The sequence below is a fragment of the Diadema setosum genome, chromosome 5 (genome assembly GCF_964275005.1).
Source record: "Diadema setosum chromosome 5, eeDiaSeto1, whole genome shotgun sequence".
In the NCBI taxonomy this organism is placed as follows: domain Eukaryota; kingdom Metazoa; phylum Echinodermata; class Echinoidea; order Diadematoida; family Diadematidae; genus Diadema; species Diadema setosum.
In genome coordinates, this window is record NC_092689.1 from 20,401,713 (window position 1) to 20,545,891 (window position 144,179).

At 38.4% G+C, this 144,179-nt stretch overlaps 6 protein-coding genes and 1 long non-coding RNA gene across 10 annotated transcripts; 5 read left to right on the forward strand and 2 right to left on the reverse strand.

Annotated features, from left to right (window-relative positions):
- Positions 1 to 6,433: 6,433 nt before the first annotated feature.
- Positions 6,434 to 56,358, reverse strand: LOC140228627 (aldehyde dehydrogenase family 16 member A1-like). Its single transcript, XM_072308874.1, has 13 exons — positions 56,213 to 56,358; positions 37,826 to 38,055; positions 36,063 to 36,241; positions 34,781 to 35,043; positions 34,296 to 34,448; positions 33,582 to 33,779; positions 32,956 to 33,054; positions 30,727 to 30,969; positions 14,304 to 14,461; positions 13,529 to 13,696; positions 11,025 to 11,229; positions 8,160 to 8,345; positions 6,434 to 7,752 (listed from the first exon to the last, which is right to left on the reverse strand). Exons 1-13 carry the CDS (start codon positions 56,324 to 56,326, stop codon positions 7,453 to 7,455), a joined length of 2,496 nt encoding a protein of 831 aa, XP_072164975.1. The 5' UTR covers positions 56,327 to 56,358; the 3' UTR covers positions 6,434 to 7,452.
- LOC140228628 (uncharacterized) lies at positions 20,803 to 22,605 on the forward strand. Its single transcript, XM_072308875.1, has one exon. The coding sequence runs from the start codon at positions 20,803 to 20,805 to the stop codon at positions 22,603 to 22,605; it is 1,803 nt and encodes a 600-aa protein (XP_072164976.1).
- A 7,227-nt stretch (positions 56,359 to 63,585) lies between the features above and the next one.
- On the forward strand, positions 63,586 to 85,122 carry LOC140229193 (sialidase-3-like). Its single transcript, XM_072309461.1, has 10 exons — positions 63,586 to 63,790; positions 64,804 to 64,938; positions 65,471 to 65,525; positions 68,130 to 68,300; positions 70,313 to 70,451; positions 75,755 to 75,848; positions 78,149 to 78,226; positions 80,942 to 81,087; positions 81,462 to 81,656; positions 84,519 to 85,122. Exons 1-10 carry the CDS (start codon positions 63,586 to 63,588, stop codon positions 84,858 to 84,860), a joined length of 1,560 nt encoding a protein of 519 aa, XP_072165562.1. The 3' UTR covers positions 84,861 to 85,122.
- Positions 85,123 to 110,793: 25,671 nt separating this feature from the next.
- Positions 110,794 to 116,339, forward strand: LOC140229194 (uncharacterized). 2 transcript variants are annotated; one of them, XM_072309462.1, is made up of 4 exons: positions 110,794 to 110,841; positions 114,060 to 114,182; positions 115,365 to 115,515; positions 116,004 to 116,339. In XM_072309462.1, the coding sequence occupies exons 1-4, from the start codon at positions 110,824 to 110,826 to the stop codon at positions 116,192 to 116,194; spliced, it is 483 nt and encodes a 160-aa protein (XP_072165563.1). In that variant the 5' UTR covers positions 110,794 to 110,823; the 3' UTR covers positions 116,195 to 116,339. The 2 variants fall into 2 exon arrangements, 1 of the variants encoding a protein (XP_072165563.1); XR_011901273.1 differs by lacking the exon at positions 110,794 to 110,841 and adding an exon at positions 112,155 to 113,089.
- Positions 116,340 to 119,297: 2,958 nt separating this feature from the next.
- Positions 119,298 to 133,172, forward strand: LOC140228630 (uncharacterized). 3 transcript variants are annotated; one of them, XM_072308877.1, is made up of 5 exons: positions 119,298 to 119,345; positions 122,564 to 122,686; positions 123,869 to 124,019; positions 124,508 to 124,620; positions 130,989 to 133,172. In XM_072308877.1, the coding sequence occupies exons 1-5, from the start codon at positions 119,328 to 119,330 to the stop codon at positions 131,247 to 131,249; spliced, it is 666 nt and encodes a 221-aa protein (XP_072164978.1). In that variant the 5' UTR covers positions 119,298 to 119,327; the 3' UTR covers positions 131,250 to 133,172. The 3 variants fall into 3 exon arrangements, with proteins under 3 accessions (XP_072164978.1, XP_072164979.1, XP_072164980.1); XM_072308878.1 differs by lacking the exon at positions 119,298 to 119,345 and adding an exon at positions 120,659 to 121,593; XM_072308879.1 differs by lacking the exon at positions 119,298 to 119,345 and adding an exon at positions 120,659 to 121,582.
- On the forward strand, positions 124,641 to 129,348 carry LOC140228631 (uncharacterized). Its single transcript, XR_011901247.1, has 2 exons — positions 124,641 to 126,104; positions 127,409 to 129,348. It is a non-coding gene; the product is annotated as an uncharacterized lncRNA (long non-coding RNA).
- LOC140228629 (putative nuclease HARBI1) lies at positions 131,816 to 136,726 on the reverse strand. The gene is made up of 4 exons (XM_072308876.1): positions 136,379 to 136,726; positions 133,619 to 133,885; positions 133,079 to 133,215; positions 131,816 to 132,177 (listed from the first exon to the last, which is right to left on the reverse strand). Exons 1-4 carry the CDS (start codon positions 136,724 to 136,726, stop codon positions 131,898 to 131,900), a joined length of 1,032 nt encoding a protein of 343 aa, XP_072164977.1. The 3' UTR covers positions 131,816 to 131,897.
- Positions 136,727 to 144,179: the final 7,453 nt, after the last annotated feature.

Genomic DNA, 144,179 nt, shown 5'->3' on the forward strand with positions numbered 1-144,179 from the left:
AATATCGTCCTTTTTTTCTCGTTCACCATACTTTAAGGAAATGGCATCGGTATCAAGAGCCAGTATTTGTATTGACAGGAGTGCACTATGTATGTGTGTGTGTGTGTGTGTGTGTGTGCATACACGCATGTTCTAAAAAATGGCTACAATCAGGTATAATGGCGAGTTTCTCACTGGGTATATGCCATCTTGTTCAGAGTGTTTAGAACAAATGAAAAAAAAAAAAGGGCCCTATGGGTACCTTTAAGGGGTATACAGTGCACTCCTTAAAGGGCCCTATGGGTACCTTAAAGGGGTATACAGTGCACTCCTTAAAGGGCCCTATGGGTACCTTTAAGGGGTATACAGTGCACTCCTTAAAGGGCCCTATGGGTACCTTTAAGGGGTATACAGTGCACTCCCGTTATAACGAAAATGGTTATAATGAAATTCCGGCTACAACAAAGTAAAAATTCAGGTTGCAACATTATCTACTCATGTATTTTTATGCCTCCGCCACGAAGTGGTGCCGGAGGCATTATGTTTTCGGGTTGTCCGTCCGTCCGTACGTCCGTCCGCTTTCGTTTACGCGATAACTTGAGTAATATTTACTGGAATTTTACCAAACTTGGTCCAAGTATGAAGTATGATGGGGCAACGATTTGATAAGATTTTGGATGAAATCGGCTAAAGGTCAAAGGTCAAAGGTCAAGGTCAAATCATGAAATTGTATCCGTTTACGCGATAACTCAAGACTGTATGGAGCAAATTTCACCAAACTTTGTTGGAGGATGATGTATGATGGGACAATTACTTGATTAGTTTTTCAGTGAAATCGGACAGAGGTCAAAGGTCAAAGATCAAGGTCAAATCCTAAAATTTATCTGTTTATGTGATAACTCAAAACTGGATGAAGCAGCTTTCACCAAACTTGGTCCAAGGATGATGTATGATGGGACAATTAGTTGAGTAGATTCTAGTGACATTGACAAGAGGTCAAAGGTCAAAAGGTCAAGGTCAAATGCTAAAAATGTTGCTATTTCCCCCATATCTATGCAATGCCGGCAGTTATTTTCTTGAAACTTAGTGTAGACATGTACTACTGCGTAAGGATTCTCCAGAGAGAGTTTCATGTCATAAGGTCAAAGGTCAAAAGGTCAAAGGTTAGGTGAAAATGTTGCAATATCACTTTTCTCGCAAATGGTTCAATGTATCTTCATGGAGCATGGTACATATGCATGTACTGACTGGCAGGGATTATCTAGGGAATTTAGGGGTCATGGGTCAATAGTCAGGGGTTCAAAGGTCAAGGTCAACTCCTCAAAATGTTACTACTGTATTTCCCTCATACATGCATACTAGTATATGCAATGATTGCATTATTAGTTTTAAAAGTGTTTAATATATGTACATATGTATTACTTGATGGAGATTCTCTTGGAAATTTCCAGCCAGAAGGTCAAAGGTTAAGGGTCAAAGGTCAGGTTTTAAATGAAAAAAAAAAATTGTACTGTAATTACACTCTTTCTTCATACCTTGAAAATTATACTCAATGCATAAACTTATAATAAGGTCGGTCAGAAGTCAAGTAAAAATTTTCAATTCCCCAAATATGTGTACCTGCACTCTTTAATAGACAATTATAGCAAACCCAGTTTGTGGAAAGTGAACATTCAAGATATTTCTGACAAACCTGTTATTTCGATATTTTGCCAGTTATGTGAAACTGTCATCACACATTGTCAAGACATTGTACTATACACCTATTGGGAGAATCATGCATTATGGCGGAGGCATCAGTCGCCGTAGCGACATTTCTAGTTATTGACCTATAACAAAATCTCGATATAACGAAAGAAAACTGCCGGTCCGAGGACTGCGTTATAACGGGAGTTCACTGTATTGATGCACCTGCCTGTTCTGCATGGTCAGTGCCTGGTCAGTTCCCCCTCCCCCTAAAAAAACAAACAAGCAAACAAACAACAAACACACACACAAATGTAAAACGGGTCAGAAAAAAAGTCATTGGAAAAAAAAATAGTATTTATTATGAACCACATGTCCAATTCCACTGATGATGGGATCAAATCTGTATCGGGTTGTGACAACAATTTGCAAACTTCAATGCAAAAAACAAAACAGAACACCAGAATAGAAGAGAAAGTTGGCATAAATGTACAGTATGTGTTTGTTGCTGTATATGGTTGGAATAAATCATTCGGTGATAAAGCTGATGCCACAAACATTGTACATTGTAAATGTACACTGACAACTCCTGATTTTACTTGCGACTCCAAAGTACACTAGAAACTGTACACTACAGTAGTATAGTACATTTGTATTCAGTCTTCATAAAGCTACATTCTTATATCATAGTCATGTAATCATGTCATGGAAGACTTTATTAAACACACAAAATTAAAGCAAGCAAGATTATATTTGCACTGTACAAAGTTCTCATCAAGCAAAAATGTCACAATAAATGGAACATGTTAATCTCCATATTGACAATGCCTGTGGCTCTTAGTGCTGAATATTCAAATTTCTGCAAGTTTTCACCATACATGTATTAGCTGAAGTGCAGTGTACATGAGCACAATCTACTTGAAATACCCTGAACAGAGTGAATGATGTGTGCAAGATCTGGTTGTCTGTGTTCATTATAGGTAACAACTTAACATGAAGACTGATAATTGTATTCACACAGCTCATAGTACACAATGTATCTAGAATATCACACACTGCTGGCACTATCTTGGCCAGGAGTGTTTGCTTGGAGCAAAAACTGTGGTTTATCAAACATTTCTGGGGCTTTTACACAAAAAGCTCTTAACATGCCACATTATGCATGTCTAACCCCATAGAGCCAGGACTATCTAGAAATTGTATACCAGTAGTACAGTTGTAAACTAGAAATATCACTTAAGGTGATTAATACCCCCGCCCCGTGATGACAGTCTTACCCAAGGAATGATCTTTCCTTGATCTTCTGCCATTTAAATGCCGTTACCATGGCAACGCAGCTTCCGACACGTCCGAAAAATATGTCTTGCACATCTTCCCACCAAGACTATTGTGTGCGCCACATTTCATAAGCTTTTGTCAAAAACTGAGGAAGTAGTTCAATCCACAAGATCTTTCCTTGATCTTCCGCCATTAATATGCCATTACCATGGCAACGCAGCTTCCGACATGTCCAAAAAATATGTCTTGTACATCTTCCCACCAAGACCAATGTGTGGGCCACATTTCATGAGCTTCAGTCGAATACAGAGGAAGTAGTTCAATAAGCAAGATCTTTCCTTGATCTTCTGCCATTTATATGCCGTTACCATGGCAACGCAGCTTCCGACACGTCCGAAAAATATGTCTTCCACATCTTCCCACCAAGATCAAGGTGTGTGCCACATTTCATAAGCTTTGGTCAAAAAACTGAGGAAGTAGTTAAATCCGCAAGATCTTTCCTTGATCTTCTGCCATTAATATGCCGTTACCATGGCAACGTACTTTCGGGTACTGTCGAAAAATGTGTCTTGCACATCTACAACCAAAGGCACACATCTGTACCAAGTTTCATGGAAATTGGGCAAAAACTGAGGAAGTAGTTTGCAACACAAAATTTTCCATCATTTTGGCTCATAATATGTGAGCTGCTACCATGGCAACATACTTTTTGTCACTGTCAAGAAATGTGTCATGCTGACCTATATCCTAAGACAAACATTCAATATGAATTCCATGAGAATTGGAAGAACACTGATGAAGCAGTTTTGCCATGAAGCATTTTGCCCTATATTTTACCAATAACATGCCGTTACCATGGCAACGCACTTTTTGCCACTGCGGAAATATGTGTCTTGCACATTAACATATTTAGATGAACATCTGTACCTAATTTCATAAAAATTGATCAAAAACTGTTGGAGGAGTTCGCGACGCAAGATTTGTACCCATTTTTGCCCATAATATGCCGTTACCATGGCAACGTACTTTTGGGTACTGTCAAAAAATACGTCTTGCACATCTACAACCCAAGGCACACATCTGTGCCAAGTTTTATGGGAATCGGTTGAAAACCGAGGAAGTAGTTCGCGATGCAAGATTTGCAACGGACCGACCGCGCGACCGACCGCCCGACAGCCGAACGTCCGCTGATTCCTATATACCCCCTTCAAACTTCGTTTGGCGGGGGTATAATGAAGGGGGGGGGGGGGAAGGGGACACATTTAGCCCCCCTAAAATCTTGCCTGTTGATCTCACAATCGTGGTGAAAATTTGCATGTACTTTGCACACTATGTAATCTCCAAGAATGAATTCTTAATTTTCCCCCCAAAACGACCCTTTTCTTTAAATTATGCTAATCAAGTTAATCTATGTATATTTTTGTGCATCAGATTTTAAATCCCTATAAAGAGCTTCAAATGGGCTTTTTGTTTTATTGGAGGGGGTCTAAATATTCTTTGTAGTATTTAAAGAAATTTTTGTGAAAAAACTTGCAATATCAAAATTAATTTCTTATGTATTTCAGTGTCTTTTTTAATTCCTATGTATTTCTTTGTTTTTGATTTATTATCTAATTCTTTGTTTTTTATACTTGGTTTTCATTCTTTCTTTTTATTTAGAAAAGTTCATGATAACCAAAAGGGATTTTACCGAGATTTAAAAAAAAAAAAACTGAAAAAAAAAATTATCTGACAACACTTCTTATATTACCTATACATTGTGCACACAAAAATCATTAAAAACTGCCGTTTTCGATGACACTGGTCACTAAAATGTGCTATATCTCGGCAAGCGTGCTCCCATTATTCGCAGATTTCAAAATGTGCCCCAAATGTGAAAGAAAACGGTAACAAAATTTCAGAAAAAAAAATTGTGCTTTAGAATTATTGCAACAAATGTCGAGGCTACATGGGGTTAACTGTCAATTCATGAGAAAACTGGTATAAAATACATGTATGGAGTTCCATTACTGTGAGATGTTTCACATGGTAAGTACATTGGAATTTCCCACGTTATCTCAAATTGCAAGAAATTCCGTTATCTCAAACTGCAAGAAATTCCAGACAAAAGTACAATAATGGAGCTCTGTAAGATTACATGTATGCAACAAATGTTCAATTTCTGGAAAAGCGATGTTCATTGCATGTGGCACAACAATATTTTTGTTTTCTTCTGCAATAGTAAATTAACGTTATCAGCCCCTGAGATTAAAAGCAATACACATTCATGCAAACAAAATACTTAACATATCAAGATCTTCATTGTTTAAAGCAGGTTTTCATTAGTTAGCTCCATTGCAAATCTCACGCAAAAATTTAATACAATACAATTTCTCACAGTCATGTCAGATCAAAATCTCATACATGTATATGCTACATGTGTCATAGAGACACTCGGGTTATGTGTTGCCAAGACATGACCATTTACAGGATAGCAGTGCACAGATAGAGCCATGGTAAGACCTTTAGCTAATTCAAGTCTTGAAGTGTACCAATACCCTGAAAATTAACACTGTGACATGGAAGAACATTGTTCTAGTGTCTTCTGAAAATATAAGAGTGTGACAGTCTTTATGAGTAAGAACTATAAGAGGCATGTTGCAAACTGCACTAAAAAGTGTGTACATCTTGAATGTAGACTAGTCAACAGGCACTATTGATAGGCCTGGGTCTCACAGATTGGATATTTTTGCATGGGTCTTTGTGTGTAGTATAAATTATGTACATACACGATGGCTTGGCCAGGTGTAGCTATGTACAATGTACATGTACCATACACTCACCAGATAGGCCAAGGGCGGGTTCAGACACATGGTGCATTATGGGGCTTCCTAATATTTTCCTACATACCAGGGTACTCAATACACAACTTTGAAACTTTGTAACATGGTGCAAGTACAGTCACTATTCAAAGCTCAATCGAACACGTACACTACATTGCCCATACGCTATGCATGCTATTACTGTATATCGCAAGAGCATAGTTGTATGTACAGCATATGAAAGTGCAAAATCTTACGGACATTAAAAACCTCACCTGGACTTGTTACACATGTCATATACATGCAATCCTTACGTAGCATACATGCTGTATTCATGTTCGCTATTGCATGGCTTTGACAATTTTCTAACGGCTATAATGAGTGGATGCACACAAGGAAAACACATACATAAAAAGGGCATTTATGTAATTAATTTGAGACTGAACTGCATGAGTGGTGAGTTTAAAATTCATTTCTTTTAAGTTATGAAGGGAATTGACAAACAGAAGAATATTAGGGGTACCTCTCAGGTGCTCTTCCATGTCACAAGTTAATTTTCAGGATATTGATACACTGCAAAAATAAAACAACTCTATCCTGCATGTCACTATCAATGCTACCTTAACTCTTTGACACTGCAAAGCTTGATGATAATTCTGTCAAGAACACGATCACGCTTCATAAGGATATAGTCTTACTGGATGCATCAATAAATGACTCTGAAGTGTTTAAAGGCAGTTATCAGGACCATGTAGCACATCATACGTATAATAATGAACTGGATAAGAACCATAATGCTACACGTTATTCTTCGGCTTTTGCAAGCATACATGCTTACTGGTATATCATTCAAATTGTTCAGTTCTTGCAGGTTCTAGTGCTCACACATAGATTAAACAAAATACCTACATGTTTAAAGGAACAGATTCAGTATATGACATCCCCACACCATAAGTCATGGGGATGGACATTTTGTTAGTGAGACAAATGCTGCTTTGTGCTCACCACAAGCAGTGAATGATTATTGTCAGAACACAAAGACAAGGAAAATGTTGATGTAGATCATATCAACTTTGCCTGAAGAGCTCCTGAACAAGCATGAAAGAGTAGAATACTGCTACATGTAATATGTTTAGTTCTGGCAAATGTCTTCCATTCCCAGCAACCATTACTCTGATCCACTCTCATATGAAGAGTGGGAGTAATATCAATATGACACTTTTCACACTTCACTGATCAAAGACATTCGATACAAGCACTTAGTGTACTAATATTCAAATTTGTAAACAATGTATTGTAGGATACTAATATAAGTAATCTTACATAACTGCAGTCAAAAGTAATAAAAACTGCCATGTAAAAATTTGTCAAACATACTTTCATGTTGTAAATTTCTACCTGTCATGATCATGTTAACTTTGGTTACATTTTGAATGTACACCAAAAATACTATATGAACCTGTCCCTTTATTTAATTGGGTGAATCAATACAGTACCTGATTCATAATTTGATTGTATTGACGAATCTTGTCCAACCGTGTTAGCAAAAAGAGCAAGTTTTCCTGTTAGGTCTCTTCAGATGACATCATTTATGTTATAACAGAGGTTCACATGTCAAATCTTATTTGCCATGGCACACTGACATTTTGATACCACTGTAAAGGAGCACAGTGGAAACTTGCCACATTTGTAGATACCCTGTAATGACCTAATTAGCATAGATGTCCCCCATTGGGATCCAGATGTTCTTCACCTCCACAGCATGATAGAGGAATTCTTCACCCTGGCCCTGAACTCTGTTCGCCCAGTCACGACCAGCTCCATAGTTCACCCATGTTCTCTTCAGATTTTCTGCTGATGTGTATTCCACAAACTTTGACCCCTCTGGTGAACCAAAGTACCACATGGCTTGGATGTCCTGGTGCTCAGTCAGGTACTTAGTGATGTGACCACTGTCCCCAGTGAGAATGTTAACCACTCCCCCAGGGAGATCAGAGGTGTCAAAGACCTGATGGCAGAGAATGCAGGGAGTCAATTGTCAGTACCAATACATTTTACATACACCATCACGACAATTGATTGTTCAAACACTATACTCTTAAAACAAAATAGAATTTTAAGTACTAGTAATAGATGCTTTACACTACTGGTATGTCTCCTCAACACCACTCATTAATTAGCATGAGACAGAGGGCTCTGTGATGTATATGTCCATGCAGTAACATTGTGGAGGAAAAACCAACACAATTACAACAGAAGTGATGAAAAAAAAAAAAACCCAAACAAACAAACAAACAGCACTACAGTTACTATACCCTGGGTGGAATCAGTGACTGGCACTGCCATTTCTCTCCCCCTCATAGTTAAATATTACCAAAACTTCTTATTGTATATCGACTACAATTTTTCTCCTACCTGGTAGAAGCCAAGAGCTGGCAATGGATACTTCTCACTGGGCACTGCAACCACAACATTTCCTCTGATGACAGCAGGGGCAAAGAGTGAGACGAAGGCAAGCAAGGGAAACTCATCTGGACAGACGATACCGATGACCCCGACAGGTTCATGGATCTTGACCGTTGCACCATACAGGGTGGTTTCCTGATTGTGATTGGATCAAGAATGAGTCACCTTCTTTTTAAAATCACATTCATTTTGACAAAAATCTGCCACATAAAGAAGAAAAGCAATGCTGTGGATGAGAAGGAATTTTTTGACAGATAAAAGAGAAAGTAGTGTATCAACACATAGCTCTAAAAAGTTTAACTGTCACAATTTATAGGTGTTAGAAAACTGCGTAAGTGACCCACCACAACAAAAGGATTTTAAAGCTGAGTCGAGAAAATTGAGTTTGAAGTCAGATCATCAAAATCGATCAAAATGATCAGATTTCTGTTTTTGGCATAATTTTGTAATCTAATGTATCATCTATCATCTGTCAAAATTTCGAAGCTAAGTGATCACAGGAAAGGCAAGAAATCAGCGTTTTTCTAGACCATGATTTTCCGACTTTCAACAGAACAGAAAGGTGTCAGAAGATTACGATCTAGGGCCGCAGATAGACTCCGCCCCTTGCAACAAGGGAGTGATCTTATTGGTCAGTGCATGACATCCTGGTTACTGATTAGTTGTGCGTAGACCGCTGGCGCTAAGCTTGAATGAACATCGCGGAGGTTGCTAGGAACATACCTTCTATTGTCAAGAGGTGAAAACTGTCTTACCTCCCCTTGATCATGATAGCGTTGAAAGGAAAACTATGAAGGCGTTTTTCTCGTAATCCACTTTCCTAAACCACTCGACATGCGCTATAAAATCATCTATACCTCTGCAACCGAGTACAGTTCGACCTCGATTATCCAGCCATGTTGGGACCGGCGCTCATCCGGATAAGCAAATTGGCCGGATATGGGAGACACAATGTAAATGTATATAGCTGCTGTCCAAGCTGCCGTCCCAGTGCACTGGCAGCTAGGCAGGTAGCGTACCCCGCAACGGTGGTGTAATCTATGCTAGCCTGCGCAAAATTGTATTCCCTTCTTCACAAAAATAAAGAATATATTTATGTGAAAATCATACATATTTACCTCATTAGATATTGAGAAACCTATCATGCACATCTTATGAAATTAGTGAAATAGATCCATGATTAGAAATGTTGCTATTGCGACTGTTATGCCTCCGCCATAATGCATGTTTCTCCTAATATGTCTATACATGTAGTACATGTGGACAATGTGTGATTACATTTTCACAAAATTGGCAAAATATTAAAATGACGTTTGTCACAAATGTGTTGAACGTTCACCTTCCTTGACCTAGGTTTAATTGGATGAATAGGAGAGCATGTACTTGGGGATTTCAGGACTTTAACTTGACTTTGACCCTTTCATAAGTTTATGCATTGAGTAATTTTCAAGGTATGGAGAAAAAGTGCAATTTCAGTATTGTAAAGTAAATTGTTACCATTTTCATCTGGCCTTTGACCCTAAAATTCATAAGAGAATCACTGTCAGGCAGAACATGCATAAATATGTACTAAGTTTCAAGATAACTTGAGTCACTTCCGAGATATGGAGGAAGAAGTAAGTTCAGCACTTTTACTTGATCTTTCAACATTTTGACCTTTGACCTTTTCAGCAAAAAACAGACATCCCAGAGAATCTCTATTGGGTTATACATGCATACACCAAGTTTACAAAAAAAATTAATCCTGCTGGCATTGCATGAATATGAGGGAAATAGTAAAATTTTGAAGTGTTGTCCTTGACCTTTGACCCCTGACCTTTGACCCCATGAACCCCAAATTCCCTTGATAATCACTGCCAGTCAGTACATGCATATATACTATGTTCCATGAAGATACCTTGAACAATTTCCAAGATTTAGAGAAAAAAGTGAAATTTGAACATTGTACTTGACCTTTGACCTCATGACCCCAAACTTTCACCAGAGAATCTGAATTGGGCAATACATATGTATACACTAAGTTTCAAGAAAATATCTTCAGGCATTGCATACATATAGGGAAATCGTGAAATTCTAAGCATTTGACCTTAACCTTTTGACCTTTGACCTTGAGCGTGTGCACCCAAAAGTTGATAGGCACAACTTCACCCCCTAATACACTTACATGCTAAGTTTCATTTGGATACCTCAAAAGGTTTTTTAGTTACGCTGTCCACAAAATTCATTACGGACAGACGGAAGGACGGAAACCCGAAAACATCTAAAAAGATGTTAAAGTTACTGTTTTTTCTCAATTTTTGGATGAAAAAAAAAAGTCCTTCACTGTGTGAACGCGTCCGGATAATACAGATTTCCGGATAAAAGGAGGCCAGATAATCGAGGTCGAACTGTACTTTCATGAGTCGTGTTGTATATGAAATTAAAGTGGAAGAGTAAGGGAATAATGACATTTTCAAAAAATCGTCATCCCCCGACTTTCGGATCCTTTTGTTGTAGTGGGTCACATAAGTTCTAAAGACTAACACTGGCAAATAAAATTGTCTCTGCAATTACATTACTCAAAGTCTTTATAGTCTCCACAATGATACATGAAGACTTGCTATTTGTCACACATAGAATCTACAAACTATTGGCTAAAAAAACAAAAATAATCGAGCATACCCTTCCCATATATCAAAGGTAGAAACTTGCTCTTTCCTGTGTAGCTGTGATGTGCCTGTCACTAGATTTTTTTTTGTCCACATCCCACTCCCTATCCAGAATGTCAAGACCTAGAAAAAAAAAAAAAAAAGGGATGTGGGATTATAAACTTACCTGCACAGTACCTCCATATTTGTCTGCATAGGCTCCCCAGTAGAACAACCTCTGGATGGACAAGTCCACTTCGTTCAGGGCACTCTTGAGGTCCTGTCCAGTAAGTCTGGCGATGCCCTGAGCAACCTCATCACGTCTCTGCTCCAAGTTCTCTGCCATGTAGTACACAATCTGGGCCCTGTTGTGAGCTGCTCTCTTGCCCCAGCTGCATGCAAGTACAGTTTGAATGCCTTGTTGAGGTGCAATACCATAAGTTCCTGGCACTCCCATTTTTAACTTATTAAACTAACATAAATTAGAAACCCCACAAATTAAAATATAGTCAACTTCAGCTCCATTCTCTGAAATGCCTTACATCACACACATACACAGATAAATTGCAAAAGTTTTAGCTCTTGCATTTTCCCCAGAAAAATATGAAAATCAACACATTACAAGTCTACACACAACCAAATACAGTGACACACATGAATGGAATAGTATAATCCACATATAGGAAGGACCACCTCCTCTAAAAAAAACAAACAAACTAGAAATGTCTCTACGGTGACTGTATGCCTCTGCCATAATGCATGATTCTTCTAATAGGTCTATAGTACATGTGGACAATGTGTGATGACAGTTTCACATAACTGGCAAAATATCAAAATGACATGTTTGTCACAAATGTGTTGAATGTTCACCTTCCTTGACCTACAATGTAGGTTTAATTGGATGAATGGGAGAGGATGTATTTTGGGATTTGAGGACTTTTACTTGACTTTGACCATTTTATAAGTTTATGGATTGAGTATTTTTCAAGGTATGGAGAAAAAGTGCAATTTCTGTATTGAATAGTAAATTGCTACCATTTTTTCATGGCCTTTGACTCTTGACCTTTGACCCTATAACCCTAAAATCCATAAGAGAATCACTGTCAGGCAGAACATGCATAAATATGTACTAAGTTTCGAGACAACTTGAGCCACTTCCAAGATGGAGGAAGAAGCAATTTCACTTGACCTTTGACCTTTTGACCTTTGACATTTTGGCAAAAAAAAAAAAAAAAAAAATCCCAGAGAATCTCTATTGGGTAATACATGTATACACCAAGTTAGAAGAAAAAATCCAGCAGGCACTGCATAACTGTGAGGGAAATAGTCAAATTTTGAAGAGTTGATCTTGACCTTTGACCCCTGACCTTTGACCCAATGACCACAAATTCCCTTGATAATCACTGCCAGTCAGTACATGCATATATACTATGTTCCATGAAGATACCTTGAACCATTTCCAAGATATGGAGAAAAAAAGTGAAATTTTAACATTTTCACCTGACCTTTGACCTTAGACCTCATGACCTGAAACTCTGACCAGAGAATCTGAATTGGGTAGTACTTGTATACACTAAGTTTCAAGACAATATATTCAGGCATTGCATAGATATGGGGGAAATAGTGAAATCTAGAGCATTTGACCTAGACCTTTTGACCTTTGACCTTAAGCACCCAAAAGTTGATAGGCACAACTTCATCCCCTCATACACATACATGCCAAGTTTCATTAGGATACCTTAAAAGGTTTTTTAGTTACGCTGTCCACAAAATTTGATTATGGACAGATGGAAGGACGGATGGACGGAAGGACGGAAGGACGGACGGACAACCCGAAAACATAATGCCTCCGGCACCACTTTGTGGCGGAGGCATAAAAGAGAACCAGAATCTTGCGCTTATCTGAGTATTGCAAGTTCACCTTCCATGCATTCTTGCAGACTTCTACCGTACCTGTCCAAGATTGCAAACTTGGGGAAGGGGGCAGCTTTGAGGGCCTCCATGGGGGCATGGTGTCCATTTGCACATTCCATCACACTGGTAAAAATACCTGCCATTAACACTGTAGTAGAAAAGTTGACTATGCAGTTTAAAAAGAAAAAAAGACCAAAATGTAATCCCTGCCAAGCCCCCCGGATTTACCATAAATAACCTTAAAGTGCATTTAGTAATGTATTAACTCAGAGTCTTTCTGGTTTTACCTCTTTAACAGTCATCAATATACTTACCTTTAGTATTAACTTTGCTCTATCACTTCTGGTTCTAGAGAAGAAGATTTTTAAAGATTTTTAAAGATTCCTTAACGGGGGGAAGGCATGGTGCCAATTTGAACAAATTGAGATCCTATCGCCCTCAGGATGCTACCTGCTTAATTTGGTAAAAATCTGTCATAGGGTTTTTCAGAAGAAGATGAAAATGTAAAAAGTTTATGCACGACACATGCTGGACACTGGACAAAGAGGGATTGCAATAGCTCACTCAAGCCTTTGGCTAAGGAGAGCTAAACAACCCTCAAACAAACTTGATAAAAGAATCACTCAAAGATACCTTGAAATAAAAGAAAGATTTGAAATAAGTCTGTGGAATACAATCATTCCTAATTATTATCTTTGAAGTTACAATTGTACCTTAAAAACTATGAGGATACCTGTAGACAGTAATAATCACAGTGAGTGCAGTGAACTCACTCACCCTGGAGCAGCCTTATGTGCAGCTTCCACAGCGTTCCTCACATCTTTCCTGTTGCTATCAGAAACCAGGGCCACCACCTGATTCTCTGTGTCCATGACTGGTCTGGAGTACATACCATCTGGTCTCTTCTGGGCACCACCATAGTATAGCTTGTAGGTGCGGTCAATGCTGAACAGTGGGCAAATGAGGATACCAGGGTTAATGACATTCTGTACAGTTATTCAGTGGGTTTTATTCTGCAGTTTTTAGAATTATGTTATTTCCCCTCAAAAAAGAAGAAGAAGAAAGAATAAAACAGTATTCAGCTACATAGGTGTCTGAAGTACATCAGAATCACAGAAATACAGCACAGAAACATCTACTGCAGTTTGCTGTTGCGGTTGGTTACATTTTACTTGCTACCGTTGGCTGCTCTTTCTAACAAAATTAAAACCAGTGTTGGATTCTCTTGGCCAGTCATTGACACAATGTCATATGTCAGTTTTTATCACTGCCATACCTATCATGACACAACTGCAACTCCAGCACGCTAAAGTGGCAAATATGCTTTCTGGCACTCTTAGGTTGTGCATCAAGTGCTTTGGAAACAGCCAAACATCTAGAACAACAAAAAAGCATATTTAGGATTACTACAAACAACATTTTCTTGTGCCCTAATGCATAACTTGTAAAAGACTATAGACAATGATGGTTTTGCCTGTTCGGAAATGTGCCAAGCCAGTCTAATGCTGATAAATACATATTTAAAAAAAAAAAAAATATCAAGTAAGCTCACCTTGGTGCAGGGAAGCCATCTACTTGAACAGTGGACTGTGCTGGCAGGTTGTCGGTGGGAATGTTGGGAACATGGCTGCCAAATATTTTGATGTCAACGTCTACACTGCCTGGCTTTACCTTCTCCATCCAAGACGGAATGACATATTCATATAATCCCTGGTGATGTGGTAAAAGATGTACAAAATGATAAAACACACTGTGAATAGTCATGATATCCATTTTTGACTAACTACATATCCACTTGATGAAAATAAATGAAAATGAACGTATCACTTACTTCAAATGACACATACTGTAAATATGTCAGCTTTACCAGCTTAGAAGTTACACGCTATCTAAAACTGCATAAATGAAGATGAATGTTCATGGGAAACACTGTGTAAAAGCTGCCTTGTTGAACTGCCCACACAGAATCAATCACTATTCATGAATACTCATTCAAACAAAATTTGACTATCACTAGAATGAATTTACAGTGTATTTTTTACACGATTAGAGAGTCTGCGGCTTTTGAAATTCATTTTCTAGAACACTGAGCTAGAAAATGTCAGAGCTGTTGATTTCTGTTTAATGTATTTTGAATTTGACTTGAAAAGTTCGGACGCTTTGATCATTGTCTTTAGAACAAGGCAAGTGCCATAATGTGTCTCGCCCATTCGCGTACAAGAAATTATACACGAATGGGATATAACAGACAAAAAAAGAGATGTAATAGATAACAAGAGACCCGGGGGTCACGCGCTCACCTGAGTATCGCAATTTCACCTTCCATGCATTCTTGCACACTCATACCTGAGAACATTGGAAACTTATGTCTGCATATATGGATCCCCCTCCTCAACTCCAGGGTGGGGGGGGGGGGGCAGGCAGCCCTGGATCTGCAATGAACAAACTTGGAACTAAAGTCATCAATGTACAAACTCATGGTATTAACTTTGCTTTACCATTTCTGGTTCCAGAGTAGAAGATTTCAAATATTCCTTAATGTGGCGGGGGGGGGGGGGGGGGGGGGGGGGCCTAGGGGGCCCCAAGAGAAACATGGTGCCCATTTGAAGGAATTGAGATTCTATCCCCCTAGGGATGCTACCTGCTAAGTTTGGTCAAAATTCATCATGAGGTTTTCAAAAAGAAGATGAACATGTACAATTCAGGTCCCATTAGGACCCATCCCCATCCCCTCTCCTGGGTCCAAAAGGGGGGGGGGATACCCCTGATTCCACCAATCCCATGAACAAACTTGAAACTACAGTCATCAATGTACTAACTCATAGTATTATCTAAGCCCTGTCACTTCTAGTTCTAGAGAAGATTTTTAAAGATTCCTTAATTCTAGGGGGTTTAGGCCCCCTGGGGGCCCCCAGGTGGGCCATGGTGCCCATTTGAACAAATTGAGATCCTATCCTGCTAGGGATGCTACCTACCAAATTTGGTGAGAATCAGACATGGGGATCTCAAAGTGAAGATGAAAATGTACAATTTAGGCCCCAGAAGGACCCCTCACAAGCCCTCTCCCCTGGGTCCCAAGGGGGGCACCCCTGATTCCACTCTGAACAAACTTGAAACTACAGTCATCAATGTACTAACTCATAGTATTAACTAAGCCCTATCACTTTTGGTTCTAGAGAAGAAGATTTTTAAAGATTCCTTAATTCTAGGGGGTTTGGGCCCCCCTGCCCCCCCCCCCCCCAGGTGGGCCATGGTGCCCATTTGAACAAATTTAGAACCTATCCCCCTAGGGATGCTACCTGCCAAGTTTGGTGAAAATCGGTCATAGGGGTTCTCAAGAAGAAGATGAAAATGTAAAAAGTTTACGCACAACGGACGACGCACGACGGACGCTGGATGAAGGGCGATCGCAATAGCTCACTTGAGCCTTCGGCTCAGGTGAGCTAAAAAGAGATATAAAAGGGTAAAAAGTTATGACCCATAATAGAAACGCCCTATAAAAACTTAACATTGGGCTCTAAAAGTTCGTTGACCCATGCTTATGACCATTGACCTTGTGGTGACCATCCCTCCCCAAGGGACATCTACCATCCAAGTTTAGTCACAAACGGACCTTTGAATCAAAAGTTATGACCCATAATAGAAACGCGCCATAAAAACATAACATTGGGCTCTAAAAGTTCATTGACCACTGCTTGTGACCTTTGACCTTGTGGTGATCGACTCCCCAAGGGACATCTACCATCCAAGTTTAGTCACAAACGGACCTATGGATCAAAAGTTATGACCCATAATAGAAACGCGCCATAAAAACTTAACATTGGGCTCTAAAAATTTGTTGACCCATGCTTGTGACCATTGACTTTGTGGTGACCATCCACTCCCCAAGGGACATCTACCATCCAAGTTTAGTCACAAATGGACCTATGAATCAAAAGTTATGACCCGTGAAAAAGATGGCAGCGCACACTAACGCGTGAACACGTGTGGATTTTCGTGCCCTGAATTTATTTCAATTTTAGTCTTAATACTGCTATTTTTTACATCGTATGGACAGTTGTGAACGCAAGAATGGACCCAACCTCCAGCCCGGCGAAGAAAAAGGTAAAAACAGGCACTCTTTCTGATGTTTCTGTGATTCCAAACGAAAACTTGAGTGCACCTACAGCGATGCCGGACGATGAAGAACAAGCCCCGGCATGGGCCCGGGCGTTTGAAGCCCGTATGCACGCTAGATTTGAGCAGCTGGCTGCGGATTGCCGAAACAGCCACGGCCTTCTCGAGCATGAGATTGGCGAGGTATCTGACAAAGTAAGCAAACTGGAAATTGCATTAGCTAAGGCAGAAGAGAAAATCGACGACCTAGAAAACCGCTCGCGGAGATCTAACATTGTTATTTTCAATCTGCCAGAAACGGAAGGAGATGATGCCCATGAGGCTAGCGCGAGTTTGAAATCAGTGAAGCTCCTACTTGCTGAGGCCAAGATCAACATAAACATTGAAGACGAGACCTCCAGAATCCATCGCACACCTACATACCGTAGCAACCAGCAGAACTCTCGCCCTCGCCCTATTCATATCGGGTTCAACAGTTATCGAGTAAAAGAACGAGTCAAGAAGGAGCTGATAAAGTTTGTTTCAGGCCCAGACCAGAGATGCAGAAAGATTTTTGTCAACGATGATATGTCTAAGCGGGTGTTGGACCAAAGAAAGGCTCAGCTGACCAAGTTCAAAGCTCTCAAGGAAAAAGGCTTCAAGCCTTTTTTTATCTACCCAGCCATTCTGAAGGCGAGAGATTCTTCGGGCAGGATCGTAACACCAACGGCAAATACCGACGTTCCCAGAGGAAGTTAAACAAGGTGTCTTGTTTCATGCTTCAGATTTTTTTTTTTTTCGGATTTTTTTTTTTTTTCATATTCGCTGTTGTATGCTTTTTAAACTGTTTTTCGTGATTATAAAGGCATCTCAGGATGGAAGTCCAGTTAGAGACATGTGGAAGATCTGGTACACAAGAAGAATATCAACATTAACTACTGATAACTGATATACTGTTGCAGAATATACCGAACCAATGTTACTTCTTGAGAGAAAAAAAAGGAGAGGAAGCCGATTTGAAAACTCCAAGACTTTATTCCATTTTCTGGTAATGTTGTCTGCACTTGGCTGTATTATTGTTTGCAAGCTTTTTATTTCATTCTGATCGAGTTCTAATTGATATCGTTTGTTTCACTGTATACAAAGTAGAATTAGTGGTACAGTAGTTAGTAACTTGTATAATGGGTGTGTTTTGTTGTTATTTTAGTTTAGTACTGGTTAAAGAGAAGAAGTCAATACAATTGATTATACATTACACTCATAATAGATTCTTATTATTTTTTCAAATGTTATTATCATTTTTAATATTTTTTTTTTCAAATTTTTGATCTTTAAGAATAAGATCTTCATAATGCAAGTTTGTTGTAAAAGATTTTATTGGTGTATTTTAAAGTAAAATACCCCTTTTTTTCTTTCGTTGATATCTTTACTGTGGAAAACTAAATAAGGTAAACTTATTTTTATTTTATTTGGAATAGTAATTACATTTAATTAATATAACTTATGTGGATTCCATTACGTTGTTAGCAGAAAAAAAAAGGAAAGTTTTTTTTTTTCTTTTGAGGGGGGACCTGAATGGTTGTAGTATTGACTGTTCATATGATATATTTTGTATTTCATTTTTATTTTGTACCAATTCATATGTAATATGAAGGGCACGATTATGATATGTGTTTACGCCCCCATGCGCCGGTGGCCATTGAGGCCACTCCAAAAGTTGCACTTTTGGCCCGGGCCGTTTCACAATTTGAGGCCCGGTGCCATTCTATCTTGTGCACCCATCCTTTTGTTTGTTTTTTTCCAATTGTTTTTCTTTTTTTAATCATACCACTTTTTTCTAATCTCACAGCAGCCGCAAGTATTAGTATTCAGTATGTTTTTGTATCTCATAATTTTAATTTGTTGGCAGTTATTTTGTCTCAGGTGCTCTTGCTCTCAAACTTATTGAAAGTCCTGTATAAAGGTAATAAGAAATGGACTGTTTTCCCGACATTACAAATATGGATTTAAAACTTGCAACATTTAATTGCAGGGGAATTCAAGATCATGTAAAAAGACGCAAAATTTTTCATTATTTAAGATCCATTGAGAGTGATATAATTTTTCTTCAGGAAACCCACTCTTCAAAATCGGATGAACAATTTTGGATGCAACAATGGGGTGAAAAATCATGGTTTTCCAGCCATTCTTCAAACAGTAGAGGTGTAGCCATTCTAATTTGAAATAGGGTTTCATTGGTCCTTGACTCTTCTTACATTGACCCTAATGGAAGATACCTCATTATATCTGCTAGTATTAATGAAGTTCCTTTAGTTTTAGTAAATTTGTACGGTCCAAATAATGATGACCCCAATTTTTTTCTTGAAGTCTTTAACAAAGTAGACCAATTTAAATACGCTTCTATTATATGTGCTGGGGATTTTAATGCTGTTTTGGGCCATCTGGACTATCAAGGGGGTAGGGACACCCACTCTAATGTCAAATCAAGTGAAATGTTAACAACACTTATGGAAGAATTTAATCTTTGTGATATTTGGCGTACTTTTAATCCAAACCTTAAACAATACACCAGACATCAAAAAAATCCTAAAGTGTTATCCAGGATTGATTATATTCTTGTTTCTGATAACTTTGTTACTAATTGTTCGCAATCAAAAATAAGTCCAGGTATTCAATCTGACCATTCCCTCGTTACATTAAATTTTAAAGGTGCCCAACCACTAAGGGGTCCAGGATTTTGGAAATTGAACTGTCAGTATTTACACAAAGATTCAGATTTTTGTACAATCATTAGGGACAACATTGAAGAATTTAAACTTATTAATTTTAAAAGTAATTGTAATCCAAATATTTTATGGGATGCGCTTAAATGTACCATTACCGGCATATGTATAGAATACTGTGCACGTAAAAAGAAAGAAAAGAATTTCGTAAAAAGAGAACTTCTGCGGGAAATAGAGGAGATAGAAAAAAAATTGAGTGTTGACTTAAATGATGATGAGCTTCTTAATGAGAAGGATTTTTTAACCCAAGCCTTAAATGATATTTTGGATGAAGAAACCAAAGGTTTAATTATTCGCTCGCGCATTCGTTGGATTGAAGAAGGGGAAAAAAGTTCAAAATATTTTTGTAATTTAGAAAAGAGGTCTGGAGAGAAGAAAAATATTTTTAAATTAAAGAATGATGATGATGAGATTATTGTTAAGCAGGACACAATATTGGAAGAAATTTATTCATTTTATCAGCTCTTATACTCAAAACAATGTGATAACAATTTAGGTGATGAAAAAGATGTTTTTTTAAATTCTATTGATATTCCCCAATTAAATGAAGTTGATAAGGATTTTCTTGATAAACCACTTTCAAAGAAGGAATTGTATGATACAATTACCTCAATGAAACATAACAGGTCACCAGGTTTGGATGGGCTACCCATAGAATTTTATATCGTGTTTTGGAAAGACATTTCTGATTTACTTTTAGATTCGTTTAATTTTTCCCTGCAGAATGGACTAATGTCTAGTTCACAAAGAAATGGAGTCATTACTTTGATTCCCAAAAAAGATAAAGATCATTCCTTTTTGAAAAACTTCAGACCAATTTCTCTTTTAACAGTAGACTATAAAATTTTAGCCAAAACTTTAGCAAATCGTTTAAAAAAATGTCTCTCGGATTTGATCCATCCAGATCAATCTGGTTTTTTAAAAGGAAGGAATATTGGAAATAACATTCGCTTAATTATTGATATAATAGAATATACAGATTTAAAGCAAATTCCTGGAGCAATTCTTCTCCTTGATATTCAGAAAGCTTTTGACAGTGTTTCGCATGATTACTTGTATCGGGTAATGAGAAAGTTTAATTTTAGTGATAAATTTATTGATTGGATAAAGGTATTTTACTCAGGTAGGAAAAGCTATGTTTCAAATTATGGACATTTGACTACACCAATAAATATGGAACGAGGTATTTTCCAAGGGTGTCCTATATCCCCATACCTGTTTTTGTTGGTTATCGAGTCTATGGCTCTTGCTATTAGACAAAACCTAAATATTAAAGGTATCCCAGTGGGCGAAAATGATTTGAAAATTTCTTTGCTAGCAGATGACTCTACTTGTTTCATTGACGGTTCACAAAACTCGTTTAAATCACTTTTTGATACTATTGGTTCATTTTCTGAGAGTTCTGGCTGTAAGCTTAACATCTCTAAATCAGAAGCAATTTGGATCGGTTCTTTAAAGGGTTCTCAAAAATTTCCATTTTCGGAGAAAGGTCTTAAATGGAATAAGTCTACTTTTAAAACTCTGGGTATTCATTTTTCTTTGAACATAAGTAATCTGTATGATCTTAACCACAAGACAAAGCTTAAATCCATTGAAAATATTTTGAATTGTTGGCGTGTAAGAAATTTATCTCTGGTCGGGAAGATCTGTGTTATAAAGACCCTATTGCTGCCTCAACTTCTGTATTATTTTTCGGTATTATGTATAAAAATACCAAAGAAATTTTTTAGACAAATAAACACAATACTATATAAATTTATATGGAGTGGTGGAAGTGATAGGGTCAAAAGACACCTCTTGTGTAATGATTACTCTTTGGGTGGTTTAAAAATGATTGATCCATACATGTTTTCGATTGCACAAAAAATGACATGGGTCAAAATGCTTCTTGATGATAACTATCAAAGTATATGGAAATTTATTGAATTATGTGTTTTAGATGATTTTAGTGGTAGAAAAGATATATTGTGGAAAGCACATCCCCCTGCATGTATTTTGAACAAATTAGGCTCAAGTCAATTAGCCGAATCTCTTCAAACATGGTACATTTTTAGAGAAAAAATTGTTAAAGATGAATTTAATACAGCTTTTTCTGCAATTGGTTCTTGTCAATGCATTTGGTTTAACAGAAGTATTCGTTCAAAATCCAAACAATACTTCTTGTATGAAGATTGGTTAGACAAAGGTATTGTCTTTATAAGTGATCTACTCAACCCTCCCCATCCAGGTTATAAATTATTTGAAGAACTGATTTTGGATTACGATATTAGCAAAAAGGACAGGCGGAAATACAATTTTTTATTGAAAAATATTCCAAAAGATTGGTTTGTTTCCTCTGATTTAACTCCAGACAAAATATTTGAGGAAATTAAAGCAAAACTTTTAAAGACTCAAAAAAATCCAAAGTTCGCTTACAGTATAATACAAGAAACATGTTATCCAGAAAGACAGACTGTATTTTGGAGTGACCTCCAAGAGTCCGAAGAAATCAATTGGGAAAAGGTTCATGTGAACAACTTTTTATGTACCATAAATACACGTATTCGATCTTTTTATTTTAAGCTATTTCACAGAGCTATAGGTTTGAATAACTTTCTATATAAAATTAAAAGAAAAGATTCTCCCAATTGCTCATTTTGTAAGAATGCCCCTGAAACCTATATTCATATTTTTGTTCAATGTCCTTCAGTTCAACCCATTTGGGAGGATACTCTTAAAGCTATCTCTCAGAAAATCAATAAGCCACTAAATGTTTCATTATTTGAACAAATGTTTGGTTTTGATTCTGATAAATTTTTGACATATCTTTTTCTTTTACTTAAATATTATGTTTATATTTGTAAATTTCAAAATAAACCACCAAGCTTTAAAGGTTATAAATCGTATGTCATAGCCAACAAGGAGCTTGAGTATAATATTGCTAAAAGAAATAACAAACTTTCGATTCATTTCAGGAAATGGAGATTTGATCTGTAAATAGTATTTTTAGTTTTGCAGACGACATCTCACATGGGTCTGTATGAGTAGTTTTAACATTGGCATGTTTTGATGGTATACAATGTGTATGTATTTTACATGTTTCTGCAGAATCAGCCATAATTTTGTATTATGTATAATTCAAGAAGTTGGTTATTTTATCTGTTCTGTGGAATTGGGTGATTCAAAAGCTTTTTTGGTTTTTAAGGCTACATTGCCCATACAGGTCTGTGGATGATGTCTTATGGGACATTGTATTAATTTGTTAAACAGGAAAGCTTAATTGCTATTGTCAAATACATGTAGCCATGTATTCGTATCTTTATCTATAAATTGAAAAACCCCTCATCTTCAATAAGTTATATATATATATTTTTAATGTAACACAATTTTTCATATTCTTAGTACAAATTGTACATATTCTGTATGTGTCATGTTAGTGACACTTAATGTGGATGGGGTACAAATTTTCATGAGACAGAAGGACTGCCTTGATTTTCCCTTACTAGTAAGTTAGATTACTACTAGTATACTGTACTAGGATTGTAGGTACATGGATGTTGAGATATTTTATCATTTGTTAAACCTGAAAGAATGTTATGTACAATAGTACATACATGTACTTATTTGGGTTTTGTATGAGTATTATGCAAAATTTGTTTACATGGTTTATGCTGTTTTAGGTTGTCTTCCATTCCAGCGAGTCACATACAGTTTATACTGCCAGCAGGTTTCGGGAATGACTCCGGCTTTCCGTTGGCGGCCTTGTGTGCCTGCTGGGTGGGTTTGCTGCTCTCTCTATTCCGGCCTAACCCGATCGGCTCTGTGAGCAGATTCCATTTTGTATATTGATTATTGTGTGTGGGTATGCATCTTTGCGTAAGTGTATGAAGAAAGAAGGGTCGAGTAAAGAGTATCGTAACAGTGGGTGGATGATTTGTCATGTTTAACTAAAAATGTAACACTCGAATAAAGAATGGAGTCTGCCAGGGGCCCGAATTGGTGCTGGTGGATTGAGCGGCGGTCCGGCTGGCATGTTCGCGGGCTTGTCGGCGGTTTGCTTGGGACATCTCTCGTAATCCTACATTATTTTGCTTTAAGATGATTTGTGAAAATGGGTGACAACTGCTATTTGTGAAATACTTGGTATGGCTGCTTTTTTTTGTTTTGTTTTGTTTTGTTTTGTTTTATTTTCATTTTTATTTTTTGCTTTGATTGTTTTAATGTTATGTATGATTTGTTTTTGAAAATCAATAAAAAAAAAAAACAAAAAAAAAAAACAGTTCATTTGTGCCGAAATAAACTGTTGGTGAATACAGCAAAAAAAAAAAAAAAAAAAAAAAAAAAAAAAAAGTTATGACCCGTAATAGAAACGCGCCATAAAAACTTAACATTGGGCTCTAAAAGTTTATTGACCCCTGCTTGTGACCTTTGACCTTGTGGTGATCATCCACTCTCCAAGGGACATCTACCATCCAAGTTTAGTCACAAATGGAGTCATGGATCAAAAGTTATGACCCATAATAGAAACGCGCCATAAAAACTTAACATTGGGCTCTAAAAGTTCATTGACCCGTGCTTGTGACCATTGACTTTGTGGTGACCATCCACTCCCCAAGGGACATCTACCATCCAAGTTTAGTCACAAATGGACCTATGAATCAAAAGTTATGACCCATAATAGAAACGCACCATAAAAACTTAACATTGGGCTCTAAAAGTTCGTTGACCCCTGCTTGTGACCTTTGACCTTGTGGTGATCATCCACTCCCCAAGGGACATCTACCATCCAAGTTTAGTCACAAATGGAGTCATGGATCAAAAGTTATGACCCATAATAGAAACGCGCCATAAAATCTTAACATTGGGCTCTAAAAGTTCATTGACCCGTGCTTGTGACCATTGACTTTGTGGTGACCATCCACTCCCCAAGGGACATCTACCATCCAAGTTTAGTCACAAATGGACCTATGAATCAAAAGTTATGACCCATAATAGAAATGCGCCATAAAAACTTAACATTGGGCTCTAAAAGTTTATTGACCCCTGCTTGTGACCTTTGACCATGTGGTGATCATCCACTCTCCAAGGGACATCTACCATCCAAGTTTAGTCACAAATGGAGTCATGGATCAAAAGTTATGACCCATAATAGAAACGCGCCATAAAAACTTAACATTGGGCTCTAAAAGTTCATTGACCCGTGCTTGTGACCATTGACTTTGTGGTGACCATCCACTCCCCAAGGGACATCTACCATCCAAGTTTAGTCACAAATGGACCTATGAATCAAAAGTTATGACCCATAATAGAAACGCGCCATAAAAACTTAACATTGGGCTCTAAAAGTTCATTGACCCGTGCTTGTGACCATTGACTTTGTGGTGACCATCCACTCCCCAAGGGACATCTACCATCCAAGTTTAGTCACAAATGGACCTATGAATCAAAAGTTATGACCCATAATAGAAACGCGCCATAAAAACTTAACATTGGGCTCTAAAAGTTTATTGACCCCTGCTTGTGACCTTTGACCATGTGGTGATCATCCACTCTCCAAGGGACATCTACCATCCAAGTTTAGTCACAAATGGAGTCATGGATCAAAAGTTATGACCCATAATAGAAACGCGCCATAAAATCTTAACATTGGGCTCTAAAAGTTCATTGACCCGTGCTTGTGACCATTGACTTTGTGGTGACCATCCACTCCCCAAGGGACATCTACCATCCAAGTTTAGTCACAAATGGACCTATGAATCAAAAGTTATGACCCATAATAGAAATGCGCCATAAAAACTTAACATTGGGCTCTAAAAGTTTATTGACCCCTGCTTGTGACCTTTGACCATGTGGTGATCATCCACTCTCCAAGGGACATCTACCATCAAAGTTTAGTCACAAATGGAGTCATGGATCAAAAGTTATGACCCATAATAGAAACGCGCCATAAAAACTTAACATTGGGCTCTAAAAGTTCATTGACCCGTGCTTGTGACCATTGACTTTGTGGTGACCATCCACTCCCCAAGGGACATCTACCATCCAAGTTTAGTCACAAATGGACCTATGAATCAAAAGTTATGACCCATAATAGAAACGTGCCATAAAAACTTAACATTGGGCTCTAAAAGTTCATTGACCCGTGCTTGTGACCATTGACTTTGTGGTGACCATCCACTCCCCAAGGGACATCTACCATCCAAGTTTAGTCTCAAATGGACCTATGAATCAAAAGTTATGACCCATAATAGAAACGCGCCATAAAAACTTAACATTGGGCTCTAAAAGTTTATTGACCCCTGCTTGTGACCTTTGACCTTGTGGTGATCATCCACTCCCCAAGGGACATCTACCATCCAAGTTTAGTCACAAATGGAGTCATGGATCAAAAGTTATGACCCATAATAGAAACGCGCCATAAAAACTTAACATTGGGCTCTAAAAGTTCATTGACCCGTGCTTGTGACCATTGACTTTGTGGTGACCATCCACTCCCCAAGGGACATCTACCATCCAAGTTTAGTCACAAATGGACCTATGAATCAAAAGTTATGACCCATAATAGAAATGCGCCATAAAAACTTAACATTGGGCTCTAAAAGTTTATTGACCCCTGCTTGTGACCTTAGACCTTGTGGTGATCATCCACTCCCTAAGGGACATCTACCATCCAAGTTAAGTCACAAATCGAGTCATGGATCAAAAGTTATGACCCATAATAGAAACGCGCCATAAAAACTTAACATTGGGCTCTAAAAGTTCATTGACCCGTGCTTGTGACCATTGACTTTGTGGTGACCATCCACTCCCCAAGGGACATCTACCATCCAAGTTTAGTCACAAATGGACCTATGAATCAAAAGTTATGACCCATAATAGAAACGCGCCATAAAAACTTAACATTGGGCTCTAAAAGTTCGTTGACCCCTGCTTGTGACCTTTGACCTTGTGGTGATCATCCACTCCCCAAGGGACATCTACCATCCAAGTTTAGTCACAAACGGACCTATGGATCACATGTTATGACCAATAATAGAAACGCGCCATAAAAACTTAAAGGACAAGTTCACCTTCATACGTAGACATGTGGATTGAGTGAAGGCAACAATATTAGTAGAATACATGAGTGAAAGTTTGGGGAAAATCCGACAATCCGTTCAAAAGTTATGAATTTTTAAGATATCTGTGCAATCACTGCTGGAAGAGAAGACTACTACAGTGTATGATGTCACATGCGTACAACCATGGAGCTCCTTGGTACAACGATATAAGGAAAATAAAAAGAGAATTTCACAAAACTTGACTTTTTGAATAAAGTGCACATTTCTTTGACTTGTTACTGACTTATGTTAGGGGTAATATTATTCCCCCTGACTTCTGAAAGAGAGAAGTCGAGTGTTCTTTTATTATGTGAGAAAAGTCGGAATATCTTGAATTTTCTTTATACTTTCTTTATATAGTTGTACTCATACGACATCACAAGCTACAGTAGTCTTCTCATCCAGCCGTGACTGAGCAGAAACTTCAAAAATTCATAACTTTTGAACGGATTGTCCGATTTTCCTCAAACTATCATTGATGTGTTCTACTAATATTGCTGCATTCACTCAACACACATGTCTATGAAGGTGAACTTGTCCTTAAACATTGGGCTCTAAAAGTTCATTGACCCCTGCCTGTGAGCTTTGACCTTGAGGTGACCTTCAAATATGGTAAAATGTGAAACTTTGTATGACCCCTCTTCCCTCGAAGTTTGATTGCAATTGAAGCCCAGAGTAAAGAGTTATTGAAGTTTTTGTAGCGTTACAGACAGACGACGGACGGACGACGGACGGACGGACGACGGACGGACAGACGCCGCAGGCGATCCCTTAGTCTCCCCTCACCTCTGGTGGGCTTGACAAAAATTATACTACTTTGCAATAATTTTTGAATTAAAGAGAAAACTAGAAATGTCGCTTTGGCGACTGGTATGCCTCCGCCATAATGCATGATTTTCCCAATAGGTCTAGATAGTACATGTGGACACTGTGTGATTACATTTTCACAAAATTGGCAAAATATTGGAATGACAAGTTTGTCACAAATGTGAATGTTCACCTTCCTTGACGTAGGTTTAATTGGATGAATAGGAGAGCATGTATCTAGGGATTTAAGGACTTTAACTTGACTTTGAACCATTCATACATTTAGGCATTGAGTAATTTTCAAGGTACAGGTGTGGAGAAAAAGTGCAATTTCTGAATTGAATAGTAAATTGTTACCATTTTCATCTGGCCCTTGACCCTAAAATTCATGAGATAATTACTTTCAGGTAGAACATGCATAATATGTACTAAGTTTCAAGGTAACTTGAGCCACTTCCGAGATATGGAGGAAAAAGTTAGTTTAGCACTTTCAATTGATCTTTGACCTTTTGACCTTTGAGGCAAAAAGAGAAAAAAAAAACTTCCCAGAGAATTTCTATTAGGTTACACACGCATACACCAAGTGTAAAAAAATAACCCTGCTGGCATTGCATAAATATGAGGGTATTTAGTAAAATTTTGAAGTCTTGCACGTGACCTTTGACCCCATGAACCCTACATTCTCTAGATAATCACTTCCAGTCAGTACATGTATATACTATGTTCCATGAAGATACCTTGAACAATTTTCCAAGGTACAGAGAAAAAAAAGAAGTTTTAATATTTCTACTTGACCTTTTGACCTTTGACCTCATGACCCAAACTTTCACCAGAGAATCTTAATTGGGTAATACATGTATACACTAAGTTCCAAGAAAATATCTTCAGGCATTCAATAGATATGGCGGAAATAGTGAAATTTTATGTATTTGACCCTGACCTTTTGACCTTTGACCTCATGACCCAAACTTTCACCAGAGAATTTTAATTGGGTAATACATGTATACACTAAGTTTCAAGAAAATATCTTCAGGCATTCAATAGATATGGTAGAAATAGTGAAATTTTATGTATTTGACCCTGACCTTTTGACCTTTGACCTCATGACCCAAACTTTCACCAGAGAATCTTAATTGGGTAATACATGTATACACTAAGTTTCAAGAAAATATCTTAAGGCATTCAATAGATATGGTGGAAATAGTGAAATTTTATGTATTTGACCTTGACCTTTTGACCTTTGACCTTGAGCATGTGCACCCAAAAGTTGATAGGCACAACTTCACCCCCTAATACACATACATGCCAAGTTTCATTAGAATACCTCAACAGGTTTCGATAGTTACCTTGTCCACAAAATTCATTACGGACGGACGGACAACCCGAAAACATAATGCCTCTGGCACCACTTCGTGGCGGAGGCATAAAAATGTAGAGCCAAATTTTCATGATAAAGCATAGCTTTTAGAAATAGTGATCATAAATTTATCACATAAACACTGCAGTAGCAACAAACAGACTTGGCACTTAAAGAGAAAGCACACAGCGAACTTACATTCCCTTGTTGGAATTAGTAATAAAACTGGGGCAGCTTGTTGGTGGTGTTAGGCATAATAAACACTGAATAATTTGCAATGTGAAATTTTTCGTGCATTGCACCTGTTATTGGCACAAAAGTACTAATGTGCACAATTAGTCAAACTTGTCTGTAGAGGCCACCTAAGGCAAACAAAATGAGTGACCTTTATAGACAGGTGGCAACCATAGAGAGGTTCCCAACATTTCGTGTATATCGCATGCACATACCATTTACATGCATTATCATTGTACATGTATAATTACTCACATGTACATGTACATACTGTATGTGTGAAAGTGTTCATGTGTTTCATACACTGAACAATGCCATTTTCAATCACATTACTGCACATTTGTCTGCATACATCAAGCAAATTTTTACAAGTGCATTACTACGAGAATGTCAGAATGGCAGGTGAATGCAACACAACCGGCACACAGATGCAAAGCACAACTAGAAATGTCACTATGGCGACTGGTATGCCTTTGCCATCATCAAATGGTTCTCCTAAGGGTATGCCTTGACAATGTGAGACAACAGTTTCACGTGACTGGCTTAAAAATTTAAATGGTACATTTGAAAGTTTGGCACAACTACAAATGTGTTGAGTGTTTACATTTGAAGCTTCATTCAAATGGATGGCTAAATTGTTTCAAGAGAAAGTATTCAGGAATTTGAGCATTTTCACTTGACCTTTACTGTTACTTTCTTCAAATAATCACTACATGGTAACATCCAATTTTCATGACAATACTTTCAGCTATTTTCAAAATATGGAAAAGTTAATACATTCTATGCTTTTCACGCGACCTGACGCTATGGCCCGAATCTTTCCCTAGAGAATCACTGTGCATGATTGCATGCATATATCTAGTTAAAATGCATGCATTGAATAATCTCCAAGGTATGGAAAAAAAGCAATTTCAGCATTAAAGGACATGTTCACCTTCATTAACGTAAGGATTGAGAGAATGTAGCAATATTAGTAGAGCACATCATTGAAAGTTTGAGGAAAATCGGACAATCCGTTCAAAAGCTTTGAATTTTTTTGAAGTTTTTGTGCAGTCACAGCTGGATGAGAAGACTACTGCAGTGTATGATGTCACATGCGTACAACAATATAAGGAAAATATAAAGAGAATTTCACAAAATTTCATCTTTTGAAAAAAGTACACATTCCCTTGACTTGTTACTGAATATGTTATGGGTAATATTATTCCCATTGCCTTTAGAAAGAGGCAAGTCAAGTGCTCTTTTATTATGCGAAAAAAGTGAAAATATGTTGAATTTTCTTTACATTTTCTTTATACTGTTGTACTCATATGACATCACGAGCCTTAGTAGTCTCCTCATCCAGTGGTTCCAACACAAAAATTTTAAAAATTCATAACTTTTGCATCGATTGTCCAATTTTCCTCAAACTTTCACTGATGTGTTCTACTAATATTGCTGCATTCTCTCAATCCTTATGTTAATGAAGGTGAACTTGTCCTTTAAATAGCATAATTTTAGCATCTTTGATCTGACCCCATAACCCCAAAATTCCCAAGAGAATCAATGTCAGAGAGTACATGCATACGTTCCATCGCAATACACCCATTAAGAGTCACACCATGAGCTACAAGGTCTCACCTCCTTGCCTCCATCACGCCCATAGCCACTGTGCCTGTATCCACCAAAGCCTGCTGCAGCATCAAACATGTTGTGTGCATTTACCCAGATGGCACCAGCTTTGATGCTCAGAGCCACCTCCAGCCCTAGGCTAACATTCTCTGTCCAGACACTTCCCGCTAGACCATAGTTGGTGTTGTTGGCCAGGGCTATGGCCTCTTTTGCTGTACGGAACGGGAGAACCACCAGAACGGGACCAAAAATCTAAAGATGAACACATGAAAAGAGAACCTATGTGTAGATAAAGCCACAATAATAAAGACAAGTATGGAGTTAGAAGTAATGTGCAAGTTAAATGATATAATAGGGTGGCTTTTCTGTGTGATTCTAATACCCTCAAAGCTAAAGGTTGAAGTGCCTCTTGGCCCTTGATGTTAGTATTTCTAGTTTGTTTGTTTTTTCTAGTTTTTCTTTCCATTTTTGTTCAGCTCTGACCTTGCTCTCCTCCTGAATGAATGTGCTGCATACAAGAAACCGCTGGGAAAGTGTCACAGCAAATTGCTATAACTCCACTATTAACTCATAATTTGTAATGATTTCTCTCTTTTTTTTTTTTGAATAGGAAAAACCTAATTTTGACTTATCATTAATGTTGAATAATGACCCCCCCCCCCCAAAAAAAAAAATAAAAAATAAAAAATGGAGCAAAACTTTACTTTCAAATTACGAAACACTTTTATCAGAAATAGTTGCTAAAATTTCACATTTTCACTGCATGAACATCAAAAATCTTACAAGTGTATCATTTAAGTATGTATTTCTTTACAAAATCCTAAAAAATCACTGGCCACCTGACCTCAGAGTCATTCCTATGTACCCCCATACACACTATAACACACTATGTGTGGGTGGGGGTATAATAAGTGGAGGGTATATTTCTGAGACAGTGATTCATGGGAAAATTTGAGCCATTTTAGTCACCAAATAGTGGAGATCTGAGAAGGTGAAATTTCGGTGAAAATGTGAAGTCCAGATTTGGCATGCCTCGATGACGGTTGAAAACTCAAAACGAATGGGGCCTTTTAAGGAAGTTAACTGTACCCGTCTGCTGCAACTGTTTCATGACTGGAATTTCGATTTCAAACGATGGCATATTGCTCAAACTAATTTGAAGTATCTTTCCTCTATTATCATCTAAATTTTGGATAAAGATAGAGGCAAAGATAGGTGATTAAAAACTTTTAACTAATGCTTCAATCAGTGCCAATGAAGAGGTAACTTGGTTGAGATATATGTTGAAAAAATAGCTCCATATAATTGTAATTATGATGTTATAGATGTAAAATCAGGAGGGATGTTTGTGGAGAAAACAAAAAAATAATAATGTAAGAGAATGTTAAGAACATAGCTTGCTATTTTGTGACAACACCATACAATGTCACACAAAGGCCCAAAATTGCCTGATAACCTGTTAGCTGAGTTTCCATTCTTGGTGTTTGATGGGGTATTAATCACATTGAGTGATAGTTTTAGTTTTGATTTGTACACATGTGCTTCATTTTTATTTTTATGTTGACGACAATGATGATTATGTTTTAAGAGGTTAGAGGCTTAGGGTTGGGGGTCGGGTGGAAATCCAGGAATCTCCTACATTTATGTTGACGTATTTTTTTCAGTTTTTGAAATTAATATATGAATATAAATGAAGTCAAGGGTTGGATGATTATATTGGAATTGTATAGTGTTTTTTATGTTTTGAAGTTTGATAAGGATTATGGAGTTAAGGGGTGGGGATCAGGGGTTGAGTGATAATTTTTTTATGATTGTTAAATGTTTCTTAGGGGCAACATGTGTGGGTTCACATGCCTACGGGCAATAGTAAATGTATTTAGTTTTGTGTGCCCTGACCCTTATGTAGTCTCCATTCATTTCATTTTCATTTTGTGTAACGTGTACAGTACAGTGTATCCTTTGTAATGTTCATTCTGGTTTTTGTTTCATGTTTGTGATGTTAATGATATGTATCCTATATTCTTTACCTGGTCGAATAAATAATAATGATAATAATAATAATAACCCATGGGTCTCCCAGCAAGTACAGATTATGCCAGTAGTTACATACACATGAATGCATAGAAAGTGTCTGTGCCTATTTCAATTCTAATATGCAATACTCAGGGTGCAATTTCTCACCTTATGAAAAGATATAAAAGTAAAATGAACAACATACAAGATTTTTGTGAGTCTTACCTCCTCCATAACGACCTTTGACGATGTCTGAACATTAGTGATGACTGTGGGAGGGTAGAAGCAACCCTTCTTAGGAACACACGCTGGATTCTGGATGATCTGTAGGGAGAAACAGTGGGAGTATTTCATAGATATAGGGTATTACAATCAGCCACATTCATGAATCAAATATTGTTCATGGGCATGTTCACTGTGTATCCGGGCAATTACCCCCAGAGGGCAATTACCCCCAGCTAAAAACTGGTTAGTGGCAAGGTTAGAGTAAAGATGAGGTTTAGGGTTAGGTTTAGGGTTAGGAGTTTGGGTTAGGGTTAAGATTAGGTTCAGGATTAGGATAAGGATTAGAGCCAGGGGGAGGGTCCGGGGTAATTGCCCAGGGGTAATTGCCCTAGACCCGTTCACAGATGTTCACAGTACAGTAAGACATGTGAGCATAAACATGAAGGGAAAAATGAAGTCTTTACATGAGGTAAGGTAAGCACCGTCTTTGTGTAATGCTTTGACATTTCCCAAAGTGATGAGTAGAGGTCACTTCTCTGATTCAATATGACAGCTTGCAAAGAGGAGGAGAAGGAAGAAGAAGAGATGGTTAGAGGAGGAGAATGGACTTGGAAAGTCTGACTCACCTCAGCCCCTTCTGCCCTGGCCTCCTCGACATATTCCTCCACTGTCTTGCGCTGTGAGGGATCCACCACCGCCCCCATGTCCACTGATTTGTCCAGGGAGTCACCTAGCCGCAAGTGCATGATGCGTTCCCGGAGCTTGTCCACCATCTTGGCCATAACTGTCTCCTGCACAATGAGCCTTGACCCAGCACTGCAGACCTGGAGGAGGGAATTTCATAGAACACTGTAGGCCAAGACAGGGACTCAAGAAACCATCAATATAGACACTGTATGATCCATAAAATCACAAAATTGTGGTGCTTATGGGACTTAAACAAGTTTCTCTCATGAGATACACAAGTCTCCCAAGTTCTAAATATCTGGAAACATGGGAAAAGACAACTATATGGTCAGTTTTGTGAGACTATGTGATCACACAAAATGAAACAGCATCTCTAACATTTAGTTGTGTGTGCTACTAAGTGTTACCTTCTCAGACAAATGCTATGATATAATTCTGCAATACTTAATTACTCCATTCTATTTCTAGGTAGACTGAAATATCAAAACAAAATATATGTCAAGTAAAGACAAAATAGGATGAAACAATGTTCATGGTTTGAATGACAGCAAAACAAGAAGAGTTTATTTTTGTACCCACTTTTGATTCAGAGGAATCATACTATTATGAAATGAAAACATCATTCCAGCATCGAGAGGAAATAATCATTGTACCTGTCCCTGATTGAACCAAATAGCATCCACAATGCCCTCAACAGCAGAGTCTAGATCAGCTGACTCAAACACGACAAAGGGGGATTTCCCTCCAAGCTCTAGTGACAGCTTCTTGCCTGAGCCAGCTGTAGCACGACGCAAGATCTGTCCAACCTGGAGTGAAAAAGATCATGAAGCGTTCACACAAAATCACTGATGCCACACTATGTTCATTGCAGAACTTCATTGCAGATGTTTTCTCCCAAAGCCACCAACAAATGGTAGCATACAAATTAACATTGCCATGACTAAGATCTACTTACATTTTACAACTAAATGGCACAAAAAAGACTACAGTAATTACACTTTCTAATATTTCACCCCAGTGGTACACTCGTGATACAAAACTACACTTTGTTTGTGATGGTAACAAATTAGATCTTTTCTTAAATCACGCCTAACTTAATTTTCAGAAAGAAAGTGATAAGGCAGTGTTTCAGACATACCTCTGTGGAGCCAGTAAATGCAACTTTATCAATGCGAGGGTGAAGAGCCATCTTGCTGCCAAAGGCTCCATTTCCTGTGACGATATTGAGAACACCTGGAGGAAGGCCAGCCTCAGCACAGATCTGGGCAAAGAGCAGGGCGCTCAGCCTGGTGTAGGTGGCTGGTTTCAAGATAACAACGTTCCCCATGGCAAGGGCAGGGCACACCTTCCACATGAGCAGCATCAGAGGGAAGTTCCAGGGTACGATGGCACCGACAATCCCTGTGGCATGTACACAGATGTTATATAACTGTGTCCTTCTCCGCAGTTGGTCAGCACCTGACAGTACCTAGCGCGTATCTCGCCTGTACTTGCCCGGAGGTGCTCAAGCAAGTCCGATTTAACCACAGCCAAGTTTTGAGCATGACCAAAACTTTTTCCAGGTAAGTCGCGGGGATGTCCGGAGAGGTCCACGCAGAACGCCAGTAGGAGGCCCTTAGTGGCAGCACTTCGCAGGCAACTCCCACGCAGGTACCTCGCAGTCCCCGTATGCAGCCAAGATAATGACATTCCGCGGAACTTTAGTCATTCCTTCAGAGGAATTCCTTCACTGAGTTGTCAGCCCCCACGCGACTGGTACAAAGGTCACACAGTATACCCGCAAGTAGAATTTAAGTAGAACGCGTCCAGCAAGTAAGACACATGCACTGACTCGCCCAAATCCTTGTTCGCCCTAAAAAATTCCCGGTATGCTGGAAAATCCCTACACGCAACAGAATGCATAGCTTGCCTGGAAAGGTGTGACAGGGCCTAAACATGGTTGCGGGCAAAAAGATTTGCGTGCACACTTCTGGGTGACTACGGGTGAGATACGTGCTAGGTACTGTCATGTGCGGCTCATTCCGGGGACCTCCGGGTAGTAAAAATTGTTCTTTGCAAGTCGCACGCAAGGTTTGCCCGGAAAGGTGTGACACGGCCTTTACAATAACACAGGTAATGCTGTAAATCTCTTTGCTCTTGACATTTAAAGCACATACAAATTTGTAGGAGCTTGTGGGACTCTTAGGACATTGACAAAAATGTTGTCAACATTTCCCATTGTTGTTGTATGCATTTTTTACTCTCAACAGCAAAGAGGAAGTAATACCGGTGAGTGAGGATATTGCTGGGAGATACAAGTGTACTAGCATGTTAGGTAGGTAGTATTTGCCTTACCACCATGAGGAAACATGGATATACATCTGGCTTATCTAGTGAAGAAGCTTGCGCTGCTTTGATACCAAATGCTAAGAAGATCTCACCGATTGATTTCCAGTTCTGCATCTCAGTGTCCATGAGCTCCGCCCACCCAGCATGGTGATAGAGATGGCGGATTGCGATGGGCACATCAGCGTCACGGGTCTCGCGGATTGGTTTGCCATTATCAAGGCTTTCCACCACAGCTATGAGGCGATGGTGCTTCTGAACATGCCTTGCAATACTGAAATTAATCAGAAAATAAATCATGTCAATATGTAAAGACCAAGATACTATAGAAGCCTGTCATTAGTGAAAAATGTGGTAGCATTTGCATGAAAACTAACTTAATATTTTGTTTTCAAAGTGGTTGTCGTAATACCAAGATACATGTCTCTTTCAGGTGCTTTCTGGATGTTGCCATTTTGTAAGTGCTCATAATTTGACTGAAAGTTGTTACCAGGTACGTTTGTTTGTTTCAATCATCACTGTGTGCATCAGGCATCAAAAGGTTAGTGATGATTAAAGGGATGGTACAGTATTGGTGGCGATGAGAATTGGGCTTTTAACTTTTTGCGAGATACCAAGAAAACACTTATGATATAGTACAGAGCATACCATTTTAAAAGGAATCCAAAGTTTATTTGATGAAAATCGGGTTTGGAATGACTGAAACATCCAAAAACAAAGTAAAACAAAGCGATCGTTATAAAGTGTGGGTCCCACACTTTCTTAGAATCGCTCTTTTTTGGATATCTCAGCCATTTCAAAACCAATTTTCATCAAATAAATGTTGAATTCCTAATAGAATTACATGCTCTTTCATATTTCATAAGAGGTTTCTCATTATCTCATCAAAAAATGTTAGAAACCTGAAATTAGGTCTCTACCAAAACTATACAACCCCTTTGTTTGTTTGTTTGTTCATTTCCATCTGAGAAGATGGCTGGATAGCCCATATTCAGCTACGTTTAGCTGGTCTTCCATGGGGTCTAGTTGGATGTGAGTTGCGGGACCACTTCACCGGGTTAAACACCCTGCTCTTTGCGATGAATGAATAAGGCGGGATCTTTTATGTGCATGAGTTGTTACTCTCTCACACACGGGACCTCCATTTTATGTCCTATCAGAGGGACAGAGTGTTTTGCCTCTTGCTAGAGGGGACGGTATGCTTACACACAACATTGCTCAGTCCAAACTCGGGTTCGAACCCGGGCCGCGTGATCATGAGGCAGACGCGCTACCGACTGAGCCAACTCATCGCCCCTTTAAGCCATTCCACCCCAAGGCAATTTCACTTTTTATCTACAAAATTCCTCCTTCACATTGTGGGTTGGGAATGACAGGGGCACTAAGTTGCCACTAAACCCATACGTGCGTAGGCCCGAATTCACGAAGGTGGTACAATTGAAATCATGGTTTACACCAAGGACAATTTGTATTGAGCGCCAAGTGTCGCATGGCCTATTTTGTTGACGAAATGACCATTTCGTTGAGGAAATGTTCATCTCGTAGACAAAATGTTGTCATTTTGTCATGAAATGATCATTTCCTCAACGAAATGACTGATTTCGTAACGAAACAGGCCATGCGACACTTGGCGCTCCATACAAATTGTCCATGGTTTAAACCATGGTTTCAATTGTACCACCTTTGTGAATTCGGGCTATAGTGTTTGAGGCAACTTAACACCCTTCTCATTTTCAATCGACGACATGATAAATTGAGATCTTGGTTGCCATCGTTATACATTGCAAAACATAAACTGCAATTATTTCTGTAATTCTCTATCAGTCGTGCACTTTCCTTGCAGCAAAAGAAACTTTACCTGTACATGTGCCTTGCCCGCACATGGCAGGGCAGCTTGCTCCATGACTGGTAGGCCTTTCCTGCCGCATTCACTGCCAGCTCTATGTCCTCTTCTTCCCCCTGTATGGTGGTGGCAAGTGGCTCACCTGAAGCAGGTCCCTTGGTTGTGTACGTTTTGCGATTTTCCGGACGCACCCACTTGTTGTTGATGAAATGGCCAAGTTTCCTATCATGACTATCAAGCCATGCCTGTGTATTGATACATTAAAGACAATCAAGTACATGCTAAAAAAAAAAAACAAAGTTCTCATGTGGCCTAGTTGCATTGTATTTTAGATTGGATTATACTTCTTGTTTTGTTTACGGTTGATCTTGGCATCAATCAAACAGATAAGCTGATCCCCATGAAAATGCAAAGCAATCGCCAAAGACCCTAACCATACAGTGTGTAGTAACATAATACTACATACTATACCACCGCTGACTTGATTTTCACTGTTCATTTTTGGTTTCTCGTTTTCTCACCTGTGCTGTCATTGTGCTTCTCCTCATTTAAAGGGGAATACTGAAGATATTATATTATACATGAAGTCAAAGAGTGTGACACATAGAACAATTTGTCATTTACATTGTTTAAAATGAGTGATACAACTGACACTAGTGATGATAGCGATGATGAAACTAGTGATGATGACCCTGGTGAAGTTGGAGAAATAGATAGGTTGATGACAAGCCGCACGGCGGGCGCTGGAGGGAGACGCTGCGGGCGAGCTAGGGGAAGGCTCAGGGCGGGCTGGTTGAAGCGGACAGACTTCCTGGAGATTGGCAGTATGAGCCCTTGCCACACGGCAGGCCAGGGGACAATGCTGGTGAGGCAGGACCAATGCCAGATAGACTTCAAAATTTAGATTGGTGAGATTTGTTTTTATTCTGAACTGAAAATGAACTGAGCTTAATAGTGCTGACTTGAACTCGTACTTCAGAGCGGCAGTAGGCCTAACAATGTTAAATGAGTAGGGTCCAATACTCTAACTTGTTAATAGGTCTATAACTTCAGGGTGAGACACATTAACTTCATAATATCGCTCATGACTCAGTGTCATCTCAGTACAGTACGCCTAGGTCTTTCTATCATTAATTAATATCCTTAACTTACTAGGGCCTAGCCCGACCAGACGCAGCTGTGCAGCGACTGGGCTGTGTATAGTTACTGTAAAAGTGGAAATTTTCGCGGTGTTGAAATTTTCGCGCATTTCGCGAAACCAGAAACAAGCGCGAAAATAAAAGCATGCGAATATTTTTGCATGCTGTATGTTCCAGTGGTTGATGTCTTGATTCCACGGAATTAAAAACACGCAAAACTCTTTTCGTCTGGCCAAGCGCGAAAAATAAGTCGCGCGAAAATATCCACTTTTACAGTATCCTTCATGCAGTCGAGTCTCAACTTCGCAGCCCGGCCGTATGTAACGTTAAGAAGAGTGGATTGTATAGTAACAAAGGTCAGTGTACGAACTTTGATAGTAAGTCTACTACAGTAGACTTACTATCAAAGATCGTACACTGACCTTTGTTACTATATATAATAGGCCCTACTCATCGAAGATCGACCACCTTCCTCCCTCAATGGCTTTCTCGCGTATAAAATCAAAAATATGTGTGGGCCGGGGCGCAAGACGCTGGAACATTCGCACATGAATACAACCTTGAACCTTAAAATGATAATCCCTGTAGCAGCTCGTCTAAGCTAAACTGGGATGGGCTGTGCGATGATGACATTGGCCGACAAATCAAGAAAAAATAGGGGGATACATGTAAATAACTTTAGGAAAAAGGAGGAAAAGGAATTGAAGAAAATCCTCATTAGTAATACACGTAATTATTGTTAACACCGGCCTATTTGCCCATTCACTGGATTTACGTTCTTTTCATTGGGAAAACGGGCGGACGGTTTAAAAAAATACATACCTAGGCCTATAGACCACGGGCGCACGAAAAAAATATTGATGACTTAATGTGACTCGGTCGAGAGGAACCTTGGAGAGCTACACTGAATTATTGACGGCCAGCACAGGCGCACACACAAAGAGACAACTCTGTGCGCACACATCTCCGGCTATGCGCTGGCCGTCAATTCAGTGTAGCTCTCCCAGGTTCCTCTCGACCAATCGAGTCACATTAAGTCATTAATTCGAACAGAAAGGGACTATTGGCAGAACCAAGCGTTGCCCGAAGCCTGTTGTCAATACTTCGACTTCACTGGTAAGTCTTAAAATTGAAGAAATTTTTCGATTTTAAGTTGATATTTATCCGCGATACTACCTTATCATGATCCTGAATGCTACAGTGCGCAGCCCCATTACGTTATGCGTATGGGGCTGCTGGTTGCAGTTACGCCGCCGATGGGGAGTATGACGAGGCTGCATCGAGTAGTATTTGTAAGTTTTGACGACAAACTTGTCAATTAAAATATTGGAGAGCCATCTTGCACACCTTTCCCGCTCATTTTCTGGGTTCGGAATGGCAAAAAACTCTTCTTCTGGCCATCGCCTGGTTTATGAGAACACCCAAACGCATTTTCGATCATGCCGCGTGCATCCGCTGCGTGGCCGGAACCACGCGGAACGCTACCGCTTGCTTGGCCCGTGTCACCGTTGCTCAAGCAGGGCTCCCCGAGCCAGCTGACGCTCCAAACAAAAAGCAATGTGATTCTAATACGTCACGCCGTCACGTGATCTTTCTCGCCGGCGTACAGAAATTGAACAGTTACAATTCAAAATTAGTGATGCTAAAAAATTGATTGTGACGAGTTGGGAGGGTATTTTTCAATGAAACTTAGTCATTATGGTCCTTGATTTATGTAGCTTATGGTGAAATTTATTCAAAATCGTCCGGACTTCTCCTTTAACGTGCTCAAGGTGCAGTAGAAGAAGTAAGTTATGAAATACAAAAATCCTTACACATACCATGCACATGAAAATGAATGACACAATAATGATAATGAAAAAATATACATCATAATACACAATTCTACTGGAAAATGGTCATGAACAAATGAGTCTTGAGGGCAACTTTAAAGGAGTCAACATTCGAAATGTGACGGATAGCTTGAGGCAACTGATTTCAAAGGTAAGGTCCAGCATGTGCAAACGATCTTTGTAACCGAATCTTTGTAATCAAACAAATCAAACAAATCAAACAAATCTTTGTAACCGTGAAAGTTGAGATTGTGGTAGCTGAAATAGGAGTGCATTACCAAAGTCAAGTCGGGATGATATAAGAGCATGAACTATTTTTTCTGTGGCTGAACGAGTTAAATACTTGCGAATAATGCCCAAATTGCGTAACTGATATCTCACGGATTTACAGACAGCAGAGATCTGAACAGACATGGACATTGTAGAATCAAATAATACTCCAAGATTTCTACATGACTTAGATGGAGCAATAACCACATCATTGTCAACCGTTAAAGAAGGAAGACTAACCTTGTCAAGTAGAACCTTGGAACCAATAAATAACAACTTTTCCTGATTTAACTTCAATGAATGCGAGCTCATCCACTTTTTGATATCATGGATGCAAGCCTCAAGTTTCTGAATGATGTCAACGACATTGGTTTGGGTAGGTAGAAATGATGCATATATCTGGATATCATCAGCATAACAATGATAGTTAAAAGAGTGACAATGTAAAATCTCTTTCAAACCAGTCAGATAAATCGAGAAAAGCGTTGGGCCCCCGACAGATCCTTCTGGGACACCACAGTCTAATGGAGCAGGATCAGATTTTGCATTATTAACTTGAAGTAGAAAACAATTTAATTTTATTTTTTTGTGACATTCTGATAAAAAATGTCTTGGGATTTCGGGGCATCAGCCTCGACATCTCGCTCTCATTGGGAGCATACATAGGTAAGCTCAGGCTGTTGTATAATACTTCCGGGTTTGCCCTTCACCCCATGACGTCATGAACACGCCCCCAAAATAACCACGGATCTTCCAATTGAGCATGATTCAGAATACAATTTTTCTAAGCAGCCGTTTTCCAAAACGCAATTTTCTAAATGGATGAATTAAAGGACGCTGTGTTTATCATGCTCTGAGCTTGAAATAGGTATAATCCAACAATATTAGCTTTTCTTTCAGTATTCTGCTTTAAACACACTGTGTTCAATACCAGTTGCTGCGATCTACAGTATTTGGCAGATTTTGATGCAGACCTCTACAGCCCCTAACTATACAAAGGGACTCTTGCAAACCCTGTCAAATCATCTTCAACTGGAGGAAGACGGACTATAAAAGCAAGGACATCAAGAAAAAGCCTTGGAAAAATCAGCACGTCTTTGTTTATAACAATGTATTGCTGCAAAAGAACAGGGAGTTGAGGAGACTCTTCGAGGTACACAGTATATTTCTTCGGTTCTGCATGCTAATAAGTTGACTGACTGCAGATCGACAGTTGAATCGGGGTACATCGGGGCACATCGGGCACTTTTCAGTTCTCTGAACGGGGTGACAGCGTGATAAGATCGTATAGATCGTTCAGAGCGTAGATACAACGTGCATCGATCGGATAACATCGGCAACATCGCACTGACAGCGTAGCTACATCGTTCTAAAGCATAGCTGCAGCGGCAGAGATCGTAATGCCTCATTCCCGATCATCGTAGTAAGAGCGTAGCAAGCACGTGTTAGTCGTAACTGCAGCGTACTTAGAGCGTTCTAACATCGTACTGTGTCCAGATCGGCTCAGATTATACCCGATCCTTCCCGATCTGAGAAAATTGTCAAATCGTAGCGAGAACGGCATAGTGGACCAGGGGCTTTACTGTCAAGATCTTACTTCCTACCCCAAGGTTCCGGGGTTTGGTCTGTTCTGATTTCACAATCGATGGCCAGCCCAGCAGCCTCCGCACAGGTGCAGCGGCGGTTAGACAGCACTTCAGTGTACAGTGTACCGATGTGTACAATTGTACCCTGTACACTGCTGTGATACACAGTACAAGCAAGCATGACTGAGCATACATGGTCCAGTTATTTTTCAGAAAATATTAAAGGGACTGTACAGTACTGGTTGAGGTAGGGATTCATGTTTGGAACATTCCTAAGTGAGATAATGAAAATACTTCTATGAAATATGAAAGAGCATGTAATTTTAAGAAGGATTCAACGTTTATTTGATGAAAATTGGTTTTCAAATGGCTGAGATATCCAAAAAAGTGCTAATAATAAAAGGCGACATGCCCCAACTTTATTAGTATCTCTTTGTTTCACCTTGTTTTTGGATATCTCAGCCATTTCAAAACCGATTTTCATCGAATAAACTTTTGATACCCCTTAGAACTGCATGCTCTTTGACATCTCATAGAGCGGTTTCTGAATATCTCACAAAATGTTAAAAGCTAAATCTTCACCTCGACCAGAACTGTACACACCCTTTAATAAATATATATGCATGCAAGCATAGAGTGCGAATGCACATGTTCGCCTATGTTGTATGCAGCTGTAAGTCCTGATACAGATTTGTATGTGTCAGTATCACCATACCACTCAAATTCCATCATCAATCACAACTCTCCCGAACATTACTTTGCTTGATCTAAAATCCATCTTATATATATACCGGTACCCTTTTATACTGCCCACGACTTTAGCTCGCTCCTGAAGTGAGGTACTCTTGTATTATAACTCATATGATGACCAGGGATGACATCTCAGAGCACTTTGTATCCAGTGGAAAAGGCGCTCTAAAAATATCAACTATCATCAATATTATTGTTAAGTCTTAATGTCTTATAAACTCTACATATTTGTTTGTTTGTTTGTTTTTATTTCTGCATTCAATCAGATGCAATTTGAACACAAACTTCAACAAGAGACCCGCGGGTCTAGCGCTCACCTGAGTATCGCATGTTCACCTTTCACGCAGTCACTAATCTAAATTATTCACAGCTCTACCAAAATTTGACCAGGCATTCTCAAGTAGAAGATGAAAATGTACAATAAGGGCCCAAATTTTTTAAGATTCCTTAATTATTGGGGATTGGGGCCCTCTGGGTGGGGCATGGTGCCCATTTTGATAAATTTAGATCCTGACCCCCTAGGGATGCTACCTGCCAAGTTTGACGAAAATCCATCATGAGGTTTTCAGGAAGAAGATGAAAATGTACAATTCAGGCCCCCATTTTGGACCTTCCCAACCACCCCCCCCCCCTGCCCCCGAGGGGCACCCCTGGATCTCCTATGAACAAACTCAAAACTACAGTCATCAATGTACTGACTCATAGTATTATCTTAGCTCTATAACTTCTGATTCTAGAGAAGATTTTTAAAGATTCCTTCATTTTGGGGGTTTGGGCCCCCTGGGGCCCCCTGGGTGGGGCACGGTGCCCATTTTAACAAATTGAGATCCTAACCCCCTAGGGATGTTACCTGCCAAGTTTGGTGAAAATGGGTCATGGGGTTCTCAAGAAGAAGATAAAAATGTACAATTTAGGCCCCATTAGGACCCCTCCTCACCCCCCTCCCCTGGGTCCCAAGGGGGGCACCCCTGATTCTGCCATGAACAAACTTGAAACTACAGTCATCAATGTACTAACTCATAGTATTAACTTAGCTCCATCACTTCTGGTTCTAGAGAAGAACATTTCTAAAGATTCCTTAATTTTTTTTTTTTTTTTTTTTTTGGGGGGGGGGGTTTGCCCCCCTGGGGGCCCCCTGGGTGGGGCATGGTGCCCATTTTAATAAATTGAGTTCCTAACCCCCTAGGGATGCTACCTGCCAAGTTTGGTGAAAATGGGTCATGGGGTTCTCAAGAAGAAGATGAAAATGTACAATTTAGGCCCCATTAGAACACCTCCTCACCCCCCTCCCCTGGGTCCCAAGGGGGGCACCCCTGATCCTGCCATGAACAAACTTGAAACTACAGTCATCAATGTACTAACTCATAGTATTAACTTAGCTCTATCACTTCTGGTTCTAGAGAAGAAGATTTTTACAGATTCCTTAATTTTGGGGGGTTGGGCCCCCCCCCCCCCCCCCCGGGGGCCCCCTGGGTGGGGCATGGTGCCCATTTTAACAAATTGAGTTCCTAACCCCCTAGGGATGCTACCTGCCAAGTTTGATGAAAATCGGTCCTGGGGTTTTCAAGAAGAAGATGAAAATGTAAAAAGTTTATGCACGACGGACGACGGACGACGTACGACGGACGACGGACGACGCACGACGGACGCCGGACGTAGGGCGATCGCAATAGCTCACTTGAGCCTTTGGCTCAGGTGAGCTAAAAAGTACAAAGAATAACAGGTGCAGTGAAATAAATCTATAACAGTAAATAGATACACATAGGTGATTGCATTGAGCAATGTAGATACACAGAAACATAAAATAAGATATACAGTATTTTTTTCAGTAAACAACAGAGATCAATGAATGCAGGAGACCACCATCATAAGCGATTAAGCTTGAAACGGATGGAGGCCTCATAAAATGACTATCCAACGACATACAGTTGTAACTCTCTTGGAGGAAGGTGATCAGGTGAGTGCAGTGCAGTTGCAGGTGAGAGTGCAAGATGCAGTTGAAGGAAGAAAATTGAGATTGACAATACGATAACAATCATTTACTATAAATATTTGTTAGCTTAATTGGTTTGGAGAATATAATTGTATCAAATATCGTTTTAGTGAGGCTTTCAAAGAATAAATACTTGAACAGGACTTTATATTATCCGGGAGATTATTGTCCGGACCCGAATGTGTCACTAATAATTTGGGATTCAAAAGGTGGAAATTTCTACCTACACGAGTAGGGTACGAATGGACAGAAGTATTAAACCTAAACATGTTATTAAACGATGATGGAAGTTGATCATGTATATATTTAAACATAATTACTGCTACTTGAATAATATTCAAATCAAAAACCTTCAATGTTTTAAGCTCATGAAATAAAGAATCAGTATGAGCCAGAAAATGCGATCCTGTACAAATACTTATAACTTTTTTTTTTTGTAATTTGAATATAGAATCTATTTTGGTAGAGCCGCAAGTACCCCATACAACATTGCAATAACTTATATATGGGAGAATTAAGGAATTATATAATAGAAATAAAGTTGAACGAGGAAGAAAGAACTTCAGCTTGAAAATTATCCCTATATTTCTAGAAATACACGTTGTAACATAATGCAAATGCTCATTCCAAGTCAAACTTTCATCTATATATACTCCCAGAAATTCTGAATTCGTTTTCTTTTCTAATGGGATATCATGAATGTTAATATGTATCAGCGTATCTTCATTATGAGAATGAAGTTTGAAATAAATGAAATGAGTCTTTTTTATATTCAAAGAAAGTTTATTAGACTTAAACCAATTTGATACTTTACTAATTTCAATATGTAAAGTATCATTTAAAATCTTAAGATCTGTACGAGAATAAAATATATTGGTATCATCAGCAAATAGAACAAAAGAGAGAAGAGAGGATGTATTAATGATATTATTGACATAAAGAAGGAATAATAGTGGGCTCAGAATTGAGCCTTGAGGAACACCACATTTCATTAAAAGGGGGTCAGATTCACAACCATTAAAAGTAACATATTGTCTTTTATTAGTTAGATAATCTTTAAGCCATAAAAGTGCTTGTCCTCGAATATCATAATGACTAAGTTTAGAGAGTAAAATAGAATGGTCAAGAGTATCGAATGCCTTACTCAAATCACAAAATATACCTGCAACATGTTCTTTGTTTGCCAAGGCACTCGTAATTTTATCATAAATTTGCATTAAATTAAATGTGTATTAATGCTAAATCAGTTGAATATATAGGAATATACAGGGATGATATTGAGGTTTGTTGAAAAAAATAAAAAATCAATATTTTCAGGTGATTTTGATACATGGAAAAGCAAAATAAGTAGACTTGAGAAAAAAAATCTGAAATCAGATTTAAATCTACAGAATATCATGCCTGCATACAAATTGTATGTGACAATGACAAACTTAAATTTTACATCTTCAAGTTATTTTAATCAAAGATTGCTTAATCATGAAATTACAAATACAAGCTGATAACTCGCTTGCTAGTGCCTATCTAGTTTTATGTTGAGTTTGGGGTTGCTAACTCCCTGCCTTTGGGATCTCATTTATAGGAGTGAGAAATCGAATACGCTGCAGTAGTGAAGATCTAACTGTTAGTGTTACAGTATGTGTATATACAGGTTTGTATGGTATTGGTTATCGTACAGCATGGTACATGTAATTCTGGACGTGCACTTCTCTGTGTAATAATGACATTCAATACGTGTGGGACTTCACAGACTAGCATTACAGAGCGTACGGACCGAAATTGCAAAAATGCAACACAAAAATGTATAATCGCTCAAAAATTCACATTTCATCTTAGATTAAGATGAAGAAGTTGATTTATCACAAGATTTTATCGCTTAAATTGTTCGAAATGAAGATAAAGATAAAAAAGAGGGGTTAACTTTTATTGGCATAAAAAGTCCATTTTCCAAGAATCAGAGTGAATGATTTACATAATTTGGAAAATCTGTATAATTTTTAGGACTTTGTGAATAACTAGCGTTATTTTTGGCCGAAATTCCATCTTCCGAGTATGGAATTTAGAGCTACAAAAAATAAGCGTCTGGTGATAGATAAGATCCACTCTCAAGCTCTCCTACTCCTACGACCTACGTCATTCATCACTGGGAGCTTGGGCTGTCTGTATAGATTCTCTAGCTTGTTGTTAGTGGTGCTTAAAGGTGCTTCATTCAGTTTTGAATATTTATGCCTTTATCTTAATGTTAGAGATTCACACTCAAACAAGGAAAAGTAGAAATTACGCGGTGCGTAATATATGTCCCCGCCGGAAGTAGCATTTTGTAGCAAATGTACAATACAGGTCAAAAATCAAGGTCAAAGGTCAAAGAAGTCAAGGGTCAAAATTCTGTGTAGAAGTTTTGAAGCCCTCACCTAGTGCCATCACATAAAGCAAACGGAAGTGAAATTGGGTTAGAAATGGCAAAGGAGTAGCATTTTGTAGCAAAATGTACAATGCAGGTCAAAAATCAAGGTCAAAGGTCAAAGAAGTCAAAGGTCAAAATTCTGTGTAGAAGTTTTGAAGCCCTCACCTAGTGCCATCACATAAAGCAAATGGAATCGAAATCGGGTTAGAAATGGCGAAGGAGTAGCATTTTGTAGCCAATGTACAATATAGGTCAAAAATCAAGGTCAAAGGTCAAAGAAGTCAAAGGTCAAAATTCTGTGTATAACTTTTGAAGCCCTCACCTAGTGCCATCACATAAAGTAAACGGAATCGAAATCGTGTTAGAAATGGCGAAGAAGTAGCATTTTGAAGCAAAATGTACAATATAGGTCAAAGGTCAAGGTCAAAGGTCACAACTGAAATTCTGTGTAGAAGTTTCAAAGTTCCCATGTAGTGCTATCATATAAAGCAAACAGAATCAAAATTGGCTCATAAATGACAGAGAAGTACCAAATTGAACATTTTGATCACACACGGACGGACAGACGGACGGACAGACGGACGGACACACGGACACACACATGAACGGAGCCTGTTTCATAGTCCCCTGCTCGAACTCGTTCGGCGGGGACAATTAAGGTATTGTATATAATTCTAAGGAGAGGCATAAAAAAATAAGAAAAAAATAAAGTTAGGAAGGGAGAATAAGAATAACTAAAGAAAAAGAAGAAAAAAGTGTTTTAAAAAAAAGCAAAAACCAGGGGTGAGGCTCGAACCCGGGACCTTTAGATTAAAAGTCCAATGCGCTATGCACTGACCTATTTCATCCCCCAGGCTCTGTGTATTTTAAAAGCAAAATTTTGTAATGCGCAGTAGAGTATATCATTATAGTAGCTGCGCAATATGTCCTTTATTATTTAATATTATTATCATTATAAAATGACGCTACATCGAGCCAAGTGCCAATTTCAACCAAGTTTTTCGACGTGATGTTGACGTCGTATGAAAAAACGGAGGGTACACTAACAATAGCCCAAAGTCTCAGCTACAACATATTAAAATCTGGGAGAAAATCACCAAAGGATAAGTGAGCTAGTGCTCGAAAAAGATAGTCATGTCAATTTTCATTTCAAGAAAAACTGCACTTCCATAGAGATAACACGTAAACTGGTCAAATTTGACAAGGTTACTTTCAATCCATTTTTATGAGGTGATGCTGTCATCCAATCAAAATGTTGAAGATATACTTATGAAAGAACATTTAATGAGCTAGAACATACTGAAATCTGGGTGAAAATCGGCAAAGGAAAGGTGAGATACGCTGGAGTAAACTTGAAATTTGATGATGTCATTTTGAAAATTTACTTTTTTTATTTTATTAAGAAATTTGATATCTTTTGATCATTTTTCCAGCATCGCCAACCCATGAAATGACATGTACAACTCATCAGCTCTCAGAATATATGTAAAGAAAATGGGGGGTCACCATCCATCCTGACGAGTAAAATTGGATTTAAAATTGGCGGTTTTTTGGCATAGTTGCACTGTATATATATCGCCATTGACGCACGCGCGGAATTTCAACTTTGACGGGCCCGTATGACGTCATATTGAGTCGGATTGACTTGAAACTTGGTAGAATTATTCCTTGACATTTTAGACATTCGATCCATGTGAAAAAAATGGGAAATTTCTATTGCATATGAGCTCTGCGTGCGTACTTTTTATGCGTGTGCACGTACGCATCCGTCCATTTTTTTTCAATTTTTTTGAAAAATGCTCCAAATAATCTGAAACGTGTGCAAAAAAATTTTGAGCTCGATTGGAGCATGTAAATATTTCAACGCGCGCGTACGCGCACATTTTAAGTGTAGAGATGAATTTCGAGAATATGAGAATGACCTTGACTTGAACTATATATGTGATGTAAATTTCATTGAAAAATTCCATTCCATTAATGAGATACATAGTTTTATGAATGAAAATGTGTTTTCATATAATGACGTCATAGTGACGTCACGGTCGACTGATCACAGTGATTTTACTAGATCTGTCATCTTTGGGACATGATACATATGGTATAAGTTTGAAATTGATAGGCAGAGGACTTTCTGCACAACTTTTGAGGAGAAATAAAGAAAGAAGAAGAAGAAGAACAAAGAATCCATACAGAAACAGAAGGTGATCACCTAAAAAAAATAACAGATGTTTTGATACACCCATGCATGCAAAACCCCACCTCGCATCAATCTTCAATGCAGTCGAGTTCCATTTTCCTCCGTATTGATATTGTATACTGTACTTCAGTTTTAGGCTGGTTTACCACGCAATCAAAGACCTTTAAACAATTTGGCGGTCATAATTATGGTCGTATACTGAGAACGTTCGTGTGCTCTATCTCGCTCCAAGTCTGACCATCATCCCAACCAGTGAATGTTGTGCTGTGTACATACAGTTAAACTCGCATAAGTCGATCTTCTCGGGACTGAGCAAAACACATCGACTTAGGCGAGTTTCGACTTGTGCGTAAGTCGAAAAAATCGACTTACAGTTACACCACGCGTACATATATGTATAATGTACATGTATGTTGTCTACTCTGGAGCCGAGAGCTGGAGCGGTGTGCGCGATATTTGCCCTTCAAATGTTACCGTAAATCATTTTCAAATGTAAAAACAAGCAACCGACATTCATTCTAGGATCTTACGGAGCTGAATATCATCCTTATTCATTTCCGAACGTGAAAGCAAACATTCGCTTTTCATTTTATCATCTGAGCCGATTGATACCGTTAATCATTTCCAAATGTAAAAGACACAATCTGTTACTTATTTTAGCATCGTACGGAGCAGAACATTACCGTTATTCGATCTCCAAATTCAAAAGAAAACACCCGACATTTATTTCATGATCGTAAGGACCCGAATGTTACTGCTGTCCACTTCCGAAAGTGAAATGAATCATCTGACAATAAGGAATTATGTCAGCATCGTAAGGAGCCGAATGTTATACTGTTTTTCATATTCGAACGTCAAGGCAGACATCCGACATTTACTTTACCATCAAACGCAGCTGAATTTTATCGTTATTCATTTCGAAATATTAAATAGCAAATGTCTGATATTTATTTTAGCATCTTAATTATGGAGCAGAATGTTACTGCTATTCACTTCCGAACGTAAAAGCAATCATCTGACATTTATTTTGGCATCTTCCGGAGCCGAATGTTACATGCTATTTACTATCGAACGTAAAAAAAAAAGCGAACATTCGGCATTTATTTCATCATCGTATGGAGTTGAATATTATTGTTATTAATTTCAGAACGTCAAAGGGATCATTCGACATATATTTTAGCATCTTCCGGAGCTGAATGTTATTATCATTTACTTTCGGACGTAAAAGCAAACATCCGGCATTTATTTCATCATCGTACTGAGTTGAATACTATTGTTATTCATTTCCGAATGCCAAAGCAAACATTCAACATTTATTTTAGCATCTTCCGGAGCTGAATGTTATTACTATTTACTTTCGAACATAAAAGAAAACATCAGACATTTATTTTATCATCGGACGGAGCTGAATACTATTGTTATTCATTTCCGAATGTCAAAGCAAATATATCAAACATTAACTTTACCATCAAACGCAGCTAAATGTTACTGTTATTCATTTCAAAATTTAAAAGCAAACATCCGACAGTTATTTAGCATCGTATGGAGAAGAATATTGCTGCTACATGTATTCACTTCCGAACGTAAAAACAATCATCTGACATTTCTTTTAGCATCTTCTGGAGCCGAATGTTATTGCTATTTACTTTTGAAAGTAAAAGCAAACATCCGACATTTATCTCATCGTCGTACAAAGTTGTAATATTATTGCTATTCATTTCCAAACATGAAAGGGATAATTCGACATTTACTTTAGCATCTTCCGGAGATGAATGTTATTGTTATTTACTTTCGAACGTAAAAGTAAACATCCGGCATTCATTTTATCATCGTATGGAGTTGAATATCATTATTATTCATATCTGGACGTCAAAGCAAACATTCGACATTTATTTCAGCATCTTCCGGAGCCGTATTTTATCCTTATTCATTTCCGAACGCAAAATCAAATATCTGACATTAATTTCAGCACCGTACGGAACTGAATCTTACCATTATTCATTTCCAAAATTATAAGCAAACATCCGACATTTATTTTAGTATTATACGGAGTCGAATATTACCGTTATTCATTTCCAAAATTAAGAACATCCGGCTTTTGTGGTGGCCCGGCGTGCGTTTTTGGTGACCCCGGTCGCAAATCAACCATTCGCGAAATCGTGATTTGATTCGCGAAAAGAAAGCTAAATATAAGGCATAGATCGCTACACTCGGCAGGGGCTACGTCGTCCTTTCACCAGGTCTTGGTAACGGAAACCAAAATCTTGCGTGAGTTCTTGCGTTACCTATCCTTAATGTCAACGAAGCATCGTTAATTTGCGCTTGGGATCATTACTCATCGTTACTAAATGAAACGTTAATTTTCCCGATCGTTTCAGTTACTAACGATTCAGGTGAAACCGCTTGGTTAATGAAACGTTAATGTTAATTAACGCAAAGATTCTTTTGGTATATACAGTATGTAAACAAAAACTGGCGTCTCGTGATTTTGACAGTGATTTATTACACAATAAAATCTTATTCGACTTAAGCACAGTGAATTCAATGGTTTTTCCGTGAAAGTGTTCTTGGAATTTCATCGACTTAGGCGAGTATTCGACTTAAAAAATTTGACTTGTGAGTGAATTAATACACGTAAGTCAATGGGGAAAAATCGGGACTTTTTAAAATCATCGACTTGCGCGATTATTCGACATATGCGATGTCGACTTAGGCGAGTTTAACTGTACTTTACATAATACAGACATGCTATGCATGGCCAGCCAGCAAAGGCCAAAAACTGAGAAGTGCTGTGACATGAAAGCGTTACACCATGCATACGATCTGGCCTATACATATCGCATGCGCGCACATTTGGCTTTGCATATTTGCATTTCAGAGAGACAACCGGTACCGGTACTCTGGAAAGGTGTAGCTAGTCAGCAACATTTTTTTTTTTTCCTGTGCAATTTCAACTTACCAATTAACCATGGAGAACATGTAAGTGGCCAACAAAGGTTTTATCACCAATTTAACATAACTGTTCATTCTAAGTATACTTTAAAAATTCACTTTTAGTATGCACCAAATAGACTAATTCAAGATATAAAATGCAAAAGCTCCCTACCATGGGATTAGGGACACCCCCCTCCCACACCCTCCACCCGCTCGGTCGCTCCGCTCCCTCGGGCTTGGTTGACGTTGCTTCGCTCCCAAATCCCGGTGGCCCAGTTTAATCGACAAACAAGCAAAAAAAAAAAAAGAAAGAAAAGGCGGTAATCATGTAGAAATGCACACCATGCACACCTACCATTTCCTTCCTTAATTTGTCAATGAAAACTTCTTGTATGTTACGACCAAAATCACTCTGAGAATGATCGCACAAAAGAAACAATCAACTAATGTTCAGGCGGTTTATTAACAGTGATATTGTGGGTACAGACTCGTAATCGGCTTTCACATCAGTACAATAATGATCAATAGAAACAATTACGGATGAATGATCCTTGACGCACCGATGAATGATTCCTCCGACGTAACTCCAAAGGCACAGGTTGCATTAATCCACAGTATAAATCCGGGGTAAAATCCACGATAGATGTCCACAGCAAAACGTGTAGAATCCAAACGTTGTGACGACCACGTCCAGTTGATGCGTTGAATGATGATTCACTTTATAATGTCCAGCAAGGAATCCAGCCCGTCACAGCTTTGCCGTAATAATGTCCGTTGACACTAAAATATGGAGTCTATCTCCAATGTAGGCAAATTAATTCTCTGCAGGCAAAATGTCTCCCAGGCCTTATCTCCACAAACACAGGTTGTATAGCAGGTCAGCAGGTAACACAGGACTGACTATAACAAGTCGCTTCAGAACCAGAAGTGACGTAACTCTCAGAGCAGAGGTGTTGGGTACTCTGCCTACCTCAGAATTTCTCCTGCTTATATACTATCCATTCACCCCTTTCTAGTACATTCTGTAATTTTCTCCAACCTGGGGCCACATACCTGAACATACTAGCAAGTCCAAATTCCAGGAATCCTGGATGACTCACTGTCTAACTATGTGCATAACATCATTGCCAAAATTAACTACCAATCACATTGGGTTACAAGGGCAGTGCCTCACTCAACCAGCACTTCCTAGAATTTTCTGGAATGGGTGAAATCATTCTAGATTGAGTGAGCTATAATGTATTTCCTGTCACATGCATACATGTACTGTAGCTACATTGTATACCATGTAGAAAATTCTCCACTGATCTGGTCAGCCTGTATGTACATGTACTATATCTATATCATATAGAATGTTCTCCATTATTCTGGTCCACCTGTGTACATACACATTAAAACAACCATGCATACAGCCTTGATACATGTACATAACTACTTGTGTGTACATTTTGTGACATGTAGCTATCAGAAATGTCAAGATGGACCATATCTGACGGTTTCATGAAATTTCATAGCCAATTACAGAAGAAAAGTAGCTAATTTTGACTCAAAAGTACGCCGATTGACGGCTGTGTCAGCATTGCATGATGAATGATCGATTATGTGGAAGAGCGATAAAACGATGATAATCGATCGTTGTAGTCTGTGATACAGCCGCTTGTTTGGTGTTTAACCACAAAAATTACAGTACGTCGGCTTGACAGTAAAAAGTGGAAGAAAGAAAGTGATCTTGATGCGTCTGTTTTTTATCAGTTTTAGTTAATTTTCTCCTGTGTGTGCATATGACTGTATATCTATCACCATTTTTTGCTGACTAAATGATGGAAGGATAATATGTGTACAAAACAGTAAAAGATATATAAAAAAAGAGAAAATGATATCCATCATTAATATTGCACAATAAAATGGACCTTTACTACAAAACAAAAGCAAATATTGGGGTTGCAGTTCTTGTATACATAATTGAAAAAATGAAATGGAAAAATTAATACTATCATAAAAACAATTATTTATACAATGTACTATAATTCGAACTTATACATTAAAAACATATCGCCATGTCAATTTCAATATTCTGTTTCCACAGCGCCATGAGTATCTTTTTAGGTGAAATGAGCACTTTATAACTAAGAAGTCCACTATATTACTACACGATTGTACACTTTTTCTAACACTATTCTCATTAATTTATTATTATTAGGCCTATATGTAGACTACTAGAAACAAATCCCCTTTGAATTCAACTTCCTTCTCATCTTCTTTTCTCTCTCTTTCTCTCTCTCTCCCTCCTTCTAATAGCCTTACCTTTTTCTTCCACTTTTCCTTCAACTTCATTCTATTCCCTTCAACACTATTCAAATTATAAAATTATCAACTTTTGCCAAGATGAAATCAATACTTGCCACAATCTTTAAAGAAAGGACGTCCAAATCCTGATATAAATAATCTGTATCAATAATTTGAAAAGTATTAGTAATAGTGATAAGATCGTGAAGATTGTGGCAATGGAAACAATGAGAAAAAAAAATACTAAAAATAAAGTAGGCCCTACACATATTGCACGAATCGCGTTCGATATTGTGAATAGAATCTAGTAGACCCTAAACGGCTAATTAGAGATTACCAGAATCGATTATAATCGTTGACATCGTTCTCTGTGAAATCGATGCATTACTTACTACGTCGGAGATAATGTTCGCGACAACCGTACTTTTCAGCTCCGATTTCTCATTTTTCTTCCCTTTTGGCTTTCTAATTCCATGAAAATCTCAGATATGGTTCAATTTAGCATCTCCAATAGCTGCACAAAATTTGATTGACAAACGGCGAAGCGAACGGTAACGTTAACGTTAGGTGTGCATTTCTACATGATTACCGAAACTTGCGAAAAGGCTTCTCTTCTGCGCAAGTTTCTGGTGCAAAAATTAATGGGGAGAGGGCCCCCCCCCCCCCCTTATCCGCCACTGGCTCCCTCGCAATATCTCACTCTCACCTGTCGGTCACACTCAACTTCACACTCGACTTCACAGGTTACCATGGCAGCCCTGAGAACAAAACTATAATTTAACTATAATAGATACTTTGTACAAACAGATAAACCCAATAGTCAATACAATAGCGGGTAAGCGCCGTGCAGTGCAGTGCATCAATTGTTATATAAATTTATAAAAATTCTCCTGACTTCATCAAGTTAATAATGACAAATACCTCTTCTCACTACCAAGGCAAGGCAAGCGCACTGGAAAAAAAATAGTGAATAATAGCCTACAAGTGTAGTCTATATATGGGACTACTCACCTGTGCAGCATTAGGAGCTTCTGGATTTGGACCATATTCCATACTGTCAAAGATGGCTTGAACGGAATTAGGGGGCATAGAAGATGGACCACTAGATGGAGTAGCCGCCGCCATGATTGAAAATGTATTTACAGATTTTATCTGGCTATCTGTCTCCACGCTGCTGTGCTTGCCGTTTGCTAGCCGTGTGTGACTCTAGCGTACCCTGGTTGCACGCGCCGTACCCACCGAACTAAAAGTTCAGTGGCCCTACCACATACATGAGTACATGTACCGTGTACCCGCACGCGGCGGGCCCGCCCGCTACTTTACAGGCTCGGCTAGCTAGACTATCGTGACTGGCGATACGATCTAACGTTACAAGCATCTCGCATGTGATGCGTAGGCCTATAAGCGTGAGACGATGATGATTAGGTGCTAACTTAAACTTGTTAGGTGGACGGTGAAGACATCCGGTCGGCGCCAGTTATCACATCAAAACGGCCTCTGTTACTGCTTATAATCGTTAAATTCGATAACCATAAAACTGTAACTGTACAAATAGGAGACGAAGGAGCTTATTGTGACTCTGGGATGGAGTAGTCAGTAGACCCTCTTGAGACTTTTTCTACAGATGCTAGCTGGTGCTAGATTCCATGATCATCTGAGCGATGTAACCGGTACCAAGTATAAGTTACCGGCAAAACCGGTGCAGCAGCAGTGCAGTGCAGTGGCAGTTTGCCCATCCTCTAACGTTTAACACTCTAACAGTTACGACGTTTAACAGTTAGAAGTCAAGAGAACTTGTTGTATACAACTAGAACTGCTAGTAATAAGGTGGTCTACGCAGTGTGGTTGCAAAGGGTGAGTAAAATTAACCGCAGCACTTTCTAAATCCCAATTGCCACTTTTCCAACTGGCTGGCATAGACCACTAGGCTATATACTAAATTTTACTCCAAAATGGATTCATGACATGTGTAAATTAATCATGGAAACCATTTGACCGAAAGATCGGTCTGTATCTGTCTGTCGGGGAATGTTCCGCGGAGACTACGTCTGGCTTCACGGATCCCCTCCGTATACGGAGGACAGCGTTAATGGCAAAATAAAAAAGAGTCCTCCGGACAGACGGATCTTTCTGTCTAGGAAACCATTTGAGACATTGAAACTAGGAGACCCCATTTTAGTAGATCCAGCCAGTGTAACTGTTACTGAGTGTTAGACTCTAGTCTAGATATAGGCCTAATGTTAGACTATTTTGCTCTGGTTTGCAGTGTATGGGTTAGGTTCTAACGTTTGACAGAAAAATTGGAAAAATCCCTCTGCTCTGGAGGCATGGGAGGAGGAGTCTGTTTTTTGACGTAGGGCCTACTCAGTGGTACTCTTCTCCATAGACATTACCATTTACAGAGACAGAGTGTGATTGAATGTACCAGGATCACCTATCTCCACCCTACCTATCTATGCAGCTTGTTTATTTCAAAAGTATAAAACAAATTTGCTTAAGTTTTGCTTTAAATATGCCGTAAATACTGCAGTTTCGAATCTCTTGACCGTCCTGTTGATTCTGAATCTCTGTAATGTTAGTGAAATAACTGAACACCATTTTAGTGCCTTTGATGCATTTTCTTTGCTTTGCGCGGCTTGAAAGGGTACCTCGGGCTCAAATGACTGAAACATGTTTAGTTAGAGTCGAGGCTCCAGTTTGCTGCAGGGGTCCAGTTTGCGGCACCCCTAGGAATATCTAACCATCATAGGTCCATATCTTCAAAAGTAGAAGGGTATTTTTTTTCTAAATTGTTTTATTTGAAGAGCAACTGAAGAGCTTTCTTTTAATACCAGAATCATGAAATATAACTCGGATTATGGCCTTCAAAATTCTAATTTAAACCGTCTGTGTCACACTGTTTTTAAAAAAGTATGACTTTCTTAACAAAACATTAAGATTTTGTTCTGTTGCTAGGCAACCACCATCATCCCTTGTTTGTATCTTTATACAAAATCTTACTATGAAAAGAGGCCTGGCATGGTAAGGTCAGGATTCTTCGTCTTCTTCCATAGAAAGTACATCCCTCTTAGTAGAGTATAGTCGTACCGAGTGCAGTGAGGTGCGTGGTCACGAGAACACGTGTAGTGCAGAATACAGTGTGAACACACACAAATTAAAGGAGGAGGGCAAAAAAAGTGCAAGTAAAAACCAAATATCTTGCTGTTTTATCGGAGGGTGATTCCTCGTGTAACTGTGTTAAATATTCTAACATTCATTTCCTTTGTCAGCTTTGAGGATTGCAACAGTGACCAAAATGTCGGGGATGGATCCGGTTTGCGGCACCATGGGATTTACACACATAGTGCTATTTTACATGTCAAAATGGGTGGGAAATTGATGAAATACATGCTATCTTGAAAAACTATGAAATCGTGAAGGATCGAGATAATGAATCCAAATAAAGTGTTCTAACAAGCTGAAAACTAGTTGGACCATCTAAAAATATTTGTTTTTTGCACAATTTTAATGTTTGAAGAAATCAGGGGACATTTTTGTGTAGGGTGCTGCAAACTGGACCCCCCTGCCGCAAACTGGGTCCTCTTGGTGGTTGCAAATTTTCTGCATAAAATTGATTATTATGACTAGGGTAATTGTCCACCATACAAAATTGTGATGCAGTGTCAAGAGGCCTTTGGTACCTCTTCCAATTAAAAAAAAAAAAAAAAAAAAAAAAATTAATTTCTGTTGCCTGTTTTACCAGAATACTACTAAATACCCTTGAAAAGGCCTTAACCTGCTGCAAACTGGGTCCGCTACAGTTTAGTTAGTTTGCTCAAGGAGGTACTACAGTGTAGGCTTGCCTAGTACCTCCTTGGTTTGTTTATGAGTTTGTTTTTTGTCTGAACATTAGTTTTTAGTATTTTCATAGCTTATGGCGCTTCATCCCACGCGTACCTTTTCGTTCTGTGATGCAAACAGCCATGATACGCAGGGTGCTGATGTTAAGTTACCCTGCCGATATATGGTAGGAGAGTTGATCGTATCGCCAGACGCTTTTTTTTTTCGTGGCTCTGAATTCCTGAATTCCGTACTCAGAGGACAAATCCCGTACACATTCTCACCGAACGGATGACAAAGAAAAAAATCAGCAAATGAGGCTCAAATTACGTGTATGTATTTTACGGTAAAATGTCTATCTTGAACATTTCGAACAGTTCACGCGATAAAACCGTACGAAAAATCGACAATCAAATTTTACGTGCTTTGTCTATGGGAGCGCGGGTGATGAGTTGCGGGCCTTGCAGGCCCTTCATTTGTGCACAACTTTCCGCATCGTTTGCGTTTGAGGACGAAAGCTGCAAATTTCTGGTTTTGATCAGTGAACTTGTGGTTCAGTTGGAATCTTCAGCATTTTTCCTGTGTGTGAGTGGGATTTCATAGAATTTCAGTTACCATACGAAATGGGATTCAAACATGCATAAATATTAACTATGATGAGGTGCGGGTCACTCAACTACTGTATAAATCTGAGGTAAAATGTGAATTTCTTCGTGTTTTTACATTTTTATGTGGCGTTTTTTGCGATTTCGGTCCATGCAACGTTCTGTGAGGTCAATCTACGAAGTCTCGCGCGTACTGAATGTCATCAGTACGCAAAAATGTGCGTGTCCGGAATTACCATGCTGTCCGGTAATACCATATCTGTGATACCCATACCCTTACCACCTTATCATACAAAGGAGGGGATCGGGACTCCGTGAAGCCAGACGTAGTCTCCGCGGAAAATATTTCCCTGACGACAAGATACTCATTGTTAAACCGATCTTTCAGTCAATGTATGGATATGACTGATGTGTGTCTTTACTGTCATTACATCAGTGTCAATCACACTCACGTCACAGTGTCACTAAATACGGCTGTAACTATAAACTAGGAAATCAAAATGAAACATTCCGTCAGATTGGCTTCACATTACTTTCACAATTTCACACAATAACTTAATTAGCGATAAACTGTAAAAAATAAAGTCAAATCAGGTAATAATCTACGAGTAAAACTTGGCCTAACGGGTAAACTTTGCCCCTATTTGACCCCACTACAAGGGGCTGAGTTTACCCATAAATACAGTGGAGTATGTAGAAATATCACCATGGCATTCCTGGTGGACTTTCGGAAGACATGATATGTTTGAGTGGGCTGGCTAACTTACAGTACGGTTAGTTACATTCAGGTGGTGATCCTTAACCTCAAGGATAAGCTAACGTGGAGGATAAGCTTGATGTTACATGTAAGTATGAGGCGCCAAGTGGTGCATAGTGTCCTTTGTTATGAAATGACAATTTCGTGTTGAAATTGTTTTTTCACAAGTGACATCAATGGATATTGTCAACTTGATGTATCAGGAATCCAAATCAATCAAAAAATGTGCATTTTCATGTGGCTGTGCGCAAAATGCGCAGAGATTTTTGAAACACAATATTGTCTGAAACATATAGAAAATCGGTCAGTGTTAAAATTTTGACGCGCATGTAGGCGTGCATCCTGACTGACAAGCACTGTGCAAAGAGATCAAGTGACATTTGAACTTTATGTCCACTGAAAAGAATGAAGTCAGGACATTTACAGTAGTTATAAATTATATGATCGATCACTCAACATCATGTCAAAATCACAAAATGGCGTCTAGATGATGTCACAGATTAGTTAACAGTACCAAAAAAATTTCTTTTTCTAAATGTTGACATGAGATAAGATGACTGAAAATTTTATGTTAATTGGTCAAATCATTGTTGAGATACTGCATTCACAAAATTCATCAGAAAGAACTGGGAAAAATAATTGAATGTTGCGTTCAGATACAATAGGTGATATGCACATAGGCCTGAATTCTCAAAGCTGGAATAACTATTCCCCGGAATAGTTATTCCGGGGAATAAGTTATTCCACCTTTGATAATAGATTCCGGGGAATAAATCGCATCATTTTACGTCATGAGGGCCTGATTTGCATAAGAGGCGTAATAACTCGGTGGAATAAGCGGTGTAATAAAGTTATTCCACCTTTGAGAATTTGGGCCATAGTGTATCACCTAATAAATTTTAAGGAAGGAAGATTCCTCACAAACATAGGTGACAGGCTTTTAGCATACCTTTAGAATATTAAAGAAGGATATTTTGAATAGGAATCACTTTGAATTCATAATGAGTACTGTACGAGCTGAAATTTTCGCGTACAGATATTTTCGCGAATTGCTACTTGGAGGACATTTTCGCGTGTTGTTAATTTCGCGGTTGCAAGTGTCTAACTGAACGTACTTATTTGCGCGTTGTTATTTTCGCGTGTTGTTATTTTCGCGGTTCAAAGGCGATTCGCGAAATTCGCGAAAATAAAACCACCGCGAAAATTTCAGCTCGTACAGTACTCAACATCTATGGCACTGGTTGACGCGCAATGAAATTGTGGATACATTTGAAGAGAATAAATTCGTGATTGACATTTTTATAGATTTATTAAAGGCTTTTGATACAGTTAATCACAGCATTATGTTATCAAACTTGAGACACTAATATTTGTGGAATTGCTAATGATTGGTTCAACAGTTATGTCTGAAATGGCTTTCAATGTACGAAGTTTTAATCATCTGTATCAAGTCTAAAACAAATTTCCTGTGGTGTTCCTCAGGGCTCCTTGCTAGGACCTTTACTCTTCATTTTATACATTAATGACATTGAGAATTCATCCCCTATGCTTTCTTTTCTTCTCTGTGCAGGAGATACTAATATCATTCATAAACATAAAAATTTAAATAAGCTTAAATTTAAGCAGAAAGTGAGTGTATTGTTTTGTGCCAATAAGCTGTCAGTTAATCTGAAAAATGTAAATGTCTTTCGTAATCACAGTAGATTCCATGATTTAAGTGCACTTGAATTTATTTGGATTGTGTAAGAATAGCTATGGTTGAGTACACCAAGTTCCTTGGGGTTTATTTAGACTCAATGTTAAGTTAGAAGTATCACATAAGAGAAGTTGAGAAGAAGATATCAAAAAGCATTCAATTGGTTTGTAGATTCCAGCACATTTTGTGTAAAAAAGTTGGGAATGTTGTATTGTACACTCACCCTCCCCTATTTCTCTTATCGCAATTTGGCATGGGCGACTACATGCCAGTCTCATGTTCAAAAACAATTTGTCTTCAAAATAAAATTATTTGAATAATATGTGTATCCCCTAGAAGTAATGCTGAACAATACTATCGTTGATAAAAATTCATGATATAGATACTGCTTTTTCAACAAGGCGTCTTTGTTTACAAAACTATGAATGAAACCATATGTACCATCCTGTTTTAGAGACCTTTCCCCCATCAACAAGAGCGTATCCGGGCAGTTACCCCCAGAGAGCAATTATCCCCGGGCTAAATGCTGGTTAGTGGTAAGGTTAGATTAAAGATTAAGGTTAGGGTTAGGCTGTAGGGTTAGGATTAGGTTCAGGATTAGGATTAGAGCCAAGGGAAGGGTCCGGGAAAATTGCCCAGATGCTAATTGCCCTATATCTGAACAAGAGTTTTCATGTTAACAGCACATGATCATTGACTTGTCTGCATCTTAGAATCTTAGTCATAGAACAGCGTTATTCGTTTTACTGGACCAACACTGGAACTCACTACCCCTGCATGTTACTAGGTGTTTCATCTACAATGTATGAATGTATTTAAGAGTACCTGTTATCAATGCGTTTTAAAAAGTAAAATTTGCCAGAAGTGTTGATCCAGGTTAGATAAACAAGCATACATTCATGCTATTTTTAATTATTTATTTATTTATTTATTTATTTATTTATTTATTTATTTATTTATTATTATCTTTTTTTTTGGGGGGGGGTCTGTAAACTTGTGCCTTTTTTTTTTCTTTTTCTTTTCAGTCCTTCCTTTTGTGTATTTGTATGTCTAGGTGTATGCAATTCTCATCAATTTATTCACTCTGTTATATTACGTGTATATCATGGCATTCCAACACAAGTTACCAGTTTGTGTAACTTCTTGGGACATGTCCTCATTAGATCACTATTTAGCTATTGTGTTCTGTGTGAATGTATCTTTGTGATTGATCTGAATGGAAGTACAGTCGGGTTTAAATGTAATGTCTAATGCAGTCCATGACATCAGACATAATGGCAAACATTGGCTCCATAAGTAACACAAAGTTACATTTAAATCTTCTTGAATTACAAATGAGTGCAGGTTTCTAGATATATGCTTTGCTTATGTACAACATTTCAGATAGCACAGAATAGCCTCCAAAAGTATTGCAAACCAAGAACGTAATGACGCTCAACCTTACATACTCTTTACATATTCTGTATGTATATTAATCCTCAGTTTGTAGTCGTCACCATCAATAGCCATGAGGATATGGCACCTGAAGCGCCTCATCCTTGTGTCAGGGGCAGTGTGCATCCTCGGCTTCATCCTGCTATTTCTCTCTGGCTCCAAGAGCGGTCTAGCAACCCTCAACCTCCTGGAGAGTGCACAGATTGATCGCATTGAACGGTTCAAACAGAAGATCCAACTTCCCATCATACATGGCAGGAGTGATGTTGGCAAGAACAGTGAGTTATGTTTGCTGAAATTGTGTAGACTGCTAGAACAGTGTAGTAACAAAGAGAATGGTAAAGGGATAAGTAAAGGGATAAGTTATCACATTGGTAGCTCTCAATTGCAGAATGTGGTGAGCTATTACTTAGAAATTTGGCCTGATGTGTGCAGCCCTGTGCTGTGAGTCACATCCTATCACAACTTTTTGTTGTAGACAGGCCTTCAGTACAAATGTATGACTGCAGTTTGCTACAGATGTCTGTGCAGTTTGTAACTTGCGTATTGCAGTTATAACAGTCTGTTATCTTGAATTTTCCACTTGGAAAGGATGAGACTTGTAATTCGATTGCTCTATTTCGTGATTTCAAATTCAACTACTCATGCTAATATCTTACAAGTGCAGAGTGTCAAGTCAGTTGCAATACAATCCAAATTCCTGGCATTTTACATTAAATCATTTTTTACAATTACAGTCAAACCTGTCTATAGCGGCCACCCAAGGGATAAAAAAAAATGGCTGTTATAGACGGGTGGCCGCTATAGACAGGTTATCCAACTTTGTGTGCATTCCCTATCATCGTTGTACAGTGTATAAGTACCGGGTACTTACATGTACATGTATGTGTGTACGTATGCACACATGTGTTTCATTCATTGAACAATGCCAGTGTTCTTGAAATAATTATTGTTGCACAGTAGCATGTGTACAGTCGTGAAGAAAGCTTGGTACTGAATGAGCGATGAATGCAGTGGTGGTGATCACTGAACGTTGCCCATGAATGACTGGCATGGCTACTAAAAGCAGAAAAACGCGCTGAATTATCAGCTCTGTGGCCGCTATAGACAGGTTAAAATCTACCGCGGGAAACAAAATTTGTGGCCACTGGCTGCGTTAGACAGGTGGCCGCTAAACACAGGGTCTTTAACAGGGTTTTTCTCTTGGGGGGATTTTTCAGTGGCCGCTATAGACAGGTGGGCGCTAAGGCAGGTTTGACTGTAAATATATTTACTTCTAAATCACAAATAGAAAGCTGCTCCTTTCCGAATGGTAATGTCAACTCTTCTCTGGGACCCAAAGTCTTCCTGGACAAAGCAACAATGCAGAAAATCATACAAGAATCCCAGCCTCATTCTACCCATCTCTGGCCTGCTGATACAGAATGTGAGTGCAATTTCACATTACCTCATTTCTTCTTGTATTCTGTGTATCATAGGTATTCAGGCTGTTAATGCACTGTTAGATATCAGAAATTAAATTCAAATGTAGAGTGAGTTTGTGTACATGTGTTAAGATGGTAAAATGATTGTGAAAACATTGTTCTTTGATACCTGTATCAAGGACTGCACTGTCTTGCCTGAAACCTATTGAGTATTTTATTACTTGTACAAGTATGTACATGTAAAGTTTTGTTATTCTGGCAAAGTGTTACATCAAGGGCTCGGGTCTTTTATTTAGTTTACAATAGTTGTTACAATGTATAATTATAATGTTGATATCAAAGCATGTACAAGAATCCTGTGGCTAGAGTTGCTCTGTGATTTTTAGAATTTCTGCAGATACTACATTGTTGAAGGGGATTCCCCACTCAGTCATGCAGAAGGAGTATCAAACAAACTTCTATTCTTGGAAAACATGATCAAATACATCAAATGAATGGTTAACTGATTGTTTGTCCATTTCTTTCTCCTGGCAGCACTGTTTGACGAGAATGCCATCAGAGAATCAGGACTGCCTCTGTTTAAATCGAGGTAAAAATGAGACTATTTTTAGTACAGTGAACATTTTTTTCTTTTTTAAATTTATAATTACTTTGCAGCTAATACCACAAAGTAATTGCTGTTTATCTACTCATGTGTTCTTCTAATTCTTCTGGCATGTACTATGGTCTCATCATTTCTTGTGCCTGAAGGTGGTATCCATGAGCCATAGCTGGACCTGTCTTGTTTCATTGCCTTAGGCATTCTACCTGCCATTAAAGGACAAGTTCACCTTCATAAACATGTGGGTTGAGTGAGTGCAACAATATTAGTAGAACACATCAGTGAGAGTTTGAGGAAAATAGGACAATCCGTTCAAAAGTTATGAATTTTTAAAGTTTCTGCTCAGTCATGGCTGGATGAAAAGACTACTATAGCTTGTGATGTCACATGTGTTCAACGATATGAAAGAATAAAGAAAATCTAACATATTTCCAGTTTTCTCGCATAACAATAGAACACTCGACTTCTCTCTTTAGAAGGCAGGGGGAATAATATTACCCTTAACATACGTGAGTAACAAGTCAAAAAAATGTGTACTTTATTAAAAAAGTAAAGTTTTGTGAAATTCTCTTTTTATTTTCGTTATATCGTTGTACGCATGTGACATCATACACAGTGGTAGTCTTCTCATCCAGCAGTGACTGGGCAGATACTTAAAAATTCATAACTTTTGAACGGATTGTCTGATTTTCCTCAAACTTTCACTGATGTGTTCTACTAATATTGCTGCATTCTCTCAATCCATATGTATATGAAGGTGGACTTGTCCTTTAAGTACTGTAATATACATGTAAGTACTATTGAAGCTGTAGTCTACAAAAATCAAATTAATGTTACCGTACCAGGTATTTGTATCTGAAACTCGAAATGTGCTTACAATTGGTGCACACATAATCACACTTCAGCATCCGCTGTTAGACTTACAAGGGATGAGAGGAACCCATTCTAAGTATAAGGTAGGGAGCAGCCAATGGGGTGTGTGGATGCTCAAAGAGCTAATTTTTCCAGATGGTTGCCCTGTCTTCATCAGTCAGAAATCCGAGGGTATCTACGGTTATCTGCTGCCAGGATGTGCTCATCTGGCATGACCATGTGACCAGGCTCTGCTTGTGCATGGGCTGACCCTCAATATTGGCCATCATAGTACCAGTACTTCCCAATCCTGTAACCCTTCATCCATTAACATTTTGTGGTAAGGGTCAGTTGGGTGGTGGGTGGGTAGTCGTTTAGTCTATTTACAAAATCTTGTGAATTGAACTTCTCCCTAATTTTTTGAGCAATGGACCCAAATTTGGCATGTGGTCCCCCCCCCCCAGCTTAATACTGGTTAGTGATAAGGTTAGAGTAAAGTTTAGGGTTTGGGTTAGGTTTAGGGTTAGAGTTTGGGTTAGGGTTAGGATGAGGTTCAAGATTAGGATTAGGGTTAGGGTCAGGGGAAGGGTCTGGGGTAATTGCCGTGGGGATGATTGCCCTAGAACCGTGCAAGACACCCTTTTCGTCAGTATCGAGTAATGCGTTGCCAAGTTTACAACAAATTTTCATAAAAATCATACAAAATATTGTGGATCAGTTTTAAAGCAATTCAGTTGAAATTGGGCACATGTCATCAATGCAAGATCATCGTAGATATCATGCAAGACATCTTTTTCATTAGTGTCAAGAAATCTGTTGCCATAGCAGCATCAGTTTTTAAACAAATCATACAAAATTTTGTACATCGAATCACTCTGTTTTTGAGCATATGCGTTGATTCTTTGGACATGATCGCTGTGATATGTTATCGTTTAAGACACTTTTTGATAAGTGTCAATATATCTGTTGCCATGGCAACATTTCTATACAGATCATGCAAAAATATGTGGATTGACGTAACTCCCTCAGTTTTTGCACATCTGACTTGAAATTTGTCACATGTAACCACTGTAGTGTATAGATGTGCAAACTTCATTTTTCGTCAGAACATTTTTTTTTTTTTTGGGGGGGGGGGTAAAAATCATTGAAATTACCACTGGATCTAGCTAACACCCCCAGTTTTGGAGCATTTGACTTGAAATTTGGCACACGTGACCAATACTAATTTTAATTGTTTAAAAGGCATACGTTAATATTGAACAATGCATTGCCATCCTAACAGCGTTTTTAAAATAAAAAGCATACAAAAATATTGTGGATCAAGCGAACTCCCACAGGTTTTGAGTATTTGACTTGAAATTTGGCACATGTGAACACTATGATATCTAGTTGTAGAAACTCCATGTTGTGGAAACTCCATCTTTACTCAATGTCAAAAAGTGTGTTTGCTGTTTTGTTTTTTTCGTATTTGTTACTGGACCATTGCAAACTGAAAACAAAGAATTAATTCCTTCCTGCCATTGTTCTGAGTTGTCTTGAAGTTTCATATTAATATGACTGATGATACATTCAAGGTTTTGATATCATTGGAGGTGCATGCATGTGTGTGTGTGTGTGTGTGTGTGTGTGTGCATTTTGTAAACATAGTCAAGTGTGGAGTACTGTATTATATGAATATTCATACATGCAGTTACGCAGCAATCACTTTTCAGTTTCTCCTTCTTTCTTCCTTACCCCCAGGATTCCAGCAGTGGTCTATCACAAGAACACTTTCCTGGCATTCAGTGAAGCAAGGTTTGATGGCTTGAAGGATTTTGGCCACATTCTGCTGGTGATGAGAAGAGGAGATATCAAAGGTCATGACATCATCTGGGGGAGGATCAAGTTGCTCATCAACCTTTCTGGTTTTAGGTCAGATAGCAGGCCTTAGTGATAACATTGTGATGTTCTAGATAGAGGAGGGCATGATGGAAAAACTTGGAAAATAAAGAGGCGAATGAAGTATGAAGTTACCACAAAGGGATGAAATGGGATGGGGGAATTAAGGAATGAGGGTTCGGAATGCGATAAATGTAACAAGCTTTGACGGTGAGGACCTGTGTGTATAGCGTTAAAGATGGATGTCATCATATGCCATGTATTGTGCGTAGTGTTAGACATGTTAACCTAAGACTTACCTTCTTGAGTGAAAATCTGGTATCTGGTATCATCATTTTGCTTTGCTTTCTATCCTTTTTCCCCTTTGGATGTCTCATTTACATGTATTCATGTGTAAGCCCCCCCAGTGTTCAAGGAAATAAAGATGTAAAATTATTATTCTTACTTTATACTTCTGCAATTCTACGTGAGAACTGTGACATAATTTCTTTCATTAAAAAAAAAAATGTCAGACAAGACTTTACTGTTATCACTTATGAAGACATGATGTATAATGGGTTGCAGTAAAGGAACAAAATGAAATCAAGGAGTCATTGTTTGCATAAAGTGGTTTGAGTTCAAGTTTGTCTTATCTACATTGAGTGGGAAGTGTCTTGTAATTACGAAGTAGTCTGATGTCCTTTGACTTTGAGGACAGGATGTGATGCAATAGTAAAGTAATGGTGGGAAAGGATGTAACCAAAAAAGTAGGAGGAGGATGGGATGGAAACTGTTTTATTATTTTGTGTTGAAGTATCTCTTTCCGGAACCGCCACCTAGTCAATTCATGCATGCTACCACCCTGACGATATTCAGAGAGGCTGCTCTCCCCTCCATTACAACCTTGCAGCCTTCTTCTGGATCTCTCATCCATCTGAAGGATGCATTCAGATTTTACTTGCACATCGCACACTTTTATTGTAGAGATCATCGCTGTGGCACCTCCCAATGACACACATGTGTAGTTTATCCCAGTATAGCTTCTGGGAGCTGCAAGAGGGGTGACGGTATCAAATATGTAGAGAAAAAAAAAAAAAGCTGCTGAAAACTGCTTATCCAATAGTAGCGAGCCAGAGTAAAATGGAGGGGGGGGGGGGGGGTTGAGCTTTCGATCCTAGCAGAATCTTCGTCAGAGGCAAAATGACAAACAGGCAGGGGAAGCAATCACATATAATGACTACGCGCAACAAGAACAGTCCAGGAGGGCTAGGAACACAGAACAAAGAAAACAAAAGGGAAGGGTTGGAAATCAAGGCGAGGAGCCCAACGAGTAAAGGGAGGGGGATTAAAGCAGGAGGGTGGACAGTCAAAAGGCAGAGGAGGGTCAGTAATGAACCCAAGGATCATGGAGGGCAACATGTAAAGGATAAGGATAAATAGGGAGGCAACACCAGGTTAGGGTTCGCTGCTTGTTCAGCTCCCCCCCCCCCCCATGCTGTTGCTATTTCACTCTTTTCCTTTCTTTATCCCTCTGTTGTTCCTTATCTTGTTTGATGTTGCCTCCCTATTCATCCTTATCCTTTATAGGTTCCCCCCCCCCATGATCCTTGGGATCATCACTGATCCACCTCTGCCTTTTGCCTGTCCACCCTCCTGCTTTAATCCCCCTCCCTTTACTTGTTGCACTCCTTGCCCTTGACTTCCAACCCGTCCCTTTTGTTTTCTTTGTTCTGTGTCCCTAGCCCTCCTAGACTGTTCTTCTTGTGTGTAGTCCTTATGTGTGATTGCTTTCCCTGCCTGTTTCCCTTTGTTTTCTTTGTTCTGTTTCCCAAGCCCTCCTGGACTGTTCTAGTTGTGTGTAGTCCTTTGTGATTGCTTCCCCTGCCCGTTTGTCATTTTGCCTGTGATGAAGATTCTGCTAGAATCGAAAGCTCAGGGCCCTTTTGACTCCAAGTATCACGTATCAAAGAACTGGAAAGTGTGAGGAAGACATTCATGATGTGTGAAAAATATGTGAAGTACTTCCTTTTTCATTCTTTTGTTGATGTTTAATTCTTTGCACACAGGACCAACAATCCTAGTCCCATTGTTGATAAAGTCCGTGATTCCATAGTGTTAGTCTTCGCTGCCTTCCCGACGGAGCTATCCTTCCATGACATGATGTCCTTTCCCAGGTTTCCAATGTCTAAGCTGTTTGTCATGAAGGTATGTCTGTTTTACTGTCTACTTCACCCTTATTTAAATTGAAATGCACGCGAACATTCCTCATTTTACAGTAACTCAGTTCAAAGAAACTTTCCTATAAGCTATCTAATAGAAAGAAATAGAAAGTACACACTCTGGAGAAGAGTTTCCTGAGAATAGAGGCTGTGCAGTTCAAGGCCTATTCAAGGGCTAATCTTAGACCATGCTGTACTCTGTGCAGTGAATGGGACAAAAAACAGGAAGTAAACTCTGTAACAACCACAATGAAGGGATTATCTGATTAAGCTGAAATTGAGCACACTCTATAGGCACATTTTATTCGGGACGAATGCTAACTTTCAATGCAGTATCAACATCCATTGAAAAGTTACTAGAGTTTATAGTGAAGAGTGTTCAAAGGTTTTTTTTTTTTTTTTTTTTTGGGGGGGGTATTTTTTTTAAGTAAGAAATGAAAAGGGGCCTGTAACTATACTTTTTAAACAATATTCTACCCCCCCCCCAAAAAAAAAGGGGGTTCTAGAAAAACTGCAAACACTTAAGGAGAATTGCTCTTTCAGGAAATATAAAAAACTAGACTGACTAGGTTCATCCATTCTACCTGTTTTGAGTCCTCATTTAAAATCAGGGTGTGCGATTTTTTGTTGGTTTTGTGATGCACAGTCACGTATGTTCATCATTGGTGGTCGTCACGTATGTTCATCATTGGTGGTCATTTTTGTATTTTTATGCCTTTGCCATGAAGTGGTGCCAGAGGCATTATGTTTTTGGGTTGTCCGTCTGTCCTGTCCGTCCGTCCTTCTGACGTCCATCCTTCGGTCCATAATCAAATTTGTGGACATTGTAACTAAAGACCAGTTTGAGATAATGAAACTTGGCATGTATGTGAATGAGTGGGCAATTTTTGTCTATCAACTTTTAGGTGCACATGCTCAAGGTTGAAGGTCAAAAGGTCAAGGTCAAATGCTCAAAATTTCACTATTTCCCCCATATTCATGCAATGCCTGAAGATATTTTATTTAAACTTAGTGTATACTGTACGAGCTGAAATTTTCGCGGTGGTTTTATTTTCGCGAATTTCGCGAATCGCCTTCGAACCGCGAAAATAACAACGCGCAATTACAGTAAGTTCAGTTAGACCCTCGTAACCGCGAAATTAACAACACGCGAAAATGTCCTCCAAGTAGCAATTCGCGAAAATATCTGTACGCAAAAATTTCAGCTCGTACAGTACATGTACTACGAAATAAAGATTCTTCAGAGAGAGTTTTGGGTAATGAGGTCAAAGGTCAAGTCAAGTGATGAAATTTCATGTTTTTCTCCATATCTCGCAAATTGTTCAAGGTATCTTCATGGAACTGTAATCCATGCATGTACTGACTGGCAGTGGTTATCTAGGGAACTTGGGGTCATGGGTCAAAGGTCAGGGCTCAAAGGTCAAGGTCATCTCGGCCGTAATTTGGCAGAACTGCGTATCTCCTTTAACACATTACGCCAGAAATCGGCTTTAACGATTCAATGTTACACCTTTCTAAACTGGGATACGATGAGTTGCATTTTTCTTCTTTTCTTGTTCATAATCGCTCTAAAGAATTGATTTCCAGCAAAAAAAATTGACAATTTGACCTTTTTAAGTAGTTATAATTAACGATTTAAAAAACTTACGCAGTTCTGCCAGATAAATCGTCGCCAAATTTTTGCGATCGTAATCTGGCAGAACTGCGTATCTCTGCTCACGTGCCCGGGTTGATCAGCCAGAACTGTGTAAGTCTTTGGCCATCTCTTTTCGTCGTTAACCACGTGATCAGCCAGAACTATGTATCTCAGTCTATTTTCTGCGGATTGTCTATCGGATTTTACCATCCATCAACCTTACTATTCAGCGGATGCAGTGTCAAAACAATTGATATTTTAGATCGAGTACAATTGTTTTAAATATTTGTTCTCATTGTATGAAGTCATTATTATTGATTCACATTCAATTTCATTTTATCCATTCATTCGTAATGTGTAAACTGTTTTCCCCAAATATTGTCCGTCTGTATTCATGTTTCAGTATTATTTAGCGGCACGAGAAGTACTGCTACATTAAAAGCCTTGCTGCTACAATGTGTAGGCCTACTTGGGTTATTGTCGATCTCATGAAGCATATTTGGATTAAGAATAATATTAGACTAGATGTTAAGCTATATGTTCATCAAGACTACAGGTACTACATTGTAGACAGTCTAGACCGTAGTCTATCCAGGCCTAACGATACACTAGACATCTAGAGACTAGTAGGGCGGTATAGGGATCTGCATACGATACTGATCTCATCATTCCTACTCTATGCCCAAAGAAAGAGTATGCCTAACAGGTTAGACCCTTTTGGCTGAAGGCCTAAACTGTATTTAAACTAAAGAATATTAGGAGCTAGGCCTGACTAAAAGTTTATTTACAGCTTTATTAGAAATAGAAAATAGACCCTAGGTCTCGTTTGTACCGACTGTACTAGCCATTCCTACAGTACTACAGTACTAGGGTAGTAGTGTTCTACTACTGTATCTACGCAGGCCTAAAACGTTCTAACGTTAGAACTCTCGAACTCTTTCTACTAAATCGTCTAGGTCTAGGTCTATGTAACATCCAGATGTCTATTTTGGGGTGTCATTAACAGACTGATATCAATGAGTATTAGTTTCTAGTCTAGACTAGATCTATATCCAGGTAGGGGCTAAATCTAGAGCTAGACTGTCTTTTGGGGATCTAGTACTAATGTTATAGTAGCTCTAAGAACAACGTAAGGCCTAACCTGCCTATCTAATGAGTAACGTTAAGTCTATAAAAACTATAGCCTATAATCTCTAGGTGTCTAGTAATACTAGTAGTAGTATAGATCACAGATCTAGATCTTAGTTTCAGATCTATTTCTAGGGCTAAATGGTTATAATTTAGCTTTTAACCTGTAGATTCTAGATTCTTCATATTACAAACTTAAAGAATGTCTATGCCGAATTAAATCTAAAAAAATAGAAAACTGAGTAAAGACAGAATAACCGGCGATTCGGCCTAAGTTAAGTAACGGTAGTGCTGTAGAACTCTACCGGGAGTACCGGTACAGTACCGGTATTAAAAAGTAAACTTGTAAAAGTGTTAGTGTTTAGTCTTTAGGATTGGATCGAAAATGCCATCGTTATGGACGGTATCCTAGATATTTATTAAACTTCTCGAGATCAATCCCATAGACCCAAGACAACTAACCGCTTATTACAATGAAAAACAAAATGAGAAGCTGTGGATTACAGATATTGCTGTTCGCGTGACCTACTGCACAGTACATTGATTTCACGTACGTTTGTACACTAACAATGGACAAGTGCTGCAGTACTACGGAGACCCTAGGCCTAAAGTTGACTGGAGCGTGATGTCAGATAAGATGCAAACTATAATGTTTGTTAGATCTAGAAATGCTCTAGGCTTAAAAAACCCTAGATTGCATACTTGCCAACATTTGCATTTGAGAAAGGGGTAGAATGCAGGATGCCTATGTGAGCAGCGCTAGCTTGAATGCTAATGAAATCTTTCAAAAGCGGTAGTCTACCGCCAAATGCGGTAGAGTTGGCAAGTATAAGATTGTAACAAAACTTAATAGTAAGGCATACCACATATTGACCTGTTTTGAAACCTGCCAGTCTATGAAGGGAAAGAAAATGGCAATTTCCCCCAAGGGTTGAGGGTCATTGCTTTTGGATCCATTGCTTTAGCGTGACTGTCATCGTGTACTCGTTACTCCCGTGTAGCTTGTAGTAGCTAGGCACTCTAGCTTGCGCTGCATGGTGAACATCAAAACAACGCGCCGAGCGTTCGTCACTACCAAGGCCGCACACGCGCGTGTTAAGATATACCATGTCCATGTGGAATGCAGAAACGCCTTGGTCCAAGCGTTTTCGTAAGTCGACTTACGCAGTTCTGCCTGATTAACATTGGAAAATTCATTTCGTATCTTGCCTTACGCAGTTCTGCCAGATTAATCGCCCTCTCTCCTCAGGAATTTTGCCAAAATTACTTTCTAAAAATAACTTTCTGTACCAAATCACAAGTTATTTTTTAGCCCACTTGAAAAAGCATGAGAAAAAACACACAAAATACTCAAAACCTGAAAATTGACCAAAATCGACTTAGGGAGTTCTGCCAGATTACGGCCGATCTCAAAATGTCACTACTTCCCTCATATTTATGCAATGCCAGCAAGTTTTTTCTTGAAACTTGATTTATACTTGTATTACCCAATAGTGATTCTCTGGGAAGTTTCTTGCCAAAAGGTCAAAGGTCATTTCACTTCTTCCTCCATATCTCGAAAGTGATTCAAGGTATCATCATGAAACTTCATACATATTCATGCATGTTCTACCTGACAGTGATTCTCTTGGGAAGTGAAAGTGCTAAATTTCACTTCTTCCTCCATATCTCGAAAGTGAGTCAAGGTATCATCATGAAACTTCGTCCATATCTATGCATGTTCTACCTGACATTGAATTCTCTTGGGAACTTTAGGATCATACATGTAAGATCAAAGGTCAAGGGTCAAAGTCCAGGTTTAAATGCCAATATTTTTCCATTTAATATTGAACTTACACTTTTTATCCATACCTTGGAAATTACTCAATGCATAAACTTTAATATAAAAGGGTCAAAAGTCAAGTAAAAATCCTCAAATTCCCTAATACCTGCACTCTCAGACAAGTTATCCATTCATCCAATTAAACTTAGTTCAATGAAAGTGAACATTCAGCACATCTGTGACAAATCTGTCATTTTTATATTTCGCCAATTATGCAAAACTGTCATCACACATTGTCAAGACATTGTACTATTCACAGTCCTATTTGGAGAACCATGAATTATGGCAGAGGCATACTAGTTGCTATAGCGACATTTGTAGTTCATTGTTCAGTTGAGCAATGCAATTACCTGTACACCTGCATTTGTGGATTGATGACATCATGCAGTCATCGTGTAATGTCTGTATCTGTGACTTTCTGATATAGGATGTTTTCTTTCCTTTATGGTCATCCAGACTGCCCTGTTTGTGACAAAAACCTGGGCTAGACTAGATATTTCAATGTCCTTTGCAAGTGTCTCTTCCCAGGTGCTCGTAGAATTCACCCTTTGGTTCTGAACCAGACATTGAGAGGTTGGTAGCCTTCTGTAACTAATGGCTATTTGCTTTCCTTGCCACGTGTCCATTTCACCACAGTCTATTGGCCCTTATCACCTCTGCTGTATGTATGTAATATTGCCTTTTGTTGTCCATGCACCTGCAGACGTATGACCTTGGGGACACGTGGACAACCCCGGATGACATCACTTCCCAGACTGTCCTCAAAGTGTTTCCTGTGCCTGTCCTCTTCGTTCCAGGTAATCTGTCTCACATGGAATGCTGGGGGGAGTGGAGGTTTTCGACAGGGAAAAAGCAAGAAGGCAACAATTTCCACACAAGATGCAGGCGGTTACAGTCTTTAACTCATATCTGTCGATCTACGGGATATCCCGAAGTTCGCACAAACGCTGCAAATGCTGCAAACGCCAATCTACAGGATAGTCTGTAGCTGAAATGGAAGATGGCATGATTTATAGAGCTTTTTATAGCCCGTGAACTCTAACCTAACACAGTCCCTGCCTCTCTTCCTGTTACTATTGTTTGGATTGGCATTCACTTTTGAAGTTTAGAGCTAACGGAATAGGTCTTCCTCTACGTGAGATTGAACAAAGCCATGCGTACGTGCTTTACTGTCGCCCCATCCATACGCTTGTGAGCTAGACAACACCAGTCCACAGCAATCCATCAGTTTCCATTCAATATTTCTTCATATTTGTAACAGTATACCCTATGAGTTACATACCATTGGAAAGCTTATATCATAAAGAATTAAAAAATGATGATTATCTTTCCGTACAGAGACTATTTATATTTTTCATAAGTGGTTTCTTTTGAATAAGCGATGTCATTAGTCGTAAATTTGTATTTCATATGCAAATGTTTATAATGTCTGATGTGACATTATTCATCAGGGGACTCTGATGTAAATGAAATATTTAAACAAATTAATTTCTCTTTCAAATGATAAATAGTTTTCCATAGATTTCTTCTTATAAGTGTCAGTTATATCAATCTAGACATTTCATAATTCTACTTTGCACATGAGTAGAAAAAGGTCATTAATTTTGTACCAGCAGCCATGATAGGTTGTAACTTCACTTAGATAAGCATCTGTGGTGTGATGATTATTCATATAATCTTAGTAAATGGTGCTAGCCAGCACATCCACTTGACAGTAAGCCTGGTATTTGGGCAATATTAACAGAAAAAGGTTTCTTTATACATTCAATGCAAAACAATGAAATGTATACTTCCCTATTAGTGGTAGTTGACAGACCATTCTTGTCACCTGCTCAGTGCAAGTTCATTCTTTGTCTAATATGAATTCCTTAAATTGTTACAGTATTTATATGTCAGGCAAGCCTATGCATGATGTTTCTTTGAATCAAGTGAATTGCATTACAAACTGAGAAAAAAGAGATGTCATTTTTTGAAATGTATACATGAGCTAATTACAAAATGACATATTTGAAGTTTAGAAAGCACATTTGTGTAAACTTGCATGAAATAGCCTCCGGCACCAACAGCTTCAAATTGATAGTCAGTTTTATGCGTTGCTTTCTGGGAGATGGGTGGACAACCCCTATGCGCACTATATGGTCACAGTAAGTGCTAGAGCCAGTGCAGGCCTGTACAGTGTATTTGCATTTAATCTCTACTTGATTGTGGAACTGTAACTGATCTCTTCATTGTTATCTCTGTCAGAGGAAGTAGTCCTTTCCCTTTCTTTCACAAGGTCATTGAAATCATGCTGTCTAGGATGGTTGCATTCTTTCTGACCATGTGCTTCTATTTGCTAAGCTTATAGAGAATGAGGTAATCATTTGCCAGATGAATCGAGGCTGCTATCAAAGTTTAGTACCCTAGACAACATTTTGACAATTATTTCATGATGGCAAATCTTGCCTGAGGTGCTTCTCTCTCTCTCTTTTCTGAGTATCCCGTCAAAGAAATTGACTTTGCTTTTACTTGATAGCTTCAAAATCATATCTGCCATGAAGTGGTATTTGTAATTCTTTGTCATGCTGCAATATTACTGCAAAGATTGCATTATAATTACTGCTGAAAAAGATGACATGTTTTATTCTTCCATTTCTTAGAAATCTTTCTGTCCTTCATTTGCTGATCCTTACATGTATGCATCTTGATTGTAATTACAGGGTAATGTGTGAATTCAAAATCAATGAATGAAATTTCAGAAGTTTTATGAATTGTCACATTCAGGAGACATAATTTTCTAAAATTATGTGATTTAGATTTTTTGCAGATGTTTAGAAATTATTTTAGGTAATTTTATGGTAACATATGTAACTGAGTGTTGTAATATGATTTTGGACTTTCTGTTTTTACAGCACCTCTGTGAAAGACAACAAAGAGTGCTGTAAGCAAGATAGCTACCTTTTCATTATCTTCATTAAAGTTTCCGTTATTGTTATTTTTAGATTGAATTTTCTTTATCATTATCCTTATTACAATTATCATCATCATGGTGACCACCATCATGGCAAGTATGATTCCTTATATTGATATTACCACTAGTTTCATATTATCATGGCAGGTCCGGGTCACAACATACAGCTGAAGTGTGGACGAATTATTGTTCCCTGCAACTACTTCACACAAGAGAAGAGACGTAGTAAGTCATGTTTACTTTAAGTACTTTGGCAGATTTTTCACAGAAGGGGAAAAGATGCCATCTTTGTTACAAGCTTCTGTCTTTCCACCTCATGTGGTAGGTAGCAGTGTCTGAAGAAAGACAGCGAAGACTTCTCATGCACCTCTATATACATGTATTTTAAGGTTAATTTGGGGGTTACTAAATGTAACCGTGCATCACAAAAACAAAAAGTCGCACCCCTTGGTAATCCACCTGTGCGAAACCAGTCAAGCAGTATGGGTATTCCCTTTCCATGGTCAAATGCATGTGCCATCGAACAATGCAAAATATCGATCGGACATAAGATATGAATAGAATGAATAAAGCCTGTGCCGGGCCCGCAGATTCTTTTCTTAAACAGTGGAACCCCGTTATAACGAGGTCCGTGGGACCGGCGATATTACCTCGTTAAAACCGGTACCTCGTTATAACCGTACTCGTCAAAAACAAAGAAAAACATAAGCACGACGTCATATACCCATAAATGAAACTTAAGAACATCCTTTGCGTTGTTATTACACAATTATGGATCATTATTATTGAGAGAATAAAGGGAAATTATTTGTGAATTAGACGAAAAAGCAGGGATTGAAATGAGTTAATTCTTTATATTTTATTTTCCGAAAATCTCTTCACATAATACTTGCACATTATGTTCTTGAGAAGTATAGGCCTATATTATTTTCGTGATTCTTTCTACACCTATCTCCTCCTTCTGTGTTGAACCATTTTGAAATAATGATATTTTTTCGTTTGTGAAGTTTTTGTAAACACCAGCGCAAATAGAGTAACATACATGCATTGTTTACCATAACTTGCGAGGTATTTTTACACTGTTGGTGCCCAGTGGGAATTCGATGATTTCATGAATCATTTCGGGTGTAATCTTATACAAAGTATGATCGTTGCGCCTGAAGGGATTGAAAATGCGTTCTTTATTTTCTTCCAAAAATCTCTGCGTTTTGTACATCCGTTCTTGAAAAATATGCGACAGGATTGAATTTGGAAGGTTGTGATCCTTTTTACGCAAATCCGTACCTGGTAGACCATTCTGAAAGAAAGAAAAATCTTCATTGTGAAATGCAGTGTTAAAATTGTGATAATGAACAAACCCAGATCTATTCAAACTAATAAATGCGTTTGTTTCTTTTTCTGATTTAGGTTAACATGCGTTATTTAACTATTTTTATGCTACTGTCACCTGGCGAGATCGCGATGATTTCAGAGAAGCATACATGCATTGTTTACCATTAACTTGCGAGGTATTTTACCCTGTGGTGCCCAGCTGGAATTCAATGATTTCATGAATCATTTCGGCTGTAATTTTATACAATGTCTGATCGTTGCGCCCGAAGGGACTAAAAATGTGTTATTTTCTTCCGAAAATCTCTTCGCGTTTTGTACATCCGTTCTAGAACTGTTAAATGCGTTTGTTTCTTTTTCTGAACACAGATTAAGTCGGTTAACATGCTTTATTCAACTATTTTTACGCTACTGTCAACCGGCAAGATCGCGATGATTTCATTAATTATTTTGGCTTTAATCATCCACACTCAAATTTGCTAACCAGCAAAAGAACTGGAAGTCTGAACTAAAAATGGAAAGGATATAATGATGAGTTGCACACACGCATTCCAATTGTCCATTTTTGGCCACAAGTGTCGCTACATGAAAAGTTTTTGAATGCGTTATCTTTTTTTTTTTTTTTGTTGCGCTGTGGTCTGACCTAATATCACGCACGCGTATTTCACGAAAAAGAAAATCGAATGATTATGTTCAGTAATTTAGTAGGAACATCGGAAGGCATTCCTGTGTCTTATTGCGTGGTTTAGAAGAAAACATGGAAGGAACGGTTCTCTGCAAAACGGGAAAATACGTGGATAGCATGAATTTGGTTTTCAATGTTTCGTTTGTCGCGTGTTTAAAAGCGGCAATTTAGTCAAGAAATGGAACCTCGTTATATCCGATCAAATTGCTTATATTTTTCTTTATCATGATGCACCGAAATTGTCCTCGTTATAACCGAACTCGTTATAACCAATTCGTTCTGCCATAGGTTCACATGCAAAGGAAAACGGGACCGACGCGATCACCTCGTTATAAGCGGTCCTCGTTATAACCGAACTCGTTATAACGGGATTTTACTGTACACTATAAAGGGCATCTAATTGTGGTCAGCAAAAGACAGAATCAAGTGAGCGCAACCTTGTTTGCTACGTACATCTTCGTACAAGTTTTGCAGCAAAACAAGCACACTATTACCTTGGAACAGGGAGGTGGAAGGTAAATTATGCCAAAAGTACACACAATTCTGAGACAGAAAATGAACACATGTTGATAGCAGAACCCCTGGTCTTTTGATGAAAGTAATTTTGCAACTGAGTATGATACTGACAATCATTAATTTGGACTATAAATGCCGACACTCCGATTGTGTACATTTGGGAACCTGGGTATACCAGGATCCCATTAGGAATAAGTTAATGACTCTCCTTCTTTCAGTATCTTATTGTCTTATTGTCATTTAACAGGCTTTCTTGTGGTCTCAGCAGCTGTGCTTTGTATCCAGTGGAAAAGTGTTATATATTATGTCAACTATTATCAATCATGATACCATAGTTTGTCATGATCATGATCTATCTCTTTCTCCTGCTCAGGGTAAATAATCGCCAAATCAATATGTTTTCTTGTCAGATGATTTGGCAGGGCTATGCCAAAACTGCAGCAACTATAATCGCATCATCTACAGCGATGACGGGGGAAACACATGGATTGTTGGGGGCAGGTCAAGATTCAAGAGGGACCCATTCCATATCCCGATCTACCCTAATGAGGTCATGGTGAGTCCCAGAGTCATATAGTGAACATCAAAATGACACTTACAAAGATTCTAGGAATTCTTGAACCAGTTTGAAGATGTCTTAAGAAGATACATGTAAGGGGCCCATTTCCTTCAGATTCTTGCAATTGCCTATGATGGTAAGAATTGTTAGGTAAGAACAGCAACAACATGTTTCTCAACTGAATATATTGTCTCCTGGTTGCCTCCATAGCAACTGCATTCATTGCAACTTAAAAAGCTTGCATTCCTCTATACTAAACGAGTCCTTACCTCCCAGATTTCCACTTATGCAGGTTTTGTAATCTTTCAGATATAGGAGGAAGAAGGTTTGATTTTCAGTGCAAGTCGTTACTGGTTTCTGTTTGTTGACAGGCAGTGGAACTGGACCAAAGCATCGTCAGTTTGAACAGCAGAACGCTCAACTTCCAGCAGACCCGGGCAGTCTTGTACAGCTTTGATGGAGGCATGACTCTGTCAGACCCCATCCTGAAGGAGGAGCTGGTTGAGCCGGGATGGAAGGTCAGCAAACATGGCAAGGCCACTCCCAGAGCAGCTGCAGGATGCCAGGTAGGAACCACCTTAAACCTATCAGGCCCCAGAGAGTCATTTTACAATGCTTTTTTACCATTCATTTTAAGTGCTTCTTAAAGTACAAACTGTAGAGTAGAAACTTCTCTTTTATTTGAACCCTTAGTTTTTCAAATAAAAAGAAATGTTTTGGTCACAGAACTTCATTCACCTGCTCCTTCCAAGTGTAGGTGTATGAAATATCATCACCTTTTATTCTTTTGGAAGCCTGTCAGATGTTTCCCATATAAATGATCAATTTGATAATTTAGACTGTCTAGATGTGTAATATTTTATTTGCTGTTTGTTTTTAACACTAATTTATGGGTTTGTTTGTGTTTCTGTTTCAATGCCTCTGTCATGAAGTGGCACTGGGGGCATTATGTTTTCCCATTTTTGGTTGTCAGTCTGTCATCCACCTGTCTGCAGTCATTTTGGGGACAAAGTACACCGTTTGAGGTATCCAAACGAAACTTGGCATATGTATGAATGAATCGATGAAGCTGAACCTATCAATTTTTAGGTGCACATGCTAAGGTCAAAGGCCAAGGTTAAATGCTAATATTCAACTATATCCCTTCATATCTCTGCAATGCCTGAATATAGTTTCTTTATAGTTTTTTAAACTTAGTGTTTTTATGCCTCCACCATGAAGCGTCGCCAGAGGCATTATGTTTTCGGGTTGTCTGTCCTTCCGTCTGTCCTTCCGTCTGTCCGTCTGTAATGAATTTTGTGGACAGCGTATAGAAAACTAAAAGTATGAGGTATCCTAATGAGACTTGGTATGTATGTGCGTGAGTGGACGAAGTTGTGCCTATCAATTTTTTGGGGCACATGCTCAAGGTCAAAGGTCAAAAGGTCAAGGTCAAATGCTCAAACTTTCACTATTTCCCCCATATCTATGCAATGCCTGGAGGTTTTTTTCTTAAAACTTGGTGTATACATGTAATACCAAATGAAGATTCTCCAGAGAGAGTTTTGAATCATGAGGTCAAAGGTCAAAGGTTAGAGGTCAAATTTCACTTTTTTCTCCATATCTTGGCAATGGTTCAAGCTTTCATGGAACTTAGTACATATGCATGTACTGACTAGCGATGATTATCTAGGGAATGTAGGGTCATGGGACAAAGGTCACGGGTCGAAGGTCAAGGTCAACTCCTCATAATTTCGCCTTTTCCCTCATATTCAAATACAATACCTGCCCGTTTTTTCTTGAAACTTGATATATACATGTAGTTTCTTGCCCAAAGGTCAAAGGTCAAGGGAAAGTGCTAAATTTCATTTCTTGGTCCATATCTCGAGGTGACTCAAGGTATCATCATGAAACTTAGTACATATCTACAGTTCTTCATCCATGTTCTACCTGACAGTGATTCTCTTGGGAATTTTAGGGTCATAGGGTCAAAGGTCAAGTAAAGTGCAAAAAATTTACTACTTGATAGTGACATTACACTTTTTCTCCGTACCTTGAAAGTTTAATCAATACGTAGACTTGTAAATAGTCAAAAGGGTCAAAAGGGTCAAAAGTGAAGTAAAAATTCTCAAATCCCCTAATACCTGCGGTCTTAGCCAGTATAGCCATCCATCCAATTAAACCTAGTTCAAGGAAAGTGAACATTCAACACATTTGTGACAAACCTGTCATTTTAATATTTTGCCAATTATGTGAAACTCATCACACATTGTCAAGACATTGTACTATAGACCTATTAGGAGAACCATGCATTAAGGCGGAGGCATACCAGTCGCCATAGCGGCATTTCTAGTTTTAGATAAAGGTTGTTTGGGTCATAAAGTCAAATGTGAATGTCAAGTTAGAATGCTATTTTTTTTTACCCATCACATCTCAGAAATGGCTCAAGAAATCTTTGTGAAACTTAGTATTTATACATGTACATTGTATGATATAATGTTTATTCTATTTGAAAGCATTGAGTCAAAGGTCACGATAGAATGGTTAAATTACACTATTTGATGCTGAAATAACAATTTTTTCTTCATACACTTGAAATGACTGGATATATACACTTAGCAGTGTAATTGAATTTAGTATATACTATTTGGTATGCATTACCACACAGTCATTGTGTAGGGAAAGTTTGGGGCCATGGGGTCAAAGGTCAAGGAAAAATGCTAAATTTACCTGTTTTTCATGTTTTGAAAGTGGCTCAAAGTATTGACATGAAAATTGGTAAAAGGGGCTGTACAGTACTGGTTGAGGTGGGGATTCATGTGTTTTTTACATTTCTAAGTGAGATAATGAGAAACCTCTTATGAAATATGAAAGAGCATGTAATTTCAAGAAGGATTCAATGTTTATTTGATGGAAATTGGTTTTCAAATGGCTGAGATGTCCAAAAAAGTGATAATAATAAAAGACTACAGGCCACAACTTTATTAGGATCTCTCTGTTTCACCTTGTTTTTAGATATCTCGGCCACTTCAAAACCGATTTTCATCAAATAAACTTTTGATACCCCTTAGAATTGCATGCTCTTTGACATCTCATAGAGTGGTTTCTGAATATCTCGCAAAATGTTAAAAGCTAAATCCTCACCTCAACCAGAACTGTACGCACCCTTTAATGATTATTGGATAATGATTATTTGCCAATCATGTGACATTGTTGTCTCACATTGGCAAAATGTGCTGTAGATCTTTTGGATGAAAAATGCAATATGGCAGAGGCATACCAGTTGGCATAACAACCTTTCTATTTTTCTCGAAGTCAATAGCTGCAAAGGTGAAACCATGACAGATGCTAGTGTGTTTGAAATGTGATATTTGCAACACACTCATGGAATGCTGTTACCATTTCTTAACATTTCTGAGATTTTTCTGATTCGGTCATGTCACTTGCAGGGTAGTCTGATTGGGTTTCCAGCACCCAAGGGAGTCACTGTGGGCCAGAAGACGTGGGTCATTCTCTCTAACCCAGCTGACCGTGTGGAACGACAAAATTTGGCCCTGCGCCTCAGCATAGATGGCTGCCAGACATGGTCGACCCCGTTGGTCATTCACAAGGTGTTTGCCGCCTACTCCGATCTAGCCTACTTTGAGGTCAGAAACTCCAATGGGATGGTCATTCCATACCTGGCAATGATGTTTGAAGGAGGACTCCGGATGCCACATGAGTATGTGAAGTTCCAAGTTTTCAGCCTATCAAATATTTTGAACGGTTTGCTTAATGCCACTGAGAGGTGACAAGAATTTTGACACCTGGAGTGTGTTCAGCACCTGATATTCTTTGGCTAGCATGTCTGTGATATGCCTACTCCTCATCTTTAAAATGAAATTCACAAATTATTGTCAAATGTTATATGAACAAGCAAATTGCTCACTGTTGAACCACACAGTGTTTTAAGAATGAAAGTAATCTATTTTACATCTTGAATTTTGTACAAGCCTCTAAGAAGTGTGTGTGAAGTGGGAGTAGACTGACTGTGACTGCCACTTTTAAAGATGAAGTCAGAAAGCAGTTATTTGCATTCTGTGGTGGGAAGTGATGGATATTTTAGGGTTTTGGTGGGGTGTTTTGTTTTTTCTCTACTGTGCCAATCTAAATATTTCCTTTGCCTGCAAGGAACAGCAAAGGTAATGTCATAAGATGAAGGATTGTTGCCATGTTGAAGAAAAGATATAGCAGAAGACTTGAGATAGAAACTATTTTTATTGTAATTTTATAATACAGTAAACCTCGCATAAGTTGCCAACTCGCTTAAGTCGACACGATAAAAAAGTCCCAATTTTTGCCTTTGTTATTCCTTAAAAATTTCCTCGTCTTAGTCGACATTCATAAGTCGACCTGATTTTTCAGTGCCAACTGAGCTGAAATACGTGTTGATTCCCTCGTCTAAGTTGACATAATTTTTCGCTCGAAATCTTATCGCCATTCTCTGAAAAAGAATTGTTTTCCCACTCCAATTCGCTGCATTTCTACTCGGTAATTCGCTAGCGTACGGCGCGGTAGCGTTCGCGCCATGCGTCCATTGTCTTGTATGCCAGAATAGAAAGGGCATATACACTCATTTACACTAGAGTATTACATGTAGTACCCAAGGCAGTTCACTTTACCCCTTTTCTACCTCTCGTTATTCTCAAAAGCACAAATTTGTACCTATATGTCCCAGTAGGTATTCATTATTCGAACATGAAATAAGTGTTTTTGTTAATCCGAATATTCTAACGTCAATTATTCCGAAGCGGTATGAGAAACCTGGGCCCTTTCTAGAAAATTTATTAAAATGCAACTAATAATGCAACTCAAAAAATCAAATGCAGGTGTATCAAATCACACGCAACTTTTGCATTTAAACGCAAGTGCGTTGCTGAAAAGACTTTTGTTTGATAATCATATGAAACTAGAAAATAATTGTACGAACCTGAAACTCAAATGCGTTTAAACGCAACTCTAAAACTTAAATGCAAGTCCATCAAATCACACGCAACGATGTATTAATGCAAGAGTGTTGCAGAGAAGACTTGCGGTTTTCGTACGAAACTAGAAACTGCGTTTAAAAGCATCTATATACATTTATGGAAGTGCGTTATTGTTGAAAAGACTTGCATTACTTTTTTTTATTTTGTAAGCAAAATCAAAAATTAAACTCAACTCTGAAAATCAAATGGAAGTCCATCAGATCACACAGAACGCTGAAAAGACTTGCGTTTGATAATCATGCGAAACTAGAAAATTGTAGGAAACTTAAACTCAATTGCATTTAAACGCAACTATAAAAATCAAATGCAAGTCCATCAAATCACACGGAACGCTGAAAAGACTTGCGTTTGATAATCATACGAAACCAGAAAATTGTAGGGAACTTTTTTAAACCCATTTGCGTTTAAACGCAACTCTAAAAATCAAATGAAAGTCCATCAAATCACACGTAACGCTGTATTTAAACGCAAGAGCGTTGTAGAGAAGACTTGCGGTTTTTGTACGAAACTATAAGAAACTGCGTTTAAACGCATCTCTAAACATCTACGGAAGTGTGTTATTGTTGAAAAGACCTGCAGTATTTTTTATTTCGTAACCAAAATTAAGATTAAACGCAACTCTGAAAATCAAATGCAAGTCCATCAAATCACACGGAACGCTGAAAAGACTTGCGTTTGATAATCGTAAGAAACTAGAAAATTGTAGGAAATTTATACTCGATTGCATTTAAACGCAACTCTAAAAATCAAATGCAAGTCCATGAAATCACAAGCAATGCTGTATTTAAAACGCAAGAGCGTTGCAGAAAAGACCTGTGGTTTTTGTCCGAAACTAGAAACTGTGTTTAAACGCATAAAAATTCACATAAGTGCGTTATTTTTGAAAACACTCGCATTATTTTTTATTTCGTAATGGAACTTTCGCCGTGACCGAACTTAGTCTGCACTAAGGAAAAGACATCTCAACATTTACACGTTTCAAACTACCTAAACGCATGCTGCTTCACAAAATGTCAATGAAAAAATGATAACAAATTATTGTTAAAATTCGCCATGCCGAAGGTTTAAATCTCAGTCCAAAGTTAAATAAGTCTGACAATGGAAAGAGGTTTGTTTTTACGAAGATTAGTAGTCCGAAAGATGTCGTTTTCGGATGAACAAACTTTTCTTCTTCTTTTTATTTCAGACGGTCCCGCGCCGTACAGTTGCGAATTGGAGCGCGAGAACAATTCATTTACAGAGTATGGCAATAGAAATTTATGCAAAACAAATATGGAGACTTAGGAAACGAAAATCACACATATTTCAACTCAGTCGGCACTAAAAAATTATCTCGACAGAATCATACGAAATCACACGCATATCTTCGCAGCAACGCACTTCAATTTAAATCGCAAAGTTTAAGGCAATTTGGGGAATTTCCGCTTGGTATTTCAAATTTAGTTTAAAACATTAAGTGTCTAGAAACGGGCATAGGTTTCCGATCTCGCTCTCTCAAAATCTCTCTAGAGATTTGGGATTTGTGCGTTGTCGTTACTAACCCGCGCGAGATTTATGCATGAACTAAAACATTATTGTTGCTGATGTCAGTAGGCATGTTTTCGCGGCAAAAGGAGTAAGATTTGGGTCGCGATCCGCATCGTGATCCAAATCTTACTCTGTACAGGGGAAATAAGTTTTCATTTATAAGTAGACAAAATGTCGACTTACGCGAGGTTGACTGTAATGTCATTATTATGTACTTATATCCTTGTTGTGCTGATGCATGGCATGGGTTGAATGGATTGACCATCGGTCTTGGGATTGCTGCAAGTTTATCTTCTTTCTTTTTTTTTTTCCATGGCCATCTTCATGTGTGGCAAATGTGTCCTCATCACCTGTATCATTAATTTGACCTCCTGTAGAAACTGCAGAAAGCAAAATGATGGCAAGTTTTCATCCTTTGTAATAGCCAGAGGCAGTTCATTAATTTAATTGTCCTCTTCTACCTACTTAACAGGTATCTCCCTTAACCCTTCATATGTCCATGTGTCAGGCTGCAGCCTACAAAGACATTTTGTCTTATTTTAATGCAGTTATGAGGTCATTTCAATGTAATTTCAACAAACCCACTCTTGGGAATCAGAACAACATTCCCATGCCAAGGCAATTGATACAGTGCAGACTTATGGGATTATGTGATCCACATTTATTTACCATTGTTTCGGAATAACCACACATTAAGGGTCAAACCGTGTACTAAACATGAAAACCCCCCCCAAAAAAACAAAAACAAAAAAAAACAAAAACAAAACAAAACAAAACAAAAACAAAACAAAAAAAACAAAGACAAAACCATCAGTGATAATGCCAATGACATATTACTTTGCAATATAACGTAATGAAGATTTTGAATGAAACAGAATAACATTGTAATTATTTGTCGAGTTACTTTGACCATAGGGTATTTATGCATGTTGAAAAGTTAACCCTTTGCTTAATCAAGAAATAAAGATACCTTACTCGAAGTTTGTACTCATTAAAGACAGACTTTCTTTCATGAAAACTGAGGAAAGTTACTAGTACAAAGGTTTAATGTATTTGAGATAACTGATAGTATTCACTTGTTTCAACTTTAAATACGCGACTGCACATCCGTGTACACTGTCTTTTATTTGACTAAGTAAAGATGCACTATGTACGTCATATTTTTACCAATGAAAGAGCAAAGCTTGTTAATTGTTGGTGAAGAGGTACAAAAGAGACATCCCAAGTAGGCAGAGATTCACCTTTGCAGTGAAATATACTCAGGGCTTTTTCATTCCATGCTGTCAGTATAATTATTTCTTTAGTGCCCTTTTACATTTTGTTCATTTGGCTGAAAATTGTTATTTAGGTTAGCTGTTTCTTTTGGATACAATATCTGTCTGTTGTTATAATATTTCATATTTTTAAGCATGTGTCAAGTGTATCTGTGTGTGTTTGCTTGTGTGTGTGTGTGTGTGTGTGTGTGTGTGTGTGTGTGTAAACATATATTTGTGCACCCACATTTGGCAAATCCATGAGAACCATAGATTTTACAGCTAAAATTGTCACCCTCTACCTGTACAGTATGTTCCAAAAAAATACAACGGGGCCCTCCCAATGATATCTTTAAAAATAGTGAATCAATCTAAATACAAATTCGGGGTATGAAGCTATAACTCATTGCCCACATCTTTAATACAGAAAACCCCATTTGATTTGCTTCAGTGGTCAAAGAGAAATGAGGAATTTTGTTGAGGATGTCGGGAATCTCTTTTGTCCAAATTCTGTCTATTATTCACACACAAGAGCATTGAATTGCTAAAATTGGAAGAATCGGACTCATGACATGCTTTACAACACTCCACATTTCGCTGTGGCCGCTTAACCAAATTGAATGGGGTTTTCTGCAAAATAGAGCTAAGATGTTATATTCTAAGACCCTGAAGTAGCACTTAGACAGGTTGATCATATTTGGTGTTATCAATTCGAAAATCTGATTGTAATTTTTGGGGCGACTTACTGCAGATGTCCCCCAAAAATTTACAATCAGATTTTCGCATTGATAATGCCCAATATGATTATTTTTTTAAATGCTACTTCAGGGTCTTAAAATATAACATTTTAGCTCTATTTTGCAGAAATCCCCATTCGAATTGGTTAAGCGGTCACAGAGAAATGTGGATTGTTGTAAAGCATGTCATGAATCGGAGTTTAGCATTTCAATGATCTTGTGTGTGAATAATAGACAGAACTTGGACAGAAGAGATTCCCGACATCCTCTACAAAATTCCTCATTTCTCTTTGACCACTGAAGCAAATCGAATGGGGTTTTCTGTAAGATGTGGGCAATGAGTTATAGTTTTATACCCTGAATTTGTATTTAGATTGATTCACTATTTTTAAAGATATCATTGCAGAAAGCCCCGTTGTAATTTTTTTGGGGGACATACTGTATTAGTGACAATGAATGGAAATGTTTACCATTCCACGGTATTAGCTGTATCATTGCTTGTGTCAGAGCATGTCTGTGTTTTCACTCTGATTTGTTTCAGACCAATTTTATATCGGTTGACTTATGCAATTGTTTGGAGAATAATTCCAGTGTAAAGTGCTATTGAAAAATTAGTATAAGACCCACAATTGTTCTGTATTGTGTGCTGTATGTATTGATGTTTAACCCATTGAGGATGGGCTGATTTTGCTACAACGGCCATTTTCCATGGACACTTGTCCGAGAATACTCGAGACTCGTCCTCATCGGGTTTAGATTTTAAAGAAACATCAGCAGGGTGCTAATGTCATTTTTAGGTAATTTCTATTGAAATACAGTAGGGTGCTATACAGTCTGAAGACCTTAGCCCCATTTTAAAGGCAATGTTGCGGTTGAGAAGAGAAATAAAAAAATAACAACTTATCTAGAGTCTGAAGTCACAGTTTCTAATTCACGCTCACAACAGAGTATTTACTGAAGAAATATGGCCCTTCCATCCAAACAAACAAAATTGTCATTAGCCAAACTCATGCAAAAAACAAAAACAAAAACAAAAACCCCCCAACAAATAGAGAATTCAAAGAAGGGGTATATTTCTCACTGCAAACATATCCATGGTTGCTCATGACATTCTTATAGCAATTGTAATTTTAGGTGAAACTGATGGAGAGTTAAAAAAAAAAAAAGAAGCTGCTTACAATGGCATCCTGTTGTGACCGTGTAATTCTGACCCGTTTAGTTAACTTGTGGGACTCTCATACATTATACAAATATCAACAGCAGGCAGACTGAAGTGAACCAGGACCATAATTTACAAGTCACATGAACTTGGGATCAGTAGGTAGCTACAATCCTATTGTACTTTCCCTGCATGGGGGAAGTGAAATAGGAGGCAAGTGAAAAGCATTGTGAGGTTAGGTTTTTTTTTCAAATCAACTAAATATAGTTCTTTTAATTTTGAAGATGGAACACTGTAAAAATATTCTTGAAAATAGGAGTGTTAGCCAGTATGGATAGGTATATATGTGGGTTAACTGAATTTTCCATTAGTTCTTTTTGTTTGTTAGTTTTTTTTTTTTTTTGGTAGCACTTTTCATGAAGTGAAGTTTTTAGCATGATTTTAACAGAAGCGGGTCTTATTAATGTTTCCTGATTTATCACTTTGATCTTCAATGAGAGATCTGAATATATGTGCTTCTGAGAGATGGGATATGGCACCCAGTGCAGTGTACTTAAAAAAACAAAACAACAACAACAACAACAACAACAACAACAACAACAACATGTTTTGTTTTGTTTTTTCATTTGTATGCTGTTGGGGTTTTTTTTTCCCACTTGTGATTGTTCATGCAAGAGGTATATATTGTATGCAGTGAGGTCTTTTTGCTGTCTGGTGAGAAATATTTTTGACATCAGCATTTTCTGTTGATAGTGCTGTGTATATTATTTGTGACCGACCGTGCATCACAAAACCAACAGTCACACTTCCTAAGTTTAAATCAAGGGCTCAAAATAAGCGAAATTTGTCAACCTAGTCATTATTGAGTTTTTCATATTTTCTGAAAGAGCAGTTCTTCTACATTTTGGGATCATTAAGCTACACTGTAGGTGGAAATCGTGTTTATAGCAGTTTTCTAGAACACTTTCTATGTAGAATAGTCTGATGAGGTATGTCTTAGAGTCCCCATATTATTTATTAAAACCTCTTTGCATACTTCACTTTCAACTCTAGTAACTTTTGAAAGGATGATGCTGCTGCTTTCAAAATTGCTATTAGTCATGGATAAAATGTGTTAAAAGAGTATGCTCAATTGCAGCTTAGTAGTCCGGGAGCCAGCGGGGGTCAGCCTAGCTGAAAAGGTTACCAATTTTTATGTGTATAGCAATCTAGTACATATGCCCCTGAGTATGGAAATGCACGTCTGGCTGGTCATCGGTGGTGGGTGTGGCCAGGAGGGCCACAAAAAGGACCCCCCAAAATTAGGCTAGCCTAGCTGGAAAAGTAACCCCATGAAAACCACTGCAACTTGTTCGTTACACTTACAGGATAAATGAATGACCATTGCCAGACGTTTTAAGTGGTGGGGGGTAGCCGCCAGACGCTCTTCAAGGCCCAACTCCAGCTAGGCTAGCCTAGCTGAAAAAGTAACCTCATGAAAACCACTGGAACTTGTTCGTTACACTTACAGGATAAATGAATGACCATTGCCAGACGTTTTAAGTGGTGGGGGGTAGCCGCCAGACGCCCTTAAAGACCCAAATTTTTCCAGCTAGGCTAGCCTAGCTGAAAAAGTAACCTCATGAAACCCACTGGAACTTGTTCGTTACACTTACAGGATAAATGAATGACCAGTGCCAGACGTTTTAAGTGGTGGGGGGTAGCCGCCAGACGCCCTTAAAGACCCAAATTTTTCCAGCTAGGCTAGCCTAGCTGAAAAAGTAACCTAATGTAACCCACTGGAACTTATTTGTTACACTTACAGGATAAATGAATGACCAGTGCCAGATGTTTTAAGTGGTGGGGGTAGCCGCCAGACGCCCTTAAAGACCCAAATTTTTCCATGCCCGCAGCTAGGCTAGCCTAGCTGAAAAAGTAACCTAATGTAACCCAGTGGAACTTATTTGTTACACTTACAGGATAAATGAATGGCCATTGCCAGACGTTTTAAGTGGTGGGGGGTAGCCGCCAGACGCCCTTAAAGACCAAACTTTTTCCAGCTAGGCTTGCCTTGCTGAACAAGTATACCTTGTGAAACCCACTGGAACTTGTTCTTTATACTTACAGGATATGCATGACCGTTGCCAGACGTTTTAAATGGTGGTTGTGGGGGGGGGGGGGGGGAGGGGAGCCGCCAGACGCCCTTAAAGACCCAATTTTTCCAGCTAGACTAAGCTATAGCCTATATATAGCTGGAAAAATAACCTCCTGAAACCCACTGGAACTTGTTCTTGTGATACACTCAAAGGATAATTGAATGATCGTTGCCAGACAATAGCCGCCAGACGCCCCAAAGACCAAACTCTTACCAGCTAGGCTAGCCTAGCTGAAAATTAGGAAAGTAACCCCATGAAACCCACTGGAACTTGTTCTTACACTTACAGAATAAATGCATGACCGTTGCCAGACGCTTTAAGTGGTGGGGCGTAGCCCCCAGACGCTCTCAAAGACACAATTTTACCAGCTATAAAGTTCACATATTTCAGAAATGATAGCAGTGTAATTCCATAACAATACCGCTAGCTTGCGAGTTCACCTGTCTATAATCTATGCATGCCTTATTCTTTTGTTCTGCTTCCTTGAGCCCCAACTCATGCATTCTTATGGTGACTCTCCCATGTCATCATCCTTGTTCATTGCAATTTGCTCTATTTTTTGAAAATATTCTTATTCCTCATCCCAATTATCACAAATTCTGAAACTCTGTCCTCAGTAAAACTAATTCATAGTTGTACAAATGTAAACATCTGAGAATCACCCGGAGGTCTCCTTTAATGGGGGAGTTTCTTGAGCGCACATGGAAACATGCTTTGAAATATTAATAGGGCAAGTGTTGAGACAAAATACTGTAGAAATATGAGAATATACAGTGCTGTGGTTTTGGTAGAAGAAATAGGGTATCTGTATTATTTTTTTTTTTGTCCTCAGTGATAACCAAAATCTTATTTGGAAAGAATAATAGACGTCAAAAAAGAATTGCCCAATCAAACATGTCGGGATTTTTCTCAAACATCAGTGTTCTCATTTTCTTTGCAGTGTTAAAAAAAAAAACAGGGCCGGGTACAGTATCCGGATGGAAATTGGTGGGATAGGCGTAAACCCGCGGGTATTATAACATACTGACGTGAAAAAAAAAAAAAAAAAAAAAAACAAGACCAAAAACTACTTTCTTTCTGTGCCCTGGGGAGAAATATTCATCAATTGCATTTTGGAAATGTTGAAAATCACAACTTTTGATGAAATTGTGTCCTACAGTATCTCTTCTTATATGAAGGTTTTTTTTTTATAATTAAGTTTCTTTCCTCTATGACCATGATAAAACAGACCCCTGATGATTAAAACAAAAGACAATCAAAACTTGGCAAATGAACTCTTTGGACATTAGCAAAAGGGAATACATTAACAGTTTTTGCAAACACTTTATACAATTGTCTAATACTCCATCAAGCTCATAAAAAATACAATTCTACTGCAACAAGAAATCCATTCAGTAAGACTCGTCCTCGGTTTACATAGCTTAAAATGCCAACTTTTAAAAAAATAATGCCCCAGCTCAAAAATTTACTTTAAAAAGGGGAAGTAAAGCTCAACACCTTTGGCCTATGACTTTTTAGGTACCATATCACCTTACGGTTGAGGAGATGGGTAAAGAAAAATTATTAACGAAATAAAACTTATAGGAACATGCTTCACATTACCTCACCGTTTTCTTCTCTTAAGAAAGAAACGGAATCTGATAATTGTTCAAGAGTGTTTTTGAACATAGTACACTGCAAAAGCAGAAAAAATCAGTGTTTTTAAGAAACATAACTCACAACAACAAGGAATTCCTGTCGTGTCTAGTATTGCACGTTTTTTTTTTTTTTTTTTTTTTGGAGGGTTTTGGATGCTAATATTTCAAGACAAGTTTATGCTCCGGCACTTCAATGAGCGTAAATGTAAAGTAATGATCAACCTCTCTTGCCAATAAACTCAACATTTGCTGTTCTTCAGTAAAGCATATGACAGAAACATATGAGAAACATGTCTAAAATTCATATGAATAAGCTCAGTCACAGCAACAACAAAAATATTATGTTTTCTATAAACTAATACTGCATGTACTTAGTTTCGAGGGATTAAGATGCAAAATGTTATGACAAAAGCCCCTACGTGGCTACCAGCAATTAAACATCCTTCAACTTCTTTAGCAAATGAGCTCATGTGTATCATCTTCTTGTTGAGAAGACGAAGATGAGTAATGATAAAATAACCAAACTATCAACTTTCCTTAACATATTTTAGATGAAATCATTATTGCCTTCTCGTAACGAAATTGAAAAAAACTGAACATCTGAAATTGTTCAAAATCGCTTCTTGATAACGATGAAAGCAAAGGAAACTTAGTGTTTGTAACCACTATGACACGTGTCTACAGATTTGTCATGCTCATAAGAAACGTAACTCACAGAAATATAATTTTATACAGTAAGTACTTGGTTTGGAGGACATTTAGATGCCAACTTTTCAAGAATAATACACCAGCACTGACATTAACTGATGAAAAAAAGGAATGCTCAGCTTCTTTATCCAATTAGCTCATAGGTAATTCCTTGTAGTTGGAAAAAAAAAAACGAGTAGACATAAAAATATAGACTTCCCGTAACATGTATCACAGGTCATGATCTCCACATTTGCTCCTCTTAACTTAAAAGAAATAAATATATATTTAAATTTGTTTTAAATGACCTTTAAAGAATATGAAGAAAAAATTCTGTGTCTGCAAAGGCTTGACACGTGTCTAATACTGGGTCACGCTCATATTAAACGTAGCTCACAGGAACAAGGAATTCACGTGTGTATAAAATATACTGCAGAGAGGGTGCAAAGTTGAACCCTTTATTGAGGGTGCGAAAGTGTTCCCTTGGGTACATCTTTCCACCCACACTAAGTGGTGCTAGATTGCACCTCTTCGTGAGGGTGCATCTTTCCACCCACATTAAGTGGTGCTAAGTTGCACCTTTCTTGAGGGTGCTATCTTGCACCCTTTACCTTTCGGCGCACCTTTGCACCCCGTGTAGCCTTTACATCTTGGTGCAACTTTACATCCTTTCGTGAGGGTGCAAAGAAACACCCAAAGTTCCAAGATTGTGCCTTGTTTTGAGGGTGCAATCTTGGAACTTTGGATGCTACTTTGTACCCGCAAGAAAGGGTGAAAGTTACACCCTCGGGAGCAACTTTGCCCCCTTGAAAAAGGCGCAACCTCGTACCTTTAGGTGCAACTTTATGCCCGAAGGATGCAAGAATGTACCCTCTCTTGAGGGTGCAACCTTGTGCCTTATTGGTATGATGTTGCACCTATGTGGTGCTTATTTGCTCCATGACTGCTGCAAAATTGCTCCTTCAAAGGAGCAAAGTCAGTGTCACTGCCTGCTCCTTTACAGGGGCAATATTGCCCATCATCTCAAGGTGCAACTTAGCATCACAAAATCGGGTACGATTTAGTTCCTTAACTACTCTAAACCTTGAATAGTGCGAACTGATGTAAGCCTATTTGCTCAGCATATAACTTATGTTGTTGTTGCACTCTGCAAAGTAAATAGGATTAGTGTAACTTGGATCTTGTGAATCATGAAATGTGTGTGCGTGCAGAATTTGTGAGTTGTGAAAATGTTAATGTAAAAGTTAACTTAGTTGTGTTTGAATAATATACTGAAACCAAAAATTTACCCAATTACCTTTTCAATAAGGTGAGCACTATATATATCAAACAGTTAACCTTCTCAGCAAGAGTATACATCTGCATGTTTAAGGAAGAGGTGAAAATATGATATGCAGTTGTCTGGATACGTTTTATTCAAAACGTTCTTGAATGCGTATTCACATAATCTATAAGAATAACATATGCTTCTTACCAGTACTCAAAGCCTCTAAAACAAGAGCATGCTTCTTACACTTCTAAAGTATACACCATATCTTAAAAACAAAATGTAAGAGGATTTAAGAAGCTGTTTGTATGCATTCAAACGAATTCATATTTCTATCTAAAATCTAAAACGTGTCTTGTAAAAGGGGCATTCGTTTTATAATGACGATGCCAATTGTCTTAAAGTCCTTATCACGACATGTCTTGGAGTTCACGCTTATTGAAAACATGAGATTCTTGGCACGTAGATTACAACTATGGTTTAAAGAGTTAACTGAGATACGCATACCGTATACGGGCATTTCGATGAAAACAATTAAATACAACTTCGGTACTGTAAATAATATGAAAATCAAACTTGATACCAGCCCTTATCGACAACCAATACAGACTATGGAGGACTGCAGTTATAATTGTGTTCAGATATTGTTTTGGGTGATACACGCATGCCGACTGATTTAGGATCAATTCGAGTCCCTCGAGCTGAGATTCCGGAACTGCAATGAGCAAACCATCATGATGCATAACAAAGTGACTGAGATAATGCATGCACCAGTTTCTGTTTCGTTGTTCTATACACAGAAAGTTGTTTCGTTTTCCAATCCTGTGCAGGCACACAGAGATTTACAGAATTCAATCATCTTTGGCTATAACGCCATGGTCGCGTGCAAAATGAATGCAGCTTATCTAACTTAACCTGTAGTTACTGAATAGGGGACTACTGTATATTCAATTTATACATTATTAATCGGATAATAGAACCTGTCAAAGAGTAAATTGCGGATATCATATACCATTGTCAAATTCACTTTCTGTTCTATACATATGTATCAATGGAATGTTATGAACCACTTCAGCATTACCAATCATTATCATAATTATTTCCCTGAAACGGCTGCATTAACTGTATGAGCGGGAAGAGTTTGGCATCATTCATAGCAAGAGTCGTGACTACAAAACTAAATACATGTATTAAAATACAAGGTTTTAGGACACTTTGAATCATCCCCCCCCCCAAAAAAAAAACAACAACAACAACTTAGTGTATTGTTGTACAATGTATGCCCTACTTCCATTAACCTATGATCTTTGACCTTTGAATACATGGCCCGCATTTTTTCAACGAATAGACATTTGGATGCAACGTAGGTATTATATAAAAGAAAAAAAAATGTTTTAGGAAAATACATTTAACCACTTCAGAAATAATTATGGAACAAATAGCAAAATATTGACACGTTCACTTCTTCCGTAATGACATGACAGAAAACTTTCCTCACGGAATCGTTCTGCCGTAATTCATGAGCAAGTCATGGATATATACTTAGTTCGATTAAAAGTATACATTGAGTCATTGCAAAAGCATCTAATGAAAAGTATGTTTCAGAACTACATCATTGTCATTTATTCTATAACACTAATAATATAGAGCTATTGGTCCGCCATATTGCCTAACAGGTCGTTGTCCTCCTACCACGTTTGTTTAGCAAATAAGGCACAGAATTTAATTTTGCACTTGTTGCCAAAGACTCTAATCTTCTTTACCGCTATTCTCAGACATGTATGCTGGTGCTGTATGAATTAGAAACGGAAGCTTACAAATTAATTTAATATTCACCATTTAACAAGGCAAAAGCGAAGTGATGTCTCGTCCACATATCGACTTTATGATTACAGAGATTTTCAAATGGCATAGGCCTAGTTCATTGACTTTTTGACTGTTGACGTAGTCGGACTTCACCAATATTAACACTGTCTTGACAGCAATCATTAGATGATCTGAGGAGTGAATTTGGTGATCATATAGCTCAAAAGTGTGGAAAGTTATTGAAAGAACACCAGAATACTATGTCGACAGTGTTTATCAGGTGAGATACAAACATAGAACAAGTTCCAGTGGGTCTTGACAGCAATCATTAGATGATCTGAGGAGTGAATTTGGTGATCATAACGTATAGCTCAAAAGTGTGGAAAGTTATTGAAAGAACACCAGAATACTATGTCGACAGTGTTTATCAGGTGAGATACAAACATAGAACAAGTTCCAGTGGGTTTCAGGAGGTTACTTTTCCAGCCAGGGTTATAGTCTAGCTGGTAAAATTGGGTCTTTGAGGGCATCTGGCGGCTACACCCCCCCCCCCACTTCTTAAAACGTCTGGCAACGGCCATGCATATATCCTGTAAGTGTAAATAACACGTTCCAGGGGGTTTCATTACATAGGTTATATTTTCAGCTATAGGCTAGCCTATATAGCTGGAAAAAGTTTGGTCTTTAGGGGCGTCTGGCGGCTACCCCCCACCACTTAAAACGTCTGGCAATGGTCATGTATTTATCCTGTAAGTGTAACGAACAAGTTCCAGTGGGTTTCATTAGGTTACTTTTTCAGCTATTTAGGCTAGCCTAGCTGGAAAAATTTGGGTCTTTAAGGGCGTCTGGCGGCTACCCCCCACCACTTAAAACGTCTGGCAATGGTCATTCATTTATCCTGTAAGTGTAACGAACAAGTTCCAGTGGGTTTCATTAGGTTACTTTTTCAGCTAGGCTAGCCTAGCTGGAAAAATTTGGGTCTTTAAGGGCGTCTGGCGGCTACCCCCCACCACTTAAAACGTCTGGCAATGGTCATTCATTTATCCTGTAAGTGTAACGAACAAGTTCCAGTGGTTTTCATGAGGTTACTTTTTCAGCTAGGCTAGCCTAGCTGGAGTTGGGCCTTTAAGAGCGTCTGGCGGCTACCCCCCACCACTTAAAACGTCTGGCAATGGTCATTCATTTATCCTGTAAGTGTAACGAACATGTTCCAGTGGTTTTCATGGGGTTACTTTTCCAGCTAGGCTAGCCTAATTTTGAGGGGTCCTTTCTTTGGCCCTCCTGGCCACACCCACCACCGATGACCAGCCAGACGTGCATTTCCATACTTAGGGGCATATGTACTAAATTGCTATATACATAAAAATTGGTAACCTTTTCAGCTAGGCTGACCCCCGCTGGCTCCCGGACTATAGTCTAAAATCCCTTTTACTGTTGTTGCTTTTGAGTTTTTACATACTGCTTTTTTGTCCCATTCATTTCACAGAGCATGGCTTGGCAATAAAGTGCTAAATTGAGTAGACCTTCTACTTCACAGCCTCTTTTCTCAGTACGTACTTTTCCAGAGTGTTTTTTTTTTTTCCTTCAATATTTTGATACATTTTCCAATAGGAGAGTTGATTTGAATTGAATTATACATCTGCCCTTTTAGAATCTGCCCTAACTAAAAATTTGTGTCTGGAATCTCTGTTGGTTTTGTGATGCAAGGTCACATACGAATTCAGTTTGTGATTTCTTGACTTTAAACAGGATATGTACCATCATACTCTTATTTTGTATCATCAGATGCTCTGCAAGACCTATGTTGCTACCAATGAAATTCTAAGTGCTTTGCATAAGGATGAGAATGTTTATATTGGTTGATCAGCATGTGTGTGCCTGTAAAATGGCGACTGGCTGGAATACTCCCCAGGGAGTGGAGAGTGAGCACTGTCGGTGCTGGTTGAAAATAATGTATCCAGTAACTGGGGTAATAATAGTACACATATATGTGCTTTGAGCACTCCACAGAATGCACTTGGTGCAATGTTAAGTCATATTATTGTCATTATTATTACAAGTATATTATTATTATTATTATTATCATCATCATTATGATTATTGCATTACATTCCCCGAGAAACCTTTGAGAGTGTATGCCAAAGTGTAAAATGATAGCCTTTATATTGTGTGCCATCTTCATGAATGAATCACTTTGTCACTGAAATTTTAGATAAAAGTATAATGAGGATTTATCATAAGTTTCAATACTTCACACTTAAAGGGATGGTATAGTTTTGATTGAGGTGGGGATTCAGATTTTGATTTTTTGTGAGGCTTGAACCACTTATGAAATTTAAAAGAGCATACAATTCTCAGAGGAATTCAAAGTTCATTTGATGAAAGTTGGTTTTAAAATGGCTGTGATATCCAAAAACAAAGTAAACCAATTTTCATCAAGTAAACTTTGAATTCCTCTTTAAATTGTAAGCTCTTTCGTATTTCATAAGACCTTTCTCATTATCTCACAATAGAAAGTTTGAAACCTGAAGCCCCATCTCAACCAAAACTATGCCATCCCTTTAACATGAACTAATGAACTACAGTGTATACTGGAAAAAAAAAAATGTACTTAATTGTTACAGGCAATTCATCTGATTCTCTGAAATACATGCTTACTCAGAAGTACATGCTCTTGCCAATTTGAAATCTAGGAACTGTTGAGGAATTTCTTTCCATTAATGTAATAAGGAGACACCATATTTCCCCAGGAAGTGATGTAGTTGTCAGTGATGCTTACTTAGATGACTTGCCCAAACAGACATCTATCAGAAGGTGAAATGTGAATTAGTATGAGAGAAACGATGTCAGTGTTATCTCATCGTTTGAGTAAAGGGGAATCTCGTTATAATGAGATTGTCGGGTTCAACTAATAATAATGTTATTATATGCGGACCCTCGTATCCATATACTTGGAGCACACCTGTAAACGTACACTAAATGAATCTGTTCTGTCATAGTGTTACATACATGCTGCGCATGTTTATAAGCCTTGATGTTGTCTTCACATCATCTTTATATCATATCAACCAGGATATAGAACATAAGTACTTTAGGCACATAGTAATGGGAAGTAAAGAAAAGGGAAGCAAATGAAACAGGTATTTATTACCCAATATAGATCTTGTAGGGAAACTTTTGGACAAGGGGGTTAAAGGTCAAAGGTCGTGAGAAATGCAAAACTTTCACTTTTTTTTTCTCTCCATATCTTGGAAATGGTTCAAGGTATCTTCTTGGAACTGAGTACATATGCATGCACTGCCTGTCAGTGATTCTCTCACGGTGCTTTAGGGGTCATAGGGCCAAAGGTCAAGGATAAAAAGTCAAGTTCAAATCCTCAGAAATTCACTTTTTCTCCCATATATATGCAATGCTTGAATGTATTTTCTTGAAACTTAGTGTATACATGTATTAATAAATTGAAATTCTCTGGGAAAGCTTTTGGCCGTAGGGTTGAAGGCCAAAAGGGCAAAGATCAAGTGAAAATGCTAAATTTTACTTTTTCCTCCATATGTCAGAAGTGGCTCAAGGTATCATCGTGAAACTTAATAGCACATTTGATATGCTTGTACTGCCTGACAGTGATTCTCATTGGAATTTTAGGGTCATGAGGTCTATGGTTGGGTTAGAATACTAAAATTACACTTGTTTCTCCATATGTTCGAGATTACTCAATGCATAAATTTAATGAAAGGGTCAAAGGTCAAGTGAAAATCCTCAAATCACCGAATAAGTGCTCTCTTGGACAATGTAGCCATCCATCCAAATTAAACATAGTTCAAGGTAGGTAAACACTTCACACGTTTGGAACAAACATGTCATTTCGTATGTTTGTTTGTTTGTTGTTTTTTGGTGTTTTTTTTTTGGGGGGGGGGGGAACGGGATTGCCAATTGAAGTGGGACTGTCGTCACAGTCGAGACGTACTGTAGATTGTATCGTTAAAAGCGGGTTTTTCGCTGTATCCGACCTCGCTATAACGGGATTCCCTTGTACATAGTATTAAGGCATTAAATAGACAGCAAACATAACTAAAGTCACTGCAAGCAGTGAATAATATTGAACTTGTTTCAAGAAGCATTCTTCTCGCAATATCTTCACATGAGAAAGAATTTATGACAAAATGCTGATAATGTACTACACGTATGCGTTTCACAAAGATTCGTGGCATACACGGTGAAAATCATTCAGTTGAGCAGGTGTTTCTTTTTTATTGCATTTTACCAGATGTTATAATACATGTAGTATGTAGGTATGATTTTCAAATGCACCTATGGGAAAGCAGATAAATGTTTCTCAATTTGCTGAAACAAATTGGTATATATTCTAGATAAAATGTGCTTCTGATTGGATGTTGCGGTTTTAAAAAGTCAATTAAAGACTAAGGGAAAGAAATTGTGTGAAAGTTATGTGTTTCTGTGCGTTTGTTTGTGTTTTGCATCACATAACATCAGCGGAGTAATCTTTGACACAACGGATTAAAGTATCAAGAGACATTCGGCAAACTGATTTTTGCTCTAAGAGCTGTAATTTTCACACACTCTGATGGAGATCCCGTAGTAACATGTTTGGATGGCTTAATGAAGAATATTACATTTTATTTTAACCCTAACTTGGCGGAGGCTACCCAACATTCCGCGCGATATGTCGCCATTGAAAAAAGCTATGGCAGCGATGTTGCATGATTTTTTTTCTTGGATTTTTTTTTTTTATTTATTTATTTATTTTTTAGCTCACCTGAGCCAGTGAGCTATTGCAATCGCCCTTCGTCCGGCGTCCGTCGTCCGGCGTGCGTCGTCCGACGTGCGTCGTGTGTAAACTTTTTACGTTTTCATCTTCTTCTTGAAAACCCCAAGACCGATTTTCATCAAACTTGGCAGGTAGCATCCCTAGGGGGTTAGGAACTCAATTTGTTAAAATGGGCACCATGCCCCACCCAGGGGGCCCCCAGGGGGGCCCAAATCCCCCAAAATTAAGGAATCTGTAAAAATCTTCTTCTCTAGAACCAGAAGTGATAGAGCTAAGTTAATACTATGAGTTAGTACATTGATGACTGTACTTTCAAGTTTGCTCATGGCAGAATCAGGGGTGCCCCCTTGGGACCCAGGGAAGGGGGGTGGGGAGGGGTTCTAATAGGGCCTAAATTGTACATTTTCATCTTCTTCTTGAGAACCCCATGACCCATTTTCACCAAACTTGGCAGGTAGCATCCCTAGGGGATTAGGAACTAAATTGTTAAAATGGGCACCATGCCCCACCCAGGGGGCCCCCAGGGGACCCAAACCCCCCAAAATTAAGGAATCTATAAAAATCTTCTTCTCTAGAACCAGAAGTGATAGATCTAAGTTAATGCTATGAGTTAGTAGAGTGATGACTGTAGTTTCAAGTTTGTTCGTTGCAGAATCAGGGGTGCCCCCCTTGGGACCCAGGGGATGGGGTGGGGAGGGGTCCTAATGGGGCCTAAATTGTACATTTTTATCTTCTTCTTTAGCCCCATGACCCATTTTCACCAAACTTGGCAGGTAGCATCCCTAGGGGGTTAGGATCTCAATTTGTTAAAAGGCCCCCATGGGGCCCAAACCCCCAAAATGAAGGAATCTTTAAAAATCTTCTCTAGAAACAGAAGTTATAGAGCTAAGATAATACTATGAGTGAGTACATTAATGTTTCAAGTTTGTTCATAGCAGATCCAGGGGTGCCCCTCTTGGGGGCAGGGGGTGGGTTGGGAAGGTCCAAATGGGGGCCTGAATTGTACATTTTCATCTTCTTCCTGAAAACCTCATGATGGATTTTCGTCAAACTTGGCAGGTAGCATCCCTAGGGGGTCAGGATCTCAATTTATCAAAATGGGCACCATGCCCCACCCAGAGGGCCCCAGGGGGCCCCAATCCCCCAAATTAAGGAATCTTAAAAGATTTGGGCCCTTATTGTACATTTTCATCTTCGACTTGAGAATGCCTGGTCAAATTTTGGTAGAGCTGTGAATAATTTAGATTACCAGTAGTGACTACGTGAAAGGTGAACTGGCGATACTCGGGTGAGCGTTACACCCATGGGTCTCTTTTTTTTATGCCTCCGCCACGAAGTGGTGCCGGAGGCATTATGTTTTCGGGTTGTCCGTCCGTCCGTCCGTCCGTCCGTCCGTCCGTAATGAATTTTGTGGACAAGGTAACTATCAAAACCTGTTGAGGTATCCTAATGAAACTTGGCATGTATGTGTATTAGGGGGTGAAGTTGTGCCTATCAACTTTTGGGTGCACATGCTCAAGGTCAAAGGTCAAAAGGTCAAGGTCAAATACATAAAATTTCACTATTTCCACCATATCTATTGAATGCCTGAAGATATTTTCTTGAAACTTAGTGTATACATGTATTACCCAATTAAGATTCTCTGGTGAAAGTTTGCGTCATGAGGTCAAAGGTCAAAGGTCAAAAGGTCAGGGTCAAATACATGAAATTTCACTATTATCGCCATATCTATTGAATGCCTGAAGATATTTTCTTGAAACTTAGTGTATACATGTATTACCCAATTAAGATTCTCTGGTGAAAGTTTGGGTCATGAGGTCAAAGGTCAAAGGTCAAGTAAAAATATCAAAACTTTTTTTTTTTCTCCGTGCCTTGGAAAATTGTTCAAAGTATCTTCATGGAACATAGTATATACATGTACTGACTGGAAGTGATTATCTAGAGAATGTAGGGTTCATGGGGGTCAAAGGTCAGGGGTCAAAGGTCAAGTGCAACACTTCAAAATTTTACTATTTCCCTCATATTTATGCAATGCCAGCAGGGTTATTATTTTTTTACACTTGGTGTATGCATGTGTAACCTAATAGAAATTCTCTGGAAAGTTTTTTTTTTCCTTCTTTTTTTACCTCAAAGGTCAAGGGTCAAAGATCAAGTGAAAGTGCTGAACTAACTTTTTCCTCCATATCTCGAAGTGGCTCAAGTTATCTTGAAACTTAGTACATATTATGCATGTTCTACCTGAAAGTGATTATCTTAAATGAATTTTAGGGTCAAGGGCCAGATGAAAATGGTAACAATTTACTATTCAATTCAGAAATTGCACTTTTTCTCCACACCTGTACCTTGAAAATTACTCAGTGCCTAAATGTATGAATGGGTCAAAGTCAAGTTAAAGTCTTTAAATCCCTAGATACATGCTCTCCTATTCATCCAATTAAACCTAGGTCAAGGAAGGTGAACATTCAACACATTTGTGACAAACTTGTCATTTCAATATTTTGCCAATTTTGTGAAAATGTAATCACACATTGTCCACATGTACTATCTAGACCTATTGGGAAAATCATGCATTATGGCGGAGGCATACCAGTCGCCAAAGCGACATTTCTAGTTTTTTTTTAGCTCAAAGGCTCAAGTGAGCTATTGCGATCGCTCTTCGTCCGGCATCCGGCGTCCGTCGTACGTAAACTTTTTCATCTTCTTGAAAACCCCATGACCGTTTTTCACCAGACTTGGCAGGTAGCACCTTAGGGGGATATATAGAATTTTCATTTGTTCAAATGGGCACCATGCCCCACCTGGGGGCCTCAGGGGGCCAACCCCCCCCCCCCCAAAAAAAAAGGCATCTTAAAAAATCTTCTTTTCTAGAGCCAGAAGTGATAGAGCTAAGTTAATACTATGATTTTAGTCCATTGATTACTGTAGTTTCAAGTTTGTTCATGCTGGAATCAGGGGTGCCCCCCCCCCCCTTGGGACCCCCAGGGGAGGGGGATGGGGGTCCTAATGGGGGTCTAAATTGTACATTTTCATCTTCTTCTTGAAGAACCCGTGACTGATTTTCACCAAACCTGGCAGGTAGCATCCCTATCAGTATAGGGGGATAGGATCTCAATTCCTTCAAATGGGCACCATGCCCCACCTTGGAGACCCAGGGGGCCCAAATCCCCCGAAATTACGGAATCTAATAATAATAATAACAATAAAAAACTTCTTCTCTACAACCAGAAGTGATAGAGCTAAGTTAATATTGTGAAGTAATTCATTGACGACTGTAGTTTCAAGTTTGTTCATGGTGAAACCAGGGGTGCCCCCCTTTAGAACCAGGGGAGGGGTTGAAAAAGGTCCTAATTGGAGCCTAAATTGTACATTTTCATCTTCTTGCAAACCCCATGATGGCCTTTCACCAAACTTGGCAGGTAGCATCCCGAGGGGATAGAATATGAAACCTGTTTCTAGAAGCCTTTTGAAGCGAGATAAACGCAAAGCTGTTTTGAAACGGCTTTGTACTGTAGTTACGAGCCATGCACGCCTTATGGCCTCTTCTCCTCGGATGGAATTGCGCAATGCAGCTGTGCAGCGACAGGCCAGTTATCGTGTTCGCGAATAGTTGATAAACGCAACTATATTGGAAGCCGGTTCTAGAGGGCTTTGGAAACGGCTTTTGAAAGCCGTTTAAAAAGGGGAAAGATGATAAACGCAGGCTTTGAAAATCTCCTTTTCTCAAATTGTAGGCAATAAGCTACAGTAGTGCTGTGCTTAATTGAGATTAGTGATTGCGTGGAAGGTGAACTTGCGATACTCGGGTGAGCGCGAGACCCCCCGAGTCTCCTGCATCTTTGGACACCAAATTTGCGACACCCGGTTGCGCAGTTTAGAAGTTACGCATAAAGGCCCGGTCCCACTGGCCGACGGACACAAAGCGTATGCAGAAAGGACACAGCGGACGAGCAAAATTTCGGGGATGGCTTCATCCGCTTTCATCCGCTCCAGAAATTGATAAAATTGGCGAAAATTGGCGGTAACAGAACGGAAATAGAACGGACGTGGGTAGTATGTAGTGGGGATGTCAAATGGATGTTCATCGGAAGCCTAGCGGATGAAAGCGGATGGAAGGGGATGACAGCTCCGAAGGGGTTACCGGAGATAATTGCGAAACGGACGCATAGCAGAAAAAGCGGATGCAGAGTGGATGCAGAGCGGATGCAGAGCGGATGCAGAAAGGATGCTTTCGAAATGCTTTAGATACGAGATGCATACGCTTACATCCTTTCTATTAACGTGCTATTAACGATGTAAAGACGATCCACGTACCATATCTTTCCTCCCTCTTTCCGTTTTTAGCTGCAGCGGATGTGAGTTGCAAGGATGCCCAGAGGATGTAGAGAGGATACAGCGGACGTTTAAGGGATGCCGCACGGACATACAACGTTTGCTGCTCGTATGTCGCGGATTTACATCGTACACAGCGGAAAGTTCATCCGTTCTAAAAGTTTTAAGCAGCTTAAAACTTTTTGCGCGGATGAAATCACAGTGGACGGATGCTCGATGGATAGAGCGGATGAAACACGTATGCGATGGGTACACAGCGGATTCGTAGCGTTTTCCAACGGATGGCAAGATTTTTTGTACGCTTTACATCCTCTTTGCATCCGTAAGTGCAGTGGGACCGGGCCTTAAATATGTACATACACATCGGATAAAAGATTGCTCAAATACGTGAATTCATGTGCCATTTCAAATCATGCTTTCAGTCAAATTTCATTAAGCATGATATTTTTTTTTTGTTTTTATTGTTACTAACAATTTATAACATATTTTCATGCTCTGAACGTTGTTTCATCGAAAAAACAATTCAAAAGAAAAAGTAAAAAAAAAAACACAAAGAAATATTTGGGAGGGTGCTTCACCTCAATACACCCCCTCATATTTCCATAAGCATATATATATTTTTACTTTTATGACAAAAAGAAATAACAAATGTTTCACCAAAAGAGTGCCCTAAATCTCTGAATTTCAAATTGAAAAATGCCAAAATCTCCATCGTATGGGAAGGAGTATTCTCCTCCCACACTCCACCCTCCCTGACACTATCCTTAATATATATTTTCCTGACGTTTTTGAATAGAAAGCAATATCGCATATTTCACCAAAGGGGTGCAACAGATCTGAAAATACGAAAGTTTCCCTCGTCTGGGAGCGGGCAACCCTATGACCGTACACTTCCATGAATATTATATCTTTTTGTTCCTATTTTACATGGAAACAAAAATCTAATATTTCACCAAAGAGTATCAGATGTTGGGGGTGGGGGAATCCCTCTTCCACAACCTACCGTTGCCCGTTTCCCTGAATACTACTTTATATTTTTCTTACTCTTTGATGGAAACAATTCAATATCTTACCAAACGTTTGCACGATATATTTCACTTTCAAGTAAAAACAAAAATCCCTCGCGTGGGAGGGGAATATCCCTCCTCCATGTACCAATAACTATACGAATGTCATATTCTCTGATTTCTATCTATTAAATACACGTAATTTGATCTAATCTACATGAATTGATTAAGATAATTTAGACACTATGTTTTCAGGTGGAGCAATATACTGCACCGAAGAAATTCACTGTCATGTGATAAATTACACTTTATTTTGTAGCACATGTAGACACTAATTTTGAATATGTATGTAGCACAGATACCAAAAAGAAATGCTATTACTTACAAAGTGATAACCGACAGTTTCAAATGGAACTCGCCTCATGGTAGACTTCAAATGCGTTGGTGATAAAAAAGGCTAGCACTAAATTTTCATCTCATGTGCTTGAGGTGACGAAAATAAACCATGTAAAAATATTGCCTTCTTAGTTGGCTGTTTGTTTAGCAACAAATCTAATGATGAAATATTTCTCTCGTAACAATTAAGGACACACTCCTTGTTTTTAACATTCAATTTTTTTTTATTTCTATACTTTAGACATAATATGAACTATTTTTTATAAAAAGTTTCTCATACATCATAATACTGATATTTATTTTCATAATTGTGAGATGAAATTGTTACTGCCGGCCATTTTGCACGTCAATTTATATTTTGGGAAGAGCTCGAGCGGTTTAATCGGTATTTTTGTGCGTCAACATATCTTAAAATGTATTTTATTGAGTTCTTCATCCTTAAAAACAGTTATTTAGACATTAAATTTTTATACCCCCGCCAAACGAAGTTTGAAGGGGGTATATAGGAATCAGCGGACGGTCGGTCGGGCGGTCGGTCGGGCGGTCGGTCCGTTGCAAATCTTGCGTCGCGAACTACTTCCTCAGTTTTCAACCGATTCCCATAAAACTTGGCACAGATGTGTGCCTTTGGTTGTAGATGTGCAAGACGTATTTTTGACAGTACCCAAAAGTACGTTGCCATGGTAACGGCTTATTATGGGCAAAAATGGGTACAAATCTTGCGTCGCGAACTACTTTTTCAGTTTTCAACCGATTCCCATAAAACTTGGCCCAGATATGTGCCTTGGGTTGTAGATGTGCAAGACGTATTTTTTGACAGTACCCAAAAGTATGTTGCCATGGTAACGGCATATTATGGGCAAAAATGGGTACAAATCTTGCGTCGCGAACTACTTCCTCAGTTTTCAACCGATTCCCATAAAACTTGGCACAGATGTGTGCCTTGGGTTGTAGATGTGCAAGACGTATTTTTTGACAGTACCCAAAAGTACGTTGCCATGGTAACGGCATATTATGGGCAAAAATGGGTACAAATCTTGCGTCGCGAACTCCTCCCACAGTTTTTGATCAATTTTTATGAAATTAGGTACAGATGTTTATCTGAATATGTTAATGTGCAAGACACATATTTCCGCAGTGGCAAAAAGTGCGTTGCCATGGTAACGGCATGTTATTGGTAAAATATAGGGCAAAATGCTTCATGGCAAAACTGCTTCATCAGTGTTCTTCCAATTCTCATGGAATTCATATTGAATGTTTGTCTTAGGATATAGGTCAGCATGACACATTTCTTGACAGTGACAAAAAGTATGTTGCCATGGTAACAGCTCACATATTATGAGCCAAAATGATGGAAAATTTTGTGTTGCAAACTACTTCCTCAGTTTTTGCCCAATTTCCATGAAACTTGGTACAGATGTGTGCCTTTGGTTGTAGATGTGCAAGACGCATTTTTCGACAGTACCCGAAAGTACGTTGCCATGGTAACGGCATATTAATGGCAGAAGATCAAGGAAAGATCTTGCGGATTTAACTACTTCCTCAGTTTTTTGACCAAAGCTTATCAAATGTTGTTTTGACCAAAGCTTATGAAATGTTGTTTGGCGGGGGTATAACCAGTCGCTGTAGCGACATTTCTAGTTTTATTTGGGTTACCTGGGCCCTGTTGCATAAACAACCTGAGAAAAACTCAGGTTAGCGGTAGATGTGTACCCGAGTTTTATGGTTAAGTCAATTTCTCTGGTTAAAAAACTAAGGTTACGTTATATCGGCCTTCATTTAATTGAATAATCGTGAACGAGGATGAAAGGGGGAGATATCATGATTTCCTCCGTGTCAGCTAGCTCCGCGCGCACTGTCTGTGTGCAAATTCTGCCGTCTGCATTCATCCGCTATACTTGTAGCTGTTTGCATTTGACGCCGACTCACGATCGTACGATAAACGAACATAAACATTCGAGCGCAAGGCAGAGGACCGGACGGACACCACCGAGCGTGAGCATGTCGAACACAAATGAAGTAAATATGCATTTTTATCAATTTATTTCGTCATGATGGTGACTTCTTAAACCTCCGTAGTCGTAGTCGGGTTAGACTTGTCTTTATCTTTGCTTGCACATACTAATGTGTATGGACATGGTGCCAGTGGACACAGCACAGGCAGGCAGGTCAGAACGAGAGGGAACCGATACGATATCACGATTTGGCCATAATGCATTTGAACCAACTTCTCCGTCGCATTCTTGAGCATGTTTTAAGAAATTTTCCTACTGAATGCACGGGCAAAACCTATAACCGTTAGCAGTTGGTCAGTCAGAAATAGACCATAGACGCTCAAGTCAGAAATACAGTAACTATACACAGCCCAGTCGCTGTACATGGTACATCGCGACAGGGCTGTTTTCGCATAGCGTAACAGTGTCTGGTCGGGCTAGAAATACAGTAGTAACATTAGACGCTTCGCCTTCGCGCTTCTTATTGACTTATTATCCTGTCATTAGTGTCAAAAAAGAAGTACTAACCAGTTAACGTTAGGCCTAACTACAATAAGTTCTTATAATCCGCCGAATGATTAGATTTACATTGATTAGGGCCTACTATTAGTAGCACTAAGACGTTAGCAGTCATTACTCTAAATTTACTGCAATAAAGATGAAGCATCAGGTTGACATGAATTACAGTGAAAAATTGATGAAAGTGGGAGGGCATTAATAAAGAAGCCCGACATTAGACAGGTGAATACAGGTGAATAGTTAGTAGTGGTAATTTACTAAGACTCCGTTACGTACCGTAGTAGTACTACTACTACTACAGTACTACTACTAGATCCTAGTACCATATGGTACATGTATAGTACATCTAACGTTAGGCCCTACATACTTTAAACATTAAACAGTGAGTGTCTTACTACAGGTATCGTTAGGGCCAGCTACCACCATGTATGCCTACACGAGTCGGTAACACAACCGACCGGTTACGTTTGGGTTCGGATGTGCGAGTGCCGTAAACTTTAATGTTAGTACTAACTAACGTTAGTAGTTTTCCATACGGTGGAGCGAGGGATGTTCCAGGCCAAAACCTTGAATAGTGCAACTTGGCCTGGGGGCCGGTGGACTAACCACCCTGAATAGTAACAAAAAAACCTAAAATACATTTCAAATGCACCCACTGTCTTGTTGTAGTAGGCATTGACATTTTCTGAAGTTGGTCTGGACATGTATTGGAAAAATGAACCTTGAAAGTTTAAACTTAAAGTTTGACGGCATTCCACCTTGTAAAAGTGCTGACTAAGTGATACAGAGACTCAAAGCTTGCGTTCGTCGGAATCATCCATAGGTAGGCCCTATCCGTAATTAGATAGACTGTGGTTTCTCTAGAATATACAGTGGGTAGGCCTAGGCCTACTCTTAGAATGTGTCTGAGCCCTAGCGGACGCTGTCATGTTGTGACATGCTGTGTATCAACATGGCTGTGGGTAGTTAATCAATGTGTAAACTAGCGTTACATGAATACACTGACATTAATTTTCTGTGTGTTATGGGTCATACTGAGTGAGAAAATTCAATCATTCATACATGAATTACATTCTCATGATATTAAGTGCCTTCAAGTAGGGGTGCTGTTCGTTATTCCGATTGTTCGCTATTCTGAAGGTTCATTATTCTGAAGGGTCGTTAATCCGAAACACACAAATTCCCTATACCTAGAGGTTCGTTAATCGGAAAATGAAAAAGGGTTCGTTATTTCGAAAGTTCATTATTTTGAAGATTCGTTAATCCGGAAATGAAATTTGAAAAAATGAACCTTTGGAATAATGAATCATTGGATAAGAGCCTGCGGAATATGAACCTTCGGAATAAGGAGCTGTAATCTCAAGTACTACAGGAGTAGGCGTACGAATTCCTGAGGATCCTAAATTCCTATATTATAGGTACTTTTATAACTTGTTCCACTTATAGATCTACTTATCTGTAAAATTTACATAATGCATGGACCTACATTGTACGTAGGTCTATAAATGTAAGTAATACATGTTGCACTTCTATTAAGATTATTTAACTACTACAACCCAGTACCACAGTATACTGTTAATACCGATACCAAGTACGTTTGATTGCATCTGGAATATCATCATTTTTTAAAGATCCTACATGATTCTCTACAACTAGGTATAACTTGAAGACAGTTGAAGATAAGAAATGGGACTACCGTGGTACCAAACATGAATCTACATTGAAGTACCGTTACCACAATTTGTATGCTACCGGTACTCATTTATGTTACAACGTTTCTTCTATTCAACAGATTGTACTTAGGTTGAAAGGAGATAATCTTTTGCTAGAGTAGAACACCATCAATTGCCTTCAAAAACATTTCATTGAGGGGTCAGTTATAGCACGATGTCCATCGACCCTAATGTAGTGATAGTGTCCAATAATTAAGTGATAGACCCGACGTACACGTTGTATAGCTGTAACAGTAAAAGAAAATTCTTCATAAAATCCATACCCCAGAGACATAATGAATTAATGCTACCTTCTTTCTTCTACTATGGAGCTGCTATGCTTACAAGACAGAAGAAGTATGTACACTTGTATGAAAATTTTTGATTACAATTAGGGTAAATTTTTGGTTTGTAGTCAGGGTTGAGGTAAAGCATGAAGTTAGGATATGGCTGAACATAACCTGAATAACCTCGCCATGCATGTATAAAGCCATAATTTTAATGTAACATAAATGCTTACAATACAACTTTAAACCCTAAACATGTCTGATGCTAAAACCTAGGTTTAAAACCTTTATCTTACAATTAATTGAGCATACAACGTTCTGTCAATATACACTGCATTACCTTAAAGTAAAGGACGGTTTAGGCCCATATCATCATCTTCATTTTGATTTGAAAAGACGCACTGTGAAATAACATGGCAAAGTATGCAACCCTAACACTAAAACTACACCTCATGTTATTCATGTTAAGATCAAACAAGGTTGATTATTTATGTTCATATTAATCAAGAGATATAAATGCAAAAAATTGTCATAAATGTCAGTTATGATAGCAGTTCTGTTAAGGCTGATGTATTTGATAGTGGAACAGTGGATGACAAAATTATATAATTTTTTTAACGATATCACAAATGTATAGGTTTTATCAAGTCCACTTGTACAAGGATTCATAAATCCTAAATGAGTACCATGTTCACTAGCAGTTTTTACTTCTCTTATCTGCATAGACTTCTGCGATGCTAAAGAAGAGGAGGGAGAAGTACACTACACCACAAATCAAATTTGTTTGTGACTACGTGGCTGAGAACCACATGCGTCTATTTGGCCAGCCGGCAAGTGGCTGTGAGAGGGTAATCACCACACTTGTCTCTTTTTCAAACTTTAAAAAGTTAAAAAAGTTTTATTAATGACCAACAAGATACAGATCGTTTCGGAAAAAGGTAATCCAACTTTGGAGGGTCACCATTTCTTAATTGTCAGCTATGAAGAGCTCAATGTTGCTTGTAAGGAAAGGGGAACTCTTCCTCTTTGTATTGATAATTATGTTGACAATTGTCATTCATGATTGAGCAAATGAACTTCAAAGACAACAATGACAAATTGCACTTTTTCCAAGATTAAATGTTATTGCAAAGGAACAATGCATGTCTCGCTGCATGGATGAGATCTTTCATTGGAAGTGGTCAAAATATCGGGCAAGCCTGCACGACTGCAGATTCGTGTTTTTAGGGTCTCTTCTAACGTTTTATGGTTCACAACCTTCAACAATACCCTATTGTCGATAACTTGGTCCTTCCCATTAGGGCTTAACCATTGTCCAATTTACTGTCTTATAATATTCAAGAAATGGTTTGTCACTGGGAGCTATGTCTTGAATATGAACAGAGAAAATGGACTGTGTGAGTTGCCGTCTGTGGGATTGACCAAGTTATCGAACGAAAGGCCATTTTCAAGGTTATGGACCATAAAATGTTAGGAGAAAACCTAAAGAAAAACCCTAAACACAAATCCTAAATACAAACCTACATTCGTACAGGCTGGTGTACCTAGCAATAACACGTAAACTTGAAAAAAGTGCAATTTGTCATTGTTGTCTTTAACGTTCATATAATCAGTCATGCATGAAAATTGTCAACATAATTAAGGATCAATACAGAGAGGAATAGTTCCCCTTTCCTCACAACCAACACTGTGCTCTTCATAGCAGACAAATTACAAAATGGTAGCCCTCCAAAGTTGGGTTACCTTTTTTGATAAGCTCTGTATTACAGTGCAATGTAAATTATCAGTTTCCACGTATTGTGGATACATCTGCATGCTTTGTTGTACTCAATAATGGAAATAGTGATATGTTATATCTTGCATTATCCACTCGGCAAGTGTTTCCATTTTAAAATGCACTTTTGTGAGTATGTTAAAGATATTAAGAAAGTTATTATCAAGGATCAATTTGATAATAATTAAAATATTGATGTTTTCTGAAAGGGAAAAATTACTGTCTTCTTTATTGACATTCATCAAACATTTCAAAGGTGTCAAAGCAGCGTAGAGAATGCTGGGATACCCTTGCACGTCAGATGGCTGCTATCGGATGTCCTGGAAGAAGCGGGTCAGAGATGAGAATCCTGTGGAGCGACCTGAAGAAAAGAGCGAAGAAGTATGAAGAAGACAGAAATCGAACAGGTAGTTTGACTTATATTTTCATGCTAGAAAGAGACTCTTTAACATTTTTTTTTTACTTCATTTTTGTTTGTGCATTGAGAAAACTAATGCCTGCAATAGATTGACAATGCAGTTTTGTGAATTACAAAATTTATCTAATAATTGAAATATATAAAAAAAAAAGAAGTTAAGCTCATATGTCCACAGCGTTGATAACTGCCCTTTTTCTTGAAAATTTTGAAAGTTCCATGATGGGTTTCATTAAATGTATTAACAGTTTGAAGAAAAAAGGGAAAATGGATGGCATTTTTTTCAACATCTTTTTTAAATTTGATTTCCATTCATATAGACATGATGTCATGTAATACAACTTTAACGAGTTGCAAGTCGATGGATCATATTATTTTTGAATTTATGTGTATTAAAACATTTGAAATTATGGTATTTGACTCTTCAAATAGCATGCTTTTGCAAAAAAGTTTATAAAACCTGAAGTAATGAATCCTTAGGTGGAGGAGAGTTCGTGCACAAGGACACTATGGAAATGGTGTTGGCCTCTATGAGAGACACTGTGAGGTTTGGGATCAAAGGAGAGGAGGCAGAGACTGGTGCCTGCCAACAGGTTAGCTGTATGATGTCAGATTACAATTGTCTAGTTAGTATTGTAATGGTTTCTGGTAATTATATGCCCTCATCATGATAGATAAGATCATTTGTTCTTGCCCTTTTACAGAAAAGAACAACTTCCTCAATTTCAAAGTTATGAAGGAGCCTGACTATGTCAGTAGTACTCTCTACACTGAACTCACAGATACCCACTATTACTGCCCTTTATGTACTGTACCTGCCCCCCCCCCCCCCATGAGAATTCTCCATACCTGTGGCAATGATTTTGAATATCCATCCTATGCAAGACTCTTGAAGAGACATCCTCTCCTCAGTATCTTTCACGGGAACCACCAAATTTTTGAGACCCTGGAAATGTCAAGGATGTCATCGTTCGTGCTGAAGTACCTCTCTCCTCAACCATTCTTCTTCCATGCAGCATAGTGCCTTCAAATGCAAAGCCAACTGATACAATCATCCATGAGGGTGACACTTTCATCAACAAATCTACAAACCTCTTTCACCATTCTAAGGGCAATGTCAATAACACTACAACTAATGTTCTCATCATTTGCAAAATTTGTATGATCCTGTATATAGGGGGAACCAAGATCATCCTCAAGAGACAGTCATGTAGACGGTACAGAATGCACTGTCAACACAGCCATCATCGTCATTCCACTTGGCCACCAGTTTAATCTTAAATTATAATTTTTTAGACATGATTCTACAGTGTGTCAGATTTGTAGGTACTCATCTGGACACAGCCTGAATGAGCAGAGAGAAACTGTGGAGGAGACAGCTTGGCACCATGCAACTCACTGGCCTCAACATACATTAGATTTATTACTAACAACAAACTTATTTTCAAGTTATTTTCAACTTATTTTTCCTAATTTTTTTAGGAGACAGCTTTTTTAGGAGACAGCTTGGCACCATGCAACTCACTGGCCTCAACATACATTAGATTTATTACTAACAACAAACTTATTTTCAAGTTATTTTCAACTTATTCTTCCTACTTTTTTTAGGAGACAGCTTTTTTAGGAGACAGCTTGGCACCATGCAACTCACTGGCCTCAACATACATTAGATTTATTACTAACAACAAACTTATTTTCAAGTTATTTTCAACTTATTTTTCCTACTTTTTTTCAGTGATGTCCATACTTTTTCTAGTTGTTGTTGGGATTTTTTTTTTTCTTAAAATCCTACTTATTCCTAGTTTTGTGCTTAAAAATGCCCGGGGAAAAAATTGTGCAAGGCTACTTGAATAGCTGACATTCAGAAATTATGAGTAGACTCTAGTTGCAGATTCATAATGGTGGGGAGAGCCTCTTCAGCATGAAAGAGGATAACACAGACCAATCAACCACAAGACTGCTGCCAGCCTCAGCTTTTGCTCCTATGCAGATGTGATTGATCCCACTGATTTTGCAGCATAGACTGGGACTTGGAGTAGCGCTCAACCAGCTCTCATCATCTCTGAAAATTACCTGGTAAGCTTGCCATACACTAACAAGTATGAATTGACATGTGACTTCCAATGAATACAACTGAGGGAAAAAATGCTGCCTACAGCCTGTTTTAATGTATGTAGAATTCCAGTATATCATTTTTCATGCATGTCCCGGCATGCAAATCCTCTGAAACCAGAAATTTCCTTTGCTTTAATATGGTTTACCACAAAAATTATAAGATTTGTATCAAAACAATAAATAACACCTTCACATCCCTTTTACCTGAAATCCTTTTTTCTATAATAATTAACAACGATTGCAATTTGACAAACTTTACATGCAAGGAAGGTTTTCTCTACAAAAACTAGATCTGGTTGATGTGAGAATGAGTAATGCCCCCCCCCCCCCAAAAAAAAAAAAAAAAAAATGGATTTGTAGGGACCAATTTGCATAAAACTTGCATATTACTGAGGCTAAATAAAAAAACACCTGGGTTACATAAGTTTTATCATTTTTCAAGAGTTCAAGGAAAGAAAATGTTAGTGGCAAAATTTGTCAAATTTAAAACTTTAAAAGCAAGACTAATGAGTTTTGAATGACTTGTAATATCTGTTTGAGTCACGGGCAGATGGTAGATACAAAAACTAGAAATCTCACAGTATTTGAGTGTGTAGAACTGTAATGGGCTAAGATTTGCAAAACAAAGGTGTTGATGCATTTAATAGTAGATATAATTTCACTTTGTAAGGCTTCTATGTCATGAGACAACCCCTTCTTCATGCATGTCCTGCCTGTATGATTGATAAAGAACGTAATGTGATAACATGTTCTCTCAGAGATTAATACTGAGTGCAACATGTAAGTACAGTGTACATAGTTTAAATTATCCTGTCATTTTGGAATATTTGAAAACATGCATTGTGCTCACATCCTTATTTCCAGTATCCTTCACATTTTGAAATGAAACAACACAATTTTAAATGAATGTAGATAAAAGTGTCATTTTTTATAGCTTTTGTCAAATACCAATATTTGTAATCTTTTCCAAATTTTGGTAAAACACATATATCTGTACAATGCCCAAACATTCAAAATGTAGATAAGAATTGTCATCTTTTAACTGGAAGCGTATAACATACCTTAAGCATTAATGTATAACCCTCACATCATGGAATGTATATGTCATATTTTGTGCGGTAATGATATCATATGGTAGGCATTTATGTCAATCACAGAATGATGTGTTCTCTATGCAGGTATAAGTGATCAAGATTTGTATTGCCTGAACTATTGAACATGCATTACATTGTTCTAAAAATTTATGCCTTTGTTGTATTTTTCAGGGTCTCCTATGAGCAAAAGTGAGGCTGAGGCAGCAGGGTTGTGAGTACAAATGAAGATTAACATGTACCATGAAGAGTTCAGGGCCCTGTTGCATAAACAACCTGAGAAAAACTCAGGTTAGCGGTAGATGTGTACCCGAGTTTTATGGTTAAGTCAATTTCTCTGGTTAAAAAACTAAGGTTACGTTATATCGGCCTTCATTTAATTGAATAATCGTGAACGAGGATGAAAGGGGGAGATATCATGATTTCCTCCGTGTCAGCTAGCTCCGCGCGCACTGTCTGTGTGCAAATTCTGCCGTCTGCATTCATCCGCTATACTTGTAGCTGTTTGCATTTGACGCCGACTCACGATCGTACGATAAACGAACATAAACATTCGAGCGCAAGGCAGAGGACCGGACGGACACCACCGAGCGTGAGCATGTCGAACACAAATGAAGTAAATATGCATTTTTATCAATTTATTTCGTCATGATGGTGACTTCTTAAACCTCCGTAGTCGTAGTCGGGTTAGACTTGTCTTTATCTTTGCTTGCACATACTAATGTGTATGGACATGGTGCCAGTGGACACAGCACAGGCAGGCAGGTCAGAACGAGAGGGAACCGATACGATATCACGATTTGGCCATAATGCATTTGAACCAACTTCTCCGTCGCATTCTTGAGCATGTTTTAAGAAATTTTCCTACTGAATGCACGGGCAAAACCTATAACCGTTAGCAGTTGGTCAGTCAGAAATAGACCATAGACGCTCAAGTCAGAAATACAGTAACTATACACAGCCCAGTCGCTGTACATGGTACATCGCGACAGGGCTGTTTTCGCATAGCGTAACAGTGTCTGGTCGGGCTAGAAATACAGTAGTAACATTAGACGCTTCGCCTTCGCGCTTCTTATTGACTTATTATCCTGTCATTAGTGTCAAAAAAGAAGTACTAACCAGTTAACGTTAGGCCTAACTACAATAAGTTCTTATAATCCGCCGAATGATTAGATTTACATTGATTAGGGCCTACTATTAGTAGCACTAAGACGTTAGCAGTCATTACTCTAAATTTACTGCAATAAAGATGAAGCATCAGGTTGACATGAATTACAGTGAAAAATTGATGAAAGTGGGAGGGCATTAATAAAGAAGCCCGACATTAGACAGGTGAATACAGGTGAATAGTTAGTAGTGGTAATTTACTAAGACTCCGTTACGTACCGTAGTAGTACTACTACTACTACAGTACTACTACTAGATCCTAGTACCATATGGTACATGTATAGTACATCTAACGTTAGGCCCTACATACTTTAAACATTAAACAGTGAGTGTCTTACTACAGGTATCGTTAGGGCCAGCTACCACCATGTATGCCTACACGAGTCGGTAACACAACCGACCGGTTACGTTTGGGTTCGGATGTGCGAGTGCCGTAAACTTTAATGTTAGTACTAACTAACGTTAGTAGTTTTCCATACGGTGGAGCGAGGGATGTTCCAGGCCAAAACCTTGAATAGTGCAACTTGGCCTGGGGGCCGGTGGACTAACCACCCTGAATAGTAACAAAAAAACCTAAAATACATTTCAAATGCACCCACTGTCTTGTTGTAGTAGGCATTGACATTTTCTGAAGTTGGTCTGGACATGTATTGGAAAAATGAACCTTGAAAGTTTAAACTTAAAGTTTGACGGCATTCCACCTTGTAAAAGTGCTGACTAAGTGATACAGAGACTCAAAGCTTGCGTTCGTCGGAATCATCCATAGGTAGGCCCTATCCGTAATTAGATAGACTGTGGTTTCTCTAGAATATACAGTGGGTAGGCCTAGGCCTACTCTTAGAATGTGTCTGAGCCCTAGCGGACGCTGTCATGTTGTGACATGCTGTGTATCAACATGGCTGTGGGTAGTTAATCAATGTGTAAACTAGCGTTACATGAATACACTGACATTAATTTTCTGTGTGTTATGGGTCATACTGAGTGAGAAAATTCAATCATTCATACATGAATTACATTCTCATGATATTAAGTGCCTTCAAGTAGGGGTGCTGTTCGTTATTCCGATTGTTCGCTATTCTGAAGGTTCATTATTCTGAAGGGTCGTTAATCCGAAACACACAAATTCCCTATACCTAGAGGTTCGTTAATCGGAAAATGAAAAAGGGTTCGTTATTTCGAAAGTTCATTATTTTGAAGATTCGTTAATCCGGAAATGAAATTTGAAAAAATGAACCTTTGGAATAATGAATCATTGGATAAGAGCCTGCGGAATATGAACCTTCGGAATAAGGAGCTGTAATCTCAAGTACTACAGGAGTAGGCGTACGAATTCCTGAGGATCCTAAATTCCTATATTATAGGTACTTTTATAACTTGTTCCACTTATAGATCTACTTATCTGTAAAATTTACATAATGCATGGACCTACATTGTACGTAGGTCTATAAATGTAAGTAATACATGTTGCACTTCTATTAAGATTATTTAACTACTACAACCCAGTACCACAGTATACTGTTAATACCGATACCAAGTACGTTTGATTGCATCTGGAATATCATCATTTTTTAAAGATCCTACATGATTCTCTACAACTAGGTATAACTTGAAGACAGTTGAAGATAAGAAATGGGACTACCGTGGTACCAAACATGAATCTACATTGAAGTACCGTTACCACAATTTGTATGCTACCGGTACTCATTTATGTTACAACGTTTCTTCTATTCAACAGATTGTACTTAGGTTGAAAGGAGATAATCTTTTGCTAGAGTAGAACACCATCAATTGCCTTCAAAAACATTTCATTGAGGGGTCAGTTATAGCACGATGTCCATCGACCCTAATGTAGTGATAGTGTCCAATAATTAAGTGATAGACCCGACGTACACGTTGTATAGCTGTAACAGTAAAAGAAAATTCTTCATAAAATCCATACCCCAGAGACATAATGAATTAATGCTACCTTCTTTCTTCTACTATGGAGCTGCTATGCTTACAAGACAGAAGAAGTATGTACACTTGTATGAAAATTTTTGATTACAATTAGGGTAAATTTTTGGTTTGTAGTCAGGGTTGAGGTAAAGCATGAAGTTAGGATATGGCTGAACATAACCTGAATAACCTCGCCATGCATGTATAAAGCCATAATTTTAATGTAACATAAATGCTTACAATACAACTTTAAACCCTAAACATGTCTGATGCTAAAACCTAGGTTTAAAACCTTTATCTTACAATTAATTGAGCATACAACGTTCTGTCAATATACACTGCATTACCTTAAAGTAAAGGACGGTTTAGGCCCATATCATCATCTTCATTTTGATTTGAAAAGACGCACTGTGAAATAACATGGCAAAGTATGCAACCCTAACACTAAAACTACACCTCATGTTATTCATGTTAAGATCAAACAAGGTTGATTATTTATGTTCATATTAATCAAGAGATATAAATGCAAAAAATTGTCATAAATGTCAGTTATGATAGCAGTTCTGTTAAGGCTGATGTATTTGATAGTGGAACAGTGGATGACAAAATTATATAATTTTTTTAACGATATCACAAATGTATAGGTTTTATCAAGTCCACTTGTACAAGGATTCATAAATCCTAAATGAGTACCATGTTCACTAGCAGTTTTTACTTCTCTTATCTGCATAGACTTCTGCGATGCTAAAGAAGAGGAGGGAGAAGTACACTACACCACAAATCAAATTTGTTTGTGACTACGTGGCTGAGAACCACATGCGTCTATTTGGCCAGCCGGCAAGTGGCTGTGAGAGGGTAATCACCACACTTGTCTCTTTTTCAAACTTTAAAAAGTTAAAAAAGTTTTATTAATGACCAACAAGATACAGATCGTTTCGGAAAAAGGTAATCCAACTTTGGAGGGTCACCATTTCTTAATTGTCAGCTATGAAGAGCTCAATGTTGCTTGTAAGGAAAGGGGAACTCTTCCTCTTTGTATTGATAATTATGTTGACAATTGTCATTCATGATTGAGCAAATGAACTTCAAAGACAACAATGACAAATTGCACTTTTTCCAAGATTAAATGTTATTGCAAAGGAACAATGCATGTCTCGCTGCATGGATGAGATCTTTCATTGGAAGTGGTCAAAATATCGGGCAAGCCTGCACGACTGCAGATTCGTGTTTTTAGGGTCTCTTCTAACGTTTTATGGTTCACAACCTTCAACAATACCCTATTGTCGATAACTTGGTCCTTCCCATTAGGGCTTAACCATTGTCCAATTTACTGTCTTATAATATTCAAGAAATGGTTTGTCACTGGGAGCTATGTCTTGAATATGAACAGAGAAAATGGACTGTGTGAGTTGCCGTCTGTGGGATTGACCAAGTTATCGAACGAAAGGCCATTTTCAAGGTTATGGACCATAAAATGTTAGGAGAAAACCTAAAGAAAAACCCTAAACACAAATCCTAAATACAAACCTACATTCGTACAGGCTGGTGTACCTAGCAATAACACGTAAACTTGAAAAAAGTGCAATTTGTCATTGTTGTCTTTAACGTTCATATAATCAGTCATGCATGAAAATTGTCAACATAATTAAGGATCAATACAGAGAGGAATAGTTCCCCTTTCCTCACAACCAACACTGTGCTCTTCATAGCAGACAAATTACAAAATGGTAGCCCTCCAAAGTTGGGTTACCTTTTTTGATAAGCTCTGTATTACAGTGCAATGTAAATTATCAGTTTCCACGTATTGTGGATACATCTGCATGCTTTGTTGTACTCAATAATGGAAATAGTGATATGTTATATCTTGCATTATCCACTCGGCAAGTGTTTCCATTTTAAAATGCACTTTTGTGAGTATGTTAAAGATATTAAGAAAGTTATTATCAAGGATCAATTTGATAATAATTAAAATATTGATGTTTTCTGAAAGGGAAAAATTACTGTCTTCTTTATTGACATTCATCAAACATTTCAAAGGTGTCAAAGCAGCGTAGAGAATGCTGGGATACCCTTGCACGTCAGATGGCTGCTATCGGATGTCCTGGAAGAAGCGGGTCAGAGATGAGAATCCTGTGGAGCGACCTGAAGAAAAGAGCGAAGAAGTATGAAGAAGACAGAAATCGAACAGGTAGTTTGACTTATATTTTCATGCTAGAAAGAGACTCTTTAACATTTTTTTTTTACTTCATTTTTGTTTGTGCATTGAGAAAACTAATGCCTGCAATAGATTGACAATGCAGTTTTGTGAATTACAAAATTTATCTAATAATTGAAATATATAAAAAAAAAAGAAGTTAAGCTCATATGTCCACAGCGTTGATAACTGCCCTTTTTCTTGAAAATTTTGAAAGTTCCATGATGGGTTTCATTAAATGTATTAACAGTTTGAAGAAAAAAGGGAAAATGGATGGCATTTTTTTCAACATCTTTTTTAAATTTGATTTCCATTCATATAGACATGATGTCATGTAATACAACTTTAACGAGTTGCAAGTCGATGGATCATATTATTTTTGAATTTATGTGTATTAAAACATTTGAAATTATGGTATTTGACTCTTCAAATAGCATGCTTTTGCAAAAAAGTTTATAAAACCTGAAGTAATGAATCCTTAGGTGGAGGAGAGTTCGTGCACAAGGACACTATGGAAATGGTGTTGGCCTCTATGAGAGACACTGTGAGGTTTGGGATCAAAGGAGAGGAGGCAGAGACTGGTGCCTGCCAACAGGTTAGCTGTATGATGTCAGATTACAATTGTCTAGTTAGTATTGTAATGGTTTCTGGTAATTATATGCCCTCATCATGATAGATAAGATCATTTGTTCTTGCCCTTTTACAGAAAAGAACAACTTCCTCAATTTCAAAGTTATGAAGGAGCCTGACTATGTCAGTAGTACTCTCTACACTGAACTCACAGATACCCACTATTACTGCCCTTTATGTACTGTACCTGCCCCCCCCCCCCCCCATGAGAATTCTCCATACCTGTGGCAATGATTTTGAATATCCATCCTATGCAAGACTCTTGAAGAGACATCCTCTCCTCAGTATCTTTCACGGGAACCACCAAATTTTTGAGACCCTGGAAATGTCAAGGATGTCATCGTTCGTGCTGAAGTACCTCTCTCCTCAACCATTCTTCTTCCATGCAGCATAGTGCCTTCAAATGCAAAGCCAACTGATACAATCATCCATGAGGGTGACACTTTCATCAACAAATCTACAAACCTCTTTCACCATTCTAAGGGCAATGTCAATAACACTACAACTAATGTTCTCATCATTTGCAAAATTTGTATGATCCTGTATATAGGGGGAACCAAGATCATCCTCAAGAGACAGTCATGTAGACGGTACAGAATGCACTGTCAACACAGCCATCATCGTCATTCCACTTGGCCACCAGTTTAATCTTAAATTATAATTTTTTAGACATGATTCTACAGTGTGTCAGATTTGTAGGTACTCATCTGGACACAGCCTGAATGAGCAGAGAGAAACTGTGGAGGAGACAGCTTGGCACCATGCAACTCACTGGCCTCAACATACATTAGATTTATTACTAACAACAAACTTATTTTCAAGTTATTTTCAACTTATTTTTCCTAATTTTTTTAGGAGACAGCTTTTTTAGGAGACAGCTTGGCACCATGCAACTCACTGGCCTCAACATACATTAGATTTATTACTAACAACAAACTTATTTTCAAGTTATTTTCAACTTATTCTTCCTACTTTTTTTAGGAGACAGCTTTTTTAGGAGACAGCTTGGCACCATGCAACTCACTGGCCTCAACATACATTAGATTTATTACTAACAACAAACTTATTTTCAAGTTATTTTCAACTTATTTTTCCTACTTTTTTTCAGTGATGTCCATACTTTTTCTAGTTGTTGTTGGGATTTTTTTTTTTCTTAAAATCCTACTTATTCCTAGTTTTGTGCTTAAAAATGCCCGGGGAAAAAATTGTGCAAGGCTACTTGAATAGCTGACATTCAGAAATTATGAGTAGACTCTAGTTGCAGATTCATAATGGTGGGGAGAGCCTCTTCAGCATGAAAGAGGATAACACAGACCAATCAACCACAAGACTGCTGCCAGCCTCAGCTTTTGCTCCTATGCAGATGTGATTGATCCCACTGATTTTGCAGCATAGACTGGGACTTGGAGTAGCGCTCAACCAGCTCTCATCATCTCTGAAAATTACCTGGTAAGCTTGCCATACACTAACAAGTATGAATTGACATGTGACTTCCAATGAATACAACTGAGGGAAAAAATGCTGCCTACAGCCTGTTTTAATGTATGTAGAATTCCAGTATATCATTTTTCATGCATGTCCCGGCATGCAAATCCTCTGAAACCAGAAATTTCCTTTGCTTTAATATGGTTTACCACAAAAATTATAAGATTTGTATCAAAACAATAAATAACACCTTCACATCCCTTTTACCTGAAATCCTTTTTTCTATAATAATTAACAACGATTGCAATTTGACAAACTTTACATGCAAGGAAGGTTTTCTCTACAAAAACTAGATCTGGTTGATGTGAGAATGAGTAATGCCCCCCCCCCCCAAAAAAAAAAAAAAAAAAAATGGATTTGTAGGGACCAATTTGCATAAAACTTGCATATTACTGAGGCTAAATAAAAAAACACCTGGGTTACATAAGTTTTATCATTTTTCAAGAGTTCAAGGAAAGAAAATGTTAGTGGCAAAATTTGTCAAATTTAAAACTTTAAAAGCAAGACTAATGAGTTTTGAATGACTTGTAATATCTGTTTGAGTCACGGGCAGATGGTAGATACAAAAACTAGAAATCTCACAGTATTTGAGTGTGTAGAACTGTAATGGGCTAAGATTTGCAAAACAAAGGTGTTGATGCATTTAATAGTAGATATAATTTCACTTTGTAAGGCTTCTATGTCATGAGACAACCCCTTCTTCATGCATGTCCTGCCTGTATGATTGATAAAGAACGTAATGTGATAACATGTTCTCTCAGAGATTAATACTGAGTGCAACATGTAAGTACAGTGTACATAGTTTAAATTATCCTGTCATTTTGGAATATTTGAAAACATGCATTGTGCTCACATCCTTATTTCCAGTATCCTTCACATTTTGAAATGAAACAACACAATTTTAAATGAATGTAGATAAAAGTGTCATTTTTTATAGCTTTTGTCAAATACCAATATTTGTAATCTTTTCCAAATTTTGGTAAAACACATATATCTGTACAATGCCCAAACATTCAAAATGTAGATAAGAATTGTCATCTTTTAACTGGAAGCGTATAACATACCTTAAGCATTAATGTATAACCCTCACATCATGGAATGTATATGTCATATTTTGTGCGGTAATGATATCATATGGTAGGCATTTATGTCAATCACAGAATGATGTGTTCTCTATGCAGGTATAAGTGATCAAGATTTGTATTGCCTGAACTATTGAACATGCATTACATTGTTCTAAAAATTTATGCCTTTGTTGTATTTTTCAGGGTCTCCTATGAGCAAAAGTGAGGCTGAGGCAGCAGGGTTGTGAGTACAAATGAAGATTAACATGTACCATGAAGAGTTCAGGTGATTATCAACGAAAACTACTAAAAAAAAAAACAAACAAAAACAATGGCACATGTCCTGATTTATTCCTAATTTTTTCCTATAATGCCCTAATCTTTTCCTCTCATGTCCTACTATTTTCTACTTATTTAGAGATTATGTTCCGACTTTATTCCTACTTTTTGTCGAGTCCACCGTAGGTGAGGGGAGACTATGGGATTGACTGCATCGTCTGTCCGTCCGTCCGTCTTCCGTCCATCCGTCCATCCGTCGTCCATTGTTTGTCCACCCGTCATCTGTCCGTCAGTCCGTCTGTCTGTCGTCCGTCTGTCCTTCGTCCGTCTGTCCTTCGTCCGTTCGTAACGCTAAACAAACTTCAATAACTCTTTACTCTGGGCTTCAATTGCATTCAAACTTCGAGGGAAGAGGGGTCATACATAGTTCCACATTTCACCATACATGAAGGTCACGTCAAGGTCAAAGCTCACAGGCAGGAGTCAATGAACTTTAGGGCCCAATGTTAAGTTTTTATGGTGCATTTCTGTTATGGGTCATAACTTTTGATCCATAGGTGTATTTATAACCAAACTTGGATGGTAGATGTCCCTTGGGGAGTGGATGGTCACCACAAGGTCAAAGGTCACAGGCAGGGGTGAACGAATTAAAAGGGCCCAATGTTTAGTTTTTGTGGCACGTTTCTTTTTTTCCCATAAATTTTAACCCTTTTATATCTCCGTTTATCTGTTATCTCTTTTTTTTATAATCTGTTAGATCCCATTCGCGTACATTTCGTGTACGGAAATGGGCGAGACACATTATGACACTTGCCTTGTTTGTATTATCCCTCTTAAGCAATAGCAGGAACTGCTCTTTTTAGACCTTGCAAGGGAAAATTTTGCATGAAATTAATAATATATAAGCTCATCAAGCATCACCAAAATCAATGATACAATATCAATTTTAGAACAGCGAACTGTACAGGAGAGAGTTTTGCTCGAGGAATAGGCCCATTGTAGGGTTGTAGAGAAATGTTTCGTTTATTTCTTTCAGTCAAATGTGTTAAATGTGTGGAAATGTAAAAGCAGTGATTTCAACCAAAAGTTGTTTTATTAAAAGAGCAGATAAGTTTGACATTTAAAGATAATGTAAAGTTTTGGTACCTCAAAAGGTTCCCTGAGTTTCCTTGTCTTAGTTTGTGTTTCATATAACTGACACTGTGAGACTTACTTGCCCCAAAGTGCTCTCATGTCTTCGTAATTATGCAATAATGGTTTCATACCAGATTAGAGCGGGCTCTGAAAAATTCGAACGAGCTGTTTGACTCGACGCGGTACCACGAGAATCAATATACACGTATTGTACGAAACCATTAATGCTTGATTTCTAAGACATGAGACCACTTTGGGGAGAGTAAGTCTCACAGTGTTAGTTATATGAAAGGTCCTTTAACCTGAAACACAAACTAAGGCAAGAAAACCCAGGGAAACTTTTGAGGTAACAAGACTTTATACATGTATCATCTTTAAATTGGTTTGAAAAAGGTACAATTGCAGCCATAAATGTGATTGTGATTACACATTAAATGTATTTCAAGGGATTGCAGTATCAATGATGTTATATTGGCTTACATTTCGAATTCATTCAGCATACTTTGCTAGAATAACTAATTTAATGAAGATATGATGACACCATTTTAAATTCTGTAGTATGAGACAGCCAGTTGCAAGTGCACTGTACTTGCTGTTGCTAGGAATTATTGAGAGAAATCTCTCCAGCCGAATATCATTATTTTCTTTTGAAGCCATTTTTTTTTTTTACCCTCAACTATGTTCATTGTTTCTCAATGATTTAAAGGATGAATAAACTAACCGTAAAATTACATCAGGCTGAGTGCAGTTTTCTTGGAGTGCTGCCCCCATCAATTTAACCCATGCTCTCGATGCTCATTTACCCCATGTAATAAATGTTATTTCTAGCAACTTCCTCCTCTCATTTCCATAATCTCATTTCACTTACTAACATACATACACACATAGTGCTTGTATGCATTATGTGATTTGTGTGTGGTTGTAAATTACTTATATATAGGTATATATATAAGTATATACATACATACATATGTGATGTGTGTGTGCTTGTGTGTGTGTGTGTGTGTGTGTGTGTGTGCATGTGTGTGTATGTGAGTTTGTGTATGTAATATAGTGTATTTACCCATTCATCTAATTTCACCCCAAATCTCTCTTCATTGTGATGTTCACATTCTTGTCTTATCTTGCTCGCTGATTCTTTTCATCCTTCACAGGTTTCCCTTCTTTTAAGTCAACCTCACACACTCTTTTGCTCACGACTTTTGTAACCCCCTCCCTTTTTAACCCAGTCACCTCTTTCATTGTATGACTCCCTGATTGACAGCTTACCAAACCTGTTTTCTTCATTGTGTCTCCCCATCCACTTCATGATAGAACTTGTTTTGTTGTCTGTAGTTAACATAATGTGTCTGAATGTGCATTACATTTTTCATGTTTTATGTGACAAATGTTCTCTTAGAAGTCAAGAAATCATAACCTGTTCAATTCTAAGTTACTCCCTTGTCTTAATATGTTCTGGATGTGATACTGAGTAGTAAAGTAAATCAGCGTTATGTTATTATAATGAATATTCAATTATACACTTTTTTAAAGAGAACAATCTATTAACAAATGTATAGGGTACATTTTTCATTTCTTTATTTGTTTTCGATATATCAAGAAGTGTGCACTTAAGATAATTATGTTTGTAGGAAATTATGAAGACCATGATATTACCATACTCCCTTGTTGACCAACAGAAGTATATGCAAACCCCGTAACATCAGCATAAATCATAACACCATTGGATTCAACTTGCTAGGGACATGCAGTTCCAAAACATATTTATGCTTTCAATTGGAGTTTTAAAGGCAATACCAATAGCAGTGTGATCACACAAAATGTAATAAGTTCTGATATGCCATATACTGAAATATGATTTTAAAAAAAATGGAATTATTCCTTAAAAAATTAATTACAACAATTACAAAATATCTAAATTGAAACAATGCAAAACAGTGAGAATGACGTACAGCTATATTACCTACAAAGTGAAATCTTGAAGTGTACATGCACATTGTAGATAGTTTATTATATCAACCTTTGCGTTCATTCTTAAATGATACAATAATATTGCATACAATGTTTTACCTCAGACAATACATCATGTTCCATGTTCTTGGGCACTTTTGTCAGGCTTTGGTGTCTTGTGCAATTGGTATTGCAATCTATACTCTTGTCTTTTCTCATATTTCAGGTGACAACAAATAAAGTTTTTACAGGCATGCGTTTGTGTATGTGATTGAGATGATACATTAAAGTTAAACTAAATGAGATCCAGTCAGACATTTTACATTAATTGATGACCACAACACTCATTGAGGTTTTTACCAATATCAAAGAATTTGGCTTTCTGCTTGCTATTTTCACACTATTTACACACTATTTACAGCATTCACAGAATTCTGAGGCATGTGCCATCCTCCAGGGCATGTCGTCAGACGTGAACGAAATCGAGGAGGATGTGGAAGAAACCATCACAAACAAGCCACAGAAAAGGAAGGCAGATAATCACTTTGAGTATCAGGAGCGACTGCTGGAGATTCAGCAGGCGATGCTCAAAACACAGCAGGAGACCCTTGACACTTTCAAGGAAATGCTGATCGTAATGAAGAAGTTTGCAAATACGCAAGAGCATTACCCCTCATTCTAAGGGATGTTATAAATTACATTTGATAGGGTCATGAATTTTCTGTTCCATATCTAGTTCTATTGTTTTCTTATTGTTTTCCACTTCACTTCTTAATTATTCATTTGACTCAAATGTGAAGTTTATGATTCCTGAAAATATTTCAATGACATTTCTTCAACAAGGTAAACCCCACCCTCTGCAATAATCTGGAGCAAACTTCGATTCTTAACATTTTTACAGTCAAACATTATAACCAAAGTTTAATCAGAAGCATATCAAAATGACATGAACTTGTGATAATGAGGTGGGCATGATACCCACTGCCCCTTAAAATGCCCAAATGATGTAGGCTAACTTAAGATTCTAATGTGATGCAATCTTTGACATCTAACGGTCATTTTGAATCCTATCTAGTTCAGTGCATTCCAGTAAGCTGGTAACAAGCAATTGATGCAGATGTTATTTAAAACACTGACTCATCTGTAATAGAGAAACTTGCAAGATGATTATATTTTTTTTCCTTGAAAGATGGAATGAATATTAGTAATTTCTCATTTCAGAACAGTATTTTCAGTCATAGCCTTCAGTGCAAATCTCCACTTAAGAGATATACAATGTACATGTATGTTACCATGTAGGGTAATGAGTGAGCATTTACTTTCCATTCATTTATGAAAAGTAGTTGTTGATGATATCTCTTCTGAGCGCTGTTCCAGTTGCTTCATGTCCATCTTGCTCTTCGTCATCAGCCTCTTCAGGTGCATCCTCTTCAATCTGTACTTGAGGTTCGTTTAAGTCCTTGCTTACGTTGTACAACACGCAACAGGCTACAATCACATCACATGCCCTGTCAGCGGCCATTTGGATTCCCTGTCCTAATAAGCAACGGAACTTATTCTTTACCTGTCCATTGACCTGCTCTATCACAATCCGTGTTCTGCAGTGTGCGCTGTATGAAATAATGACATCGAAAGTTAATAATCATTAGATTTAGTTTGACGAGGTTAAAATGATGGCACAATATTGGTGCACATGAGAATGATGTAGTGCAGAACAAACCATTTTAAGAGGACTTCAAATTTTATTTGATTAATATTGGGTTAGAAAGGACTGAAACATCCAAAAACAAAGTGTGAAAAACAAAGAGATCGTAAGAAAGTGTGGGTCCCACATTTCATTCGAATTGCTCTTTTTTGGGTATCTCACCCATGTTTAAATCACTTTTCATCAAATAAACATTGAATTCCTCATGGAATTACACGCTCTTTCATATTTCATAAGATATTTCTCATTATCTCACCAAAAAAATTTAGAAACCTTAAATTAGGTCTCAACCAAAACTACACGATCCCTTTAACTCTCATTCAGACATGGCAGTTGGGTTGCAGTAAGTTGTTGTTGTTTTTTTTTTTTTTTTGTTCTATATTAGGGAAAGAAGTGTTTTTTTACACAAGGTATGTTTCAGCTAGATTATTATGATATCTTTACATGCAGAAGAATGAAATATTACCATACATCAAAACAGCATAATGGTGATATTCAAACTGTAATATATTAACATGAGTTAATGGAAATGGATGTTGGTATGGAGATTGAATATTCACCCGGAAATTATAGTCTTGCATTTGACAGTAAAACTTGCATTTAACTTTTCTAATTGCCATTTCAACAACAGTGGTGTTTAGGTAAATGCTTATTGCGAGAGTTGTATATGAAGAAATCATATGCTTACATATACATGAAATTGTATTATTTTATTGTAGAATTTCTGAATATTGATATTTGATAGCAATAAAGCAACTGTTGTTATCAGTATTTGAGATTATCACTCAAGTTTTCTCTTTACTTACCGGTTGTATGCCCTTTCAGCATTAGTCTGTGGGTCTCGCAATGGAGTCATGAGCCAAGTTTGCAGTCTATACCCCGAGTCTCCAACAAGGATTCCTTCGAGTTCCCCTTCTCTGAATCTCCTTTCCAGGACACTGTTCTGTAATGAAAAGATTTATGTAAACATTGATAAAAAATGAAATAGATGATTGGGCAAAAGGGAAAAGAAAATGAGAGTGACTGAAATTTCTAAATACTTTTTTATTATGTTTCAGAAATTACCAACTTATTAAATTATAAGTACATTTTATTTAAAGATTTATTCTGCACACAGCATTCATGTTTCTATAAACTACAATAATTATGACATAAAGTAGGAAATGAGAGTTCATGCATCGCTGTGTTGGTCTTTCCTAACTTACACTCTTGATAGTACAGACCTCATGAATATGATGTTTGCTTGCTTTTTATCATGTGAGCATGAAAAGATAATGACATAAATAACTTTTTAGGATAAATTGATTTCAAGCCAATTCCATCTTTCATGCCACGTATATACTGACCCTCAAGATCCGGCTGTCGTGTGTGGAACCCGGCCACCTCGCCACCACATTTGTTATTTTGTATTTCCAGTCACATACAATCTGCACATTGATGGAATGCTTCCCTTTTCTATTGACGAATACATATTCGTCGTCGCCAAGTGGAGCACCATGGAGCTCGACGTGTGTGCAGTCGATCGCCCCAACGACATTCGGGAATCCGGCAAGTTCGTAGAAACCAATCTGGGCTGCCCTTACCTCCGCCATTGTTTCCGGAAACTTGATCACCTGTTGATGAACAATAAGATTTTATATTTTCAGTATATAGATTCTATGCCATCTCTCTCTCTATCTCTCTCAGTATATAGACTTTATATCATATACATTATAACTATGGATCCAGCTTATGGGAGACATTATATACTCATAACTACATTATGGAGGCACTTGACCTTTAGGAGGCAATTTTTAATGTATTAACTGGGCCAATATTATTTCCCATTCAATCGCATGATCTAAAGCAGACATCTCTTATTTATGCAAATTCTTCCTGAAGCTGGATCCAGAGTTATTTACGAGAGTTTTCATATATACATATATGTATATATATATATATATATACATATATATATATATATTTATATTCATATTATTATTTTAGTGAGCGTGATATCTGTAATCTCATTGATCAATCACACTCGGACCAACCACTGAATAACTTTCCGTATTCCGTGATATGACGTTATGATATTACACAGCTAGGTGTGCATGTATGTGTGAGCGCATAATCAACTCGTGAGACAGCCGGCAATTTCAACAACATTCACAAGAGGAAATCAGCCAGAAGAACGTTAGCACTTATACACTTAAGAAGATAAAATCGTTACCCCGTGCTTTTTCTTACGAACTGGTAATATCTACGGTCTGGCGCCATATTCCATTCAGCCTACAGCCTCGTGGAATATGGCACCAGACCATGGATATTTGCCCATTTTTCTGGATCAAGCAGGGGTTAAATAATATCTTTGAAACATTAAGAAGTAAGAACTTCAGTGCATTTGTAAGATGTATATACATACGTGATAAAAAATATCATTTAAAACATAAACACTCTCCTGTCATTGTAGAGGTCTTTTAGTCAATCAAGTATAGGTAGCTAAGGAACAAATGCAATGAAAATCAGAAAACCCATTCAAAAGTTATGAAATTAAATAATGTATTTGCACAATCACTGCATGCTGGATAAGAGGACTATACTGCAGTGAATGATATGGATTGTGTAGGCCTACAGTGATTATAACGAAAATATAAAGAAAAAATTAATGAAATATTACTTTTAGAAAAAAAAAGTATGGTACACATTTTCTCGACTTGTCAATGACATAATTATATCGCATTAAGGGTGGTAACATTCTCCCTTGCCTTCTGAAAGAGGAAATTTAATATTTCATTTATTATGCGAGAGAAGTGAAAATATCTAGAATTATTTTTATCGTATGATAGCGTAAGTTGTATAGCTGTCTTCTCATCCAGCATTGACTTCGCAGAAACCTCACTTTGATAATAACTTTCAAACGAATTGTCCGATTTTGCTCAAACCCTTGCTGATGTGTTCTATTTATATTACTGCATTCACTCAATCCACATGTCTATGTGAAGGTCAAGTAGTCCTTTAATTTGACTGGCTTACTGCGCGATCGATTTAGCGAGCGATCTCTTGTTCCTGTACTATCGATTTAGTATAGTTACCATAGAGATAGATATGTGAGCTAACTGTGCATATGCTGTAATGCATTATTACATGAACATAACTACAGTGCACAGTGGTGTATCTCCTCGCTGCGTTGCTGCAGCTGTTTACAGACTGTTGCCACAGAAGCTCAAAAAAAGAAATGCTGCCTGCTGGGAACCGAATGGTCAAATTACCGGTACTGTCAGAACCGAAGGTGAGCATAGGGCATTTACGACAAAAAATGGATTATTTAGGGCTTATAAATTTAAAAATCCAAGTTCCAACACGCCAACAGGTGCGCGTGCATGACGTGCACCATGCATGCCATAGCCTGAGAAGGCTCAGCTCGCTCACAGAGACACGACGTACATACCCTTACGCTCGTAGCCCTTGCTGGCAGTATACATTTAACCCTACGCAAATCTGTACTTATCGGACTACGTTACATACGATGACCGAAGATGCGTGTGCATGTAAGGATGGGTGGTCATTTCACGTTACACTATTTTTGTGTCTAGTGGGTATTACTGTGAAGTATACTTAGCATGAACTTAAATGCAACAAGAGTAGTGTCATGATTCCTATTCCGACTAAGTTGATGATTGGTGTTCACAAACTCGGGAGGGAGATTGCATTTAGCCATAACGCAGCGCGGAGCGCACTACTACACAGCCCGAGGACGGCGCTGCTCAGTCAGTCAGTGCAGGGTACCCGGCGGCGGGGGTGTGACCGTGGACCGACGGATTTCACCAGACTCGCTCGCTCGGTCAGTACCGTACTAGTAGCTAGACCCTATGTGTGAGTATTGTACTTCATTAGACCTTCAGGTAGACTTCTATCACACTAGTACTATTTATGTCGTAGTACATTTATGTAATAAATGCTGGGATATTTGTAAATTTGTATAGTATACTCTACACGCAAAGCCTAGTCAAAACAATGGGTGTCAAGCTCACATTCACAGTCAATGATTGAATGTTCTCATTAATAAAAACAGCCTTATCTACAACCAAACAATTATTATGAATGAAGATCAAAATAAGACTTACTTCATCCTTCATTTCACACAAAGCCAAGGTGACTTTCCTGATGGTTCGTGACGCCGTCGACAGATGTACGCCATGGATGCAGCTCGTGTCGTCAATCACTGCTCCAGTGGCATAATACCGCAACGCTACAAACACTTGCAAGCTTGGTGAAAGCGCCTTGTTTCTCTGCGTTTCTGGTTGAAGTTGTCCAGCCAAACGGTCTATGATGTTCATGCAACCGTTCCTTGTAAATCTGTACAGCTTATACATTTGGCTGTCTGAAAACACATCAAAAGGGTGCGTTCGATCTCGAAAAACGCGCTCTCTTCTCCGAGCAGCTAGGTTTATTGCCTCAAAGATGGCCGCCATGGTTACAAGTGAGACTTAACCGGAGAAATTTATATGTAACCTTTGGTCAGACAGCTAAGGTTAAATAACCTGAGTTTTTCAACCATTAACCGGGGAAAAACTACGGTAAATCTTTATGCAATGGAAAAACTCTGGTTAAAAATTCTTAACCGGAGTTTCTGGGTTTAACCATGAAAAAAACTCCGGTTAAGGTTTTATGCAACGGGGCCCTGGTTGAAAAGTTACAAGAATTTCAGGAAATTATGGCCATTTTGCACGCCATCTTGGATTATGATACTTGTGTGCGTCAACATCTCTTGATTTGTATTATATTGCATTCTTCATCCTTAAAAACATATATTTAGACATTTAATTTTTGTATTTGGGTTCTGTGGTTGAAAAGTTATAAGGATTTTTCGAAATGGCGACCATTTTGGACACCATCTTGGATTGCGGAAAACGCTCAAGGAGGATTATTGAGGAATTTTATTCTATACATATTTCTGGACCTATCCTGAAAGAAAAAAATCAGCTTGTTACCAAAAATGTCCAGGTTTGAGCCTATTTTGACCTAATGCTCGTGGACTAGTAACAAGTTACGATGATTGTTAAGTTTAATACTGAAATTCTCGCATCCGATTGGCCGAGAGCAAATTTGTCATAGAAATGTGACAGTTGTTACTGATAACAAGTTTTATGAAACGGGACCCTGACTGCAATAGCCAGATAACGACTGAGACCATGGGATTAGAGTAACGGACCTTCGTTGGCATGATTATCATCTACAATTTTAATCGAATGAATGTTGCCACCTGAACGTCACATAAGCTTCAGTGGACTCGTCTTCTCCACGTTTCATGACCATTACTCAAGAAGTCTAGCAGTATTTGAATCAAACCTGTCAAGTAATCTTTATTAAAGTATAGCGAATTACATATGTTTGTAGATTAGGAATATCCAACTTTCAGCATATCATTATGAAACTGGACAGTTAATTAGTCCGTTCAAAACTGACCAATAGATTGACAATCCATACGCTCGTGCACACACACACACATACACATTCTTCCTCGCCTCAGCATCGTCGAAATAAATTGTGCATTTTGTGACAATCTTTAATTACAGGTGAAACTGATGTGATTTTTTTTTTCTAAATCCTGCTTCGCACGTAACAATAGATTTACTCCAACAAACCTGTCATGGAGGTGGAAGCACAAAGATAGATAGGCTCGGGCAAACGATCGGAAATTCAGGACCAGCGCAACGGAAACGAAACAACCGCAGAGGACACTGTGAACCTGCGACAGCCTCAGATTTTCATCAACAAATCATACAATAGGGCACTTTTTATGCTGGTGTGTGCGTGGCGGACACCCGACCAGACATGTACATACTCATTTCAGCATATTCTACGCCAACCAGCTGGGCTTGCCATACTGGTTGCAGACGATTCAAAAACAAGTTCACTTGCAGACGACATCATTTAGGCAAAGCATCAGGGACAGACTCCCGTGCCTTCTTGATTTGAATTAATAAGCAGACACAAATCGTTCGCAATCCTGTGAAGAGGATTTAAAAAGGCAACATAGGCTCCCGAGGAATTGGACTGTCCACTGTATATAGCACGTGAATGCAGTTTCGCAACGTCGAAGTCGTGTGCTACCTACTCGTTTATTTTCTGTGGATCATACCTTTGTCACGTCATCAATCGCTGAATTGCACCCCGTCACGAATTGTGGATAATTCGGGATCTACTACATTTTGTGAGCGGGTGCTTTTATTCTGCTGGAAGTGTTTTTTGTTTTGTTTGTTTGTTTATCTTTTTGCAAGCCCTGCAAGATGAAATACATTTGGAAACATCTCTTCGTCTCATTATTTATGGCAAGCTGTCATTCATCATTATCTCTGTACGACAGCTTGTATTGTTCGTCTTCTCCGGTTGGTGGCTCTTCTCGGTTTAAAGTTGGACAATTCATTTTACTTAAATGCAAATGGTCGGCTATCTCTACTCCCACCAATCTAAACAGCAATGGGACTATTACTGGCGATGAATCCGATAGAACAGAACCGACGAGAGCTCTTGATAGCGATAACCAACCACAGCTTGCCTGGTTTCGACGAGAGATTTCTGGCAACATAAGTGAGCTTTCAGCAAATCACGAGATGACCGTGAAGTGGCGGCTGGCGCCGGATGATAACGGCATCGAGTTTCTCTGTATGCCAATAAACGGCTCGAAGGTGTACCACAGTCCGTCGTGCTCTCAGCGACCCCTAGTGATGCTACCGGAAGTGACAATCACTAGTTCACCAGGAACACATTTTGTTGGTGACAGCAATACATTCACGTGTGACGGAACAGGTGACCCACAGATTGAGACCTACGACTGGTTCATCAACGGAGAGCAAATCTATCCCCAACACGATCGCCACTTCTCTGAAGGATCGCGCATTTTTGTTGACGATGAATGGAATCACAGACATCGTCATCTTACGTATCGCTGGCTTAACTATACCGACAATGGCACGGAGATAACATGTACGGCATGGACGACCACTGGGATATCGAACAACCGCACATACCTGTTGATCATTAACGAGGACGGAGGTGACAAGCCTTCAAGTTTCAGCGAGTCTGTTGTGCTGATTGCATGTCTTACTGCGGGAGGCACACCCGTTCTCTTTCTCATCTGTGTGTGTATGGTAATAGGGATAAGGCACGTACGGAAGAAGCGATCTGAAAGCTACGACATTGATTATAGTGGAAGTTTTAAGAGCGAGACAGATGTCGCACCTGAGAACGAGACAAACACTTCATTGCCACGGCGCTATCAAACCAGCCACGCCCCCTCCCCTAGCAACGCAAGCCGCAGTCATGGCACGACCGCTTCTGCTCTTCAACGACCTAATTTTTTCAGGCAAAAGTTGAACCGACTGAGTCAGATGATTTTCGCACCCGTGCGATACGTGGATGACGAATCCATCTACGAGAATACGACTCCGTCGCAGACTACGGCAATGAAGGATCTTGGTCAAGCTGACATTACTCGAGGTGGGTCCCTTCAACTACCAACTCGGCCGTCGGCCTCTAGTATGTCGCCTAGTGTCTCGACACCCATGTCAGCACCACTGATGGGAGTAGGAAGGAACGGCCCGGACCAGAACTACGAGAATTTCGTCGTGCCGGTGAGGGACTATGAGAACACGCCTTCTATACTCGACAGCCCCACGTCGCCTGGCTGGTGATGATCTCGGGACAGTGTGACCGCTGTTTCATTGTATCTTAAGCCATTGTCGCTATATTCCACTGAGTCACTGCGTGTTACTAAACTATAGTAGTGTTGGAATTCTGTCCCTCTTGAATGACTCAAGTTTCTAAAGTAGTCGGAAGTAGTCAAAAAGCAGGTGAAAAAAGGAATAACAACGCCGCTCCAATGTGTGCGACCTGCGTCATACGTATACTTACTCCGATGTGACTGGATTATCAATAGTGTAATATGCATTTCAATAAATGTTTTGCGTCCGGTCTAGACCAAAAATGTTTTACATTACTAGTGTTATTGTAATCATAATTCGAAGCGAAATTTGTTGAATCTCATATAGTAACTTAGAATGCTTAACGATTTCCGTGAAAGTTTTCGTAATTTTCACTTTTATTTCTCATCTAGCTGCACCCAGAACTGTTACAAGGCAATGTTCATGATAAAAGTAACTTTTGTCTGGAAATGAGTCAGTTAAGGTTTGTGATCAATCATTAACAGAAATTGCTAGTTTGTTTGTTTGTTATATATTCTGGATTTTGCAATTATAATGTGACATACCAAGTCAAAATCACAGCCAGCATCTGTGTCTGTTCAAATTGATTGATACGATCCGAGTCAAAACATATTCAAATTTTTAAAGGCTTTGTATGATTGAATTTTTTGAACTGGATTACAATAATTATTCAAATGTAAACTTGAACTTCATGCCCCCCACTTTTTAATGGAAGAAACTGGGAGAAAAGAGTCGAGTGGAAATGACGTTGAACTGAAATCCCTATGGGTATTAAAGTTGGTGTCTCATTGGCTTGGAGACTACGTATAATAGGTGGCGACCTCGTGGCGACTCAAGTCTCGCTGATTGCCATGTCCCCGCGACGTCATGTTCGATTTTCCGGAAACTTTTTCCAGTCTTCAGCTGGTCTCGGTGACCTATCGCCAAGGCGCGGAGGTCTGGGAGACGTCCCCGCGACCTCGCGGAGACCCATTGACGACTTACCGGAGACGTCTCTGCAACTCGCAAGTCGATCGCGGCGACGTCTCCTCCAGTTGTTAGGCCGGCCCGTTGAAGAAAAAAACAAAACAAACAAACAAGCAATAACAACAACAATCTAAGTTAGCAGCCCCCCCCCCTTGTCGCTATCCCCCATAATGCGAGGTGATCCGTCGTCCACGTTTTTAGATGTTCGATGTGAGGGACGATTTTTAGCAGAAACAGAGTGGGTAACGAGACTTGTGGTGTGCCGAAAATCTTAAGAAAAATTCTTTCCAGGAGATTCCGTACGTTATTCAGAGTTTATCACGACAGCGACCTGATCTGTGACCTTCTAATACGCGACTTCCTGGTTCACAGCATTTTGCAAGTTTTCTTACTTTACCCTGCATTACAACATACTTTATAGTTCAGTAGGAACGCTCAGTTCGCATAGTAGTAAAATATGAAGTGATGAAGGTGACAAAAATCGCGGTATTGCGAGGCAATACGAGGTGTCCGAAAGAAACACACTCACGAGTTTACCTGCTTTCATGCCTCCACTACGCACTGCCAAGGGGAGGCATTATGTTTTCGGATTGTCCGTCCCTCCGTCCCTAAATCAATTTTATGGACGTCGTAACCATTTGAGGTGTTCGAATAAACCTTGACATATGCATGTATGAGTGGAGGTAGCTGTGCCTATCGGTCGAAATCAAAATCAAATTCTTCAAAAATCTCACCATTTTCCTAGTACCTCTGTAATGCTTGATGGTCTTTTCATGAAACTAAGCGTATTGATATGTATTACCAGATAAAGATTCTGTAGGAAGAATTTTGGGCCATAGGGGCGAAGGCCAAGTGAAAATGCTTAAATTTCATATCCCCCCTCAGTATCTCAGAATTAGCTCGAGGTATTTTCATGAAATTTACTATATGTACATATATTGCCCGACAATGATGCTCTTGGGAAGTTTTGGGTCATGGGGTCAAAGGTCAAAGCTATAATGTCAGGTAAAAATGCTGAAATTTCGCTGTTTTTCCCCACGTTTTGAAAATAGCTTAAAAGTATTGTTAAAATTTGTTTTTGGTTTGTATATTGTCAGTTAGTGATTATGTGAAGAAAGTTGTGGGCCATGGAGTAATTATGGCATGGGTCAAAAGATCAAGTAGAATGCTAAGGTTCCTGAATGTTTGCTCTCGAAAACTCTGCCATCCAAATGAAACATGGCACAAGGAATGTATATCTAAATGCATATTGCGGTTGTGCCATTAGACGTTCAAACATGTCATTTCAATTTCTTGTCGTTCATGTGAAACTATCGTCTCACATTTTCAAGATGTACCATAGCATAGATATAATACAACAATAGGATGTCATGCAATGCGACATGATGGAGGCCTACCAATCGCTATAGCCTCATTTTCTTTTCTTTTTTTTTTCACCCCAATACTTGTACTAGGATTCCGGTTTGCTCGGGTAAACTGCTGCTATGGCGGACAAGCCCAGACAAGGTGTAGCTGCTTTCAGGAGTAGCCTTTGTTATAAAGTTGAAATGACTGCAAATTGAATGTTTTACTGAGCCGGCCTGTTATCTGAAATTGTCAAGAGGGAATTTGTTTAGTTGTTTGGTTGCTTGCTCCTTAGCTTGTTTTGTGTATTTGTTTGTTTGTGTGTGTGTGCATATTTGATTGTTTGTTTGCTTTTTGCATATCAATAATGTTGTAAGTGTAGGCCTACTCGTTGTAATGCGTCCTCTATTCTGTCACATTTACAGGACAGAAGGTATCAAATACCATTGTATATGATTTTTTTTTAATGTAATGCATGATCTAACGCGGAACTGGGTGTGCTTAGACGTCAAAACATGCAGAGTTCAATTATGTATTGTTTTGTAAGTTATAACGACAGGGTAAAAAAAAAAAACAAAAAAAAACAAAAACAAAAACCAAAAACCAAACCCCAAGCTCTTACATCCCTTTGCAGAACAGAATTGAACTATTCCACTTTGATTAGATTGTGAATCATGAATTAGATTGTTATCTGATCTGGACCATGCAGCCCAGTTGGTCAATACCCTGACGTAATCACTGTTTGCACCTCTTGTAATCTTTGTAACACATGTCCTGCTGAAAAATGATAGAAAGGACCTAAGATTTTAAGTGGTCGACGTATATAGTCATAATAATTATGTTAGTTTATGTGGGGATAGCTTTATAGAAATGAAAGGAAAGATTACCAGTATCATCATCTATATCATTTTATCCCTTTGTACAAGCATGTTTTACTCAAATTACGTTCTCTTAATACCCGTGCTCTGTTCTAGTTGCTTCTTGAAACATTTTGTAATTTTAGAGTTGATGTTTTTGATAGCTGTTGTTGATTGTTCGGAAGTTTGTGACGTGTCTATTTTCATTCGCTTACAGGATATCATGGGAGACCAGTTCATCTGAACGAACATTCCGCTGAAATAAATGAAATGAATAATAGTGTAAACAAAATTAACAGATTAATGTCTGATGTAAGCACCCATACATACGCAACCCACGAGACCTAGCCTTTAACCAAGAACAAAGGCATTCATGCTTAATGTTAAATGAATTAGGATTGAAGGGATTCGATTCGTGGACTATTCTTCGAAAAAGTGTGCAATAACAGTTGTAGTACAAATGACAAAAATTCAACATCAAAGATTTCATGTTTTATCAATTCAGAAAGTTTGATCCCTTATATAGGAATACAAAACAATCAATGGGTGATTTTGAAAGCTCATATTTCTTCTACAAACATTTCCAAACGCAGAGTCTTTTTTCTTTTTTTTTTTACATGGTAGTACCATATATCAGCTGCGTTACCAGAGGTAACATCTTACAAAATCATTGAATGTTTGCTTATTTCTCGCTTTAAAATGGCAATGCTTATGTCAAACTACAAGCCCAAACATAAACAAACATCATGGAAACATTTTGGAGTCAGACGTGATCTAATGTGTAATAAAAATGATCCTGATTCGTAAAGTGAAGGCTAAATAAAAAAGCAAGGAAATACATATATTTCGACTTAATGTTACCCTAATATAACTTTGTCCCTGCATTTGAATTACATCAACAATCTCATTGATTATGTATGAAACATCATGAATAAGTATTACACTTCTCATAATTAGCAAATGCCAGTAACATCTCTGCCAGATTTAATACATTTTGGATTGGAAGAAGAACGGTGTGCGGTAACGTATCTGAC

What these genes read in the sequence shown, in the direction of transcription:
- LOC140228628 (XM_072308875.1), top strand. Translation starts at nt 20,803, where the DNA reads ATGGAACGAGGTATTTTCCAAGGGTGTCCTATATCCCCATACCTGTTT.
- LOC140229194 (XM_072309462.1), top strand. An exon ending in CGGCAAGTGGCTGTGAGAGG is followed by an intron (nt 114,183 to 115,364) that starts GTAATCACCACA and finishes AACATTTCAAAG; the next exon opens with GTGTCAAAGCAGCGTAGAGA. An exon ending in AGAAGACAGAAATCGAACAG is followed by an intron (nt 115,516 to 116,003) that starts GTAGTTTGACTT and finishes ATGAATCCTTAG; the next exon opens with GTGGAGGAGAGTTCGTGCAC.
- LOC140228629 (XM_072308876.1), bottom strand. Translation starts at nt 136,726, where the DNA reads ATGGCGGCCATCTTTGAGGCAATAAACCTAGCTGCTCGGAGAAGAGAG. An exon ending in TGTGTGAAATGAAGGATGAA is followed by an intron (nt 133,886 to 136,378) that starts GTAAGTCTTATT and finishes GTTCATCAACAG; the next exon opens with GTGATCAAGTTTCCGGAAAC. An exon ending in GCTGAAAGGGCATACAACCG is followed by an intron (nt 132,178 to 133,078) that starts GTAAGTAAAGAG and finishes TATTTCATACAG; the next exon opens with CGCACACTGCAGAACACGGA.
- LOC140228627 (XM_072308874.1), bottom strand. Translation starts at nt 56,326, where the DNA reads ATGGCGGCGGCTACTCCATCTAGTGGTCCATCTTCTATGCCCCCTAAT. An exon ending in CCAGGGCAGAAGGGGCTGAG is followed by an intron (nt 33,055 to 33,581) that starts GTGAGTCAGACT and finishes TTCTCCCTACAG; the next exon opens with ATCATCCAGAATCCAGCGTG. An exon ending in CAGCTCTTGGCTTCTACCAG is followed by an intron (nt 7,753 to 8,159) that starts GTAGGAGAAAAA and finishes CTCTGCCATCAG; the next exon opens with GTCTTTGACACCTCTGATCT.
- LOC140228630 (XM_072308877.1), top strand. An exon ending in CGGCAAGTGGCTGTGAGAGG is followed by an intron (nt 122,687 to 123,868) that starts GTAATCACCACA and finishes AACATTTCAAAG; the next exon opens with GTGTCAAAGCAGCGTAGAGA. An exon ending in AGACTGGTGCCTGCCAACAG is followed by an intron (nt 124,621 to 130,988) that starts GTTAGCTGTATG and finishes CACTATTTACAG; the next exon opens with CATTCACAGAATTCTGAGGC.
- LOC140229193 (XM_072309461.1), top strand. Translation starts at nt 63,586, where the DNA reads ATGAGGATATGGCACCTGAAGCGCCTCATCCTTGTGTCAGGGGCAGTG. An exon ending in ATCAACCTTTCTGGTTTTAG is followed by an intron (nt 68,301 to 70,312) that starts GTCAGATAGCAG and finishes CTTTGCACACAG; the next exon opens with GACCAACAATCCTAGTCCCA. An exon ending in GCCTGTCCTCTTCGTTCCAG is followed by an intron (nt 75,849 to 78,148) that starts GTAATCTGTCTC and finishes TTATCATGGCAG; the next exon opens with GTCCGGGTCACAACATACAG.